Source organism: Macaca thibetana, chromosome 4, assembly GCF_024542745.1.
Source record: "Macaca thibetana thibetana isolate TM-01 chromosome 4, ASM2454274v1, whole genome shotgun sequence".
Classification (NCBI taxonomy): Eukaryota; Metazoa; Chordata; class Mammalia; order Primates; family Cercopithecidae; genus Macaca; species Macaca thibetana.
This window is the reverse complement of record NC_065581.1, coordinates 60,732,883-60,863,980: the sequence shown is the minus strand read 5'-3', so window position 1 is coordinate 60,863,980 and position 131,098 is coordinate 60,732,883. Positions and strand designations below refer to the sequence as shown.

Genomic DNA, 131,098 nt, shown 5'->3' with positions numbered 1-131,098 from the left:
CAAGCATTTCCTAATTTAGCCCCCAGTCTCCAATCTCTGCCTAATACTCCCACAATTTACATTACAGAGTGGCTTCTTAATGAATCATTCCAAAGCACAGTTCTGATGAAGTTTGTTATCTTACTTAAGTCAATAACAACAAAACAACCAAAAGTTTGAGGGCATCCTATGGCATGTAAACAGGTCTTTGAAAATCAAGGTCTAAAGGACCCCTGTTTCTGTTCCTTTCTTCACGCATCATTAAATTGAGTATTCACCTTGTTTTTCGGTGCATAGCAAGCTCAGTGCTTTGACTTCTGCCCTCTTTTCCTTATCTTCAACTTTACAGGAACAAGTCTCAATTGTTTCAAGCTGCATTCCAATGCTAACTCTTCCAAAGAACTTTGCATTACCCTGTTCCCCTTTGAAAGCCTTTACTACCTTGTTTTAAAAATCTGTCCTTCTGACCAGATGTGGTGGCTCATGCCTGTAATCTCAGTGCTTTGGGAAGGCTAGGCAGGAGGATTGCTTCAGGCCAAGATTTCAAGACCAGCCTGGGCAACACAGAGAGACCCCACCTCTATTTTAAGAAAGCAAAAAAATAAAAATAAAAATAAAAAAAAGTAAAAATCTGCATTTCTAGTGCAGTTAGTATCCTACTTTGGGTTAAGATACTAAATAAATGCTCCATTACTCCTACCAAATGCAGATTCCTATAGGCCAGATCTGCAATAAGATGTCTCTCTTCAACATCTAGTAGTGCCTTGTAGAGATGGTATGTTCCAAAATATTTGTTGAGCCATTAACTAAAACATCAAAATAGAAACCAGAATGCCATGCACACTAAGAGCTCATAGACCTGCATTGTGAATACTTAATTACATTTCCACATATATATATATATAGAGAGAGAGAGAGAGAGAGAGAGAGTCTGACTCTGTCGCCCAGGCTGGAGTGCGGTAGTGTGATCTCGGCTCACTGCAAGCTCCGCCTCCTGAGTTCAAGCCATTCTCCTGCCTCAGCCTCCCTAGTAGCTGGGATTACAGGCATGCACTACAGCTTCCAGCTAATTTTTGTATTTTTAGTAGAGACGGGGTTTTGGCCATGTTGACCAGTCTGGTCTCGAACTCCTGTCCTCAGGTGATCTGCCCATCTCTGCCTCCCAATCCATACTTTTATATTAGTCTGATAGTCTGTTCTTTGTTTTGTGGCTGCTAGTTTTCAAGGTCATTGTTTCCTGAGCTGCTGTATTTACGTTAGACTATATTCTTCAGCTCTTGGCTAGTATTGAATGACTAGCTTATTTATGCTTTCTTTAGTTATAAATCAGTAGTTTTATTTGTTTTTTGTTACCTGGAGAAAGAAGTTTCTGCTCCAATTTTAAGAAAATTTTCAAGAGCTAGAAGCAGACTTGATCTTATATCTTATTTTCTTATTCACACAATTAACTTTTTTCTAATATTAGGAATATTTCCCTACAAGTCATTCCTGACTAAGGGACTCTGCTCTATGAGTCATATATGACTCAGCAAGCATTTCGGATTTTTAAATAAGTTACCGCTTATTTAAGCAGGCTACAGAAACATTAGTCATTGTGAGATTCAGCTTACACGTTTTCACTTAGTGACTAATTGAGAATAAGAATGGAACAGATATTTGCGTGGTAGTTTTCCAAATTTTCAAAAGACTTTGGCATCAATTATCTTATTTCATTAAATGTGTCACTGTAAGATAAAGCAGTACCTTATCTTAGAGACCTCTTTAGCCTTTTAAACATACTCAAAAAAGCCATCTTGGAAAAAAATGAATGAATGAAAGAATGAATGAGTGAATGAACTGATGGAATAATGATGGATTAGAAAAGACACTGAAGCAGGAAAGACATAGACCTTGGAATTATATGTCTGAACAGTAAATTAGACCTTATAACTTATCTGAAGAGCACAAAGAAGACCTAAATAAATAGTAAACCATATCATTATGATAACCCTCCAAATTGTAAAAGTTTCAATTTCCCCCAAATATTTAGTTAATGCAAATTCAAAGTACTTTGGAGTTTTTTTCAAAAACGACTGGTTTTGAAATTAATCAGTACGGAAAAGTACCTAAAACTAAGAAAGTTCTGAAAAGAAATAATGAAGTAAGACTTGCCCCATGAACTGTTTTTCCCTTTCCTACTCACTACTCATTTTCATTTCCTCACTTCTGACACCAGAGTGTAGCATTTATTTTTGCCCACATATTGATGCTCCAGCAAACATCAACTGGGTGTCTCTGGTGGCACAGAGCTTCCAATCCCTTGAAATTTCCTAGATGATAGGAGTGCCTCTTGTTCTAATGAGGCAACTTTTGGTGGGCATCTGAATGGAGACTGGTAACCAGAAAGACTAAGCTATGATTTGAAGACTGGAACTTTCAGACTTCGCCAGAACATGCTACCCCTCTCAGCTTTTCCATGTGTTCAACAGTCCATAGCTCTGCAAATTCATTGTTCAGGGATTTTTATGAAGGCTTTTTTGAGAAAGCATGACAGATCCTTAACTCAATCTCTACCTTCTCTCCTCTTCCAAAAGGATGGTGGGGTGAGCTCGAAAGTTCCAGGCCTATAATTCAATTCAGTTCTGGTAATACCTACCTAGAGTTAGAGTCACATCGCATGGGTTAAGGGCTCATTCTCACAGGTTTGCCCCACTTCAGAGGCCAACTGCAATCTGGGAACTTCTGACCGGCTGGCTATGAATTGGGATTCACATGACTCCCTCCTTAGGTTAAATCATTTAATCGTTTACTAGAGTGGCTCAAAGAACTCAGGAAAGCACTTTACTTTTGTTTTCCAGTTTATTATAAAGGATATTATAAAAGATATAGATGAACAGTCAGATGCATAAGGCGAGATATGGGGAAGGGGTACAGAACTTCCACGTCCTCTCTGGGGCTCAGCATCTCCATGTGTTCTGCAGTCCAGTTGCTCTCCAAACCCATTGTTCGGGGATTTTTGTGGAAGCTTTTTCAAGAAGATATGATCAATTATTAACTCAATCTCCAGCTCTTCTCCTCTTCCAGGAGGATGGTGGGGTGGGCTCAAAAGTTCGGGGCTTCAAATCATGGCTTAGTCTTTCTGGTTACCAACCTTCATGCAGATGCCCACGAAGAGTTGCCTCATTAAAACAAGAGACACTCCTATCACCCAGGAAATTTCAAGGGATTGGGAGCTCTGTGCCAAAGACTTTATTAGAACAAAATATTCACCTAGCACCCCTATTGCTCAGGAAATTAGAAGAGTTTTGGGAGTTATTTGCCAGGAACTGGGGACAGAGACCAAATAGATATTTCCTATGTCACAATATCACAAAAGTATACTTAAAATTTGTGGTAAATAAAACAGTGCAGAATTAGTGTAAGATTCAACAAATGCATCAACAGAATGGAATATGGAATCCAGAAACAGACCATTTAGTTTTGGAAATTTAGTTTATAAAAAGGATGGTCTTTCAATAAGCGGGGTTAAATTTTTAAGTAAAAGATATTGGACCAAAGAGTGTTCGTTGGCTCATTCTTTGCTGCTTCTGTAGTTATGGAGCCCATGATTTCTAGATGGACAAATGGCTGCCCACAGTAGACAATACTTCCCAATCTTTCTTGGAGTAGGGTGGCCATGTGATTAATTCTAGACCAGTGGGATGTAAGCAGAAGGTTGTAATCTTAAAGTGAGGGGCATGACCACCTAGACAGGGATTTCCTGCTGCCTGAAGTGAGAACATGATATCAGCTACCTACAACTATCTTGGCTCATGTGGAAAATGCAATGGTTGTGATTGGTGGAATAACAAGATATATAAAAAAGGTATCTCTGGCACTTTTAATAACCTCCTAAGACAGGCCTCATAATGAAGATACCATATCTTTGGAATACACTACAAAACTTGAATTGCCTGTCTTTAAATTTTATTTTTGGAGGAAAATAAAATTCTAGTTAGTTTAAGCTACTATTATTTTAGATTTTCTGTTATTCTCAAATGAACTCAATCTTAGCTGACACAGATGTGAGGTTATTGAATATGCATTTAAAATGTAAAATTTACAGAAAAGTAAAAGAGAAGAAATAGAAAAGAAACCACCTTATTAAAATCTGTTAAACAGGAAACAAAGAATTCCCCAACCCAAAACATATATTTCTGAGTCTGGGTTTCATCCTTCTATTGCTCATGTTATAATTTTTGAAAGGAATATCTATTTTTGTGGGCTAATGGTGTCAATTCCAAAAGTGTATTTGTAAATCTTTTATTTAGGTCATAGAATGTATTTTCCTTTAGAAATTAAGTGATTAAGGATGATTGGGTTTCCTGTGAACCAATGCTACAGAGGACAACGGTAGATTTTAATGAACACATAATACTAAAAACCAAAATACTGATAGTGGTATGCATTTCTAACACAATCACATTATCACATTGTAAGTTTATAGCATTTTGTGTGCTTATAGTATCTTGACTATAAAGGCTATTTATTCCTTAGCCAAATATTATTCTATGATTTTTTTTTTTCTGTACTACAACTTTTCATTTTCCTTTGGGCTAATAACGGTTTTTTTTTTTTTTTTTTTTTTTTCTATTTGCTTGTCTTTCTATATACTAATAATCAATTTGGCTGTAAACTCTCAGCCAGTTGTCTAAATCTCCTCTTCATACATTCAGACCCACCAGGCATTCTTACAATGTCCATCATTCTGAAGAATCTCTCCCAGGCCTGCAGAACTGCTTTCATCTGGAATGGTTTCCCTGTGGGCCCTGTGTACAGCCATCATCATGGGAACTCTTTTCACTTCTTCTGTAAGTAGGATCTGTTGTTTCTTGAACTGCATGATTTCTTCTTTTTTATTTGACTTTCTTTGTAGCGGAGCACATCTTCTAGTAACCTTCTAAAAGACTTCATAATCATAATACTGTGTCTTCAGTATATCTTGGTATATCCTCACATCTGCTTGATAGTTTGACTGGATAGATAGTTTTGAATTTGAAATTACTTTTCCTCAGAATTTCAAAAGTAACTTACATTTTCTTCTAAATTACAGCTTTGCTCCTGAGAAGTCCAAGCCACGCTTATTTCTAGCCCTTTATCACTGTATTCATTTTCTACTACTGTGTAATGAGTTACTACTAATTTGGGGACAACATCTATTTATTATCTCATAGTTCTATAACTTGGAAGTCAGAGTGAGTTTTCTTGTTTTAGGGTCTCACAAGACCAAAACCAACGTTTTGATTTTGGGCTGGGCTCTCATATGGAGGTTAAGGGGAAGAATGTACTTCCAAGCTCTTTCAGATTTTTGATCAAATATGGCTTCCATCTGTAGGACTCAGGTCCCCGTTTCCTTGCTGGTGGTTCTCTGGGGGCAGCCCTCAGCTTCTAGAGGCCATTCTCATTGTTTGTCATGTGGCCTCCTCCGTCTTCAAGCCTGCAATGGTGCACTGAATCCTAATGGTTTCCTGCCTCTCTGAATTTCCCTTCTGTCAGTCAGAGAAAACTGCTTTTAAAAGCCTTATAGGATATGATTAGGCCCACCCAGATAATCTTTGTATTTTAAAATCAGTGATTTGCGATTTTAGTTGCATTAGCAAAATCCCTCCACAGCAGTACCTGGAGTAGTTTGATTGAATAACCAAAGGAAGGAAATCTTGGGGGATCTCTCTTTAGAATTCTGCCTACCATCATATTTTGCAAAAAGCATTCCCTTTCCTGGGAAGTTCTGATACTCTTCCTTGCTGCTTGAGTAGGAATGTTCCCCATACCCTACTCATTGTCATCAGCCAGAGCCTAGGTTTCCACTATAGATCACATGGAGAGTAACAGGGAAGCAACTAAGGGCAGAGCAGGACTGCTTATTTATTTATTTATTTATTTATTTATTTTTTATTTTTATTTTTTTTTTGAGACGGAGTCTCACTCTGTCCCCCTTGCTGGAGTGCAGTGGCCGGATCTCAGCTCACTGCAAGCTCCGCCTCCCGGGTTCAGGCCATTCTCCTGCCTCAGCCTCCCGAGTAGCTGGGACTACAGGCGCCCGCCACCTCGCCCGGCTAGTTTTTTTTTGTATTTTTTAGTAGAGACGGGGTTTCACTGTGTTAGCCAGGATGGTCTCATCTCCTGACCTCGTGATCCACCCGTCTCGGCCTCCCAAAGTGCTGGGATTACAGGCTTGAGCCACCGCGCCCGGCCTGGACTGCTTATTTATAAGCTGAAAAAATTGTGAGCTGGGTAATTCCTTTTTAAACACACACATTTATTTAAGTAACATTTTTTGACTGTTCTGTTTTATAAACATATAATTCAAAGTGATAGGAACTCTTAAATGGCGGATCATATCTCAGACTGATGAAAGTAACTAGGAAATAATAAATATGTAATTGAATGCCTAATCTTTTATGGAGATTAAGGTTGAAATGTGAATAGGACTTAATTAAAAAATTATGCAAGCCTACATAATGAGTTAGTTTACAGACTGTTTTCTTTCAACTGTTTTGTTGGTATAAAATAATAATTAACATTCAAACTATTATATTTATAACTCTGATGTGAGTAGGCAAGTCATGATTGCAATGAAAGCCTAAGGAACTTGAAGACTTTTATATTAAATACATTTTATAATGTCATTAAAACCAAGAAGTAAATCTGAAAAGGTCTCATATGTTTGAGAAGAAGCAATATTTTGATCCAACTAGGAAAAACTTTCAACTCAGAAGCAGGCTGAATAAGTAAATGTAGGGGAGAGAGGAGATTGGTGGTTCTCCTCAGTGGTTAATGGTCAGTGTGACATCACTGCAGGAAATGGTCAGTGTGACATCACTGCAGGAAACATGATTGGTGAATAAAGGATTAAGGCTAACTGACACAATCAAGCTAACATAGGCTAGGGCCAGAATTTGAAAGCCTGGTGTTATATCTGAGTCTCAATGCATGGTTCTGATCGATGTAAAAAGGGACAGTATTAATTCCTATTATTTTGCAAGTAAAACTTAAAAAGCTGATCCCCAAACCTTCCTATATAGAATACACTTCAGTGCTTTTAGTGAGATCTTATGAATCACACTATAATGAAATTATTGAGCAGTTTTCTATTTGGTAGTTCTTGGACACTGACATTCGAGTTCATTTTGTTGACTGAATTTAAAAAATATGGTTCTAATATTTTCTTTATAGACATAAAGTATAACTATTTTTTGTGTACTACTTGCTATGTTCATTATGTTTATTGAATCATAGCATGTGTCATGACTATTTCCAACCCTCTTTTAACTATTTTAAATAATTTTAACAGCTTTAAATCATCTATTATATGCCAATACATAGATAATAACATTTCAAGTTAAAAAATACTATTTCTTAAATCGTTTAAACTGAACTAATTCTATAATTGCATAAATAATATGTGTCAATTGGGGTTCTCAGTGACAGAAATCAAATTTGTTGATTTAAACAGAAAAATTGTAAAGACATTGAACAGCTTGCAGAGTTATCAAGGAACTTGGAAATGAAGAGTAACAGACTGAACTACAACTAAAAGCATGACACAGAACTGGGCTTACAAAGATACCTCTGCCATTGTACACTGGGTGATGTAGCTTGACCCACTGATATCACCCATGGGACACCATGTCTTGCGACTTGTACCATCACTACTTTTACCCCTGGAAACTAGAACTTTCAATCACTGCTACCAGCTCTAAAATGAAATCTTCACCATCCCTGCTGCTTTGTATCCTTGCTCCTTTGACTCAGAATCCTGGTAGCTCTAAGTGGTTAAAGAGAGGACACATGTCTGTGCTTAGATAAGGTACACAGGTTGGCTGCATTGTTAGACATTTGAGAATCTGATATTTTCTGTTTCTGTTGTGATAATCAGTGTATAGCTTGCACAAAGACTCTCAAGATAGGGTTTTCCCCCAATATAGGAAGGTTTATAGAGGCTAGGCAGAAACCAAAAGGCAAAGCAAATATCCCTTTAGCCCCACTGACATTCTCAAATGTCAGTTTAGGGTTTGCAGTACCACAATGCTAGCTGGACCCTTCCTTTCTAGTGTTGTAGGGGGTTCCATCACACTAGCCAATGCAGTGTCCTATATCCCAGGGAACAGGTGGACTAGCACACCAGGAAGTCTTCCCCCAGGACGAAGGGAGCCATAATGCATAATCTCCAGAGCCTTGGGAGCTACTTTCCTGGGGCTGCTGCTACTGACAGTAACCCCATCCACTCCAGAGTCAGGGCGGACAAGCACCTGAGCATGCTTTCAGGGATCCTGAAGACCGATCCACTCAAACACATTGCTTGGGAGTCTAAGGACAGGCCTGCCTAGCCCACCACTGCCGGTGTCTATACATGTTGTTTGGAGGCTTGAGGATCAGTTGATACCACCTACAACCAGTGATGCCCATGCATGCTGTGTGGGAGCCTGAGGATCGGCCGGCCCTGTCCACTGCCACTGCTGGAATCCATGTGTGCCATCTAGGGGCCTGAGGATTAGCTTGCTTCTGCTGGTACCTATAGGCACTACCCAGGAGCCTGAGGACTGGCCTGCCTGGTGTTCCAGTTTCCAGCAGAGCCTCACCAAAGCCAACACTAACAAGTGCAGCCTAAGTCACTGAGGAACTCAGAGACACTGCTGATGTGTTGATTATAGCTGAAGAAATCATATGGAGACTATGCTACTGCGTCCACCCATAATTAAAGCCAAAGCACCTACCCAACGAACACTATAGATACTTTGACAGGAAAAAAGTCTTTCACCATAAAAACCAATCCATAAATTTGGAATAAGTGACTGTTACCCCAGGTATGCAGATAACAATGTAAATACACACACACGCGCGCACACACATACACACACACACACAACACCATAAAAAAGCAAGGGAATGTGACTTTCCAAAGGAAAATAATAATTCTGTAATAACAGATCCTAAATAAAGGAAAACTATGAAATGTCTAAGAAATTCAAAATAATGATCTTAAGGAAACTCAGTGAGACATAAAAGATAAACCATACAAGGAAATCAGAAAAACAATTCATAATATGAATGAGAAATTCAACAAAGAGGTAGATATCATTAAAAAAACAAACAAACAGAAATCCTGGAAATGAAGAATTCAATAAAAGGGAAAAAAACACAAGGGAGAGCTTCAACAATAGACTAGATCAAGCAGAAAAAAGAACTTCTGAACTTGAAGACCGGTCTGAAGTAACCCAGTCAGACAAAACAACAACAGCAGAATAAAAAAGCATGAAGAAAGCCTATGTTACATGTAGGGCACCAAAAGGTGAACAAATATTTAATTTTGGGAGTTTCAGAAGGAGAGGAGATGGGGAAACATGTAGAAAATCTATTTAATAATATAATAGCTAAAAACTTCCCAAATCTTCAGAGAGATATAGACATCTAGGTACAGGAAGCTCAAAGATTCCCAAATAGATTTAATCCCAAAAGGTCTTCTCCAAGGCATGTTATAGTCAAACTATCAATACTCAAAGAAAAATTCTAAGGACTGCAAGACAAAAGCGCCAAGTCACATATAAGGAAATTCTCATCAGACTAATAGCATATTTCTCAGTAGATATCTTATGGGCCAGGAGGAAATGAGATGATATATTCAAAGTGTTGAAAGAAAAAAATACCACCCCAGTAGTTAAGAAGAAAAATATAATCAGTACAGCTTTTTTTTTTCCCCCCCCCAGAATATAAGGAGAAGTAAAGTCTTTCTAAGAAAAGCAAAAACTGAGGGAATTCATCACTGTTAGAGGGAATCTACAAAAAAGCTTAAGGGAGTCATACATCTGGAAGCAAATGAACCCTATCTAACATCATGAAAACACGTGAGAGTATAAAAGTCACTGGTAGAGCAGATACACAAATGAGAGAGAGAAACAAATCAAGTTATTACAGAAAATCACCAAATCATAAAGGTAAACAATAAAAGAGGAAGAAAGGAACAAAAGATATACAAAATAATCATAAAACAATTAACATGATGACAGGAGCAAGTCCTCACCTATTGATAACAATCTTGAATATACATGGTTTAGATTCCCCAGTAAAAAGATACAGACTGGCTGAATAGATGGAAAAAAACCAAGGCTGAACTATATGCTACCTACAAGTAACTCACTTCGCCTGTGAAGACACACATACACTGAAAGTGAAGGAAGGATAAGAATATTCCATGCAGGGCGGGTGCGATGGCTCACGCCTCTAATCCCAGCACGTTGGGAGGCTGAGGCAGGTGGATCACTAGGTCAAGAGATCGAGACTATCCTGGCTAACATAGTGAAACCCTGTCTCTAGTAAAAATACAAAAACTTAGCCAGGCGTGGCGGCGGACACCTGCAGTCCCAGCTACTTGGGAGGCTGAGGCAGGAGAATGGCATGGACCCAGGAGGCAGAGCTTGCAGTGAGCCGAGATCATGCTACTGCACTCCAGCCTGGGCGACAGAGCAAAACTCCATCTCAAAAAAAAAAAAAAAAGAATATTCCATGCAAATGGAAGACAAAGCATGCAGGAGTAGCTATACTTACGCCAGACAAATTAGATTCCACATAAAAACAATAACAATGAAAAGACAAAGACCATTATATAATGATAAAAGGATCAATTCAGCAAAAGCCTATATCAATTATAAACATATATGCACTCAACATAGGAGCACACAGATATGTAAAGCAAATATTATTAGCACTAAAGAGAGAGTAGACCCCAATACAATTACAGTTAGGAACTTCAATATCCCATTCTCAACTTTGGAGAAATCATCCAGATAGAAAATCAACAAAGAAATATCAGACTTAATCTGCACTATAGACCAAACGTACCTAACAGGCATTTATAGAACATTTCATCTAACAGTTACAGAATACACATTCTTCTCATCAGCACATGGAACATTCTCCAAGATAGACTATATGTTAGGCCACAAAACAAGTCTCAGCAAATTACAACAAAATCATATCAAGTGGCTACTCAGATAAAAATAGAATAAAACTAGAAATGAATAACAAGAGGAGCTTTGAAAATGTACAGTTTTCAAATATATGGAAATTAAACAGCATGCTTCTTAATGATTATTGGGTCTATGAAGAAATTAAGAAGGAAATATAAAAAGATCAAAACAAATTAAAATGGAGACACAACACAAAAAAACCTATGAAATACAGCAAAAGAAGTTTTAACAGGGAAATTTGTAGCAATAAATGCTTACATTACAAGAGAAAGATTTCAAATAAACAACCTAAGGAAATAGAAAAGAACAAACCGAACCCCAAATTGGTAGAAAGAAAGAAAAATAATAAATATCAGAGCAGAATGAAACAAAATAGAGACTAAAAAAAGGATCAATAGAATGAAAAGTTTGTTTTCTGAAATGATAAAATCAATAAACTGTTAGCTAGACTAACCAAGAAAACAAGAGAGAAGACCCAAATAAGTAAAATTAGAAATGAAAAAGGAGCCATTACAACTGATACTATAGAAATACAAAAGATCATCAGAGACTGTTATGAACAACCATATGCCAAAAAATTGGAAAACCTATTAAGAAATGGGTGCATTCCTGGACACATATAACCTACTAAGATTGAACTAGGAAGAAATAAAATCCCTGAGGTTCAGAGCTTCAGTGAGGACCTGAAGAGTAGACAGATGCTACAGAGGGATCTGAAGTGTAGCTCTACCCCTACCCCAAACCCTACTCCTATGATCTCAATCATGGTGATGTTAGAGTGCCTATAATGACATCTTATTTATTTATTTATTTATTTTTGAGATAATTTTGAACTTGAGGAAGAGTTGTCAAAATATTACAGAGTTCTGGCTGGGCACGGTGGCTCACACTTGTAATCCCAGAAATTTGGGAGGTCAAGGCCAGTGGATACCTGAGTTTGGGAGTTTGAGAGCAGCCTGGCCAAGATGGTGAAACCTTGTCTCTACTAAAAATACAAAAATTAGCCAGGCATGTTGGTGCCTACCTGTAATCCCAGCTACTTGGGAGGCTGAGGCAGGAGAATTGCTTGAACCTGGGAGGTGGAGTTTGCAGTGAGCCAAGATTGCACCACTGTATTCCAGCCTGGGCAACAGAGCAAGACGCTGTCTCAAAAGAAAAATAAATACATAAATAAAACAGTACAGAGTTCTTATATAATCATCGCCAAGGCTTCTCTTATGTATTTTTATTGTTTGTTTTTGAGACAGTATCTCACTGTTATCCAGGCTGGAGTGCAGTGGTGCAATCATGGCTCACTGCAGGCTAAACTTCCTGGGCTCAAGTGATCCTCCCATCTGAGCCTCCTGAGTAGCTAGGACCACAGGCATGTGTTACCATGCCTGGCTAAATTTTTTCTATTTTGTGTAGAGTTGCAGTTTGGCCATGTTACCCCGGCTGATCTTGAACTCCTGAGCTCAAGCAATCTGCCTGCCTCGGCCTCCTAAAGTGCTGGATTACAGGTGAGAACCACCTCACCTGGCCCAAAGTCTTTTTTGTATTTATTTATTTATTTATTTATTTTAAAAATTGAGACAGAGTCTCGCTTTTGTCCCCAGCTGGAGTGCAGTGGCCCTATCTTGGTTCACTGTAACCTCTACCTTGCAACCTCTGCCTCTCAGGTTCAAGTGAGTCTCATGCCTCAGTCACATGAGTAGCTGGGATTACAGGCGTATGCCACCATGCCTGGCTAATTTTTGTATTTTCCATAGAGACAGGGTTTTGCCATGTTGCCCAGGCTGGCTTTTTGTATTTTAGGAAACTACATTATATTTAGAAATGTCAGGCCAGGTGCAGTGGCTCACGCCTGTAATCCCAGCACTTTGGGAAGCCGAGGCAGGTGGATCAAGAGGTCAGGGGTTTGAGACCAGCCTGGCCAACATGGTGAAACCCCGTCTTTACTAAAGATACAAAAAAATTAGCCAGGCATGGTAGTGCGCGCCAGTAATCCCAGCTACTTGGGAGGCTGAGGCAGGAGAATTGCTTGAACTCAGGAGGCGGAGGTTGCTGTGAGCCGAGATCCTGCCATTGCACTCCAGCGTGGGTGACAGGGCGAGACTCTGTCTCAAAAAAAAAAAAAAAAGAAGAAAAAAAAAGAAAAAAGACATGTCATCATTTTTGGAGCCGTGTGTGGTGGCTCACGCCTGTAATCCCAGCACTTTGGGAGGCTGAGGCGGCACTATGGCCTGAGGTTGGCAATTTGAGACCAGTCTGGCTAACATGGTAAAAACCTGTCCCTACTAAAAATACAAAAATTAGCTGAGCGTGGTAATGCACGCCTGTAATCCCAGCTACTACGTGGGACACTGAGGTGGGGGAATTGCTTAAATTTGGGAGGCAGAGGTTGCAGTGAGCTGAGATCATGCCACTGCACTCCAGCCTGGGTGACAGAATGAGAGTCCGTCTCAAAAAAAAAAAAAAAAAAAAATCATTATTTTTTATTATTCCATGTAATCTATACATAGAAACTTTATAATTTTATACATGTATACATATATACACATTCTATAAGGAAAATGACCTTATAAATTGTATTACAATTACAGCATGGGAGTGAAGTCATATTTAAAACTAGTAATACCATCGGAAGCATAAGTAAGTGCAGGGGACTGCAGATGGGTCTCTATCTTTCTTTTACTTTTATGCTCTACATGTGTACATATTTATAGGCTACACATGAATCTGTTACATGTATAGGATGTGTAATGATCAAATCAAGGTATCAATTATCCAAGTATTTATAATTTCTATGTGTTAGTACATTTCAAGTCCTCCCTTCTAGCTCTTTAAAAAAATACAAAACGTTGTTAACTTTAAAAAAATACAATACATTGTATAGTCACCTTACTCTACAGTCAACATTAGAAATTATTCCTTCTATTTAACTGTATGTTTGTATCCATTAACCCACCTCTCCTAATCCTCCCCCACTCATACAATCTTATCGGTTTGCGGTATGTATCTTTACCTCCATATGATCAACGTTTTTAGCTCCCACATATGAGTAAGAATATGTAATATTTGTCTTTCTGTGCCTGGCTTATTTCACTTACCAGAATGACCTCCAGTTCCGTCCATGTTGCTGCAAATGACATGATTTCATCATTTTTTATGGCTAGATAGTATTCCATTGTGTATGTATAGCACATTTTCTTTATCCAGTCATCTGTTGACGGACACTTAGGTTGACTTCATATCTTCTATTGTGAATAGTACTGCAATAAACATAGGAGTGCATTTATCCTTTTGATATGTCGAATTATCTTTCCTTTGAATAAATATCCAATACACTGCTGAATTGTATGGTAGTTCTATTTTTCAATTTTTTTTTGAGAAACTTCCATTCTCTTCTCCACAGTGGCTATATTAATTTATATTTCCACTAACAGTGTGTAACAGTTATTTTTTCTCCACATTATCTTCAACATGTTATTTGTTGTTTTTTTGACAATAGCCATTCTAATTGGGGTAATAGGACATCTCATGTGATTTTGATGTGGTTTTGATTGGCATTTCCCTGATGATTAGAGATGTTGAGCATTTTTTCATACACCTGTTGGCTATTTGTATGTCTCCTTTAAGAAACGTCTATGCATGTCATTTGCCCACTTTTTAATGGCATTATTGTATTTTTTACTGTTGAGCTGTTTTTGTTGCCTGTGCTTTGGATGTTTTACTGCTGAGTTGTTTTTGTTACTTTGCTTTTGAGGTTTTAGTCATAAAATCTTTGCCTAGACAAATATCTTGAAGAGTTTTCTCTATGTTTTCTTCAAGTAGTTTTATAGTTTCAGGTCTCACTTGTAAGTCTTTAACCCATTCTGAGTTTATTTTTGTGTGGTGAGAGATAGGGCTCTACTTTCATTCTTCTACATACAGTCATCCAGTTTCCCCAGAGTCAATTATTAAAGAGACTGTCCTTTCTTTAATGTATTATTATTATTATTATTTTTTGAGATGGAGTCTCATTCTGTCTCCATGCTGGAATGCAGTGGTGCAATCTTGGTTCACTGCAACCTCCACCTCCAGGGGTTCAAGCGATTTTCCTGCCTCAGCTTCTTGAATAACTGGGATTACGGGCACCCACCACCACACTTGGCTAGTTTTTTTGTATTTTTAGTAAAGACAGGGTTTCACCATGTTGGTCAGGCTGGTCTTCAACGCCTGACCTTGTGATCCACCTGCCTCGGCCTCCCAAAGTGCTGGAATTACAGATGTGAGCCACTGTACCAAGCCCAAAGTATTTTCCTGATGGCTTTGTTGAAGCTCAGCTCGCCGTTAAGTATGCAGATTTGTTTCTGGATTTTCTATTCTGTTTCATTGGACTATGTGTCTATGTTTATACCAGAACCATGCTGTTTTGGTTACTACAAACTTGTAATATATTTTGAAGTCAGGTAGTGTGATGCCTCCAGCTTCGTCCTTTTTGCTAAGGATTACTTTGGCTATTTGGGCTCATTTTCAGTTCCATAGAAATTTTAGAATTGTTTTTTCTGTTTCTGTAAAAGTGACATTAACATTTTGATAGGGACTACATTGCATATGTAGCTTGCTTTGGGCAGTATGGTCATTTTCACCATGTTATTTTTTCTAATTCTTGAGCATGGAATTAGTCTTTCCACTTGTTTGTGTCCTCTTCAATTACTTTCATTAGTGTTTTGTAGTTTTCCTTGTAGAGATCTTTCATTTAATAGGTTAAATTTCTTTCTTTCTTTCTTTCTTTTTTTTTGTAGCTATTGTAAATGAGTTTGTCTTCTTGGTTTCTTTTTCAGATATTTCGTGATTGGTGTATAGAAATGCTGCTGGTTTTTATTATGTTAATTTTGTATCTTGCAACTTTGCTGAATTCATCATTTTTGATTTTTTTGTAGTCTTTAGCTTTTCTAAATGTAAGATCATGTCATCTGCAAAGAGGAACAATTTGCCTTGATCTTTTCCAGTTTAGATGCCTTTAATTTCTTTCTTTTGCCTGATGCTCTGGCTAGGACTTCTAGTAGTACTATGTTGAATATGAGTGGTTAAAATGGGCATTCTTATTTTCTTCCAGTTCTTAGAGAAAAGGCATTCAACTTTTTCCTATTTGGTAAAATGTCAACTGGGCATTTGTTATATATGGCCTTTGTGATTGTGATGTATATTCTTTCTACATCCAGTTTTTTGAGAGCTTTAATAATGAAGCTGTATTGAATTTTATCAAATGCTGCTTCTGCATCTATTTAGATGATCATATGGTTTTTGTTCATTCTGTTGATGTGATGTTTCATATTCACTGAGATGCCTATGTTGAACCATCCTTGCACCCACAGTATAAATCCCACTTGATTATAGTGTCTTATCTTTTTGATGTGCTGTTGGATTGAGTTTGCCAGTATTTTGTTGAGGATTTTTGAGTTTATGTTCATCAGGCATATAGGCCTGTAGTTTCCCCCTTCCCCTTTCCCTTCCTCTTCCCTTCCCCTTCCTCTTCCCTTCCCCTTCCCTGCCTTTTTCTTTTCTTTTTTCCTTCCTTCCTCCCTCCCTCCCTGCCTTCCTGCCTTCCCTCCTCTTTCTTCTTTCTTTTCTCTTTTCTTTCTCTCTCTCTCTCCTCTCCTTCCTTCCTGTTTTTTTTTTTTTTTTTTTTTTTTTTTTTTTTTTTTGAGACGGAGTCTCCCTCTGTTGCCCAGGCTGGAGTGCAGTGGCCGGATCTCAGCTCACTGCGAGCTCCACTTCCTTGGGTTCACGCCATTCTCCTGCCTCAGCCTCCCGAGTAGCTGGGACTACAGGCGCCCGCCACGTAGCCCGGCTAGTTTTTTGTATTTTTTAGTAGAGACGGGGTTTCACCGTGTTAGCCAGGATGGTCTTGATTTCCTGACCTAGTGATCCACCCGTCTCGGCCTCCCGAACTGCTGGGATTACAGGCTTGAGCCACCGCGCCCGGCCCCTTCCTTCCTTCTTTCTTCTTTCTTCCCCCTCCCCTCCCCTCTTTCCTTTTCTTTCCTTTTCTTTTCTTCTCTTTTCTCCTTTCTCCTTTCTCCTTTCCTTTTCTTGTCCTGCCTGGTTTTGGTGCCAGTGTAATACTTGCGTTGTAGAATGACTTAGGGAGAATTTCCTTCCTTTCAACTTTTTTTTTTTTTTTTTTTTTTTAATTTATTTATTATTATTATACTTTAAGTTGTAGGGTACATGTGCATAACGTGCAGGTTTGTTACATATGTATACTTGTGCCATGTTGCTGTGCTGCACCCATCAACTCGTCATTTACATCAGGTATAACTCCCAATGCAATCCCTCCCCCCTCCCCCCTCCCCATGATAGGCCCCGGTGTGTGATGTTCCCCTTCCTGAGTCCGAGTGATCTCATTGTTCAGTTCCCACCTATGAGTGAGAACATGCGGTGTTTGGTTTTCTGTTCTTGTGATAGTTTGCTAAGAATGATGGATTCCAGCTGGAATCCATCATCCTTTCAACTTTTTGTAAGGCTTGTTATTAGTTCTTCTGTGTACATTTGGCAGAATTCAGCAGTTAATGCATCCAGTCCTCAGCTTTTTCTGTGTTGGGAGACTTTTTATTACTGATTCGACCTTGGTACTCATTATTGGTTTGTTCAGGTTTTCTATTTATTCCTGATTCAATCTGGATAGGTTGTATATTTCGAGGGATTTCTCCTTTTCCTCTAGATTTTCCAGTTTGTTAGTGTATAATTGTTTATAACATTCTCTGGTGATCTTTTGTATTTCTGTGATGTCAGTTATAATGTCTCCTTTTCCATGTCTAATTTTGCTTATTTGGATCTTCTCTCTTCCTGGTTAGTCTAGCTAGAGATTTATTAATGTTGTTTATCTTTTCAAAGAACCAATGTGTTTGGTTGAATTTTTGTATTATTTTGTTAGTTTCTATCTCATTGAGTTCTGCTCTGATATTTATTATTTCTTTCTTTGCGCTAGTTTTGGGTTTGGTTTGTTCTTTTTTGTTGTTGTTGATGTTTTGGGTATTTTTGTTTTGTTTTTGTAATCAAGTTCCTTAAGGGGCATCATTAGATTATATATGTGAAAATTTTCTTTTTTTTTTTTTTTTTTTGAGACAGAGTTTCGCTCAGTCACCCAGGCTGGAGTGCTATAGCGCGATCTCGGCTCACTGAAATCTCTACCTCCTGGGTTCAAGTGATTCTCCTGCTTGAGCCCTCCAAGTACCTGGAACTACAGGCACACGCAACCACGCCCAGCTAATTTTTGTATTTTTAGTAGAAATAGGGTTTCACCATGTTGGCCTGACCTCATGATCTGCCTGCCTCGGCCTCCCAAAGTGCTGGGATTACAGGCATGAGCCACTGTGCCTGGCCTCCTTTTTTTTTTTTTTTTTTTTTTTTTTTTTTTTATGTAGGTGTTTATTGCTATCAACTCCCCTCTTAGGAGAGCTTTTGCTGTACCCCACACGTTTTGGTACATTGTTTTTCTATTTTCATTTGTTTCAAATTTTTGTTTATTTTCTTCTTAATTTCTTCATTGACGCAGTGGCCATTCAGGAGCATGTTGTTTAATTTGCACATATTTGTAGAGTTTCCAAAGTTACTCTTGATGTTGATTTTTAGTTTTATTTAATTGGAGTCTGATAAAACATTTGATATAATTTTAATTTTTAAAAATTTGTTTAGACTTGTTTTGTGTCATAACATATAGTCTATCCTGGAGAACATTCCATGTACTCATGAAGACAATGTGTATTCTGCTGTTGTTTTATAAAATTCCTTTAATATTTTATACAATCACAGAACAGAGTTAAGGGAAACCTGAGAGATCATCTTGCCCTAACCCACATTTTGCACAAAAGGAAACTGTTATCAAGAAAACTATGTGATATGCCTTTAAAAAGCAGTGTTTCCTGTAGAACTCAGGTCTTTAATCTGCTCCTTGTTTCACTACAGTAGCAGTTCTCAAAGTATGGTTCAGGGACCCCTCGGGATTCCAAGAACCTTTGAGGAGACTGTGAGGTCAAAATTATTTTCACAATAATTGTAAGACCCTGTTTACCTTTTCACTCTCATTCTAGCTTTGGTGTATAGTGACGTTTTCCAGAGGTTGCATGACATGGGCTGTATCAAAAGAATGAATGCAGGTCGGGATCGGCGGCTCATGCCTGTCATCCCAGCACTTTGGGAGGCCGAGGCAGGTATATTACCTGAGGTCAGGAGTTCCAGACCAGCCTGGCCGACATAGCAAAATCCCGTCTCTACTAAAAATACTAAAAATTGTTCAGGCGTGGTGGCGGGTGCCTGTAATCCCAGCTATCTGGGAGGCTGAGGCAGAATTGCTTGAACCCAGGAGGCTGATGTTGCAGTGAGCCCAGATCGCATCACTGCACTCCAGTCTGGGTGACAGAGCAGACTCTGTTTCAAAAAAAAAAAAAGAATGCAAAAGCAGATATGAGATTCTAGTGGTTTTCCTCTTAAGCTAGACATTAGAGAAATTTGCAAAAATAAGAAATAGCATCAATTTTCTATAAAAAAATGCAATTTATGTTCATATGTACAATGCCCATTATTATTATCATTATTATTTTTGAGACGGAGTCTTGCTCTGTCGCCTAGGCTGGAGTGCAGTGGCGCTATCTCAGTTCATTGCAAGCTCCCATTCCTGGGTTCATGCCATTCTCCTGCCTCAGCCTTCTGAGTAGCTGGGACTACAGGTGCCCGCCACCACGCCCGGCTAATTTTTTTTATATTTTTGGTAGAGATGGGGTTTCACCGTGTTAGCCAGGATGGTCTCCATCTCCCGACCTTGTGATCCGCCTGCCTTGACCTCCCAAAGTGCTGGGATTACAGGTGTGAGCCACCGTGCCTGGCCTATTGTTATATTTTTAAATATGGTAATATTGAGTAACATAACCTGTGTATGTGTGTGTGTATGTAAGTGTGTGTGTATATATGTACATATGTGTGTGTGTGTGTGAGTATATATATATATGAGGTTTTGGTGCTCTCAAGAATTCGTAGGTATTATCCCAATAAATAGAATGATGTCATTAAAAGAAGGAAACAAGGACAACAACAGCTACAAATTTTTAAAAATTAATAGTGTTATAAAAATGTCTTCTGTGAATAGACAGTGGAGACTCAAAAGGGGGGAGTGGGGTCAGTGATGAGAAATTACTTAATATGTACAATGTATACTATTCCAGTGATGGCTACACTAAAAGCCCAGACTTCACCACTATGCACTATATTCATGTAACAAAACTGCACTTGGACTCCATAAATCTTACAAATAAAAAGAAATGTATTCTGTGGCACTCTCCTTCTAAAAATAGCTTGGGCTGTTTTGGAATAATTTTTAACTTATTATATGTGATTGCAAGCTCCTTATGCGCCTTGGAATTCAGAATTTCATGCTTTCACTTTCACAACTAACTTCATTTAACTTTATGAAGCTTGTGCTAAATATATAAATGCTTAAGGATATGTGGAAATCATTGAAAATGCTAAATTAAAATGATTTTAAACTAGTTTTAAATTGTGTCATCTTTACAAAAAAATTTTTTTCAGAGAGTTATGCTGTTTTCTACTCGTTGTTTACTTAGGTTTATCGACGGGGCAGATGAGAGGAGAAATTCCCCTTCTAAAACAAATGAAAAGGACACACAAAAATATTCTTCAGTTTCCCTGCCAATGTGGGTTTCTGCTCAGCCCTGATTTCACTGATTTTTTACCTGTCCTCACTCCAATTTTTTTTTTAGTGATCGGTTTTAAATCTTAATTCTGTAAATAGATCTACCATTTTCTTAGAAAATAAGCTATTTCTGGGCAGAACTGAAAAGAGGTGGGGACTGGATTCATGAAAGGAACTTTTGGGGGCCTTTGTGAACAGGAGTTCTAGAACCACTAGGGAAGCTGAAATATTACTCCTCATAATTTTTGTATGACGTTCTTTTCAATAAAGGGTGTCAATGTAGCCTTCCAGTTATGTATGTCATAATTAGATGCATATAAAGGAGGAACAAACCCATGCAGTTTCTAGAACAACAAATTAGGGGAAAGATAGAGTGGAAGTATCCTTCTGTCATGGTTCTTACATTCTTATGCTGACCTGAAACCACATTTTTGTGATTGATGAAGGTCATAAGAAAGACTATTTCCTTCACTGAACTTATCTATTATTCTCACAAGTCAGTTATTCTCTTGGTCTCATTGGGCATGTTTTCACCCAATTTCCTTATCAGTTAGTGCTGGGAAGACAAGAACTTTGTATTTTATACACTGTACTGTAACATATAATATACATAAATATGAAACAAAAACAAATTCATTGTGATTTCATTTTCTCCCACAATGAAAGAATAGATTTAATCCTTTACCTAATTTGCATCCTTTGCTCTTCCAATCCTGTTCAATAATTCATCAGAAGGCAGTAACTTAGTGGTAAACAACATATTGTTTCCCCTTGTTGGTACTTAGTAAGCTTTAGCTTCTGCAATCTGTTCTCGTGAAATGAATCCCATAATTCCTTTAATCATTTTAGTTACTCTTCTCTGGATCCATTCAATTAGATTACAACTTTTTGGCAAGATAAGTACTTGAGTTGAACAGTCTTTCCATATGTTGTCTCAGAAGAGTGGTAAGGGAAAGGCTTGTATCATTTACATTCATGGCTCAATGGCTACATTCTTTTTGACAAAGATGGCTTTCTGGATATAGTATGTATTGAACAAGTGCTTGTGAATGAAAATGTTTAATATAGACTTATTGACCATTTATTGTTTTTCTAATCTATTTGTTAAGCCCTTTACTGACATTTGGTTTCTTCTTTGGAAAAACAGATTTTAAATAATGGTAATACTTTTAAAATATGTATCATGCTAATATCATAAATTAGGTTATATACCATATGTCCAACCAAGCTTTAGAACACTTTTTACAAAAATGGGCAAATCAAGGGTTCTGGAAAGGATATTATAAAAAACTCATGGATACACATTGAGAAGAAGAGATTGTCCAAATAAGGTAAGGAAAAGAAGATAAAATGAATCAAATTGCATATTCAATAACAATAAAATTCCTAGGAGAAAATTTGGGTAAGTAATACTATGAAGAAATGATTTTTTTTAACATGTCCCAATACGTAACTGAATATGTAAACCAGCTTAGAGTTCTTTTCTTTGATATAGGAAAGGGAACATTTCATAAACAAAAAAGAAATTTTTCACAAAACATTTTTTTCCATACCTCAATGGCACCTGTTTTGCACGGAGACAAGCACATGCAGGAAAAAGTTGTAAAAGTGGAAGTAAACATGGTTTCAGAAGAGGATTCAGAAAATCTTAGGTAAGACTCTGGTATAAGACATTGTGGGAATTAAACATCCTACTAGAGATCTGGGGGAAAGCACCAAAAGCAAGTCAAATACTAGAATAGGAGATAGAATCCCTTTTCTTGGAGAGGTTCAAGAATCCAAAACAGCCATATTCAGGATGCAGTTTCAGGTATCAGCATCAGAACTAGGTCCAAATCCAAGATCTGGTTGTAGATCAGGCTACACAGAGCAGAAGCTTTAGAGTCAGTCTTGGAACCAGTACCAACGGAATGGAAATAGGAATAGTTAATTACTGTCTTTAGGAAATGGGGCTTTTGAAATGGGCCAAGAGAGTCAGGCAGGATTGACTGGTTATAGTATTGGCTTGGCCTTCCTCAGGCCCAGAAGACCTGGACAGAAGTGATTAGTCATGGAGACTATACACTTCCACATGGAAAATACTTAGAGAGAATTTGGTTTGGTTCAGAAGAACTCCATATTCTCCTTTATCAACTATACTTGAAGTTGAGTTGATGGCAGCAGAAGTGTGATTTCAAACTCCCTTTACTAGTGAAGAGAAAGCATTCCCTATTTCCTCTACTGAGTTAGGATTGTTTATGGGACCCTATGGGGCAGCCTGTGTATTATTCCATATTCATTATGGACAGTGGGGATGGTCTGGGATTTGTCTTAGACTGACATTGGAGAATTGGAAAGGCTAAGGAAAGATATTTCAGTTTTATAATGAAGGTCCAAAATTAATCTGGAGGCCAGAGGGACCCAGAAAATAAAATAAAAATGAGAATTACTAATGAGTGGATCTTTGCCATTGGTAAAAATCTGGGTCACTTATAGCTGTATTTTTCCATCTGTGCTTTTGTCTGTGGGCTTTGATAGCATAGTTGTCTAATAAGTGTTTCAGCATCTGAATCTGACAATAGATATCATTCCAGAATACAATTGTTATGTAACAAAGATTCTGTATTCTGGAGAAAAAAGTCAATCAACACAATTTTAAGCTTTCTATGTCTTTTGTTTGCAGGGATTCAGGCATAAACAAGCATTTGTCATTCGATTCTTCTAGTGCATTTCTAGCATAGTGTGCCTTAGGCATGACACATCAGGGTCTGATGTTTATCTTTTATTACCTGCCAGACCTCTCTGGAAAAGCCTCCATGGAATTCATCATCTGCAGTCTTTGTTGTAGGTACATATATAAATACATGTTGAACGCATTCGTTGAGGATATTGTGGTTTCTAAAGCTGAACTTAAATAAAAAGTATTGAGATGAATAATGAAGAGGACTTTCTGCAGAAGGTATGAAGCTAATCATTAAAATGTTTTTAACTAAAATATTGACAGCAAATCTTTTAAAAAATGTGAAGTATTTGAGTGCCAGTAAGAATAAGTGTAGCATAATTGTACTTATTATATGTCCACTTTGGAGAAGTTAATGAAGAATTGCCCTTCTCTACTACACAGTAAGTTTATAAAGATAATGAAAACTAAACAGTTCAAAATATTAATCTAGGAAAGCTCATTTGGTTTGAATAGTCATTTAGATTCAATAGGCACCAAGTTTCAGAAGAATACGTATGCTATAAAAAATTTTATTTCTATTTTGGTTGTTATTGAGAGAATAATGTTTTGTTTTTCTCAAAGCTTTGGCCTCATTCTAACAAATATGCTTTGAGATTAAATGACTAAAGGTGGAAACCTGTTTTCAAATTATATTTGAAATGCACAGCATGAATAGTGATAGCCACTCATTGGGTCTAGCATATATTAAAATAATCAGTTGTCAGCATATAGCATTTCTCCTCACTTCTTAATGTGTGTGTACCCAACCTTTACTCTTGTATTTCTGACCGACCATTTTGAAAGACTGAAGTACAGACTTGGAGGCAAGTTGTGGTAAAATTTGGGAGGATGTGGGTTATCTTTATTAAATTAAGAAAATATATTGCAAGAAGCATACCTACTATGTGAAGAGTGCAGTGAAAACCAGTGCATTATGTATGAAATAGTGGCATATAGAGAACAAACCTGGTCCCCACTTATGCATGGAGTGTAGAAGATTGCTAACATCTAAGAATGGGTTCACTGATCTGTATAGTGAATACAAGCAGTTGTTTTGAAAGAGACAAGAACAAATGCACTTTCCATAAGGAAAGTGGGCAAGGCTGTGTGAAGAAGGGACTGCCTGAGGCAGAGGTGTGGCTTATCCTGTACTGTCATGTCACTGTTGTAGGCAACAAATGGTGGTTTGTGTGATTATAAAGAATTTAGCTAAAAGTAAATTCATAGCTGCCAATGAAGGCTTATAGAAAGAAAGTAAGGGTGATTAGCATGTACATTATTAGCTTTTGGGGTTTTCGATTTCTAACTATGTAACTTCTTGGACTAGGTTTTACTTACTACTTCTGAACCCACAGCAAGAACTCTGCTTTCTTCCTCAGCTCCCACAATTTTAGCCCAGGATTCCAGGTGATGCAGCTCCTACGAAAGCCCTTAAAAGCCATGCCCTCCTCAAGACCAGTCTAGACCAAATGTTGATTGTTTACTCTTAGGAGGGCAGAAAAATGAACAACATGATTTTTAAACTGCACAATTCTCACAGCAAGAGACATTTTCTGTCTTTTGAGGAAAGTTCCTTTGGAGTTGGAATAGAGCATTGTATTTACTAGACGTTATAACGGTGAATGTTGACTGTCCACTTGACCCAACTCCATTGAGTAAGCTCTTTTATACTCTCCTGTATAGGGTCACAATCTCAGGAAGTGAAAGAATATGGAAGGAGGCAGGGAGATGACATGTGACATTCCTTTTCCAGCTAACTGATGTCTGGTAAAGGAGAAGATTGTGTTTCATACTAGATGCTCTGGGAACGTGAGCAAGAGCAGCATGAAGTAAACTACAAAACACAGCACCTGAACAAAAGCTCAATGGATTCCGAAAGGCAGATAGTGTGTATGGAGAAAATCTCTCAGAATAATTACTTCCCCAACCTGAACAAATTCTTTGTTAGAATCTTCAGTAAAATGAACAGTTATTAATCTTAGATTTGGTATTTCCCTAAAGAATATTTTACTGAGATTCTCTATTTAAAACAATGATGTAAAGTCATGCATTCAGCCACATTCTTAGCAGTGGCAAACAAAAAATTGATTGAAAACACATTCTTATTTCTTATAGTAGACCCTATGGGGTGTATGAAGTTGAGAAATTGAGTGAAAGAGTAGCATATCATAACAATTAAAATCTGTTTATCAAGAACCTTGTGTGTGGTTCTGAGCTGGGTAATATGTCAAGTGAGTAAGATCTGTTCTCCGCCCTTCAGATATTTATAACTCAATACAGAGAACACTGACACAGGTAGACACAGTTCTGACGTTTCCATATCACAGAAGGAATGAATGTCATCTGGGGTGAAGTCAGAGATCCATCCAGCTCTGCAGCCTGTATCTGTTGGGGGCATGAAGTGCAGCCCCATGGGAGGCTCTGCCTGACCTTCTAGAGGCTTGCTTCAAGAGGCTAGAGGTTTACCTACCCCAACTCTCCCTGCTTTATGCTGTTGTCTGTGTGACTCTAGAGAACACCTGATTCTTGTTTTATATTTTCCATTTGTTTTGTCTTTTAGAATTCAGAAGATTTGTCTTCTGAAGATTTCAAGGTTTATAGTTCATTTTATAATTATTTACCTCAAACCTACCTACTTCCAGTGTATCAACTAGCTCTCCATTTAAGAAATCTCAATGGAGAGACAAGACAAAAATTAGATGAGAGTTTCAAGAGCAGTGGGTTAAGCTCGCACTTCCTGAAATCAGAATGCCTGCATTTTAATCTCGGCTTTGCTACTTACTAGCTGTGGGGCAAATTATTGGACTTCTCTGTACCTCACTGGGACATTAATAGTGTCCACAGGAAGAGATTTTGTGGAGATTAAATAAGTTAACACATGCAAAATGCTTAGAACTGTGCTTACAATATAGTGAGAACTCATTAAAAAGGAGTCATTCATTACATATACTTTATTTTGTTATGTTGACCTCTAATAGCTCTCCTGTTTTCATTTTTACAGACTTAAAGAGTTTTGCGCTTTCCTTTACATGATGGAATGTATTTGCTTATGATAGTAATGATAACAATTATATATAATGTACCTTTTTACATAAACATATATCCATCCACTTCTAGCCTATAAGGGCTTTCCTAAGGCACAATGACTAGAACTATTTTTAACAATCTAGTTACAGGCATATTATAATTTTTTAAAAGGATAGAACACCTTCCCCTCTCATATTTAAAGTATTTTTATATTCATATTTACAGTATTTTTATATGCTGCAGCAGCCCATTAGCTGATATCTTCACTAACAGTTCCATAACGTTCTTGGATCTTTTTCATACTGTATTACAGAGCCCATTATCTTAAATATATATTATATATACATGAATATCTAAATTTTTTCCACGTCTTTTTACCTTTGAAACATTTTTGTTGCTTTTCTGCTCACCCACAAAGTCTTCAAAAATTATTTTTGTCCATCTGCATGGATAAATATATTTTTAGCCATACAATCTTAATTTCTCTAAAAAATATGGAGAATTTTTTGATATACTTATGAACATACTAAATAAAACAAAACTTTTTGCTTCCTTTATTATTTTAGTTTTCTTTATTATTTAGCTTCATATTATCAAAATCACATGGTGTTAGACCTTTGTAAAAATTATGTTTTTCCTTCTCTGAAAATGTTTGGTTAGGTATATTTTTCTTGTGTAGAACTTCTATTGTAGATTTTGCATAACTTGCCCATAGAGGTGAGATTTGTTTATGGGTTGATGCCACTGTTGACTATTTGCCAATTTGTTGGGAATAAAAACGAGACTCATAGCGTTTCATATGGAAGCAGCTATATCATTTACATTCTGATACTTCTTTCACACAGAGCTCTCAATAATGATTGTTGCTCTATCATTCTTGGTCACATGTCAATGTTCCACCTAATCCACCAGCTTAGATCTAGGTTATTATCTTGTAATAATAATGAGAATTAAAAAGTCAGAAAGTGAAAATTTGATGGTAGAAGTGGAAATTAACCAGGTTGACCCTGACATTTGGCTATCTAATCTCCCCACAAATGTGCTTGGAGATGAGAAACTCAACACTTTGACAAATAACCCATTCCATTTTGGGCCCATTATATTAAGTAAAATTCTGATTCCTTGCAAATTCCAAGAAATTTATCTGGATTTTCCTTCTGTGCTTTGTTTTACTTCAAAAGATAGAGATACTATTGAACTCTCACTCGAAGTGTGGAGTTTTTTTTTTTTTTTTTTTTTTAGACTTGGATTTCCTTAGTTTTCAGTATTTTGTCACATATAAAGTTTTTAAGCAGCATGAAGAAATGAAATAAGAGTTGCAAACCACACATATTTTAATTCTGCTATGTTTTAGGTATGAAGCCAGGCAAGTTGCTGTATTTATCAGATCCTCAACTGCCTCACTGAAATATATATACATATATATATTTATATAAATATATGTATATATGTGTCTATATAGATATATAGAGAGTGAAGGCATGCATACACACACACACACACACACACACACACACACACACACCAGAGACAGAGAAAGAGAGAGAGAGAACGTTTTAGCTATTTCAGAAAAGCATGAGAAATAATGTTTTCTCAGTATCTTAAGTGGGATAATCATAACCCTAGGGAAAACGGCTGATATTGAGGATAACTACAGTGAAAAAACCCTAAAGAAAAGGTAAAATTTATAGAGTAAAGCTACAGAGGCATTGTAGAGCAGACTTTCACCAGCACAAGCCCATCTAAGTGAAGAAGCACAGGTCTAAGCCTTTCTAGAGAAAACTTTGAAGAATGCCATGCCATATTTTATCTAGGAAAGCTGTTTTGACTGAATCATCCTACTGGGTTACCATCAGGTCTTGTTGACATCCAAAGAAGGCTCATTCAGAATCTTTTATAAAGGAGATGTCTGAGTCAAATGTCCTTTCTGGCCTTATACTTCAACATGGTAGGTCTTGTTTGTAATTAATTAATTAGAAATTATTTACTCAATTACTACTTTATGCTAGGCAATATATTAGGCACAAGGATACATCTAAATGCCACCTTCTAAGAATCTTCAGTCTTTGACATGTTCTTCTTGTCAGCCTTTCCTGACTTTACTTCCTATCCCATCTGTCTTGGATTCCATATCCTATTATTTATTTATTTTTTTTCCTTTTTGTGGAGAACAGGGTCTCGCCGTATTACCCAGGCAGGTCTCGAACTCCTGGGCTCAAGCTATCCTCCCGCCTCTGCCTCCCTGAGAGCTGGGATTACAGGCATGAGCCACCGCGCCCCGGCTCCATATCCTATTATTTTAGCATCTTCCTTGCCCAAATCCTCACTTATTTTTGCCATTGTCCTTCTGAGTTTGTGACCTCATAAAATCTTAAACCATGGTGTCTTCACATTTCCAGCTGAGCATTGCTAGAGAAAATAATTACCTGTGCAGATTGGTGTCGCTACAACTTTAAAGCCTCCAATTCTTTCTGGGCCCTTGATATTTTTCTTTCCTGAGTCGGCTCTTTCTCAGTCTCCACTATAACTATGTCAAACAATTTCCATTCTCCTTAAGCCTTTAGTCTTCCATATTCCTACTCTATCTGAGCACTTCTTACCCTAAAGGGACAACTGGAAGCACCACAACTCTCCACCTTTTCTTATCCAGAATGGGTAAGATAGATTAAGGTTTAAGATCAGTTTTAGATTGAAATTCTACCATTTATTGGGTGAAAACCTTCCTGAGACTCAGTTATCTCATCTGAAAGGCACTCATGAAATGTTAACAATTCTTTTCTTTCTCTCCTTCTCCTCCTAATAGTCCTCTTCCTCCTCCTCATTTTTTCTCTTCCTTGTTTCAGCCAGTTTGGGCTGCTATAACAAATTGCCATAGGTTGGCTGGCTTAAACTACAAACATTTATTTCTCACAGTTCTGGAGGCTGTAAGTCCAAGTTCAAGCATCTGGCAGATCTAGTATCTAGTAAGGCCTCACTTTCTGGCTTATAGATGCACATATTCTTGTATCCTATATGGTGGAGAACAGAGAGAGAGAAGTAAGCACTCTTCTATTTTTTTCCCCCCCAGTAAGGGTACTAATTGTATCATGAAGGCTGTAGCCTCATGACCTAATCACCTCTCAAAGGCTCCACCTCCTAATATCACCACATTAGGTGTTAGGGTTTACTGTATGGATTGTGGGGTACACAAACATGCCATTCTTAACTCTGCTCTTTCTTCTAACGATCTACGTTTTTTCTTCCTCTGATAGAGGAAAATGTATTAAAGTTAATTCTGTTGTTTCAACCTCAGATTCCATCTTTTCTGTCCTCCCAGGACCTCCATTTATTTTTTTTCTACTCAATCCTACATCCCCATTTTTGGTTCCTTTCATTAAGCATGTATTTATATATGTATGTATGTATTTATTTATTTGTTTTTGAGACAGGGTCTCACTCTGTTGCCCAGGCTGGAGTGCAGTGGTGCAATCTTGGCTCACTGCAACCTCCACCTCCCGGATTCAAGCGATTCTTGTGCCTCAGCCTCCCAAGTAGCTGGGATTACAGGTGTGCACCACCATGTCTGGCTAATGTTTATATTTTTAGTAGAGACGGGGGTCTTGTTATATTGGCCAGGCTCATCTCCAACTCCTGGCCTCAAGTGATTTGCCTGCTTTGGCCTCCCAAAGTGCTGGGATTACAGTGTGAGCCACTGTGCCTGGCTGTCTTAGCATTTAAATATATGCAAGTCTTCTCTACCTAAAAGCAACGTAAACTTTTCTTGAGCCTCTATATTCTCCGCTAGTACACATCTTTTCTGTCTTCTTCATACTTTTGAGTTATATTTCATATCTTCATTTGATAATATTTCTTGTGTGCTTACTGGGTATAGATCCTGGGCTAAACAACTCACATTCCTCTTCAACTCACTGGATCTTGCTGCTGCTCACATGCTTCCACTGTGACTGTCCTTACCGAGGCCTCCAGTAACTTGGGTTGCAAAATACAATGGGCAAGTATTAATACCAACCTTATTTATCATTTCAGTAGCTTGGTCCATTGGTACTTCCTTTTTATGTTTGCTCATTAAATATGGTGGGTTTTCAGTTCTATTTATTTATTTATTATTTTTACTATACACCATTTAAATGAACATCTCAGTTCTGTTTTAGAATTCTTATTTTCTCAGTCCCTGTTCTTTCCCTTAATAATTCTAACCACTGTCAGGGCTATTTTTTCCTTACATTTCGCTTTTGCATTTTGACCCTTATGGTCAATGCTTGCTGGACACTTCCAGGTGACACAATCACCTTAGATTCCATATGCTCAAAATAGAACTCATAATTTCCCTTCTCAAGTCTTTGCTTTTTGGGTTTCCTAGTAGAAATGTGGCTGTCATTTTTCAGTCCTCTGTCTCTGACACTTCCTATATCCAGCCCGATACCAAACTGCGAAATCTACTTCCCAAGTATGTCTGCACTATGCTCATTTCGCCCCCTACTCCAGAGCTATTCTCCTAGTTCAGATCAATGTAATCTCTACTCTAGATTACCCAAGTGGGTATTACAGATATAAAAAGTTCCTTGGTTTATAGTATCCTGACCTAGATGTAGTGTTTCTCAGTTCTACAAGGGACACTTAACTGTATATTTGGCACTTAAGAGATCATAATGTCTGGACTAAAGTAATTAATGCCTTTTAGTTTGGAGAAAAAAAACTTATAGATGGACGAAAGCTCTACTTTAATGATACTGAAAGTTATTTAATGAAGCATTAGGTGAGATCTCCAAAGGGAGACTATATAATTTACTAATTATAATGAAGACAACATAACTATGAGTTATTTGAAGAGGACATAAAGTTTAATAAGGATTCTACTTTCATTGGAGACTTAAGAACATCAATCATCCATTAAAAATAGAGCTACTATATATGATTCAGCAATCCCACTACTGGGTATATATCCAAAGGGTGTGAAATCAGTATGTTGAAGAGATATCTGCACTCCCATGTGTATTACAGCATTATTCACAATAGCCAAGATATAGAATTGACCTAAGCATCTGGCGATAGATGAATGGATAAAGAAAAAGTGATATATATACACAATGGGATAGTATTCAGCCTTTAAAAGGAAGGAAGCCTTAAACAGGCAATAATTAGCTTAGCCCAGGCATTATGATCTCTTAAGTGCCAAATAAAATTTTCTGTTGTTTGTTAAAACATGAATGAACCTAGAGGACATTATGTTAAGTGAAATAAGCCAGACACAGAAAGACAAATACTTCATGATCTCACTTACATGTGATGTGTAAAAAGGTTGAACTCAGAGAAGCAGAGAGCAGAATGTGGTTAACAGAGGGTAGGTGGTGGAGGGATTGCGGAGATGTTGGTCAAAGAATAAAAAATTTTATTTAGAAAGAGGAGTAGTTTTGAGAGATCTACTGTACCACATAGTGACTACAGTTAATATATAAGGGGACCTCAAAAAGTTCATGGAAAATGCGTATTATAAAAAAAAACTGTACATGGATTTTAAAATCTTTTTGAACCAAAGTAAGTTCAGGCTAATTTGTTATAACGTGTCTGAACAGGATATAGTTTGAGGCACTAAGCATAAGACATCAGTTTGAATAGAGCGTCTATCAGAGCAGCATGAATTCCGCTAAAATCAAAGTAAGAATGAACATCAAATTTATGGTGAAGGTGGGGTGGAAGAATGGTGAAATATTTGATGCTTTATAAAAAGTTCATGGGGACAATGCTCCAAATAAATCAGCAGTTTGAAATGGATGACTCTTTTTGAGAAGAGATTAAACAATGTTGAAGATGAAGCTTGAAGTGACAGACCTTCCACATCAATTTGCCCTAGTTGTTCATGTCTTGATTGAAGACGGCTGGCTTTTAACAGCAGAAACAATAGCCAAGACCATAGACATCTCAATTAGTTAAGTTTACACAATTCTGACTGAAAACTTAAAGTACGGCAAACTTTCTACTTGATGTGTGGCAAAACCATTGTACCCAGATCAACTGGAGATAAGAGCAGAGCTTTCAGTGGAAATTTTAAACTGGTGTGATCAAGATTCTGAAGCATTTCTTCAAAGAATTGTAACAGGAGAAAAACATGGCTTTACCAGTATGATCCTGAAGATACTGCCTAATCAAAGCAATGGCTAGCAAGAGGTGGAAGTGGTCTAGTCAAAGCAAAAGTGGACCAGTCAAGAGCAAAAGTCATGGCAATTGTTTTTGAGATGCTCAAGGCATTTTGCTTGTTGACTTTCTAGAGGGCCAAAGAATGATACCTACTTATTAGGAAAGTGTTTTGAGAAAGTTAGCCAAAACTGTAGCAAAAAAATGCCCAGGAAAGCTTAACCAGAGAGTTCTACTTCACCACGATGATGCTCCTGCTCATGCCTTTAATCGAACAAGGGTAACTTTGTGAGCATTTTGATGGGAGATCATAAGCATCCGGTTTACAACACTGATTTGGCTCCTTCCGTCTTCCTTTTGTTTCCTAATCTTACAAAAATCTGTAAAGGGGATTCATTTTTCTTTAGTTAATAATGTAAAAAAGACTACATTAATATGTTTAAATTCCAGGACGCTCATTTTTAAAAGGATGCACTAAATGGCTGCTATGATTGCTTACAAAAGTGTATTAACCTTGATATAGCTTATGTTGAGAAATAACGTTTATATTTTATGTTTTTATCTTTTAATTCCATTTCCATGAACTTTTTGACATACTCTCATATTGTATATGTAAAAATTACTGAGAGAATAGATTTTAAGTATTTTCACCACAAGAAATGGGAGATAATATATATCCTAATAGCTTGATTTAGCCATTCCACAATGTATACATATATCAAAAGATTATATTGTATACCATAAATATATACGATTTTTACTTGTCAATTAAAATTAATAAACATTTTAAAAGGAAAGGAGATCCAGATCACCTTTTGCAGCCCTTCTCTCCCCAGATAAGAAAATTAATCATTTTGTAATGGATGGCTACATCAAACCACCCTGCAGGTTAATTTTTGGTTGTGGCCAGAAAAGTAGGTAACTGTCTTACCAGGACAGGCTAGAGAATCAACAGGAGCCTAGGAAAGAAGGAAACAGTGTGGCCACAAGAAATGATAAAACTAGTTTTGTACAGATGGAGATAGGGTTTGTACGTGAAAATTCCCAGCTGTGAAGGCTGGAGAGATTGTTGAGAGGCTGGATTATGCAGAGCCTTAGAGAATACCAGTTTCCCTGAAGGTGAAGGGAGAATTGTGGAGGTATTTTCAGCAAAGAAATAACAAAACCAAAACTGTGCTATAGAGAAACAACATGGCAGTAGTATGAAGGATGGATAGAAGAAGGGTAACATTGGATGCACAGAGAATGGTTAGAGATTGTGGAGTTGGTCAAAGGATACAAAATTATAGTTAAATAGGAAGAATAAGTTCAAGACATGTATTACACATCATTGTGGCTATAGCTAATAATATACATTCTTGAAAATGCTAAGAAAGCAGATGTTAAGTGTTCTCATCACCAAAATGATAACTATGTGAGATAATGCATATTTAATTAGCTAGATGTAACCATTCTGTAATGTATATATACTTTAAAACATTATGTGGTATATACCATACATAGAATTTTATCTGTCACTTTAAAAAATTAAAGGAAAACGCTAAAAAAAAAAAACCCATTAGACAATCCTATTAAAATGGGCAGTTTTAAAAAGACACATCAAAAAACAAGATATTAAAAAAGTTGTGTCAATTCAGGTGACAAACGATGGAAAATGGAAACGCTTTTTTTTTTTTTTTTTTTTTTTTTTTAGACAAAGTCTTGCTCTGTCGCCCAGGCTGGAGTGCAATGGCATGATCTTGGCTCATTGAAACTCTGCCTCCCGAGTTCAAGTGATTCTCCTGCTTCAGCCTCTGGAGTAGCTGGGATTATAGGCACTTGCCACCACACCAGGCTAATTTTTGTATTTTTACTAGAGGCGGGGTTTCGTCATGTTGACCAGGCTGGTCACAAACTCCTGACCTCAGGTGATCCACCTGCCTCGGCCTCCAAAGTGATGGGATTACACACATGAGCCACCATGCCTGGCCAGAAACATTTATTTTTAAATGTTAAATCAATTGAAAATAATTGCCATGTGTATTTACTCTTTTTAGTTTGTTGTATGTTACTTTCACATTTTTACTATTATAATGAAGGTGGCACTGAACATACATGACGTATCTTGGATTATTTTCTTAAACCAAGTTGCTAGGAGTAGGAATACAAGGTTAATAGGTATGGGTATTTTAAAAGTAGTTAATACAAGTGTGTGATGTAGTCTTTTAAATAACACTTCTCTAAATATTTTAAGCACGTTTTCTTTTTTCTTTGAAGAAGATACTTCAAGGTAACTGAAGGCACATTCTTTCATCTTTGACATATTCTTTTAAGTTTGATAATTATTGATCCCCTTTTCCACTATTTCTAACAGAGGTTAAAACTTGATGAAATTTCGTTTTGCTTGTTTGCGTTTCCATACACCTCTCTCATTAACAAAATCAGAGTGTTTGGCAAATGCATTAATGGCTACACCTCAGACTATAACTATTATACAGGGGTCAAAAAAAGTTTGTTTTGTTTTTGTTTTTGTTTTTTGTTTTTAATATTGACATTAAAAAGGTAACTGTTAGAGAAAATTAAAAGTAAATCAATAAAATCAGTGATATTTAGAACCTAAATAACACATTATTATATTGGAAATAAATTTATTAGGTCAAATTAGGGTCTACATTTAATGCTTGGCAGTATTCCTTTAGGTTAAGCATTTTTTGGTTAATTTGATCAAGTCACTGAGTTGAAATGCAAAATGACAAACTTATATTAAACCATATAAACACCATTTCAAAAGAATCACCATGGTAAGAAAAACACGAATTATAAAAATGTCTTGTAATGAACTTGAATGTAAGAAGGAAACATTCTTTATGGCCATTCCCATGTATGAGACAAAAAGGAGCCATCTGACGAAACAATAGTGAAAACATTTTGAAATTGTGAAAAGCTGCTCTGGTGAAAATATCAAAAGAATGAAAATCAACCTGTTGTAGGAGAAATTTGGGATTGTCTAAATTAAGCATAAATTAAATTTGTATATGTATGCCATGCAATCAAAATGAAATTGCATATCTGTACTTAGGCTCATGATTCTTCCAGGCTGGTTTACCTCTCTCTCTATCTTCAGCTCAAATGCTCCCTCTTCTGTTTAAGCTTGGCCTATCTGAAGACTGAAATATTCTGCCTGTGCAGTAATAGCATTACTGTAGAATCCAAGCAAGGCTATTTGGGTCACACTGCTCCACTCTGAGAATCCTTGGACTGCTTAATATGCCTTCAGGATCCTGAGCGGTTACCCTATTTTATTGTGTTTAGAATATAGAACTTCTTAGATAAGGGAATAGAGCCCGACCCAAAGAAAATCACCTCTAGGCTGCTCAGGGCCTGTGAGGTAATCTAGAATGAGTTATCTTTCCATGGGAAGTCCTCAGTAATGCATGGTGCCTAGGTAATAATTCTGGCTGACCTCTATTTAGTACTCACTATGCATCAGGCATTGCTTTTCCAACATAATGTTGCAACCAGGGAGAACTGTATCACTGAGTACTTGATAAATGGTCAAATATTTCTAAACTAATTGGTAAACAGTGGCTAACAAGAGCCTCTTAATGGTCTACTCTACCCAAACTTTTCTACCTGTCCTAGCATTTTCCTGGGGCTCTTGGACTTGTCCACAACCCATCAGTTAAATAGTTAAAGAACTAGTACCTGGCCCTACACGGGTCCTCCAGGACCTTGCTACAGCTTCCCAGCACCCCAGCAATGGTTGGGAGGATATCCTGATGACAGTGTTCATCAAGAATGTGCCAAGTACTTGGTGCTCTGGAGCCAACTGGCTGGGTTCAAATCTTAGCTTTGTCACTTATGAGACTTGTGAGCTTAGGTTAGTTGAGTAGTCTTTCTTTGACTCAATTTTTCTCATCTCTGAAACAGGATGGTAATATATTTATCACATGGGATCTTTTTCAGACTAAATAAATTAAGACATGTAAAGCATTTAGAAGAGATCTAGCACATAATAGGCGCAATGTAAGTGTTGGTTATTTTTATTAGATGTACTGATGGCTAAATGTTGTCACTATCACCCTTCAGTGCCACACTAGATACCACTGTTGGGGAAAAGACAGGTGGTCACTGCTGATACAGTTGTGCCTCATATCTCTAGAGCTGCTCCATATTCTAAACAGCATTCCAGTAGTTTTGAGACCTAGTTGTGTGGTAGTTGAGAAAGTTTATTTCTTTACTTCTTACCTTATATTTTAAATCAATTGACAGTATTTAACAATCACAAAATTTCAAATAAAAATCCATATTTCTGGCATTTTTTGAAAATTTGTAAAACTGGCGACATGAGGGCCACGTTTTAATATGGCAACAATTGGCTGGACTCCTGTTTTGGCTCCTTCTTGGGAAGGGGTATCAACTACTGTGTCTGCCCTCCAGCCCACTGTGTTTTTTTGTAATCTGTCTGGTATTTGAGTTTGCTCTCCGTGAACTAGGCTAACCTAAGCATATCTCTTTCTTTAGAACATGGAGGCCCTTAACTGCCACAACAACACTTTATTGCCTCTACTAGATTGTAATATTCTTTGTGAATCATGTTTTATATTTTATTTATTTTTATGTCTTTGATTTTGCCTTATCCATACTAGGTTACATCCTCACTCTTGGGACAAATGAAGTTTAAACTGGTGGTGATCTGAATTAAAATGGGTTTTACTTTTATATAGAAAAGAGTTATAAAAATACAATTGAGGCCGGGCGCGGTGGCTCAAGCCTGTAATCCCAGCACTTTGGGAGGCCGAGACGGGCGGATCACGAGGTCAGGAAATCGAGACCATCCTGGCTAATATGGTGAAACCCCGTCTCTACTAAAAATACAAAAAACTAGCCGGGCGAGGTGGCGGGCGCCTGTAGTCCCAGCTACTCGGGAGGCTGAGGCAGGAGAATGGCGTAAACCCGGGAGGCGGAGCTTGCAGTGAGCTGAGATCCGGCCACTGCACTCCAGCCTGGGCGACAAAGCGAGACTCCGTCTCAAAAAAAAAAAAAAAAAAAAAAAAAAAAAAAAAAATAAAAATACAATTGAAAAAGAATATATAATTGAAGAAGTTAAACAAGTTTTATGAGTTACACAGATAAAATTATATCATAAAAACAGAATTCCATTTAAGTCAATTGTCAAGCTGTGGTGATGTAGGAAGAACCTCAAACAAAATACGTGGATTTGAATTCCCATTCTTCCTCAGATATGACCTTGGACAAATTACCTAACCCCTGTGGGCCTATTTCTGCTTTGGAAAAAATATAGGTAATAATAAATACTCCCTGTATGTTGTGGGTATTAGATGAAATATAAAATATTGTCTTGATATGACAATGCTTTTAAAATGTTAATATTTTTATAGGTATTGTTTTAAAGACTTTTTTTGTTGTTGTTGTTGAGACAGAGTCTCACTCTGTCACCCAGGCTGGAGTACAGTGGTGCAATTTCGGCTCACTGTAACGTCCACCTCCTGGGTTTAAGTAATTCTTATGCTTCAGCCTCCCAAGTAGCTGGGACTACAGACATGTGCCACCAAATCTGGCTAAATTTTTGTATTTTTTGTAGAGATGGAGTTTTGCCATGTTGCCCAGGCTGGTCTTGAACTCCTGGCCTCAAGTGATCCGCCTACCTCAGCCTCCCAAAGTTCTGGGATTACAGGCATGAGCCACCACACTTGGCTGGATATTATTTAAAAGACTTTAGACAAATTAAATTTAACAGAGTTTAATTGAGCAAAGAATGATTTGAGAATTGGGCCTCCCTGAGAACCAAAATAGGTTCAGAGAGACTCTGAAGCTGCCACATTGTTGGATAACATTTATGGACAGAACAAGAAAAGTGATGTACAGAAGACAGAAATGAGTCACAGAAACAGCTGAATTAGTTACAGCTGGGAGTTTCCCTTATTTGAACATGGTTTGAACAGTTGGCTGCCTGTGATTGGCAGGCATCTGAAATTCTAATTGGTACAGGAGTAAGTTATAGTCTGTTTATAAAGTTCTAGGCCAAACTTAAGATATGTAAAGAGGCAGCTTTATGTAAATAATTCCTCCCTTTGGGTCAACCTCTTAAGATTAAGAGGTTGACCGAAACCTTAGGCATTGACGTCACTCTCACACCATTGTAAATGGACTTATTTGGTCTCAAATTCCACTGGGAAATAGCAGTACAGTGGATTTTGTAAGGTGGGAATATGGAAACAGAATGAGGGAAAAATAACCTGATTGTTTACTTTAGGTTAATTTTTTGTAAAGGTTAGAGCAGAGGGGACTTCTTTATTATGCTGGTATCTCCTGTTTTCAGAAGAAAAAAAAACCTATTCTGCTTTGGAATCTATCTTCTTCCTTAAAGTTTCACTGTGATTATGTTGTATTAGCATGAGTGATTTTGTTTTGATTTGGTCTGTTCTGTTGGGGCCTAATGCAAGAGTTCAGTCCAAAACAATGGTCTTCCATAATTTTAACAATTCTCTTTTTTTGGTCAGGTTCTCACCTAGATGAGAGTGTGACCAAAACTTAGGGCTTTGGTGCTACTTCATATTACCATTATTTTGGGTTTTCTGTCTTAGCACGTTATTGATAGGTTATAGTGTCCTCATGATCAGGCATTTCTTTGAGATTTTGTCATTCCCGTCAAAGAGACCATCTGACATTCTACACATGGCTGTCTGCAAACATTTAAAACTTTGGAGAGATATAGCATACCAGGGAGAATACTGTTGTGACTGTCAGAATGAAAATGATAATGACCACTATAGTGACTGGCAGGAGCATACCAAGAATTTGGAGTATGCTCCTTAGCCAGGGTTCCTATTGGTTCCTATTAATCAACTACAATTAAATAGCTCAAAGAATAAGCCAGGTGAAAAGTCTACATGTTTTAATTAAGGATCCTGTTCATTAATCTCTTGTAACTGAATCTCTACAAAATCCAATGTGTTTATTCATATACAATAAGAAGTGTAAGCCACTGTGCAGATTTCTCCCTGTTCAGCCTGTAGGTAATCTAGAGCTATCTAGCACAACTTTAGAAAGAGAATTTAAAGAAGTCTGCTGCACAGCCACAGGGTTTGCAGTAAAATCTGCTATAGAGACTACTGTAAGGGATACATTTCTAATCATTACCTCATTTACTCTAAGCCATAGAAAAAGGGACCTAACAAATGATGCCCATCAAGAAAGTGGAAGGCTCCTGGCAATGTTTTATTTAACCTAGGATGTAGGTTAAGAGAAGTGGACTGATGTTCTATTTCTGACTGATTATGGAGTAACAAAAGTGTCATTAAAATTCTTAGCCTACACTGGCCCTTCATCCTGCATCCGTCAAGAGATAAGGTTGCTCATGTATAAGGTTGTCTGTGAAATCTAACACAAATAAAAATATACTCCATGGGTACACACAAGGCCCCTTTTCCCACTCTGTTGTTCAAAGAGGCATAAGCAAGGAAAAAGTTAAGAAAGGTTAGGAATCTTATGATGGGAGAGAAGTCTTGTTCCATGATCTTGGGAAAGCTTTCTATGTCTAGGATGCCATCTGCTTCTAGGGAGAAATTTCTCTGGTTAGCTTTACCTTAAGGTCTCTAAGAAGTATTTGGTTTCAAGAGGCTGGATGGGCCTTCTGAGTTGTAATATTACAGACTCAAGGTTCAAAGTCCCAGCACTTTATTGCAGTGTGGGTGGCAAGGGAAGTCTTTCTCTGATGGTGTTTCCAGAAGGCCCAATCTCTAAGTTTTATACCATGAAGGGTTTGACTGTACTCGGTCAGTGGATCATAAAAAGCTCTTTTTACCTAATGAAAATACACTTTGGCACAATGCATTAAAGCCTGCATTGTAGCATTTAGTCATATGAGAATTTAGGTGCAGAAGATACATAAGGTTCTATTATTAGAGGCCTTGCAGTGACCGTTTCATAAATAGTCAACTCATGTTTTGATTGGAAGAGGAACTGATTGTCATCAGTCTGCAGTACCTTTGACCAAGACAATTCAGTCCATTCAGTTAGATTTGCCTAATCCTATTATATCTGTAACATCTTATGTTTTACAACTTGTCCAGTGAAACAAGTACCTTTATTGTTGGAGATTTCTCTAGGAATGTCCCATGACAGAAACACATTTCTTGGTAACCGTTAAACTATTTTAGCTATGGTTATTGCATTAGCCTTCTTGCGTGAAGAAAGCTTGTGTATAACTAGAAAACATGCATTACAAATAACAATTGAATAGAAGCCATGTGTAAATGTTCAAATGGCCCATCAAGTAGCAAAAATGTCCTGAAGTTTTTATTGTCTTCCTGGGATTATGGATTTGACAAAACAAAATAAACCACTTTATTGGTTTATTTATAAACCACTTTATATGGCAACTTAGAATAGTCATGACACCAATAAAATTTTAAAAATATAATTTGGACGCAGTCTCGGCTCACTTCAACCTCTGCCTCCTGGGTTCAAGTAATTCCCAAGTAGCTGGGATTACAGGTGTGTGCCACCATGCCTGAATAAGTTTTGCATTTTTAGTAGAGATGGGAGTATCACCATATTGGCCAGGCTGGTCTTGAACTCCTGACCTCGAGTGATCCACCTACCTTGGCATCCCAAAATGCTGAGATTACAGGCGAGAGCCACCATGCCTGGCCAAGTGTAGAGCTTTCAATGATGGAAGTTTTAATCACACAAGAAGGACCAGGCAGCTCTCCAGACTCTCCATGAGTCCACACTCGACACTGAATTTATATTATCTTAAATACAAATTTTGTTTCTTCAATTCAGGTGCACAGCACTGTTTGTTAAATGGGTTATTATAGGCAACTTGACTTGAACCACGAACCTCATTCAAATGGTGTATTTTAACAATTTCAGTACTGGCTGATCTAGCATGGTAATCTGCCAAAGTATTTCCTTGGTATTCAATTAGTTCTTGTGCTACTTAAGTTAGCAATTTTATAAACTGGTCAACTTCTTCATTAGAGTTTTTAGTATTCCTATCCCGTCCAAATGATATAATTCTAGAGTTATCAGAGACCTGTATTCAAGAGTGTTTATGAGCATTCTTTCAAACCTTTCCATGAACCTCCTTGAGGACACAACATTTTAGGATTTTACTTGATTGTAATGGGCTTTCAGAAAGTTCATCAGAATTCATAAACTGTCAATAAGACTTAAAATGGTTATGGTTAAAAGGAAATTTGGCTGTTTCTGTATCCTATAATAATTTGACATAAATAAACATAATTATTACTGATAACTATATTAAGATATATCAGAATATTAGGAGTCACATACAATTTTGAAACACGTATTCACAATATATTCATAAAAATATAACTCAGAGAATGTTAAGTATCATTTATTTTACAATGTTTTCCATTTTATTTACCATATCAAATAAGCCTATTTATTATCTCTTCTTTGGATGCTTCAGGGACCTTTTGGAACATCCTAAAGTTAGTCTGAAGTAAAAAAGACTTAATTTTAGAATTTGAAATTTGATTTTAGGAAGCCTATCAAATATGCCAAAGGTTTTAAGCACTGTTAAAATAGAATCGCAGATTATGGCAAAATAATAGTAATTCATTTAGCCTAACTGATAATTAAAAGATTTTCAAAAGCAAAAATCCTTATTCTTTGATGAAGAGGAGACTCAGTTTTCCTAATCAAAAGACATAATAAAGACAGCATAAAACAAAATCTGTCTCTCCTCTATTTTTCTTTGCATTTTACTCAAAAGGTGGATGAAAATCTTTCACTCTTATTAATACTACAATAAATTCTTATTCAAAGGAAAAAACAGAATTTTACTTTTTTCCCCTGTGAAGTCTGCAGAGAAATATGAATTTGACTTTGTATTAGTGTATAATCAATACTACAGCTAATTTTAATAAAACCTTATAAACAAATACATTCACCTTCAATCAGCTTTTGAACACACAGGATTTCCATAAACCTTTTTATAGCCTCTTACATTTTTTTCTATTTTCCCTCAAACTTGAATATCCATTAAATTTTATATATGTCATTTTTTCATTTTGAAAGAACCTTTAAAAAACCTCTAAACTAGACAAAATTATTTTTTCTCAACAAACACACATTTTCATTTTCTCGTCAAAGACAATCTTGCTTTTCTTGTACACTTTGCATATGCAATTATTTATTTTATTTTGTTTATTTGTTTTTTTAAGACAAGAGTCTCACTCTGTCACCCAGGCTGAAGCACAGTGGTGCAGTCTTGGCTCATTACAATCTCCACCTCCCGGGTTCAAGCCATTCTCCTGCCTCAGCTTCCTTAGTAGCTGGGGTTGCAGGTGTGCATCACTATGCCTGGCTAATTTTTGCATTTTTAGTAGAGACAGGGTTTCACTGTGTTGGCCAGGCTGGTCTCTAACTCCTGACCTCAAGTGATCCTCCCAGCTTAGCCTCCCAAAGTGCTAGGATTACAGGCATAAGACACCATGGCCAGCCAAATTATTTACTTTAGTAGTTATAGTTACATATATTAACTTAAATTTAACTCTTAATAATTCTAACTTCCAGTGTAAAACCTAGAAAGTAAATGATTTTGAAGTGTTTTATATCAGTATCTGCAGATGAAAACCATTTCATAATTTTTTAGAAAGACGTTTCCTCAATTATTTTTAATAGATCTAAATATATTTACCTTTTCAATATCATATAAAATAAGATGCTAAAGCATAAATTTATGTTAATAATTAATATTTCAGTATTTTAACTTACTTAGAAATGACTCAGATATTTAATGAGTATTTATTTCTGAATTTATTCTTATTTTTTATTTTTTGAGGTAGATCTTGCTTTGTCACCCACATTGGAGTGCAGTGGCATGATCTTGCTCACTGCAATTTTTGCCTCCCAGGCTCATGTCTTTCTCCCACCTCAGCCTCCTGAGTAGCTGGGACTACAGATGCACACCACCATGCCTAGCTAATTTTTATATATTTTGTAGAGATGCATCTCACCATGTTGCCTAGACTGGTCTCAAATTCCTGGGCTCTAGTGATCCTCCCACCTCAGTCTCCCAAAGTGCTCGGATTATAGGAGTGAACCACTGCTCCTTTCCCTATTTCTGAATTTAACACGGCTTTAAGATTTTAAGTTTCTGAAAATAATTTTGAAAAAATAACATAGGTATTCTCCCTAATGTCTTTCCCAGTCATCATGGGTCCTGAGTGGCACCTAGGATGGCTAGGAAGGCCAGGGCCCATCTGGGTCCCTAATTTATACACCAAGTGTAGAGTCAAGGACAGAGGACGGAGCTATGAAAAAGATGTCTGGAGGATCCAACCCCTCTCAACATGGCCAGGAGGCAAAGCTGGAGGAGGGAGGGCAGGACAATATTGGGCTTGGCTGTGCCCTGCAGCTGGTGGCCCAGGTACAGTGGACATACATGTCTCCAGGCCTCACCATGACCACCTCTCCATGCCTCAGAACTCAAAGGCTCAAAATCAAAGACATAAGCTCACAGTAAGATGTGTGAAAGGCCTCAGGGGAGCCCAGTAGTCAGCCTTTTCAGTGTCAGCTTACAGACAAGTCAAGCACATATCAAAATTTTACGGAAGCAGCAATTTTATGACCTTAAAACATATAGCTGGGAGGCCGAGATGGGCGGATCACGAGGTCAGGAGATCGAGACCATCCTGGCTAACACGGTGAAACCCCGTCTCTACTAAAAATACAAAAAAACTAGCCAGGCGAGGTGGCGGGCGTCTGTAGTCCCAGCTACTTGGGAGGCTGAGGCAGGAGAATGGCGTGAACCCGGGAGGTGGAGCTTGCAGTGAGCTGAGATCCGGCCACTGCACTCCAGCCTGGGCGACAGAGCGAGACTCCGTCTCAAAAAAAAAAAAAAAAAAAAAAAAAAAATATAGCAAAAACAGCATAAACCTTTCTGACCAGTAGACCCAGAAAAAAAATTCTGAATTATATTTAGTATTGGCAATTCTGAAGATATTCGTATTTTATTTTGCCAACAATATAAAAGCGTGCTTCATTTGCCAAATATTATATAAGATCAGAAAGAAACATCTGATACACATAACAGATATATACATATAGACAGACACACAGACAAGAGCAGAAGTTAAAGTTTTCAGAAAAATTTTTCATTTGCTAGTTTCCTAATAGTTTTTCTTTCCCCCAGTTCAGACTATCAATATTCCAATTACCTGTTTCATTGTTCTAAGCAATTCTTAGCTAGAAAATCCTAAAATTTCATTTCCAAAGGGATGACTTTTAGGTAAAATAATGTAGAAATTTTCTCTCTCAAATGCATACAGCTGAGACTTTAGGCCTACGTGTTGTACCATCTTTTGCACTAATCAAGGAAGGAGGATGTGGATAAATGCCCAGTAAAGACAGGATGGATAGGAAAAGGTACTTTAGAGGTGAGACTTCTTACATAAATCTAAGTCAATGATAAGAGTCTCTAGTAACTTAGTCTTTCCTCTCTTCCTACTGCACAGAGGAAGACACCCTTAAAAATGGAGGTCTCCTTTACAGATGTAAATTTCCTTTAAAAATGTGTTTCAAAATAGCCAGCTAAATGCCAGAAAGGTGAATTTGGAGACCAATTTAGTTCAATAGGCAGTCTTTTTAAGTTAGCCACTATTTTTTAGCTAAAATTACTGAGTTCAGGTTGGAGTCTATTAATTAATAAGGCCAGGAAACAATTCTCTATGTGTGGTCTCAGCATGGATAGCTCAGAAAAGAAAAAAGTCTGCTTTACTTGAGGGCCTACCTTCCATGAACACTTTATATAACTCGCTTTTTATCTTTGGGGCAGGATAGTAACTAAGCCAAAAGATTAGCAGATTCAATTTTTCTTGTCAATTAGCTGCTTAAGCTTTCTATTTGCCCTTTGAAAGACTTTTAAAAGAAGCAATAGAAATACTAACTTTTTTAGAAGGTTCTGCACATCAATAGGCGTCCCTGGATATGCCTAATTTGGGAGCCTTCATTTTTAAATGCACTTCTTAAAGTGTGGTGTTGGTGTTATTTGGACCATTCCACTATAATTTTAAATTATAAGATTTTGCCATTTTTGTACGTATTTGTGGCTCATAGGACCTAATAATTATACATGTAGAGGTATGGGGTAGACAAAAGTAGAGTGCTCCATTCTTCAGAAATTAAGGATCCCATTTTTATGTTGAATATTGGTTTTGGCTCTCACATCTCGATCAACTAAGCCAAAGGTTTTTCCCTACCTAATGCATTGTAGAACACAAAATCCTGGTGAATTTCTGAAAGCCAGAGTTCACACCTTCTGCAGTATTGCCATTTATTGCCAGTTTGTCTGACCAGTCAGCTATCTAAGACTTCTAACTGGATATAAACCAGTTAATTATTAAGTCTAACCCAGTCCAGTGTCTGTCATGACTTCTGAACCTAGTTAAGATAAAAAATGTGCACATCCAAATTTAAATAATCAAAACACAAACACAAGTATCTCCATAATTGGAGAGACAACTTACCCATGATCCCCTGTTGATTCGAGAGAGCAATGGACACGATGGAACTGGTGGATACCTTGCTTAATCACTCCGTGCTCCTGGGGGTTGCTGGAAGCTCTACTTCAAATCTCACTTCTGAGGCCATCTGTTAAAAGAAAACCTTTAGAAAAATTAAATTTTAAATTCAATTAAAGAACAATTCAAGAGTCAGGCAGCCCTCAGAACCAGAATACATTCAGAGCGACTCTTAGACTGTCACATGGTCAGATGATATTTATGGACAGGAAAAGAAAAGTGATGTACAGAAGATTTCCATCTTGGTGCAGAAGATGGAAATGAGACACAGAAACAGTGTTTGAATATGTTTTGAACAATTGGCCACCTGTGATTGGCTGAAACTCTGTGATTGGTAGAAGAGTAGTTTCTAGTCTGCTTAGAATGCTTAAGTCAAGCTTAAAATATGTAAGGAGGCAGCTCTAGGCTCAGTTAAATTTAACAATATGATTGTATTTATATTAGTGTTTACAGATGAGAATGCCAAGGCTCTAGAAGGACTTGCTACTTTGTGGAAAGGTCAGAATTACAACACAAACCTCAATCATCTGGGCTAGTAGGTTTTTCACTGAAGCATCATTCACATTGCACCTAAGTGCAATTAAAAGATTAAGGATTAAGGAGAATAAAAATACTCTACTGGAGGTGGGATAAATGAGGGATCCAATAAATTTGTTTCATTATAGATATGTTTATATGCTGATCACCCTCGTATGTAAAAGAAAACCAAAGGATTGAATGAAATGTATTCTTCATTTGAAACTCCCACTCCCTTTTTTGAGCATTTTTATGAAGTAAAAGGTATGTACTACAACTTAGTTTTTGGGCTTTTTTATTTTTTTGATACCGAGTCTCACTCTTCTTGCCCAGGCTAGAATGCAATGGCGCCATCTCGGCTCACTGCAACCTCCGCCTCCCGGGTTCAAGCGATTCTCCTGCCTCAGCCTCCCGAGTAGCTGGGATTACAGGCACGTGCAACCACGCCTGGCTAATTTTTGTATTTTTAGTAGAGATGGGGTTTCACCATGTTGACCAGGCTGGTCTCGATCTCCTGACCTCGTGATCCACCCGCCTTGGCCTCCCAAAGTGCTGGGATTACAGGTGTAAACTACCACACCCGGCCGTTTTGGGGCTCTTATTGGTAAAATTCTCAGTTAGTAACTAGGAACATTTTTTTTTTTTCCTTAAGAAACTTTCCCTTTTGATCTGGTTTATATGAGGGCAAATGAATGTTTCTAAAAATACCTTTCTTTTGTCTTAGATCTCTGGCTTTTAGGAAGCAGAATGGCATGTTGAAAAACAAAGTATTTTTAGAAACTGCATCTTTCATTCACTCTTGTGGCCTGGGGCAAGTTACTCTGAGTCTCATTTTTCTTATTTGTAAAATGGTGAGATTTTATTAACTTAAGGGGTACCATGAGAAAACATGCTTGACAATGTGCTCAATTTTAACACATTGTTATTTAATTGTTTATTCAGTTGGAGGTTAGAGTTTGAAACTCAAAGAGATGTTAAAGTTTATCTCACCCGATTCCTTCAATTTATATATGAAAAGATTATATATGAGAAAGGGTCAAGCTAAGACAAATTTAGTTTGCTCATATTGCATTGATAATTATATACCTGGCTAAGTATTTCATTTTCTAAACAATACTTCTTTAAAAGACTATATAAATAAATAAATAAAAATAAATATATACATACGAATTTAACAAAAGTAAAATTATAGACTACGCATTTCTAGCAAAACAATTTTAGACATGGTGAACATGTACAATAAATCTTTATATTTCTGCCAGATTCTATCAGAGGTGTGTTGGGAAAATTTATGCAAATATTGAAATTAAATCCTAAACTACTTACAAAATTATTTATTATATCATATATTAAGTATCATATTATCCAAATATAAGGTTATGTGGAGTGAAAAAGACCACAATTTTCTAATAAGTGAAACTTTAAAATTACAGAAAAGCCTTTGTTCTAGGAAATATAACTTTGTTAATAACAATAATAGCAATGCATCATAATTACATACAAACAGCAAAAAATGAAAATCTTTCTTTTTCTGTTTTAGCCTTGGGAGGATGAACTGGTTTTATAGGTAAACTGATACAGTTGCTCCCCAGCAACTACTCAACATATATTTATATAACTTGCCTACAGAGGTGAACCCCCTCGGAGGCTGCCTTTCATGAAGATACTAAGCTCAAAGCATTTACGACATGCTTTTTGACCCTGACCCTGTCACTTTCCTCTCTCTTCAAACCACTATGAGGGGTTTGTAAAAAACCTTAAAAATATCAGTGTCAGCTTTTTCAAAATTTTTGGTATATTTTTTTCAGTGACAGCTTTTGTGTCTTGGGACTGCAGGGGTGACTCTGTGCACTGTTAGTGCTGAGATTCCTGAGTTCCCAGCACCAGCCCTTGCCTCACTGCCCAGCTCCCCACTGGGCACATCCTCTCATGTCGAAGATTATAACTAGATTGTGAAAGCTAGGTTATTTTGTTTTAAATGCATTTCCTTAGATTTTCTTAAGCTATAAAATGGTTTGGTCATGATGTTTGTTTTACACATATAAAACACAGTCACAAAATAGCACTTCATGAACTCAAGTACTTTTTTGCAGTGAAGTAAATATTGATGCAATTATTAATTGCATTATTAATTTTTCCTTTTACATAAGGAAAAAGAGAGCAGAAAACACAATTCTTCAGATGCCTATGCCTTCAGACAAAAAGGTTAGAAATCCTAAAAAATAGAAATCATAAAAAGTAAACTTTTTAGTTAAAATAGGTTTTGCAAAAATATTTAGGAATAAATAATATAAAATTCCCCAAGTAAAAAATAAACATAGAAATCTTGAGTAATTAGACAAGGTTTTAATTAACTTAACAATATTTTCTGTACCACATATAAAAGGAGATAGAGAATATCTGGCCTATCAGCACAACGTTGGGCTTTTAAATTTTGAGTTATTCAGGTGAGTGTGGAAGTGACAAAATTTTCATCATTATAAAAGTCTTCTATGCTCATTAAAAAATTGAGCTATTCAAATATACTCTTTTGACATCCAGATATAATTGTTTGAATAATCTGTTATTTGGCTTTTTGTTTATTAATTATCAACAGGACTCAACAAGAGATGAAGGCAGTGAGACTGAAGACAACAGCATGAATAAATTAAGAAGGAAGAAAGTCACTAAACCACGTGTTTGTTCCACTGAAGTCGGAGAAATGGATATGTCCAATTCAAATGGTATCTAACTACTCTGAGCCCTCAGAAATGGTGTGGTCAATGGCAATCTCCATTTGGTCTTTCTTTTCATAAAACATCTTCATTTCTTTTTTGGGAGAAGCAAAAGGACAAATAAAATTTATTCCTATATAGGTGTCATAAAAGATGGCAAATATAAGCTTACAATGTGAATATATAAAAATAACCAATCAAAATATTTACAATGTAAAGAGGGTTAGGATTAGGATGATAGTAGTAGAAAAAAAAAAAGAACAAAACAGAGGAATGTATGAGTAGGAAGAGAGACAGTTTTCTGCTCTGAAAATGAATACAAGAATCATTACAGAGGATTTGAGGGGCCATAAGAATGGTATGGAAGGTGTTTTCATAACACATTTTGGAACTCCAATTAGATCTCAACAGATCTGAGACACTGCTAAAACTAGAAGTTAATTTGGGCGACAGGCTCAATCCTAGGAATCGCTGTGTCCCCAGGAATTCCCAGCATACGATTATAATAAAAAGAAATCAGATTTTAGTAGAATCTATCTATCTATCTATCTATCTATCTATCTATCTATCTATCTATCTATCTATCTATCTGTTTAGAGACAGTCTCACTCTGTCACCCAGGCTGGAGTGCAGTGGCATGATCTTGGCTCACTGCAATCTCTGTCTCCCGGGCTCAAGCGATCCTCCTGCCTCAGTCTCCTGGGTAGATGGGATTACAGGGCATGCCACCACGCCAGACTAATTTTTTTGTATTTTTAGTAGAGATGGAGTTTCACCATGTTGGCTGGTCTGGTCTCGAACTCCTGACCTCAAATGATCCACCTGCCTCAGCCTCCCAAAATGCTGGGATTACAGGCTACAGACATGAGCCACTGCACCTGGCCTGTTTTTAAATTCTCTACAAGCAATGCACTTTCTTGGCCAGTGACTAGGGTAGACCACTCCCATTGCCCCTCATTTAATATGTCACTGCTAGGAATATACTATTTTCTCAAGTATTCCTCTCCATATTATATTAAGAGACAGCTGAAAACAATGGGAACATATTTTAACATTTTTCCTTATTACTACAGAGAGGATCAGAAACCAAATTGTGTGCCACAAATTAGGGAATACAAGCAAACCCATCATGGGACCTGGTTCTGATGAGTCTCATCTGTCACATCATGACAAGGAGTCTCAGGATGAGACAACAGTGATAACACCATTGCCCCCCAGAACAACCACCAATGTTCCTGGAGGTGAATTTAACCCAAACTCTGGTAAGGATTTACTGGTAAGGGTTCTGGAACAAACTGGTATGTGGTTCTAGCCCCTAACCCTAAGTCTGTATTTGAATTAGAGAGAATGTAATGTTGGTTGAGGAATACTAGCCTGGAAGTCAGAACACTTACAAAGATTTTTATACCTATCTTTTATAAAATGCTTTGTAGTTTTCTTTACCCTTTAGGCTGTTCATCTGGAAAATAGCGGGGTTGCAATGGAAGATGTCTTGCCTTTTCTAAAAGTAAAATCCTATTATTCTAAGTTTCTGGCTGATTGATAGTGATGTAACTATTTTGGTACATGAGTGTATTGATTAAAACTCACTTGAATGAAAATGCTGGAAATTGGTTATAAAAGGAAATCTAAAAGCCAGGCACAGTGGCTTACACCTGTAATCCCAGCACTTTGGGAGGCTGAGGTGGGGAGATCACTTGAGAAGTGGAATTCGAGACCAGCCTGGGCAACATAGGCAGACCCCGTTTCTACACAATAAAAAAATTAGCTGTGTGTGTGGGCACATGCCTGTGGTCCTAGCTACTTAGGGGAATGAGGTAGGATGATCATTTGAGCCCAGGAGGTTGAAGCTACAGTGAGTTGTGATTGTGCTACTGCATTCCAGCCAGGGTAACAGAGAGAGACCCTACCCCACTACCCGCCTCAGAAAAAAGGAAATCTATAATGACAGGGTTAAACATACAAGATTTGGAAAGATGAGAATATACCAGAGTGGGAAGTTAGAGGGATAGTGTCTACCATGTTACCCTCACTTCTGACACAAATTACAAGTTTTGGAATTCCCCAAGTTAACCTTAGTTTAGATAATTTGCTGGAAGGACTCACTGAACTCACTGAAAGCTGTTATATTCAAGGTTATGGTTTATTACACTACAAGGATACAGATTAAAATCTGCCATGGGCAGTCCAGGCAACTTCTAAACACAGAATGTTCACTTGTTCTTTGTTCACTTGTCCTTTCTTAGTGGAGACACGGACAGACAGCATTATTCTCTTGGCAATGACATGAGGAATATTGCCAACCAGGGAAGCTCACTTGAGTCTTGGTGTCCAGAGTCTTTACTGGGGCTTCATGGTTAACTGGGCATTTGGCTGACCTCACTCTCCAGCCCCTTTGGGGATCAAGCAGTTACTGCATGACTTGAAGTCACCACTATAAATAACATTGTTAGAGTTTCTGGCGTGGCCTAGAACCTCTTGGTAAACAAAGACACTCTTGTCAGGCAAGACATTCTAACTGTTTGGAAGGGACCAAGGGCAGAGACCACAGCTCTCTTTGGGCAAGGTTAAATCCTTTAGTACACACAGGGCCTGAGGAGAAGCTACAGCCTGGAAAATAAACACTATCAGAATTTTATATGTATTAGTCTTCTATTGCCACCATAACAAATTACCACAAACTTACTATCTTTTTGAAAATACAAGTGTACTATCTCACAGTTTTGTATGTTAGAAGTCTAGGTTGGTTCATCTGGTTTCCTTGTTTCAGGCTTTCCAAGGCTGAAGTCAAGGTATTGCCATCTGGGTTCTTATCTAGAGACTCCAGGGAACAGTACATTTACAAGTTCATTCAGATTGTTGAGAGAATCCAGTTCTTTGTGACTGTAGAATTGAGGTTCTTGTGTCCTGGCTGTCTGTCAGCTGGGGTGACCCTTATCTCCCAGAAGCCTCTCTCGGTTTTTTTTTTTTTTTTTAATCTCAGAGATAACAATGCCTCAAATCCTTCTCATATTTAGAAATTCTCTGAATTCCCCTTCTTCCACATCCCTTTTCTGCCTTCAGCTGGAGAAAGCCATCTAATTTCAAGGGCTTACATGGATAATCCAAGATAATATCCCTATTTTAAAGTCCATAACCTTAATTACATTTGCAAAGTCCCTTTTGCCATGCAATTTAACATATTCACATGTTCCAGAGATTAGGTATGGTAGGAATTTTCGTAGGGCTATTCTGTCTACTGATACCAAGAGGAGGCAGGGAAATACTGTGTAGAAGAGGGCAGTTCCCCGGCAAAGGCCCCACCCTCAAGCCTGGAAACCCATGGCCCTGAATAGGAACAGGCATTTCTGTTTTTGTTCCAAAATGTTGCCTTTTCCAAGACCACTCTGGCCCACCATGTCCCTATCCTATGCCCATATAAACCCCAAGCTCCACTGACAGAGCAGCAGAACAGCATGGCAGAGAAGGAGCATCTGAAGGTGGAGAGGAGTTTAGCTGGGGACGGTCAGAGAGGAGATCCATCGCGGGACAGCCAAACTCCAGGGGAAAATGGTATTCCCACTCCATCCCATTTCCTGCTCCCCAACCATCCCACTGAGAGCCACCTCCATCACTCAATAAAATCCCTACATTTGCCGTCCTTCTAGTCCATGTGACCTGATTCTTCCTGGACTCCGGACGAGGAGCCGGGTACCTAGAGAATAGGGTGTAAAAGGCTGTTACCCGGACTTTCCACTGAGCTGGTTAACACTTAGCCGTCCGTGGATGGTAGAGCTAAAAGAGCATGGTAACACCCCTAAACACTGCCATAGGGCTGCAACCCGAAAGTGCTCACCTTGGCTCACCTGCACGTTCCCCCCTCCCATAAGTGGTTTGAGTGCAATGGCCGAGTAAATGAGTCATGTCCCTGTGGCAAGCCCCGCGAGGAGGTCAGGGAACTCTCCCATCTCACTACCACACCATCTTTCATAACTGAATTTCTCTCTACTTTGGCTTTATGAATTTATCCAAAGTGAAGAGCATGAGCACTACCAACCTCTGAACATCAGGCAGCTGTTGATACAAATGTCCACAGGGGCCAGACAGTTAATACAAAAGATGGGCTGGTATAAGAACATAGGGAGTGGTTCTGGTCATGAGTAAACTGGAGCAGAGAGCAACAAACTATGGCCCAAAGGCCAAATTCAGCTTGCTGGTCAGTTTTTCTAAGTAATGTTTACAAATTGTTTATAGCTGCTTTTGTGCTGAAATGACATTGTGCTAAATGAGTAGCTGCAACGAATACCATATGGCCTACATGGTTTCAAATATTTACTATCTGTTCCTTTACAGAAAATGTTTGCTACCCCGTTAAGTAGAGGTTGCCTGCCCATCTAGACTACCTCAGAGTTCCAACCAGTTGTTGCTGTGGAGAAATACCTCCCCAGGGTTGCCAGATCTAGTTTCAAAATAAATTTGAACTCAAGATTTTTACATAAAATTTTCTAATAGTGAAGTGCTGTCCACTATTTCAAAAAAGTTTCTGAACACTGGGAAGACTAATCAGATAACATCTGCTGGCCACACTGGCTCCTCCAGAGCTTATGGTCATTGTTTTATATATTCTAGTTTTAGCTGCAAAAGAGAGATGGATTTTCCATTTCTTTGTCTTAAGCCAGAAATCTGGAGAAAGATCTTGTGTCGTGAGCTCTCTTTGCACTGTCAGTTGTGACTTAGGGCATGGGTACCGTTACTAACTCAACTTCTTTAGCTCAGAAGTTCCCTTTTTGGCCCAGAGTGTATTAAGTTCTCTATAGGCCCTCAGTACCAAAAATTTAAAACACAAACCAATACATATACATAATTTAAAAAAAATTTTAAAATAAACCCCAAAAATAAGTGTAAGGAATTTTGATATGGTATTGCTTCTTTGGAATAACTTCTCTGAGTTTCTCCAAAAATAATACTTTGTTTTTTTCAAAGAAAAGCCCCCTTTCCCTCCCACTTTTTATTGTATTGCTTTTTTTCCCCGCTTTGTACCTGGTTATTCTGCCACCTGGGCTTTCCAACAATGTCTGCGCTAATATGATGTGGGCAGAAGGTAGCACAAACAGGGTGACTCTCACCATAGCCACAATGATGAAAGATGGCTGGACCTTGAAACAGCATGGTACATTATACTAGGTGTGCAGTAAGCTGAATGTATTCCAGGGTTTTCTCTCAAATGCACTTTTCCCTTTCTTTGAATTGGTGTTTCTGAAGCCCAAACGTCTCTTCAATCTCCGTTTTATAAGTGACCATGGCTTGTTCTGTATAACTGATATATGTCCTCATTGTCACTGAACATGGACAAAATTTCTCCAAGGCCTACTAGTTGCTATAGAGCTTTGACTTTTTTTAAAAAAATGTTTTCTTATTTTTTTCCCTAAACATGCACAGCACTAAAACATCTTCTATAAAAACACATTGATTTAATTTATTAATCCCTTGATGGAATAGAAAAGAAGAAAATCTCCCAGGAACCACACTGTAGGAAAAACAAATGAGCTCCTGAACTGGCAATTATCTGCCAGCTATTCATCTTGTGCAACTGGGAAAGGCTGACCAAAAGGTTTAATTGTAAATAACAAGTATGATTTATTGAAGAAAAATTCAGACAATGATGCAGCAAGATCAGTCGATGCCTTGAAAATGAAATGGGATTGGATAGGTTTCTCATATTTGGTGAAAGAAACTTTTAAATGAAAAATAGATACTTAGGATATATACTAAAATATATGATGACAACTTTTACTTATCAATTAGACAAGGTCAAATCACACAGGATGTATTCATTCATTCACTCACTCACTTATTTAAAAAATATTTGTCCAATGGCTATGAGATGCCTATACTGCTACAAGTACCAAGAAAACAGCAGCGGGTAAAACTAAGCCTTGGCTCTCAAGGAGCTGATAGGCAAAGGGGGATGACAGAAACATGTGAGTATACAGTGTGGCAGGTGCCAATAAGGACACTGAAGATAATAGAAACAGAATGATACACTGTTATGTGTTGAATGGTGTTTCTCCAAAATTGTTAAAATGATATCCTAACCTTCGGTACCTGATAATGTGGCTGAATTTGGAGGTACACTCTTTAAAGGGGTAATTAAGGTTAAATGAGGTCAGCAGGGTGACCCCTAATTCAGTATAATTCATGTCCTCCTAAGAAGAAGAGATTAGGTCACAGACATGCACAGAGAAAAGAACATGTGAAGGTGCTGGAAGAAGATGGCTGTCTATTAGCCAAGGGGAGAGAGACCTTAGAAGAAGCAATCCTGCTGACACCTTTGGTTTCCGACCTCTAGCCTTCAGAAGTATGAGAAAATAAATTTCTGTTTAAGCCGCCTGTCTGGGGCATTTGTCATAGTAGCTTTAGCAAACTAATACATGTACTCTACTCACTGTCCAGTCACAGAGCAACTTAGAGACTTCAAAATGAATCAAGGGTTAGAGCTGTCTATGTTGTGATCAAGTCTCATACAATTAATACTTCAGGTGATTATGGTTTTGTTTTGTTCTTTTTTCAGCCCTTTTACTGTGTGAACTTATCCCACCCTTGCATTTGATGGCATGTTTATTATCTATACCTGCCCCACTTTATAATATAAAGTTCTGTGAGGGTAGGGCTCTTCCTGGCTGATTCCCAGATACACGTTCAGTATGAATAGTATGTGATGATGAAAAATATCTATGTTGAGTGAATGAATATTATTATTATTTTTATTGATTATTTTTGTTTTTTGAGATGGAGTCTCACTCTGTCGCCCAGGCTGGAGTACAATGGCACCATCTCAGCTCACTGCAATTTCCGCCTCCTGGACTCAAGAGATTCTCCTGCCTCAGCCTCCTGAGTAACTGAGATTACAGGCGAATGCCACCGCCTGGCTATTTAAAAAAATTTTTTTTTATTTTTATAGAGATGGGGTTTCACCATGTTGGTCAGGCTGGCCTTGAACTCCTGACTTCGTGATCCACCCGCCTCAGCCTCCCAAAGTGCTGGGATTACAGGTTTGAGCCACTGTGCCCAGCCGAATATTATTCTTATTTTAAAATAATATGTATTCATTGTAGAAAGTTTAGGAGACACAGATAAAGCAAAAAGCTAGTAAGACTACCTGTTACCCTATTACTGGTGAACCAATAAAATTACCTTTCTCCTTTTATAAGGGATGTCTTCTTTATAGCTTATGTATAATTTCTTATTATGTTTAGAATATTCATTAGCTAAAAATTTCCATATTATTATTATTATTTTTTAAGACAGTCTCTCTTTGTCGTCCAGGCTGGAGTACAGTGGTGCGATCTTGGCTCACTGCAACCTCCACCTCCCAGGCGCAAGCAATTCTTGTGTTTCAGCCTCCTGAGTAGCTGGCACTACGGGAGCACAACACCACACCCAGCACATTTTTGTATTTTTAGTAAAGATAGGGTTTTGCCATGTTGCCTAGGCTGGTCTTGAACTCCTGACCCCAAGTGATCTGCCCACCTCAACCTGCCAAAGTGCAGGTATTACAGGAGTGAGCCACCGCGCATGACCCAAATTTCCATATTTTAAAATGCCTATCAATTTTGCTTTAAGGAGCATTATTCATCTTGGGCTGAATACCTAATATTTCAGAGTAGGTTGGGAATACAGCAAGTGTTAATTTAGCATGAAACACTTTAATTGCTACAGTTTGTTTGTTTTAAATGGAAGGTAGTTATAAAGCCTCCAGAGTTTCAGAGTAGCCAAATGTATCAGTGATAGCACATTATCACTAATGTATTTGCATATATGGAACCAGTAATTTGTTTTTCCCATGCTTCGTGTACTTAAAATCTACTTAATCTATGTTTCTAAACTGTCAATCTTTATGCTTAGTTTTAAAGCCTAATTATATCTTGCAAAAGAATACTCAGGTATCTCTTTAGAATTATAGCTGCTCAACATCAATGATGTGACGGATTGATGAGTGTTTGGTTGCAGACTTGATCATGATACCATTTACTAGGGCTAGAGTACTTGTACTCACTTTATGCATTTAAGTAGCACTTATATGGTGCTTACTGTCTGCCAATAACTGTTAATAACCTGTTTAATCCTCCTAACAAGCCTGTGAAGTAGGTCATATGTTACTAATGAGAAATTCAAGGCATAAAGAGGATAAGATTGTTGCTAGGGCAAAGGTAGGATTGGAATGGAGGTGGATGGGCTTCAGTGTTTTGTGCTAACCCAAACTACACTCTGCTGCCTCTCCTAAAAGTTCTGACAGCAACTAACATTTATAATGTATACTATTTGCCTGACAATTCTGTGTGCTATAGACATACTAATTTAATTTGTGGTAATAAACCACCCAGCGTGAATCAAAAATCTGCATTCTAGTTTCAGTTCTGCAGTGAACTGATAGTGTGGTTTGGAGTAACTCATTGTGCCACTTTGGGACTCAAGCTAACAAGTTGGTTAGATTAAATGATTTATCTCCAAGATTCTCTTCTAGCTCTGAAGTTGGAATTTGCAAACTATCTTAAATTCTTGAAAAGAACATTTTTTATGTTTCTAATTTTAAATTGAGTACGCAGTCCAGATTTTTAATCTCCTACATGCTCATTCTTAAAAAAAAAAAAAAAGACGCATTTGTTTGCTTATTTAAGCAAGTTTTAAATTTGACAGAAATGTGTAGACTTCTTAGAGTTAGATGCCGTTAAAAATATATAAAGCCCTTTGGGTAAAAAACTCCCAGAATGAGACAAAACCCCAGAAAATAAAACCAAATTCACTTTTAATCACATAGAAATTTAAATTTAGAAATTAACAGTTAGTTCAAGAAGCCCAAATATGTTCAATAATAGTCACCTACAGACAGGCTTTTATGGTCCCTTTTTTGCTGTGAACTTATGCAAATATGTTCTAATTTCCATAAGCAAAAGGATTTTCAGTAAGTATCTACATATGATTTCGCTATATCCTTATGCAAATAATGTCAATTTTGACCTCGTCCTAACTGATAAATGATCTCAGGTTGTTTAGACACAATATTCTTGGGAAGATGGTAAGGGTAGAATGAGAAAAGTAAGAGATCCAACTGTAAGCCAGTGACATGATGAATATTAATGTTTTTATTAATAATATTGACTAATTCACTACTCTGTAATCTCCTTTTGCTTCTCAGTCCATCATGATCTCCTGAGTTAGAACCTATTTTTTTTTATTTTGCAGATTGCATGAGGGACAGCAGTCAAATTCTGGCCCCACCTCAACTCTCTTCTAGAATGAAACACATTAGACAAGCCATGGCCAAAAATCGCCTCCAGTTTGTACGATTTGAAGCAACAGACCTCCATGGCGTGTCCAGGTCTAAGACTATCCCTGCACACTTTTTTCAAGTGAGTTTAACACACAGTTGTGACTGAATGTAATTTCATGACCATTAGCAGGCAAATGGTTCTTATTACTGTTTCTTATTTTCTTGTAATCTATACAGCAATTCAAGCTGAAAATCAATAACTTATTTTGTTTCTTCCCTTGTTCCTCCCAAACATGTTATTGCTCCCCAAGGAGCTAAACGTGTACTCTTGGCTCTCAAACAGCAATTTCTTTACCCAATAGAAATACAAAACTAATTAAGACTGGTAAATTTAGTCCTTCTGCCTTGAATAATTTTGCTCTACAGAATTATTTTTTCTCCCTTACTGCAATTATGAAGATTGTATTTTATTTGACACAAGAAAATTGCAACAGAAGACCCAAGAGCAAACATAAAGAGGAAAAAATGATTAAATAGAAATAATTTGCTAGATAAAAAACATATTCCTTTCGGCTCCAAATTCTGATAAGAAAATAGTCCATTGTTGTTGGATGACTTAATGAATATTATTAAATTCCCGAAAATGATGATATCAACAAATACTGTGTTTTTGTTGTTTTGAGACTTCCTTAAATTTTTGTATCAGTTTTTGTCATGTGTTTATTTTGATGACTGAGTTGTTGTGTTAATTAAATATCAAATTTCTTAGCAAGGGACATCAGGTTGGTACTATTTAAGAAAGTGTGAAAGTTAAGCATCCTCTAGGTTTAACTATTTTAAAATATTATACTTTTATCACATTAATATCAGATTCTAATTGTTAAATTTGCTTCATGTTGGGAAAAACTGGACATCTTCAAAAACACTTTTTAAAGAATTCTAACAGATTCAAACTTGTTTCTTAAGGAATTATTTGGAGCTGCTTGCAGATATTGTTTCCTCTTCATCCAGGCAAGAATATACGTTGTTTAATTTTTATAAAAAATGTGGATTTTCTTGTGGACAGGCCCAGAATATAATTCAAATGAATCTCTTCCAATCATAAGGAAAAGTAACTGGCACTTTAAGTACTTGCCAGAGACCTCAATATAAAACTGTTTGCTATTCAGTTTTTATCAAATTTTAATCATTTATTTTACTAATGGCACCTACAAGTCCATATATAGGACATTACTCTAGTTTCTCAGTGGAATCCTTTTACAAAAATAAAACAGTATGCTGCTTATACTTGCTAAGGATTGATATAATTGACACAAAGAGAAAAATTCTGCATACTATTTTTATCCAACTGTTACTGAAAATATTTTTCACTATTTTGTTCAATATCCCACATATAAAAAACACTTTTTTTTCTAGAGTTTAGCTAGAGAAAAAGTTTGTCTATCATGAGAATTTTATTGTAACTCATTATACACCTTCTCAATGGCTATATTTATTCTTAGTCCCAGTTTCCTAATAACTAACTTCACTATTTCATTACCTCGTTATTATTATTTTGTTCTCATTTAATGATCATAGAGTATCGATATTTTTTTAAGAAGCCACTTTAAATTCATTTTTGAAACTTGTGAAGGTATAAATAGTGATATTAGCACAATGAATATTTGTAATTTAAGACAAAATAATTTATTTTGGAAAATTTGCTGTGACTAGACATTAAAAATAGGTTTAAGAGGCCAGGCGCAGTGGCTTATGCCTGTAATCCTAGCACTTTGGGATGTTGAGGTGGGCGGATCACCTGAGGTCAGGAGTTTGAGACCAGCCTGACCAACATGGTGAAACCCCGTCTCTACTAAAAATACAAAAATTAGCTGGGCCTGATGACAGGGGCCTGTAATCCAGTTACTTGGGAGGCTGAGGCAGGAGAATCACTTGAACCTGGAAGGCAAAGGTTGCAGTGAGCCGAGATCACGCCATTGCACTCCAGCCTGGGCAAAAAGAGTGAAACAGCGTCTCCAAAAAAAAAGAAAAAAACAGATTCATCTGTGCAAAGTAACCTAAATATCGTGTGTGTGTGTACTTTATTCCATCTCAAAAAAAAAAATTCATTTGTGCAAAGTAACCTAAACATTGCATGTGTGTGTGGTGTTTAAGGTTTAAACCTTACAACCAACTTATATTATCTCTGTTCTATCAAAAGTGTTGATTTTTATTTAAATTATATGCAAATAATGTAGGCTCTTTCTATATTTGATCTAGCCAAAACATGATACATTGCTATAGACTCGTAACTAATTCTTGGCTTATTTCAAAAGATAACCTTTACTATGGTCCAAGTTTCATTTTTGATAAGGATTTAAGTTATTCTGCAAACATTTTATTGAGCCCATAGTGATCTATATTGAAGATGAAGTTGTTCCAGTGCTTTATATCTATAAACGCTGCTTCAGACAATATATTATCATGAGTATATTCATGTATATTCATATATTTCCCATAACTAATAGAGAGTAGTTTGCATTCTCTATGTCCAAAAAAAGAATAAAGCAAATTACAGTGCCAGAAAAGAGTGTTCAAAAAAATATGGATTAAATAATCTAAAGAATAAAGTGTGACTTTTTACTATTTTTTGAGTTCACGAAGGACTATTGGAGTGAAATGGCAACCCAGCTGTTCTCTACTACTCACAGCCAAGTGAATACAAACACAGATTTAAATTGCAGGAACTCATAGAAGTCTCATGAATAAAATATATTATTTCTCATTTTAGTTATGTAAAGAACTAATATACGGAATTTCAAACTAAAAAACTGACAAGCAGGGAAATGACATTATTGCTTATAGTGAAAATATGAATTAAAGGATTCCATGCTATAGTATTCAAATATCCCACAGTATGCGTGCGTGTGTGTGTGTGTGTGTGTGTGCATAAAGTTTACATGTACAGGTCTATGAGTGAGTTGGAAAATTAGGTAGGCACCAAATAGTGTTTGGTTCACTCAACTTTATTATTAGTGAAAGTAGACTTGGATCAGTTCAGTCAAATAGCATTCAAAAATGTGTGTAGAGATGGTGGAAAGTGAAGGAGGCAGTGGTTCATGGGCAAATGCAGAAGAGTGAACCAGTAAATTACTTTGGCTAATACCAGCCCCTCTTTGATAGCCATGCTTCTTGGATTCTGGAGGTAACATAAGAAATAGTCTGGCTTCCTTCCACCATGTGAGGATACACAAGAAGAAGCCATATACGAACCAGAAAGCAGCCCTCACCAGACACCATATCAGCTGTTGCCTTCATCTTGTACTTCTCAGTCTCCAGAACTAAAGAGGAATAAATTTCTGTTGTTTATAAGCGGAAAAAAAGAGAAAGAAAGAGAAAGAAAGAAAAGGAAAGCATCTGGCTTACAGATTGCTAGGTTGTTTTATTAACCTCATGATCTTCACTGACTTCATGGGAACCAACCTTTTATACTCAGTGATTTTTCTCCATCTATTAAAGTAACCTTCAACCTTGTTGATATATCTAATACATAATTTCCAGAAATTGTTTTACGCGTCTGTTCAACTTAATAACCTTATCGCTTCCCTGTTGCCTGGCACAGAGCAAAAGTTAAATAAATGACCAAATTCACTGAAACCTAGAAATAAACGACTAGAAAGTACCTTAGCAATCGTCTAGTCTAACACGTGTTTTACCGATGTGGAAGCTGAGGCACATAACCCAGTGACTTGCCAAAATTCACAGAAGCAATTAATGAAAGAGCTAGGATGAGAAGGCAGATCTGTTGACACCCAGTTCACGCTGACTTGAAGGTTACAACATTTTGGAAGCTCTAACTTTGGAGTTACAGGTCCACATTCACAGACAAGGGTTCTGGGACTCTCAGACAGTGAGTTTTTTAATTCTTAAATGGGTTGTAAGAGTGAATAAAGAGAGGAATGCAGCTGTCAGCGTCCTGGCTCCCCTGGTGTTAGGACAAATGTGCTGTGTGCCACAGTATTGACCATAGTCTGCAATTTGAGAAGGATTGAGAATTGTTTACTGTAGACTTTTGAGGGTCAGTTAACTCAGGGTTACAGTAAAATAAGCAAAAATAAAGCCTTATCTGAAGAATTAACAACTGTACTATAAAATAAAAAGTGCTTCAGGAAGTACTTTTGATGATGATAATTTCAAATAATTCCATAAGGCTTTACCTTTATTTTTTGCTATAACGGATTTTCTTTATCATTATATCTTTTATTTATAACTGCTATTTTGAGATCTAAGAGCATTTAAGGCCTTCAAGGCTTAAAACATTGCATTGTTTGGGGGTTTTATTTTAAAATATTTGACATTTATCTGATACCAAGTTAGTGTTAACCAACAAATGTTAAACATATATATATATATATGTGTGTGTGTGTATATATATATATTTTTTTTTCATTAGCAAGGCTTTTTCTCCCCCAACCCTTTTGTTTGTTTTCAAAACCTAATTTCTTCATTTTTTTTCCTTCTTTAGGAGAAAGTGAGCCATGGAGTTTGCATGCCCCGAGGTTATCTTGAAGTGATACCGAATCCTAAGGACAGTGAAATGAATCGCATAAGAGCCACATGTTTTAATAGTGACATAGTCCTAATGCCAGAGATATCAACCTTTAGAGTTTTGCCATGGGCTGATAGAACTGCAAGAGTGATATGTGATACTTTCACTGTGACTGGTGAGCCTCTTTTGACTTCCCCAAGGTACATTGCAAAGAGGCAGCTGAGCCAGCTGCAGGCCTCTGGCTTTTCCCTGCTTTCTGCTTTCATCTGTGATTTCTGCATTTTTGGTGTGCCCGAATTTTTAAATTCAAAGACTATATCATTTCCTGCTTCAACATTTTTAAATAACCATGATCAGCCCTTCATGCAGGAACTTGTTGATGGCTTGTATCACACTGGAGCAAATGTCGAGAGTTTTTCCTCCTCTACCAGGCCTGGTCAGATGGAAATCTGTTTCCTGCCTGAATTTGGCATTAGCTCAGCTGATAATGCATTTACCCTCAGAACAGGTGTCAAAGAAGTGGCAAGGAAATACAATTACATTTCCAGCTTCTTCATTGAGACTGGATTTTGTAATTCAGGGATTTTGTCTCATAGTCTCTGGGATGTCGATAGGAAGAAGAACATGTTTTGCAGCACTTCTGGAACTGAGCAGCTGACGATCACTGGGAAAAAATGGTTGGCAGGACTCTTGAAGCACTCTGCCGCACTCAGCTGCCTGATGGCGCCTACTGTTAGCTGCCGAAAGCGTTATTCCAAGGACCGTAAAGACCTGAAGGACAGTGTGCCTACAACGTGGGGATACAATGACAACAGCTGTATATTTAATATCAAGTGTCATGGAGAGAAAGGCGCCCGGATAGAAAATAAGCTAGGCTCAGCAACAGCAAACCCTTACTTGGTGCTGGCTGCAACTGTTGCTGCAGGCTTAGATGGACTTCATAGCAGTAATGAGGTCTTGGCTGGTCCAGATGAGAGCACAGACTTTTACCAAGCGGAAACTTCTGAGATCCCTTTAAAACTGGAAGATGCCCTTGTGGCACTGGAAGAAGATCAATGTCTGAGGCAGGCTCTAGGAGAAACCTTTATTCGATATTTTGTTGCCATGAAGAAATATGAGTTGGAGAATGAAGAAATAGCTGCAGAGAGAAATAAATTCTTAGAGTATTTTATTTAGAATAGAACTCATAACTACTCCTTTAGAGATGTAATTGTTACTTAAAGCTAATCTACCAAAACAAAGACTGAACTTTTGTAATTAACAACAGTAACAATAACAAGACTAGGAATGCTTTTGACTTTTTTTTTTTTTTTCCCCTCCATGGAATATTTGACAGATGAAGTAGGACTGCTGAGAAGATTCTGATAACAGAAACAAACAACAAAGTCGTGGTGAAGCTACAATATGCAAACTTACCAGATCTTGTCAGTTAGTCATTTCCTATGTGTATGTTGACCTGGATAGGAATATCCAATTTTGGGGGGCAATAAATATATTTGCACATTAAAAAAAAAGACTTAAGCATTAGAAAGCAAATTTAAATGACTAAAAAAGAAAAAAAATAAAAGGAGGAAAAATTTTAATGGTACACATAGGTTATGACTTCCAGGGAGACAAATATACTAATATAGTCTTGCTAATCAAATAATATTGTGAATCTAGGTTGTGTGCATCATTATGGTCTTTCTAAACAAGTTAAATAAACTTTTGCCAAAATAATGACAGGTAGGCAGTTTTCCCCTAAGTCACTTCTCTTTTCACGCTTTTCCACTAGCTCTTGAAAAGCTTATGAATTTCAAGGTTATAATGTCCTCAAGAAACAAATCCCTAAGGAACAGAATTGGAGCTGGGAACAACGAGGTCAGATTTTAAAAGTAGTTAAAGCCTTTCTTTAAACAATGCCTCGTATAGAAGTTTGATACATAAAGTATAGATAGAAAGAAGTTTGTGTGTGAGGGTAGGCGGGCTCTGTCTACTCTGCTTCACTCTTTGAAACTAGATGTCCCTCTGAAACCTCTCGTGCTCTGTGGAGTGTCAGAACAACTTCCCAGCTAGCTGGGGCTGTTTGGAGTTTAAGTTTGTTATTCAAATTACTAAATCTGCTGCTCACAGATCTTGGTACCTCCCCAGAGAATATTACATGTTCCAGGCCTTTGTTTGAATGAGATAATATTGTAACTATCACTAAAGTTTAGCTTCTTTTGGGAGGAAGTCCAAAATCCACTTACTAGCAAATGAAAATGTTGTTCTACTGCTTAGGATCAAACAGCAGATTTTATGTTCAATTAAAACTGACTGTGGTTTCAATTTAGATAGCAAACACACAAGGAGAGGATGAGAATTTGGCTCAGATCCTCTTATTAAAATTCTTAGTACTCAGTAGCTTAAATAGTGAAAGTCAGTCTGTCCTTCACTAATTACTCCCTTCTTTTCTCCACACACAAAAGAAGTGTGTTTGGATACATAAGAAGAAAGTTCCCAGCACTTTGGGAGGCCAAGGCAGGAGGATTGCTTGAGGCCGGGAGTTTGAGTCCAGCCTGGACCACATAGAGAACCCATTTCTAAAAAAAAAAAAAAAAAAAAAAAAAAAACAACAAAACAAACCCTGGCATGGTGGCATGTGCCTGTAGTCCCAGCTAATTGGGAGGCTGAGAAGGGAGGATCGCTTGAGCCTCAGCATTTGAGGCTGCAGTGAGCCATGATCACACCACTGCACTACAGCTTGGGGGACAGAGTGAGACACTGTCTTAAAAAAAAGAAAAGAATAAAATTCATGGATGCATATGGGGTAGAGAAAAAGATAGTGTAGGGTAGGTGGGGGAAGGAAGGGAATCTGTCCTGAAACCTCCAAAATGAAATCCCACACATTACATCATGTGAGGGATAAGGAAGACTCTCATGCCAATTTTCTAATTGTCTGCCTATATTCATTTCCCCCTCTGTTCTCAGTAATAAAGCCTCAATATGTTCATTGAAAGCAATGAAAAATGAAATGATATTTCTGAGCCTTCATTAAGGTTGGATGTGGTCATGTTATTAGGTTCAGTGCAAAGAGGTGAAAGTAGAAGTGTTGTATGTAAGTTCTTTAGGACATTTTCTTTTCTTTTCTTGTATTTCTTTTTTTTTCGAGATGGAGTCTCACTTTGTCACCCAGGCTGAAGTGCAATGGCGGGTCTTGGCTCACTACAATCTCTGCCCCCTGGGTTCAAGCAATTCTTCTGCCTCAGCCTCCCAAGTGGCTGGGATCACAGGTGCCTGCTACCATGCCTGGCCTTTTAGTAGAGATGGGGTTTCACCATGTTGGCCAGTCTGGTCTTGCACTCCTGACCTCAGGTGAACAGCCCGCCTTGGCCTCCCAAAGTGCTAGGATTACAAGCGTGAGCCATCATGCCGTACCACACTTTAGGACATTTTTCTAAGTGACGGATGCTGTGTACTCTGCCTTTTCTCTCTAGCTACCTTCACCCTTCCTGCTGACTGGCCTACAGATAATATGGCTAGGATAATGTCCTTGGGAAGGAAGGTTTGCTCCACAGGGTGCAGTAATAAGGTGGAACCTCTGCTTTGTAGAGCAGTTTGACTTGCCTACATCCAGACATTTACCTGAGAGAGAACCAAACTTCTATCTTCTTTAGGCCACAATGGTTTTGATTCTTTGTTAGTTGCAATGAAATTTTTCTCTTTTGCATGTGTGTTTTGAATGTGTGTATGTGTGTGTGTGCGCGTGCGTGCATATGAGTGGGGCATTTGAGGGATTTGGGGATGAAAGAAAAAAGGTATAAGAACCAGTGAAAGACCACTTCCTCAATATTCCCACTTCTAAAGAGGATAATCCCACTTCTAAAGAGGATAATCTGAGTTAATCAAAGGGATCCACACATGCAAAAAATGGGATTGGCTCTAACCTATCCCTATAAACTGGCATATCCCTTTATAGTCCATAGGCCTTAATGAAATGTGTCTAATGCATTGACTTCATTTTACCATAATAAGTAAAAGATGCTGTAAAAAGTCTGTTAATCACAGTGTTTGAAGCCCTTTTTTCCCCTTTCACATTAATAGCATAACTTAAAACACAGTACTCAGGATGCCATGTGAAGACATTATATATATTATCTTCAGAATTAAGTGTACAGTAGTGAGTCAACAGAAAATATTCAGCCATAGATTACAAATCAGTTGATAACGTAAGTTGGTGTGGCAGTCTCCACCAAGATTTCAGTCAGGTGTGTGCTGATGTATATTCTTGTTCTTTAAGGCAACCCGAAAAGAGGCATTGGCCAACAGAGTTCAGGGCCAAAGACAAATTGGGGTAGGTACATGTCAAAATCAGTTACCTATTTTTCTATTTCTTTCATCTGTTCATAGGCTTTCTATTGTTGAAGGGACTTTCTACTGATGCTTCTACCTTCTTAGGCTGGGTTAAGAGGGTCAGACATTCATTCAGCAGCACTTATTGAGCACCATTTGTGTGCTAGGCCTTTTGCTGGGAGCCATTATACTAGGGGAGACCAAAACAAAGATGAGCAGACAATGAAAGAGTTTTGGATCTGGGTGTCTTAAGCAGAACAGAAATAATTTTTTTTTGGAGGCCTAATGCTGAAAAAAACTATTTGGAAAGCTTCTTTATGGCTCGAAAAGGGTTTTTTATGAATAGCTTTACAAAAATTACTTTCTTATTTTCATTTACTATAATTGTTCTAATCAAAGCTTAGGGGAAAAATGTGATTACTGAATTTAAAGTTGGTTATTAAATGAGTATACATAAGAAATGTAAATTAAAAGCGATAATGTTTTAAGACTAGAAACTAAAACATTAGTATTGTAGTAACAAGTTTCTATTTTCAAGGACATTCTATAATCTAAAATTTCATTTTACAGTGTCTGAATAACAGCAAAGCTTGAAATGATTATTTGAAGGCAATGAAAGATAAAAAAACTTTAATCTGAATAAAAATGGAAAGCATACAGTGAAGTCTGAGCTTATCAGTAAAACAGAACAGTCTATTGACATATCTCCAGTCATCTGTTTGACAAAATATACTTACCAATATGTTTATGATATAGATATAAATGGACAATACCTTTAACCCTGGGTTTTCTATTATAGGGGTTAGAATTTGTATCTTTAAACATTACCTATGTGCACAGTGCCTTCCCTATTAAAGCTCTTCTCATGCTGCCTAAAATTAGGGGTTTGCATGATACTTCCTAATTAGGATGTGAATTCTAAGAATAAAAGGAACAGATCTTACTTACATTTGCATTAATACTTCTTGTTCCTTGCATATTTTCTGGAATTCAATTAATGTTTAATCAATCAATCAATCAATCAATCAATGCATATGTTATTAGCATAATACAATACTGTGCTTGTTCAGTATAAAACACACAAATTCACATATCCTGAGAGAGGGAGGAATAGAGACAGTGGAGAAGACCAACAGTTTGTGTTTTTTCATTGATCCTACAATTTCTGCCATTAGAAGAACTTCTTCAGGTTTTCTGCTTCTAGAAACTCCTGAATAAACACCATTTGATTAGCTTGATGGGGATCAAAAGAACAAGAACAACAACAACAACAACAACAACAAAAACAAAACAAAAAAAGAGAGAGCAAGGTGAAGTTGTCATGTTTTTTAGCCATGGGGAACCTTTCAGTAGCTCTCTTACATTTGTGGAATCCCTCTTCTTTGGGCTCTTGTCTCCCAAGTAGAAGTCAGAACCTCACCTTCCCAGTTTCTCTTGCTGCCATGGTACAAGGACCATGCAAGATGCAGTCATAAAACCCTCAGGGACTCCACTCTGCTGAGCCTGAAGGAGGCAGCAGCGACAGGCATCCATGGGTGCCATCCTGGGGTGGCATTGTGGGGGGGCATTGGTTTTGCTATTGTCCAATGCCAGTGGCTGTCAGGTCTCTGGAAGAGTCAAGCATAGCTTCTGAACCTGATTTTCTGGACCTCCCAGATTCTATTAAATATCTAATTTTTTAAAAAAAATTCCCTTTTTCTTAAAGTAGTTTGAATTTTTAAAAAGAAGCCTGACTGAAAAACAGTATATAAAAAGACAAGCAACGAGCAAGAAAACTTTGATAAGGGAGAAGAAGAAAGAAAGGGATAGAATTACCCTTAATCAGAAGACTAGGAACAATTGAATGTGTATACTAGATACAGATTAAACAAAGGTTTATTAAGCTCCTAGTACATAACATACATCATGTGGGCACTTTCTCATTCATTTCCTTATTTCATGCTGTCTACAATTTTATGAGAAAGGTATACTTATTATTTTTAAAAACAAGAGATTTAAGACCCTAAAAAGTTGTTGTGTTGAAAGAACTAGGAATCAAATCCAGGTTTCTACTCTCAGTCTCATGGTCTCTGTGCTACACCAAAATGCCCTTCACTACACGGACTCAGCTGAGTACAACACCGAAAATTATGCTGAATATTACATTTTAATTTTAAGGCTTCTAGGCATTAAAATGAACAGACGTAGGTAGTAGATATGTGCTTGATATCTCTATCCAGACCAGAAGATCTTATCAAAAGTATGATGCCATAACATTATTTCAGAACTTTTGTCAGATAATAGTAATTCAAGCCTTAAGTAGTTTCATAATTTTTTTGAACACCAAAAAACACCTGGCTGAAATTTCTGACCGTCCTTAGAATTTGAAATAGTGCCAATCATTTATTTTGTTTCATTTTAAGAAATATTATTTGACAAGAACTCAGCATTCATTGAGAGCATAAAGGATTTGATACTTCTCTCTGGCTGCTTAAGAAATAAAAGATAAGAAAACACATTGAGTTTTGAAAATAGCCAACCTACATGGAGGGGAAATGTGTAAATTAAGGCAAAAAGAAATTGGCTGAGAACCTGCTACACAATGACATAACAAAGCTTTTTCTTTTCTTTTCTTTTTAAGATGTTCCCTAAGATTAATACAATCAGTTTTACCTGGAAAGAAAAACAACACTTTAAATAATAACTATAAAAATTTAATGTTTATAAAACCGCTAATATATGATTCATTATATACAAATGAATATCAATTTATTGGGCATATCCAAGAGACTACTGGATAAATTGTTACATTATAGAAAAGTTTTCAAACATAAGCTAGAGGGCAGCAACGTACCATTAAACAGTCAGTGTTGGTGGCTCAGAATTCAGTGCAAAGCTGAATATTAAACATAAAAGTAACTGGATTTCAAATCTAGTTACTGTGAATAAATGAAAATTGAAAAAATGTATTAGAAATACTAACAGCAGAAAGGCATTCCCAACCACATGACTTGCATTTGAATATATTTAGGTTAATAGATATTAAATACAGGCTCAATATCAGAGGGGAAGGGGGAAAGGATTGTTGGCAGGATATGATATTACCAATATTTAAGGGTATATTCAAGAGATGTAGAAATATAAAACCGCAGAAACATTAGCTGCATTCTGTGATGCCTAAAATTAATCTAAATGTCTTAAATTTTGGATGACTCTGCAATGGATTTGAAATAAATAGATCTGAAAAGAACTAAAGAAGAAATCTTTAATAAACTATGAAAAAAAGAAAATCCAGTAATTTGTTACTTTGGAGGTTCATTAAAATGAATCACATTATAAGAGCTTCTACAATATCTACAAGTTAAATAAATGCTAAAAAGTGTTTGTCTTCTTTCTGTGATCACTAGAAAACATATATATCAATTCACTTTTTATGAGGTAAACAGAAATTATGATACTTTAGTGTTTGAAGTGAAAAACGATTATTAGATAGATAATGAATTGTTTAAGTTAGACACTAGGTAGCATTTTTATTCAATTTTTGAAATAATTGCTTTTGAGAGCCATTTGTATGTAAGTTACTGAAGGGGAAGATACAAAACTGGACAATACATGTTTTACTCCCACAAAGAGTTTTTAACTTAATTAAGAGAAGTGTTTCTAAATGTCTATGGACAGAGGATAGAATTTATGTTGTGAGGAGAAAACAAAGCAGCATAGGGGAGGATGACACTGATCAAACAGTGCGAAGGCTTGGGCTGGATCACAGATTTCCTTAGCTCCAACCACCTTTCTCACAGGATGGCAAGGGTTATAAGGCCCCATGACCTCAGCACTTGAAGAAGGGAAAGAAATGTGGCTAGGAAGGGGCAGATAAAACTAACTCTAATAGGGCTGTGTCTCGTGGCAACACTTCCTTAATTCCCTGACAAAGAACAGGCGTCTTATATCAGACTTATCACCTTTCTACTTTCTCTCTACTTTCAGTGCAAGTGGTGCCTCTCACTGTTGTCAGAATCCCACCCCTCTGGCCTTCTCATGCACTAATGCTAGTAATACCCTCTCTCTACTGTATCTCCAGTAATGTCCCTCTCCGTTTCTTTCCCATCAGAATTTAACATGTTGACATGGTTGCAAGGTGCATAATGCAACACACACACATGCTCACACACACAAGGACAAAATCTATTAACCCCAAGTACCCTTCTCACTTCTCTCCTTCTCTTTAAAATCAAACTTATTTGTTAGGTTACATGTCCTGGCTCTTTCTACTTCCTCTTACTATTTACTCCCCATAGCTTCCTGTCACTGCCCCTAAATATTTTGGTTTCTACCTCCACCAATCCACTCCAACTGTTCTCATTAAGATTAATAGTAACCTCCCTCTTGTTAAATACAGGGGATATTTCTCATTCATGTTTTATGACTAGTAAACAGAATTTGAAACTGCTGACCTCTACCTCTTTGTCAAAATCCTTTTCTGTTGACTTGCAAGACAATAGAGGTTCTAGATGTTCTGTCTCTGGCCACTTCTCAGCTTTTCAATGTCTTGTGAATTCCTCTTTTCTGCCTGAAATTTGATGTTGATTATTATTCAAGATCCTTCCATTCTTGGTCCTTTCCTCCCTCTAAAAATTGTCCCTACAACATCTATTTGTTATTAATATTATTTTCTATGGATTAAGATATTTATTTATTTATTTATTTATTTATTTATTTATTTATTTTTGAGACAGTCTCATTCTGTCATCCGGGCTGGAATGCAGTAGCGTGATCTTGGCTCACTGAAACCTCTGCCTCCCAGGTTCAAATGGATCTCCTGCCTCAGCCTACCAAGTAGCTGGGATGATGGGAACGCACCATCAAGCCTGGCTAATTTTTGTATTTTTAGTAGAAACGGGGTTTCACCATGTTGGCCAGTCTGGTCTTGAACTCCTGGCCTCAAGTGATCCATCTGCCTCAGCCTCCCAAAGTGCTGGGATTACAGGCAAGAGCCACTGTATCTGGCCAAGACTCTTGGTTAAAAGTAATGGAAATCAAATTGAATTCGATTAAACAAAATAAGGAATTTTTTCAGTTGAGATAGAAGAGTGCCTCAGGGACCCTAAGACCTTCAATGCATCTAGGTGTTATGAGTGAATCTAACCTGAAACAGAAGTACTGTAGATAACCCAGGACATCTTTTCTATCTGTTCTCACCTCTGTTGTGTTTCTCCTCATGCCAACATCATCCTTTCACTTCTGCTTTAGACTGGCTTTCTCTGTTTCTTTCTCTACATGATGGAAAATGCCTACTGAAACAACTTCCCAAATTTACGTCTTTTATGTTGAACAAGCAACCTGTTTGAAGCTAGTCTCTTCTAGTCTGAACTCCAAATTCATTAGTACAGTTTGGGCAATGTACTCACTCCTCATCCAGTGAACTATGACCTGGAAGGGAGATGGCACATTGTGTGAATATGGCTGTTCTCTCTATTATAATACGGATGGGACAGGCAAAAGGGGAGTCCTGGTGGGATGGCATAAAAACCCAATGGTGGTGATGGTAAAGCCTACACCTTCAGTTTTTACTTATAAGCAAATGATTGTCAAATTAGTTTCTCAAAAAGTACATCCACTGGAATGCCCCACCGGTATTTCAAAGTCAACCCATCGGTGTTTAATTTATGACCTCTTCCTCACTCTGTTGGCCTAAAAATCTACATATTGGTTCTTTACAATTTTTAGAGTCTTCACTGGCCTCTCTCTACAGGAAGTCCCTTGTCACACCTGGTAATTAGTCATCTGCTGCCGCCTATTGTTTCAGACTAGGAGGTCTGGTGAGACATGCAGTCTCTTCTCTTCACATGGTGAGGGCATCCTCGAGATCCATCTCTTCTGCCATCTCAGTGCTACTTCAACTCTTTCTGGCACTGTAGGTGCTGTAGCCTCAGTTGTGCCCTTCATCCAATGATGGACCTAGGAGGCCCGCTGGGCAGCTTGCTTCAGCTACAGTTTCACCTCATTCCACATACTGTGGCACACAGCAGGCCTGCTGTCTGTCTGTCAATGTTCTTGACACATGTTCTTGAAAAAGTAATCTGATTTTTAGAACCACAATTCCCCCATCTAGTAAATGAGGATGTCCTTTTTACCTATAACAAGTCTGTTACACTAATTGTTTTCCTTTTTTTTTTTTTCATAAAAATACTACATACAAAGTCAGATCCTGTTGCTAAGAAGCTTCACAAATGTATTATATTAAGCTTCTTTGGACATCCCTCTTAAGAGGTAACACTAAGTGAGTGATTGCATGATTTAATTACTCAACACTTCAACTGACCACTATGCTATGGGTTGGAATAACAGAAGCCTAAAGCCAAGTGGAGAATAAAGAAACATCTTGACTGAAATCTACAAAGCATTTGAATTGGACGCTACATGTACTTCAAATCATCATGGCTTCTCTTCATAGAATGAAACAACAACCAAGAATTCAACTGGCAAGGTCACCTGCCTCAGTTGAAGCTCATGGAGAAGGTGGGATAGAACGGATCCCCCATTTCAGAAATACTCAATTTTCATACTCATGTTCCCAGTTAGAGAAGCCCTATGCTGCACAGTGACCTTATGGTTGCCAGAGATGTTTTTCTGTCTCACTGGTATGAGAAAAAAGAAAAGAATAGTAAAAAAAGTGTGGCAGTTTCAGGAATCACACTGGTTGCAGGATGCCCTGAAATAGCATTGTTCAAAGCAACTTAAACTGGAGGCCTTGTAGCAGCAGAAGCATTAGCTCTGAGCTTTTTAGAAATGCAAACTGACAGGCTCAGAAATATGTATTTTCACAAGTGCTCTAGGCATATTCTCTGAATGCTTAAGTTTGAGGAGCACTGTCCTGCAAGATCAAGACCTGTCCAATAGTTCATGGAGGTTTCCATAAGCCCTGAATCTGAGGGCAAAAAATTCCACAGAGCCTTTTGCTGCTTTCAAGATGCCACTTCCATGCTTATAGTTTCGTGTGCCCTTCGGGCTAACGTTTGCTATTCTAAACTGCTACAGAAGCCAAACAGGTGTTCTAACACCTAGAATATTTCTTAATATCCAAGGAAGGTTTTTACATGCTTAAAAATGTATGTTATCTGCTGCGCTATTAGGTCCAATGTGATGACTATTAATCAAGTTTGCAGTGAAGACAGTTAAAAGCTTCTTGACATGTAAATGATCTCATTTCACTTCATCACTTACTTCTTTTAGGAAGGAGAGAGATTCTATAGAAAATAGTTGCTGATTGAATGGCTTCTGTTTTATTTGTTTTGGGATATTTTTAAGAATATAATTTTGGCAGCACATTTAACCTTTTTGAGCTATCTGATATTCCCAGGAGGGAAAATTCTTGCAATGTCAAGAGATCACATGCTTTTTGTTTGATACTGGTTGGTGTTATACAACACCTCTTTGTTCTCTTTAATAATAAGCACAGTTTTTCATAGGACAGAAACAGCTATGTCAGGATATGTACTTACAACAGGAAAGGACATTTTACACATTGCATTTTGCCCACAGTACTGTAAAGAATTCTGAAATGCATTATTCACATCAGATACACACACACACACACACACACACACACACACACACACAGAGAGAGAGAGAGAGAGAGAGAGAGAGAGAGAGAGAGTATAATGGGATAGAAGGAAATAATGTATTTACCTGTAATTGATCGAAATCTCTACAAAGAAACACACACAACTGAACAACCTGAAAAAGTATAGTCACTATGCTTATTGGGGAAGTTGAGTGTGGAGTCTTACATGGTGTAGTCTCTGGAATTAGACTATCTGAGTTGGAGGCTCAGCTCCACCACTTACTATTTCTTGAGTCTTCGGTAGGTTTTTTTTGTTTTGTTTTGTTTTTTACCTTCTGTGCTCAGCTTCTGCATTGGTAAAATGAGAATAAAACGACGTACAATAAAACGTCGAAAGTCAATGTGAGGAGTCAATCAGTTACTGCATGCAGAACTACTAAAATAGTGCCTGATATTTGTTAAGCACGTATTTAATTTTTTTTTCAAATTTTCTGTTTTCTTTCTTTTTTTTCTTTTTTCTTTTCTTTTCTTTTTTCTTTTTTTTTTTTTTTTTTTTAACTATTCCAGTTGGAGAAGGAAGCAGGAATTAAATATTTGCCAAAGACCTTCAGAATTTTTAATCTTTTGTGACAAGAGAGAAGACATGGATTTCTCCTTACCATGTCCATACGGTTTAGGACCTCTTTAGTTGGGAGCTACAGCTTAAAAGAAGGAGTTCCCTTGGGGGCAGACATGCTGTGTGCATGGTGGGGAGAGGAGGAAGCAAATGTGGGACCAGTTTCAGGATTTTAATCTCGATATGTTCTGACGTCTTGGCTTGTTTCCTTCTTTCCATTCTCAATAATTCTCATTGCTTTGGATAGGATAAAGGAGTACTTTTTGTGTGTGTGTGTGATTTTTTAAAAAAAATTTACTTCATTACTTTTAATAGACTGCAGAGGTATTTAGTTTTTGACTGACAGAAAATATAATGATACATCAGATTCAAGCAGTCCCTCAAACATCATTCATCACAGTTAAATTCTATATACATTTAAGAAAATGAGAACATTCAAAAATGAAACTTTCTGGAACACATCTGACAGATTCATATCTGTCTATAAAGTTCAAAAGAATCTTTCTAGCACACTAAATCACAATGTATTTCTTGAACAATAGGACTGAAATACAGGGCTATTCACTCATTTTCTTACTACTAAGTACATATTTATGAGTTAGAGAAGAAACATGCAGAGTTAAGAAAAAGACAGATTTGAATAATTTATAAAAAGGACAAAACCCCAACATATACAAAAAATGATGTTTGATACTGAGTTTCTTCTAAAAAGAGCTTATTTTATTAAATTTCAAGAAAAGTAAGCCTTTTCTAATAAGTAACAGATTTATAATCTTATAAATAATAACTCTTTCCCAATTAACTATGGTATTTACACCAAGAAATATAATAAAATTTTATACACTTTATGGCTTCTTTTACGTAATTTTCAAGTTTGAAAATCCTCCCACAATACACTTTTTTTCCTGAAAATTTAAAATATCACTCCTTAAATAATAATCTATTTTATGCTATCTTATTTAGTTTTGTAGTTCAAATAATAGACTTTTCTAAATAGAAAATAAAATGTGGGCAAATGAAGATAGTCACTAGCCATCTCAAAGTATTTATAAAATATAGCTAATCTTAAAGTGAATTAACACTAAAGAGGATCACACTGTTATTTCCCCTCTCAGATTTGGGCATATTTATGCTATGAACTTTGTTATTAATAATTTCCTGATGAGGGTAAAATCTTTCATCTTTCTTACCAAAAGGAAGATTAGTAATGCACATGTCTTAAGCCAGAAGATGTTCTGAGGTTGCTTTTTAACGACTTCCATATAGTAAGACTGTGCTTGCCGTTGCCCAAGGCATGGCTAAAGCCATGTCTCAGGCTACAGAAGGGCTTCTACTGAGAAATTCACGATGAATTAACACAATTTCAAGTTTTATTACCATACAGCGACATAATACAATCCTTTGGGATCCATATTAAATCAGAGTTTCACCATGAAGTGACTCAGTTGGTTTCATAATACTGCACAGTGAATAGGAGTCTCACAATAAAGCTACAGTATGAGCTTCTATATCATACAGTAAATCAATAGCATTTTACAACAGAATTACATGGTAAGCTTCTCTGTACTTTACTTTAAATCAATGGAGATTCACAATAGGATTCACCTTTTAGCTTCTATGAATTGCATGGTAAATCTGAAGTCTTTATTCATTTTAAAGCTGGATGGTTGCCATCACATTAGACAATAAAGCTAAAGGAAGACCATTTTTGATAAGAAAGAAGTCCCATTAGCAAGACTTGCCTCAAAATATCTAATGAGTTTCTCGAGAATAAAGGTAGTTACCTCTATTATGTCAAATGTTGGAATCACTTGGAGGGAAGAAGTAAAATCTTCTGGAAATAACAAGAAAATCTTCTGAACCAAACTCATGAAGAAACTGAAAACTAAGAGAAGTCTTTCTGTTTTGGGAAGCTAAGATGATGGTGGAAAAAAGGATTCAGCAAGAAAAAGGAACTTGCAAGAGGGAAGAGGATGGTATGCTGGTCAAACACTGAAAAATCCTATCCATGAATAGTAAAATCTATTTTCTTTCCAGAGATTGTTACTTGACTTCATGGTCTTTTTTTTTTTTTTTTTTTTTTTTTTGAGATGGAGTCTCACTCTGTTGCCTAGGCTGGAGTGCAGTGGCATGATCTTGGCTCACTGCAACCTCTGCCTCCTGGATTCAAGCAATTCTTCTGCCTCCTGAGTAGATGAGATTACAGGTGCCCGCCACCATGCCCAGGTAATTTTTGTATCTTTAGTAGAGATGGGGGTTTCACCATGATGGCCATGCTGGTTTTGAACTCCTGACCTCAAGTGATTTGCCCACTTTGGCCTCCCAAAGTGCTGGGAGTACAAGTTTGAGCCACCACACCTGGCCCCACGGTCTTCTTTAATTAAAACAGTTGTGGGATGTAGAATTAACGGGAAACAATTTTTTTATTTTTGAGACGGAGTCTCAGTCCATTGTCAGGCTGAAATGCAGAGGCGCGATCTCAAGGGGAAACAATTTCTATAAAGATGTTTTACCTTGAAACATTTTCTCCATTATGGAAAATGCCTGCTCTTTAGTAGAGCATTATTAATTTTCTATAGACTAAATTGAAGTAGGGTGAATTCAGGTGGTTTTAGTTTTCTAAAGGGGGAGGGAATGTAAGTACCAAATTCAATTTTAAAGCAATTTTCTTTATAAAGCAAACATGTAGATCTTTTAGACAGTTCGAAGTTTGAAGTTTCCAAGTACATCAAGAACTAAATGTTTTGGAGATGTGGAAGATACTAATTATGCCTAACCTTTCTTTCAAGTATGAAGAACCTAAGGTTCTGAAAATTGTATATGACTTCCTCAGGGCTGGTAGTTATTGACAGAGTTAAAACAATATGAGGATCAGCCTGGTACTTTTTTTGTTGTTGCTCTTGTTGTACAATGTCAGCTTCCCACTATCCCATATTTAAATAGGATTTTTGTGTGTGTGTGTGTGTGTGTGTGTGTGTGGTCACTGGAACTTGTAAAATATTTTTAGCCTTGAATTTGCCCTTTTATTTGCATTTTGCTGTGCTTTAAAGTCTTTTCTTTTCTAGAGAAATTTTGAATCAAATTGTATTTTAGGTTCTAAACTTGTTTTCAAACTTATTTTCTGTTGACTTATAAAATTCTGAGCTTGTCCTGCTGGAGTCTGGACCCATCCCATCCCCTGATTTAAATTGACTTAGATATAAACTGGAGGTAATTTTAAAATTTTCTCTACTTTCCAATCACCAGTCAGACTATTGCTATTTTATTTCACGTTCTTATGACAGACACTGAGGAAAGCATCCCAACCCTTGGGGTGATTTGAGAGCACACTGGACCAGAATGAAACACATTAGGGAAAAAAAAGGACTGGAAGTAGATTTTAGATAAAAAAGTATATTCAAACGTGTTCCAGAAAAAAATGCCAGCAGGTGTTGATGACTCATAGCCTGCCAGTCCTTTATCACCTCATTAGCTTTGATTGCCTGACCCTGGATGCTCACACCGGCTTCCTGTTTTCTCTGAGGAATCTGAATTATCCCCCACTCAACTTAAAGCTTTTACCAACAATGCCCTTTGGGAATTGGAGTAGTAGAGAAATGCTGTGTAAAAAGTGTTGTATCTGTTTTTGGCACCTTTACTGCTAACCATCAATAATCTTTGAGATTTTAATTTTATCTTCTGTGTGTCCATTCTTACACAGACAAAACAGGCAGTTATAAGGATCCTAGAGTGCCTAACAATTCTGCCTGCCTTTCTTCCCATCACGGTTCTGAAATACACAAAGAGACAAAGTTTTAAGCAAAAATTTTCAATAGAGATTATATAACTCTGTGTGTGTGTGTTTGTGTCAGCGTTTGTACGTGGATATGTGTAAGCAAGTTAGAGTATAACCTACGTTTCTTTGAGTGAGTGAAAGGTAATATTTACATTCAGCTTAAATAACTGTTGGATAAATAAATGAAATTAGGATACATTGTTCTTTCACATTTCAGTTTTGAACACTTAAATGTTTTGATCCAGTGGAGAACAAGCCACCCAGAAGCTGCAAACCCAGTTCCCTGCTCCCTGTTGGAGCTATAGTCAAGATGAAGAGGGATGTTCACATGTCATCACATTCAGGGTGACAACTCTGCAACTCTAGCCCAGAGAGTGGAATACGGAAAAGAGAGGGGAGAACTGCAGAACAAACAACCAAAATAGGCTGTAATGGTAGGTAGCTAGTCACACAGGAGCAGGGCAGGAGAGAGCCCCCCAACCCCCAGGAATGTCAGGCAACCATCAGGTGATGGTCAGGCAGTTGTTACACAGTCTCTCTAAAATAATAATTGGTTGCAGCAGCACCATGGAAAGGCAGTCTTCCAATAGACAGAAACACCTGAAACTGGTGATCAGCAGCTTCCTGAGAAGATCTGAGGAGTTGGGTGAGTGGGCACAAGCATGTGCACTAAGAGGCAAAATGGCGGATGACCTTCCTTTAGGAACACTGGACTGGTAAGGAAAAAACACCTCAAGTGAGCATGCGTACAATTCCAGTAAACACACTGCACATACTCCCCTCCCAAGTGCTAGCAGGCTGCTGTGCATGTGGACAGCCCCCCCCAAAGGAAGAATGGGGGATAAGGAACACAAGACCCTGGAATCATGCTAATGTATAAAACCCTAAGTCAACCGTTAAACTGTACACTTACTCTCTCAAATTGCCCAGTTGACCCTCTTCCAAGTGAAACTTACTTCCTTTTATTCCTGGTTTAAAGTTGTTTAATAAAATTTCACTCTCGCTTTAAAATTTGTCTCAGTCTCTCCTTCTGCCTTATGCCCCTCAGTCAAATTCTTTCTTCTGAGGAGGCAAGAACTTAGGTTGCTGCAGACCTGTACAGCTTTGCTTCTGATAACAAAACTCGGACTGATTATTTCCACCCTTAGAGATTCTCAATATTGGCTGCATATTGTAGTTACCTGGGGAGCTTTAAAAAAACTTTAAAAATACCCCACCTCCAGACATCCTGATGTGATTGATCTGGGCCAGAGCCTGAACATCAGGATTTTAAAGATGTCAAAAGGTGATTCTAATGTGCAACTGAGTCATTCTTAAGCTTGGCCTTAATGAAGTATTGACTATCAGTTCTGCTTTTGATTTAGCCAGTGGTTCTCACACCTGCCTGTGAATGAGAATCACCTTAGAAGGTTTCACAGAGAATTGCTAGGCTTCTTCCCAGCTCACCTAAACAGAATTACTTGAAGGAGGTGCTCCTAAAATTTGCATTTAAAAAATGCATTTTCAATGATATTTTAGCAGCCAACCATTGAGAAACAGATTTGTCTCATCTGACAATTACTAAATTAATTTCTACTGGTTTATGTCTGTTGCACTCATAGGAACTTCAGTTGTTAGTACTACTCGTTGATGACAGGGAGGAGAGTGTGCAGGGAAGTGGAAGTTATGCTGGAAAACACCTTCCAAGTGTGAAAAAGAATAGGGGGAATATAAAAAAGGAAGAGAAAATTTTTGTGTAAATTCAATACTATTTAGTTATAAACCTATCTTTTTGTGTCTGGAATTGGTTCCTTCCGGTGGCTTCTTGGTCTCACTGACTTCAAGTATGAAGCCACAGACCCTTGTGGTGAGGGTTACAGTTCTCAAAGATCGTGTGTCCGGAGTTTGTTCTTTCAGATGTTCATATGTGTGGGGAGTTTCCTCCTTCTGGTAGGTTTGTGGTCTCGCTGACTTCAGGAGTGAAGCTGCAGACCTTTGCAGTGAGTGCCATAGTTCATAAAGGTAGTAAGGACCCAAAGAGTGAGCAGCAGCAAGATTTATTGTGAAGAACCAAAGAACACAGCTCCCACAGCCTGGGGGACCAAACCTGGTTGCCACTGCTGGCTTGGGTGGCCTGCTTTTATTCCCTTATTTGGCCCCACCCACGTCCTGCTGATTGGTTCATTTTACAGAGTGCTGATTGGTCCGTTTTTGCAGAGTGCTGATTGGTGTGTTTACAAACCTTTAGCTAGACAGAAAAGTTCTCCAGGTCCCCACCCGACCAGGAAGCCCAACTGGCTTCACCTCTCATTTTGACTTATGTAGAAATCAATCATGTAACTCTCTAGTGTTGCAGAAAGAGCTGGATTTGTATCCCAGAGATGCCAGTTACCAAGATGTAAACTTGAGATATCTGTGTTTCTAGCTATGAAGTGGATATAGCACCGTCTCTTCTCTGGGGTTGTTGTGAGATAACAAATGGAAGGTTCCTAGTACAGTCTTCATGTGGCTGATCGTAAGAGGCAGCCATTATTTTTATAATATACATATTATAAAAATACATATGTATAAATATGTATATATGTATACATACATTTGAGTGATAATACATATAGAGAGGATTATAAGGAGAGAAGGAAAATTAGGCAGATGTATACCAACCCTGGAACAATCGAAAACCTTAATTGTTATCCAATAAAGAAAAACTAAAACTTCAAGATTGTTTTTAATTTTAGTCTTTTTATTACATTATTTTAAAAATGTAGTTGGTCTCAAAAATTCAATTTTATTTTGAAATATTTTCTTTAAAAATAATTAGCATCTTCTATGTAATTGTTTAAAAACCTTTGCAATTATCACCAGTATTATAATTATCATCCACACAATTATTATTTTTTGATCTTAGATATGCAAAATAGCCCAGAAGATCGAATTTGGCTTAATTATACTGTATTTTACTTTCTGTTTTCCAAAACCCTATAAATCTCTCAAATTATAGTAAAATAAGTGAAATTTGACTCTGATATTTATTAACTGTGCTATCTATTTGACATGATACATCAATTTTAATATATTTAGGTCTCTGAACAGTCCTTGTGAACAGGAGACTGGCTGTATTTCTATGATTATAAACAGCAAAAAGACTTAAAATATCTCCTGATCTGGCAATAGGAAATAATCTCATCTACTATCTTCATTGCCTAGTTTCAGATAGAAGAAAGAGAGGGAGAGAGAAAGAATAAGGAAGGTATGCTACTGCAATAATGTATCACTTAATGATGGGAATACAGTCAGAGAAATTATCTGTTAGGTGATTTTATCATTTAAGTCTTTACATAAACCTAGGTCATATAGCCTACTGCACACCTAGGGACTATATACCAATCTAGTTGGTATTCAACCAGGATCTTGTGAATATATGGTTGGGTGTATATACCAATATAGCTATGTGGCAAACCCATACAGTTTGTTACAGTACTGAATACTGTTGCCAGTTTTAACATGCTAGCACGTATTTGTGTATCTAAACAAACAAAAAGAAAGTACAGTAAAAATAAGATATTATAATCTTATGGGACCATTGCCAGAATTGCCTTTATATGGCACTGACTGTATAACAGAATTTCCTCCTTTCTTAGTATGACCCCCAACACACAATACCTCTAAGACTTTCAAGTCATGCTACAACTATCCCTTTTTACACAGTGTATATTAGTGATCTATTTTTTAAAGCATCGTTAGTTACTACCGCAGGCCTAGAAATGCACAGAAGAGGCCGGGCATGGTGGCTCACGCCTGTAATCCCAGAACTTTGGGAAGCTGAGGTGGGCGGATCACCTGAGGTCGGCAGTTCAAGACCATCCTGACCAACAGGGAGAAACCTTGTGTCTACTAAAAATACAAAAAAGTAGTCAGGCGTGGTGGTGCATGCCTGTAATCCCAGCTACTCTGGAGGCTGAGGCAGGAGAATTGCTTGAACCCGGGAGGCAGAGGTTGCAGTGAGTCAAGATTGCGCCACTGCACTCCAGCCTGAGCAACAAGAGTGAAACTCCGTCTCGGAAAAAAATTAAAAAATAAAATAAAATAAATAAATAAATAAAGAAATGCACAGAAGAAGAATTCATAAGGGAAAGAAGACCACCAAGGCCTCAGTAGTAATAGGGATGTGAGAACCACAGGCCTATGTTCTCTAGGTGAGTAACTCCAGTGGGATAAAGAACAGAAGCAGTGCGTTTCATAAAATAGCTTAAGGTTATGGTGTGAGGGCTTCAAGCTTTAAGCCACAGTGCAAAACAAACATAAGAAATTAACTGGTTTCAAAGATAAGGGGAGAAAAGAAGACTCCAAGTTGACCTCTGTAATGAAGGACATTTATAGTGTTGTGTTACATTATAATGTTTGATATATTTTCAATGTTAGTTCCACATCTCATGTTGAATTACAAGCCCCAGTGTTGGAGGTGGGGCCTGGCAGGAGGTGTTTGAATCATAGGGCAGATCTCTCATGAATGGTTTGGGTGATAAATCACTTGGCAATAAGTGAGCTCTCTGAGTTCACATGAGGTCTGGTGGCTTAAAGTGTGTGGCACCTTCTCCCCCACTCTCTCTCATCTGCTCCTGCTTTTGCCATGTGATGTGCCTACTCCACCTTCCCTTTCTGCTGTGATTGAAGGCTCCCTGAGGCTTCACCAGAAACCAAGCAGATGTTAGCACCATGCTTCCTGTAAAGCCTGAAGAACCACGAGACAATTAAAACTCCTATGTTTATAAATTACCCAGTCTTAGGTATTTCTTTACAGCACTGCAAGAACGGCCTAATACAATGTTGATGGGGAATAGTTTATTAAAAGTAGTTTGTGTTTTATTAGCATTGTAGGCTAATTAGCTTCAATGTGTGGTTCAATCTCTAATGACTCTCACAGTATTTCTGAATGACAACCAGGGTGGAATGGACCAGAGCAATTATGCATTAGGATATGCTAAGAATGCTAGGCATTTTTCACAATAGCCAAGTAGCATTTGTTGGGTGGAAGATTAAAATGCCTTCCATTATTTGTGCAAGAGAATATAGCTCTGAGATTAGATTCATATCATTAACAAAAGGACAGATTATTCCAGGCTGGAGGATTTAGGTCTTTCCAATGCATGCGTTCTTCAAATTTTTCAGTCAGGATAATGAGTAATCTAAGAGTCTACTTACAGTTGAGGCCTCCCAGGGCAGCGTACACCTGGTCATTTTTGAAAGGGCAGTAACTTAGGTAACCAATGCCCAATTCTTGTCCTTTGTTTCCTATTTTGGATCTTGGATGCCAAAATAAGTGCATGCCTTCTTGTAAGTTTTCTCGTGTTTGTGCAGTGACATATTATACACATATTTTTTTCTCACTGTTGATATATCCACAAATAATATGGATATTAATCCTTCTTACACACAGATTAATCTTTTTGAAGTATAGTTCAGATACTGTCACATCCTGAACAAAAACAACCATGGCTCACAACTGCCTACAGCACAATATTTATATTCCTTCACATTTAATTCAGTGTGCATTTTCCTTGAAGAAACCATAGCCCAGAAAAATGGAACTATTTACAAATCCTGTTTTCAATTGGCATTTCTCATATCTGTACCTGCTTTTGTTCTTGGTATTCCTTTCACCTGAACTGCCCTTTATCCACATCTCTATCTGTCCAGATCTTGTGTCCTTCTAAAGCTAGCTACAATGTTTTCATCACCATTCTATCCTTTATTCCCTTCATGCCACACATTCCATTTAAAGTGTGTGTGAGTGTGTGTGTGTGTGTGTGTGTGGGTTGCTTTGAATTTCTGGTCTAGCTTGCATATTAGGAGGAGATGTTGTGAATATCACAAACTCAACCAGGATCTTGTGAATAATTGATGTAACATCCTAAGTCAGACTCAAATCAGTGAACATTTTCTCACATCTAATATAGACAATTTCCATGTCAACATTACAATGTCTTCTTCAAAGTCTTATTAGTTCAGCCCCCTTGTCATATGCTGAAATAGAAAATTACTAATCTTGGTTTTAATGAAGTCCATTATTAAGAGACCCAGAGGGGGATGCAGGCAGAGGAAACTTTTGATATTTCTCTTCAGCTATTTCATCTAGTGCACTTATTGTTTAATGTCTTGTCTTAGTATATTTGCACTTGCTAAGCTTCTAGTACAAGATCCTGCTGAGATCTAGTATAAGGCTTTGGTGAATGCCTGAAATCTATGCCTGAAGTATTCTGCTTATTTTTTATTTTCCTCATGTTCAGTCTATAAATCTAAGGAAAACAAGAAATCTGCAGAAAAAAATAGGATAAGGGCAATGAAAGCATTTCTAACTACTCAACTATACCCTAATTACAATTTGTAAAATATTTTAAAACAAAACAGGATACAGATAGTCTTTCATTATCCCAGAAAATAAAATGTAAGATACTAGAGAAGGCATTATTTATGCTGACAACTTTGAACTAGAAACCACAGAAGAAGCTGAGATAGATTGGTCAGGGCAAAGGACCAGCCTGACCAACATGGAGTGTTAGGAGCAAGCCCCACAAAATCTGGTCATAAACTGGCCCCAAGACTGGCCATAAACAAAATCTCTGCAGCACTGTAACATGTTCATAATGGCCCTAATGCCCACGCGGGAAGGTCGTGGGTTTACGAGAATGAGGGCAAGGAACATCTGGCCTGCCCAGGGCAGAAAACCACTTAAAGGTATTCTTAAGCCACAAACAATAGCATGAGCTGTCTGTGCCTTAAGGGTGTGTTCCTGCTGCAGTTAACTAGCTCAACCTATTCCTTTAATTCGGCCCATCCCTTTGTTTCCCATAAGGGATAATTTTAGTTAATTTAATATCTGTAGAAACAATGCTAATGACTGGTTTGCGGTTAATAAATATGTGGATAAATCTCTGTTTGGGGTTCTTAGCCCTGAAGGCTGTGAGACCCCTGATTTCCCACTTCACACCTGCATATTTCTGTGTGTGTGTCCTTAATTCCTCTAGTGTCACTGGGTTAAGCTCTCCCCAACCGAGCTGGTCTCAGCAAGTGGCGTCCATTCGTAGGGGCTCGAATCCAGGTCAAAGGGTTGCTGGAGTGACGGTTGGAATGGAAAACTAGCTGGAGGACACCTGAGTACTCTTAAAGCAATCCCCATGGTGAGTAAGAAGGGGAGCTCAGAAGTGTCAGGGTAACATTGGGACAGGTATGGGGTCTGGTTTGTTTCACCTTGGAACTTTTCCACACTGATAATGAGGAGGAACAAGAGTATAGCAAAGTCACAGAAGAGGTTACAGAACATGTTTGTTTACCAGCTAAAGCTAAAGTGGCAAAGGAAGGAGAGGTTCATCCATACCCTTCTGTACCCCCTCATTATTTTGAAGAAAATGACCCCCCATATGTTTCTTTTCTGGAGGACACTGGGTGAAAGGTAGTTGCCCCAGTGACTGTTTGAGCAGCACCTCAAGCAACCGCTCTTAGTTCTATTCAGGCAGGAATTTGGCAAGCTAGACAAGAGGGTGATTTAGAGGCTTGGCAGTTTCCTGTTAGAATACACCCCCCATATCAACAGGGAAATATTACAGCTACATTTGAGCCTTTTCCTTTTAAATAACTCAAAGAATTAAAAAAAGAAATAAGTCAGTATGGACCAGGTTCTCCTTTTGTAATGGGACTATTAAAGAATGTTACTATTTCCAGTCAGATGATTCCTACTGACTGGGACACTCTTAATCGAGCTTGTCTAATTCTTGCTCAGTTCTTACGGTTTAAAAGTTGGTGGACAGATGAAACTTCCATTCAGGTTGCTCACAATGCCCACCCAACTTCAAATTAATATAGCTGCAGACCAACTTTTGGGGGTTGGCAGCTGGGCTGGTTTAGATGTACAACTGCTCATGCAGGATGATGCCATAGAACAGCTTAGAGGAGTGTGCATTAGAACTTGGGGAAAAAATCACTTCAGGTGGAGAACAATACCCTTCCTTTAGTGCTATAAAGCATGGACCCAGAGAACCATACATTGATTTTATAGCTCGGTTACAGGAGTCTCTTAAAAAGATGATTGCAGGTTCAGCTGCTCAGGATATAGTGCTGCAGTTATTAGCTTTCAACAATGCTAATCCTGATTACCAGGCTGCTCTGCGACCTATTAGAGGGAAAGCACATTTAGTTGATTATATCAAGACCTGTGATGGTATTGGAGGTAATCTGCATAAAGCTACCTTGTTGGCACAGGCAATGGCAGGACTGAGAGTAGATAAAGGAAATACTCCATTTCCTGGAGCTTGTTTTAACTGTGGAAAGCATGGTCATACTAAAAATGAATGTAGAAAAAATCAGTGAGTCTGGCCACCAGATAGGGAAAAAAAGAAAACTGCTCAGCCTGAAATATGTCCAAAATGTAAAAAAGGGAAACACTGGGCTAGTCAGTGTCACTGTAAGTTTGATAAAGATGGGAACCCAATTTCAGGAAATGCCATGAGGGGTCCATCTCAGGTCCCATTCTAAACCGGAACATTTCCAGCTCAGGCCATTCCCTCACCCCTGTACAATGTCTGTCTCCTACCACAACAGGTAGTGCTGCAGTAGATTTATGCTGCACAAAAGCTGTGAGCCTTCTGCCTGGGGAACCCCCGCAAAAGGTCCCAACAGTAGTCTGTGGACCCTTGCCAGCAGAGACAATAGGATTACTTTTAGGATGGTCTAGTTTGAGTTTAAAAGGGGTACAAATACATACAGGAGTCAATGATTCAGGTTACAGTGGGGGAAATTCAAATTGTTGTATCTGCTTCTGTTCCCTGGAAAGCAGAGCCAGGAGAGCGCATAGCACAGCTCCTGATGGTGCCATATGTGGGAATGGAAAAAAGTGAAATTAAATGAGCAGGAGGATTTGGAAGCACAAATAAACAAGGCAAAGCAGCTTATTGGGTAAATCAAATTACTGATAAACGACCTACCTGTGAAATAACTATTTAAGGAAAGAAATTTAATGTTTGGTAGATACAGGAGCAGACATTTTCATCATTTCTCTGCAGCACTGGCTGTCCATGTGGCCAATTCAACCTGCTCAACTTAACATAGTTGGAGTTGGTAAAGCCACTGAAGTATATTAAAGTAGTTATATTTTGCATTGTGAGGGGCCCAATGGACAACCTGGGACTATTCCACCAATTATAACTTCTGTACCTATAAATGTATTGGGAAGAGATTTATTGCAACAATGGGGAGCACAAGTTCTAATTCCAGAACAATTATATAGCCCTGGGTATGTCCCTGGTATGGGACTAGAAAAAAATTTGCAAGGTTTGAAAGAACCACTTCAAGGGAAAAACAAAGTTCCTGCCAAAGATTAGGAAATAATTTTTGAAGGTGGCCATTGTTAAGCCTCCAGAACCTATACCTTTTAAATGGTTAACAGATAAGCCAATTTGGATAGAACAATGGCCGCTAATCAAAGAAAAACTGGAGGCTTTATATAAATTAGTTACTGAACAATTAGGAAATGGGCACATAGTTCCAACGTTTTCTCCTACGAATTCTCCAGTTTTTGTAATTAAGAAAAAAATCAGGAAAATGGAGAGTGTTAACTGACTTAAGAGCCATCAATTCAGTTATACAACCTATGGGAACATTACAGCCAGGATTGCCTTCTCCTGCTATAATTCCAAAAAATTGGCCTTTAACAGTCATAGATTTAAAAGACTGTTTCTTTACTATCCCTTTAGCTGAGCAAGACTGAACGGTTTGCATTTACAATTCCTGCAGTAAACAAGCTGTAGCCTGCTAAACGTTATCATTGGAAAGTGTTGCCACAGGGCATATCAAACAGCTCAACAATTTGCCAGACATATGTGGGGCAAGCAATTGAACCTACTCGTAAAAAATTTTCACAGTGTTACATTATTTACTATATGGATGATATACTTTGTGCTGCCCCCACTCGAGAAATATTACTCCAACGTTATGATCACTTGCAAAATTCAATTTCTCATGCTGGGTTAATTATAGCTCCTGACAAAATTCAGACTACTACTCCCTACTCCTACTTGGGGACCCTAGTAAATGACACTACCATTGTGCCACAGAAAGTAACTACATGTAGGGATCAACTAAAAACATTAAATGACTTTAAAAAATTACTAGGGGATATTAATTGATACGGCCTGCTCTAGGCATTCCTACCTATGCCATGAGTAATCTGTTTTCTATCCTTAGAGGAAATCCTAGTCTCACTAACCCTCAGCAATTAACAAAGGAGGCTGAGGTCGAGTTACAGCTGATTGAAAAGCAAGTCCATAAAGCTCAGATAAATAGAATAGATCCATAGAAGACTCTAAATTTGCTAATTTTTTCAACTCAGCATTCACCTACTGGTGTTATTGTCCAAGAACAGGACTTAGTAGAGTGGCTTTTTCTTCCACATGCTAATTCACGGACTCTAATTCCTTATTTAGATCAAATCACTATTATGATAGGGATTGGGAGAACTTGGATTGTTAAATTACATGGATATGATCCTGGAAAAATTATTGTCCCTCTCATGAAGGCACAAATACAGCAAGCTTTTATAAATGGTCTTACTTGGCAAACCCTTTTAGCTGACTTTGTGGGTATTCTCGATAATCATTTTTCTAAAATGAAGCTGTTTCAGTTTTTGAAATTAACTAATTGGATTCTCCCTAAAATAACTAAATTTAAATCAATTGAAGTTGCTAAGAATGTTTTTACAGATGGGTCTAGTAATGGTAAAACTTCTTATTTTGGCTCAAAAGGTAAATTTTTCCAGATGTCCTATACTTCAGCTCAAAAAGCGGAGCTTGTAGCTGTAATTGAGGTATTGACTGCTTTTGATATGCCTATTAATGTGGTTTCTGATTTTTCACACGTGGTTCATTCCACACAGTTAATTGAAAATGCTCAGGTATGATTTCATACAGATGAACAACTGATGACTTTATTTACTCAATTGCAAATAGCAGTTAGGAGTGGAATGTATCCTTTTTACATCACTCACATTAGAGCTCATATACCTCTTCCAGAACCTTTGACTGAAGGGAATCAAACAGCTGATTGCCTAGTTGCTACTGCAATGTCTAATGCTAGACACTTTCATAATTTAACCCATGTTAATTCCTCTGGTCTCAAACGCAGACACAACATTACCTGGAAAGAACCTAAAGTTATTATCCAGCGATGCCCAACTTGCCAAATGGTACATTCCTCATCTTTTACAGGAGGGATTAATCCTCGAGGACTGGAACCTAACTCTCTTTGGCAAATGGATGTCACATATGTTCCCTCCTTTTGGAGACTAGCTTATGTACATGTATGTGTATGTGTGGACCCCTTTTCTCACTTTGTCTGGGCCACATGCCAAACAGGAGAGTCTTCTGCCTGTGTTAAATGTCACCTTTTACAGTGTTTTGCAGTGATGGGCATTTCAGCTTCTATTAAAACAGATAATGCCCCAGGCTATACTAGCCAAGCTGTAGCTACATTTTCCTCTATGTGGAATATTAAATACATTACTGGTATCCCATACAATTCTCAAGGACAAGCCATAGTGGAAAGAATGAATCTCTCCCTAAAACAGCAGTTGCAAAAGCAAAAGGGAGACAGAGAATATGGAACCCCACAGATGCAACTGAACCTAGCATTATTAACTTTAAATTTTTTGAGCCTGCCCAAAGGCCAGATGTAATCAGCAGGTGAACAGCATCTACAAAACCAGCTGCAAAGACAGAAACAGAACAACTGATTTGGTGGAGAGATCCAATAACAAAAAGTTGGGAAATAGGTAAAATAGTAACTTGGGGTAGAAGTTATGCTTGTATTTCTCCAGGCCAAAATCAACAGCCAATTTGGATACCATCAAGACACCTGAAACCTTATCATGGGCTAGATGCTGAGGAAGAGACTCCGGGAGGATCCTGAGGACCCCCTGATTGCAGCCATGTTGAGACTGATGCTGAGGAGGACCCCAACTGTCATGAGTGACACGCATCGAATACAGTCACCCACCTGGGGACAGATCAAGCAGCTGTCACAGATGGCAGAAGAAAACTTGAGGAAAGTGGGACAACCAGTCACAATGAATAATTTAATGGTAGCTATGATAGCGGTTATCACCACTGCCATGAGTATTCCTTCAATAAGGGCTGGTAATAATGCCTGGATGCAATCACTCTATGACAGAGTTACACATGCTTTCTGATCTCAGTATTTACCATAATAAATCTGCTCCTATAATTGGGCAAACCACCCTCAAAAACCTATTTGTAAACAGGATTGGACCCTGTTAGAAAAAAATGAATATACTTGTTTAGGAAGATTGCTTTGCAGAACAGGTGGAGGTGCTGCACAATGATTCCTATGGAATCATTACTAATTGGTCCCCCAAGGGGATGTTTAGCTTGAATTGCATCTCTCAGTCTGCATGCCACAGTCACACTATGTTCAGCTGATCTAAAGAAAACAGTCATATGGTAGATATAATAAGAAGTATGGCAAAAGTTCCTATTATCTGGAACCATGGAGGTATAGTGACACCTCAGCCTCAAATGATATGGCCCACCCTAGGAGCTTAACATAAGGATTTGTGTAAAACTATTAAATGCTCTTAATAAGATCAAAAATTGGGAAAGAATAAAAAAGCATCTAGAAGGATACTCTACAAACTTGTTTTTGAATATAGCAAAATTAAAAAAACAAATATTTAAAGCATCCCAGGCACACCTGGACCTTAATGCCAGGAACTGAAGTGCTTAAAGGAGCTGCAGGCAAATTAGCAGCTAGTAACCCATTAAAATGGATAAAAACACTTGCAAGCTCTTTTATTTCAATGACGACTGGTGCTTTTAATCTATGTTTTTGTCTTTGTATAGTCTGCAGATGTGGATCTCGACTCCTGCAAGAAGTCGTGACAAAGCTGCCCTTGCTTTGATCTCTTTGCACATCAGAGACAGGGGACATGTTGGGAGCAAGTCCCCCAAAATCTGGCCATAAACTGGCCCCAAGATTCCATAAACAAAATCTGCAGTACTGTAACATGTTCGTGATGGCCCTATCGCCTGCACTGGAAGGTTGTGGGTTTACGGGATTGAGGGCAAGGAAAACCTGGCCTGCCCAGGGCAGAAAACAATTTAAAGGCATTCTTAAGCCACAAACAATAGCATGAGTGATCTGTGCCTTAAGGGCGTGTTCCTGCTGCAATTAACTAGCCCAACCTATTACTTTAATTTGGCCCATCCCTTCCTTTCCCATAAGGGATAGTTTTAGTTAATTTAGTATCTGTAGAAACAATGCTAATGACTGGTTTGCTCTTAATTAATACGTGGGTAAATCTCTGTCTGGGGCTCTCAGCTCTGAAGGCTGTGATACCCCTGATTTCCCACTTCACACCTGTATATTTCTGTGTGTGTGCCTTTAATTCCTCTAATGCCACAAGGTTAGGGTCTCCCCGACTGAGCTGGTCTCGGCAATGGAGAAACCCCATCTCTGCTAAAAATATAAAGTTAGCCAGGTGTGGTGGCACATGCCTGTAATCCCAGCTACTTGGGAGGCTGAGGCAGGAGAATCACTTGAATCTGGGAGGTGGAGGTTGCGGTGATCTGAGATTGCAGCATTGCACTCCAGTCTGGGCAACAAGAGAGAAACTCTATCTCAAAAACAAACAAACAAACAAACAAAAACAAACAGAAATGAACTCTGCATGTTTAGCTGCATGACGAGACCAATCCCAGCTCACTCATTGAATGTTCTCATTTTAAAACCTATCAAACAGACGGTAAGTGAGCTCCTTGAGATCAAGCTCCATATTTTATTCCCCTTTACAATTCCTTCAGTACGATGCTTTATATAGCATAAGCACTTAAGAAATAATTATTTAATTAAAGAAAATGGATATCACTGTGTGTTGTGTGAAAATGTTTACAGTTTTGAGCTTGAGTGTCAGCTCAGTCACGTGCTAACTTTATGATATGAGTAAATCATTTAACTTCTCAAGTTCTTAGTTTAACCATCTGTAAAAATAAGTTAGTAATGGCATCTAATTTACAGTTTTATTGCAAGGATTAATGGGTGTGCTTAAAAATTTCTATCCTCAGTTTGTATTCATTTATTCAACATGCAGTTAATGAATGCCTGCTTTGTCCTAGGCAGAGTTCTATGATCTTTTGGGATACGTCAGTAAACAGAATAGATAAAAACTCTCGCTATCATAAAACTTGTGTTATAGTTAGGAAGAAGCAATTTAAAAATCAAACAATCAATCAGCCAACCAATCAATGAATTGCATAGAATGTTAGAAGGCCACAAGTGCCCTGGAAAGAAGAAAAAGAGCAGGAAGAGAGGATAGGAATCACAGGGTGTGACCCAGGGGCCATACTAGAATATTGACTTGAGTATTCAGAGCAGGTTGTACAGGTGATTTAGGCAATGTTTGAATGAGGTGAGGGAGTTAGTTAAGTAGGTATCAAAGAGAAAAGCCTTCTGGGTTAGGCCAACATCCTTGGGTAGAAGGATTTCAGGGGAGGCTACAGGTGGATGAGTGGGCAGAGAAAGGATTGGGAGATTATAGTCAGAGAAGTAAGGATGGGAGTAAGCAGTGGTAGACATTTAGGGCCTTGTAGGGTCTTGTCAATATTTTTGGTTTTCCTTTGGGTCAAACTGAGTACCGTTGCAGGGGTTGAGCAAAAATTACGTGACCTGCCTTTTATTTTACTCATGTTTAGTGTGTGGAACACAGTGGACACCCAGTATACCTCTGGCAATGCTTATGAATTAAAATTAATATTTTTGATGATTACTCATGATTTTCTTCCATCACAATAAAAGTTTGGTAGCATCTATAGCATGCCAAAATGGTCAACAAAATAAAACAAACAAGGAAATTTCCATCAGTCTATTGCCTGTTGTCTAGGTTAACTGAAGATTATTAATAATGTATTTGAATTTTTATTTTCCAAAGAGTTAGATCTTAGAAAGTGAACAAATTCTGACATATAGAAAAGTCAGTACAAAATATCCTATCTTTTCTTCTTAAGTGCTCTGGAAACTTATGACAAATTTTGGGAGAATTTAAAGTAATTTAGTTTTCTTAAACATTATACCATTTTCTACTAAGGAATTTTTCTGACCTATGCCTGGTAGAAGTGTTGAGTGAGACCTTCACCCTCTAGTGACTGGACTGATTTCACTGATTTCAGTCTGGTTATTGTGCTATTTGGGGTTTAGTTAGTTGCACTGCTTTTTTCTTTTCTTCAGACACTTATCCAGGTCTCTCTATTACTCATGCTGCTTGGCAGTACCAGAACTTAAGAACTTGCACAGAGTGCCTAATTTTCTTCTTTTCTGACTTGCCACTACATTCTTCTAAGAATTCCCTTACTTCTAATCAGAAGAAACAATTTAAGACATGCTTTTCTTACCTTCAAAGGGTCTTGAGGGCACAGTCACAACAACTATACTAGTTACAATTTAATTAAATGACATTCTTTGCTCAGTAAATTACTACATCTACAGACATTTAGTCTTCAAATTATCTCAGAAGGAAAAAAATTCTCACAAATTTGACAAACGCTCATAAAACAAATGTTTGAACTCCTTTACCTTTAAAATCATTTCATGCAATTTATTGACAGATCTTTGGTCCATAAAATGACAATACGTTCTGAAATTTATTATATGTCATTCAAACATATTGATGATGTATTCAATACAGTAAAAAAATTTGATTTTCTTAGTTTTCTATATAGCTATCATCTTATTTATATCTCTATAACTTGTTTCAAAGATTTAAAACACCAGTAAGTGATTTTTTTAATCTGCTGCTGTACATTGAGGTAGACAGCATAATGGTCTCCCAAGGATGCCCATGTCCTAATCCCTGGAACCTGTGACTATGTTCCTTACATGACAAAAGGGACTTTGAAGATGTAATTTGGTTAGGGATCTTGAGATAATGAGAGCATGCTGAATTACCTGGGTGGATGTAATGTATTATAATTATAAATGTCCTTTTAATTAGGAGACTAGATAAGTACATAACAGAAAGAAGATCCCAGGGTAGGCCAAAGAGGGTCAAAGTTAGAGAAGCTGATGTGGCAAGAGCAGAGGCTGGAGTGATATGGCCACGAGTCAAGGAATGGTAGCAACCTCCAGAATCTGTAAGAGGCAAAACAGGTTCTCCCTAAGAGCCTCCAGGAGGATTTTGTTGGAACCTGAGGACACCTTGATTTTGGCCCAAGGAGACTAATTTTGGACTTCCCATCTCCAGACCTGTAAAGTAATAAATTTTGTTTTAAGCCACCACATTTGTGGTAATTAACAGCAACAATAGAAAACAAATAAAGCATATCTATGTGATGAAAACAAATTCACATTTTAAAAAGTTGATAACAAACAGGTTTATGTAGTCAATATATTTGTTGGTACAAAAATGCAGAGTAAGAAATAGGATTCAGTTTTAGTTTTATGTAATTCATATAGATGCAAAACTAAAGCCAAAGAGTGTCTCATAAGATCTTTTTGAATACACGATTACAGGCATAACCAACAGTTCAGCAATTTATGAGATTATCCTGAGGCTAATATGTTTGAATGAGAAGTCAGAGACAGCTGTAGTTAAAATTGGAAAGAAACAAACCTCATTGTTGATTGTTGCCCATCACTACCCCTTTCTGGGGTCTTTCATCATTAGTGTCACCTCCTCCATCTGATTCTTACTTCTGCTCTATGGTAAAGTAAAATATCTGATAAACTGTTACTTATGCTTATTTTGTTATGCTTAGTTTAATTTGTTGAATATAACCAGAGGTATTTATATTTTTGAACAGGTATTTATATACTTTGAAGAAATCCAAAGGAGGAAAACACCTATGGAAGATTTTTTTTTTTTTTTTTTGACGGATTTTCACTGTGTCGCCCAGGTTGGAGTGCAGTGGCGCCATCTCAGCTCACTGCAAGCTTCGCCTCCTGTGTTCAAGGCGATTCTCCTGTCTCAGCCTCCACAGTAGCTGGAACTACAGTTGTCCACCACCACACCTGGCTAATTTTTTTGTATTTTTAGTAGAGATGGGGTTTCACCGTATTAGCTAGGATGGTCTTGATCTCCTGATCTCGTGATCCACCCGCCCCGGCCTTCCAAAGTGCTGGGATTACAGGCATGAGCCACCATGCCCGGCTGCCATCAGGAAGATTTTAAGTATCATGAAATGTTAAGAGAAACTGGGTAGGGCTAGAAGGCGTGATGGGGGTTCTCAAATTTCAACATATGGTGGTATGTTACCATATGGGCATAGTGTAGAAATTTCAACCTGATTTATTTTGAAGTTTTAAAATTTTCAATAATAATTTTTGCTCAGTGTAAAAAATTTTGAAAGTATAAATAAAACAAAGTAAGTATAATATTACTGTAATATGAAGCCATATTAACAATCACTAATAATATTGTTGGGTACTTCTTTCTGACATTATTTCAGGTATTTTTTTTTAAATAATTACTTTATATTTTTCATCTTTTTTCACTTAACATTATGTCATGAGAATTTTTGTTGAAATTTTGTTGATTGATAACATTGTGTTTCTTTGATTTCTTTTGAAAATTAATAATTTTAATAGTTTATTTGAACTTTTGTGATTTATCTGTTCATTATTAGTGTTAGGAGAGAGCAGGATTTTTTTTTTTTGGTCATTTAAAATCGTCTTACATAGTAAGAACACTAATCATGTATCTATTGTAATTATTGTTTAAATAAAATTAAATGTTTTCCCAGTCTCTTATATGTCTTTTATTTCTATTTTAATGGGTTTTGCTATGTTGATAATAAAATTTTATGCAATTCAATCCATCAATCTTTTCTGTTGAAATTTCCTTTATTATTTTTAATCTTAGAAAGTTCCTCCTTCAAGATATTTATATTTTAGATATAGATTATTATATTTAATCTGATATTATTTTAAATTTTAAAATAATATCCAAATATGATATTTTAGATTTTAGATTCATTTATATTTTCTTATGAATTTTAAATCTGGAGTTTACTGGTTTTACTGATTTATTTAATATTAATCTGAGTTCACTTAGGCCCTGAGGATTTATGTGGAAGTGTGTTGGGAGATAATGCTCTATGGGTCTTTCAAGATTTGGCACAATTTGTGTTGAAAGGCACTAATTGTTCTTTGTTTCACACTCTCTTTTCAAGGATATCTGTCTAGCAAGCAGGCTTGGAAGATAGGTATAGTGTCTCCCTTCAGAGCAAAGGGCAGGCATGCTTACTGAGCATTATGAAATATTCAGATTTCCTGAACTTAGGGTTCCTCTTTTGTACTGCAACTCACATATATGCAGTATCAGTCTGGGCCCATTGCATCCCCACTCTTGGACCTGGTGGCAGTAAACACTGATGCAAGTATGCTCTGGCTCAGAAGAGCGGAGAGCAATAAAGTTCTTTATCTCTAACATAGCATCTATGAAACTGGCATACTAACTTACTGATTTTCAAATAGCAAATAATCTTAGACATTTTCCTATTCTTGACAAGTAAACTATTTAAGTTTAAATAACATCTGATAAAATACTTGCTCATTAAGCAGGTCTATATCATCATTTTGTTATATTTTCTACATCTAGTTTAAAATACAAGGCATGTGTCTTGGTCAGATTTGTGCAGCTATAACAGAATACCTGAGAGTGGTTTATTTATTGTCTTATTGTTCTGGAGGCTGGGAAGTGCAGCATTGAGGGACTGGCATCTGGTGATGACCTTTCTGCTGTATCATCTCATGGCGGAAGGGCAAAAGAGGATGAGAGAGTAAGAAAGGGCAGAACTCATTATTTTATAAGGAACCTAATCCCTTGATAATAAACTCACTTTTGAGATTAATTCATTGCGTTAATTCATTCGTGAGGGCATTGCCTCCATGACACACATCTCTCATTAGGCCCCACCTCCCGACAGCACTGCATTGAGGACAAGTTTCCAACACATGAACTTTTGGGGACACATTCAAACTATAGTAGCATGGTTTGTATCTTTAATGCTACGATAGTGTGAATGTTGTATTAAAAGAAATAAGGGACTCTTCTCCAATAGTTGGGTCTTTAAAATGAGTTAGTATTTTGAGATTCGTTTGATTGCATTTATAAAAAATTTATTAATAAAAATCAGTGTTTCACAGTTTTGAGACGTATTCTCACTTTAAATTGCTTGGCTAAGCAATAGGTCATACTTAATCAGGATAGCTAAACTAACATTTTTTGGATAATGAACCAAAAGCATAAAAAATTCATTTAGGAGATCATGCACCAGATATTTGCAGATGAAGAAAAAATTAATAAATATTTAGAATCCCACAAATTAATATAACACACCACAGTCTTCCATGCTAGTGCATACATATAGTTATATATATATAATGTATATATAGTATATATGCACATTCAACAGCGAGACAGAACTTATGCTATGATATAAAAGCAATAGAAAGAAACTGCAAATTTCAACTGATCTTTTTAATGTTAAGTGTAAACAAATGCTACTTGACTTTTTTTTCAGTATTAAAAAAGGTGAAAATAACTATTTTCTTGTTATAATGTTTAGAAACATCTGGTCATTCTCTTTTTTTTCAATAAGAAAACACAAAAAACAATACAAAATGTAATTTTAACTGTCAGTTTCTGCTGCAGTAACATAATTTCAATATTCCTGTAGCTTAAAACAATACTTTTTTTTGTTATTATTCACATTACATGTGGGCTTGGGGTAACTATGGGTTGCACTGAGCTGGAATAGGGTCTAGGTTGTAGGTCAGGTTTGTGCATCTTCCCAAATATTTGCATTTTATGACTCAGAGGGAAGGAATAGTTTCTATTGGAGACAGTTCTTTTTCTTGTCAGAAGGCATACATGAAAGACCAAGCCAAATACTGCAATGGCATGGGAAACTTCTATGCAGGTATGTTAAATATTAAGTCCTTTCACATCTTACTGGCCAAAGGATGTTGCATGACAAGGCCCGAATCTGTAGGCTGGACAACTAAACTAGGCATGGCTAAATTGGCAAGAGAGCAAATAATTGTGAGCAAATAAAATCTACTGCAGGAAAGTGTTAATGGTGCATGGAATAAAGATAGTCAACCTCTTAGCTAAAAATTGTGTAACAATTGATTGGACTAACAGTACACTGATTACCTTTGAGCATCAAAGGTCACTGTCCTCTTTTCTCACCTATATTACTATATTTCTGTCATATTAATCTTACCCTTACTCTCTTCATGAAATGTCTCCTAAAAAATTTCTGTTAGAAAAACGATCAGATTTGGCATTGCTTTATACTATGGATAGTTTAATGCAAATAAGAACTATATTTATATTGTGCCACTATTTGAGTTATTTTGAGATTTTTAATCCTCTTTCCAAAACACGTGTAAGGCATTTGTAGAAATCAATCGGTCTATTTGGAGAGTAGGGTTTTTGCGGATCATTGAAAAGTTAGATTGAAAAAATGGGTCTGAGCCTGATTGTGTAGGATTTTTAGTATTAGTTTAGCTATTAATTTGCAAATAGCAAAACTAAAATAATCCCATTTCATCCTCATTCTAATAGTTTACTGGGTTTTAATTCAGAAAGTGAAATAAAAGTTAACCTAACCACAAGCCTTTTCTGTTATTCAAATCGTACCCTATTCCTTTCTCAAGGCTTTGTTAAAATTCTACCTAGATCATGAAAGCTGCCTCCAGGCCTCAGTAATCTCTTTTTAAATTTAATTTAGTTTAATTTAATTTAATTTAATTTAATTATTATTATTTTTTGAGACGGAGTCTTGCTCTGTCACCCAGACTGGAGTGCAGTGGCGTGATCTCAGCTCACTGCAAGCTCCGCCTCCCGGGTTCACGCCATTCTCCTGCCTCAGCCTGCCAAGTAACTGGGACTAGAGGCGCCCACCACCACGCCCAGCTAATTTTTTGTATTTTTAGTAGAAACGGGGTTTCACCTTGTTAGCCAGAATGGTCACGATCTCTTGACCTGGTGATCCACCCACCTCAGCCTCCCAAAGTGCTGGAATTACAGGCGTGAGCCACCATGCCAGGCCCCAATCTCTTTATTTTTCTATAGTCCAAGACATTAAGATTTTTAGTCCAAAAACTATGCTTTAATCATTAAATGGATAAAAGAAAAAAAGTTTGAAAGGCTAAGAAAAATTATGAAGTTATGTGTCTGAAGCCATGCTTGACCTTCTGTTCACCTACTCTGAGTACATTTAGGAAAAAAAAAAAAAAAGGCATTTTAACTTGCTCATTGTTTTGGATGCCAATATTTTAATAGTTTCACCAAAATATTAGGTGACATAATTATATGTATTTGTATATATGTGTATATATATTTAGTATGTGTATGATGTATGCATATATACACACACCCCAAGTATATGCAATATATACACACACATATATGCCATATGTGTAATGTATACAAATATTTGCCATATATACAAACATATTATATATTAATTTCATTTGGAATGGTAAAGGGGAGTTATGAAATATTTACAAAAGTATGTCATTGAGTCTGATAAGGCTGGATATTACTGTACTAAAAATGGCACATTTGTACATAAGGGGATAAATTTAGAAACATCATTGTGGCATCAAGATCAAGGATGGGCTGCAAGATACTGAGACCTGAGACAAAAAGTAAAAATCATGAGCCTGAGGTAGGTAACTTTTATACATTTCAGAAATTGAAAATCATGTAAAGTTTTATTTGAAAGGAATGCCACTGCTAAGAAGAAGGTTGAAAATCAGTATTTAAAAATAAGTTTCAAAAAATATTTAAAGTTTCTAAGAAAATTTTTAAAAAGTAGAAAAATAAAAAAGTCATTTATGATGCCTCACACCCATTAACCTTTTACTATAAACATTTTTGTTAAATTTCATTTCTGTAAAATGTGTAGGCATTTAACACTATCTTCAGAAACGACTTTTGAAATAAGATAAATACCTCCACATGGTGCCCCTCCAACAAAATCAAACGAAGCAGAAGGTTCTAATATAAAGCATAAAGTCTTCCTATCCCCTGTCCCAGTTCCTAGAGACAATTACTTTATACTGTTCCTATTCTTGTTGTGGATAGGATAGCATCAAATATTTGTAATTCCAATTGATATGGGATCTCTTGGTCTGTTCACCACATAATGGAAGTATGTATGTGTGTGTAGGTAAAACTGACATACAATAAATTACACATTTTTGAAAGTGCAATTTGATGTTTTAATATATGAGTAGAACCATGAAACTACCACCACAACCACGATGAACAATTTCATCACCCAGGAACTCTTCTTTTTCATCTCTTTTCCCTCCTTTCCTGCTCTTCCTCATCCTGTACCTCTCCTTAAGCAATCATTGATCTGCTTTCTGTTGCTATAGGTTAGTTTATATTTTCTAGAATTTTATATTAATGGAATCACACAGTGTGTACTCTTTTTATTTGCCTTCTTTCATTCAGCATAATTATTTTGATATTTAACAGATAGTTGTGTATACCAATAGTGGATTCCTTGTTATTGCTGGGGAGTGTTTTGTAGTCTGGATAGCCTACAATTTATTTATCCACTTATTTACTAATGGACATTTAGGTTATATAAAGTTTTTGGCTATTACTTATCAAACAGCTATGAAAATTTGTAGTTAATTCTTTGTATAGATGTGTGCTGATTTAATTTCTCTTTTATAAATAGAAGTGGAAGGGTTGGATTGTAAGAAAAATGTATATGTGCATGTACATGCACAGACAATATCTAGAAGCATACACATCAGATGGTTTATAAAGCTATAGCTAGCAACAAGAAGCATAGGGAAAGGAAAAAAGGGGGCTGGAACTATGCTTATTTTTTGTTTTTATCTATATTGTTTGAAATGTTAAGATAATATGTTCATGTATTTCTTTTGGAAAATATTTTCCCAATATTATTTAATTCTTGTAGAAAAAAATAACTCTTTAATGCAAGACTGAAATTTCTAGTCTTCAGTTCCTTTCCCCTGTATTGATGTAGCTCTTTTAATTACAGGATTATTATATAGGATTTTTTATTAAGTTGAGATTTCATAAGAAAACATTTTTAGTGTTAGAGCAGAATAAGCTTCCAGGTTTTGCATATGTAATTTTGTGTATGTGTATATGTACATGCATATGCATGTGTGATTGGAATTCAATTAAAAACATTTTTTTCAAACATAATTTAGGGAAATCAGTCTGTGAAGATAGAAGCTTAAGGAGTACATTTGCTCTTTAGAGGAATGAGGAAAACCCATGTATATTGTCTTCAAATTGTGCTCATCTATTTAAATTAAACTGCTTTATACATGCCAATAAAATGTCAGATATGGCTAAAATAAGATAGGACAGATAGAAGAAATAGTCCCATTTTCAAATTGTACACCTGTTTTAATTGGAGAAGGAAAGGACTTTTCAATTATTTAAAGAAAACCTCTGAAAATAGGGATTCATAGCATGGTAGTCATTGAGTATAAATTCTCAAAAAGCCACAGTTCATTTTGACAACCAAGCCTTCTAAAAGCAAAGTGTGAGTAAATGTAATTATAACATATTTCTAGAGCAATTTCCTAGAGGCAGTGGGATATGAGTCTGGGGGTTCCACTGTTAGTTCTTTTACTTAGTTTGTGACCACTTAATATTAGTTTTATTTTTTTAAAGAAGGGATAAATGATAAATTCTGATGGGTCATGAGAATTACATGAATACAGTAACAAAACAAGGATACCTTCTCTCACCACTCCTGGTCAACATAGTATTGGAAGTTTTAGCCAGGACAATCAGGCAAGAGAAAGAAATGAAGGGTATTCAAATAGGAAGAGAGAAAATCAAACTGCCTCTGTTTGCAGATGACACGATCCTTTATCTAGAAAACCCTATTGTTCTCTTCCCAGAAGCTCCCTAAACTGATAAGTAACTTCAGCAAAGTCTCAGGATACAAAATCAATGTGCAAAAATCACAAGCATTCCTATGCACCAACAATAGACAAGCAGAGAGCCAAATCATGAATGAACTCCCATTCACAACTGCTACAAAAAGGATAAAGAGCTGACAAAGAAAGTCAAGGACCTCTTCAAGAGGAACTACAAACCACTGCTAAAGGAAATTAGAGAGGACAGAAACAAATGACAAAACATTCTGTGCTCATGGATAGGAAGAAGCAATATTGTGAAAATGACCCTACTATCCAAAGTAATTTATAGATTCAGTGCTATTCCCATTAAACTACCAACAACGTTCTTCACAGAATTAGAAAAAACTACTTTAAAATTCATATGGAACCAAAAAAGGGCCCATATAACCAAGACAATCCTAAGCAAAAAGAACAAAGCTAGAAGCATCATGCTACGTGACTTCAAACTGCACTACAAGGCTACAGTAAACAAAACCCCATGGTACTGGTACCAAAACAGACACATAGAGCAATGGAACAGAATAGAGAGATCAGAAATAATACCACACATCTACAACCATCTGATCTTGACTAACCTGACAAAAACAAGAGATGGGGAAACGAGTCCCTATTTAAAAAATGGTGCTGGGAAAACTGGCTAGCCATATACAGAAAATTAAAACTGGACCCCTTCCTTACACCTTATACAAAAATTAGCTCAAGGTGGATTAAATACTTAAATATAAAACCCAAAATGATAAAAACCCTAGAAGAAAATTGAGACAATGCCATTCAGGACATAGGCACGAGCAAAGATTTCATGATGAAATCAGCAAAAGCAATTGCAATGAAAGCAAAAATTGACAGATGGGGTCTAATTAAACTAAAGAGCTTCTGTACAGCAAAAGAAACTATCATCAGAGTGAGCAGACAACCTATAAAATGGGAGAAAATTTTGCAATTTATCAACCTGACAAATGGTTAATATCCAGAGTCTAGAAGGAACTTAAACAAATTTACAAGAGGAAAACAAGCAACCCCATAAAAAAATTTGGCAAAAGACATGAAGAGACACTTCTTGAAAGAAGACATTTATGCCACCAACAAACATATGAAAAAAAAAGTTCATCATAACTGGTCATTAGAGAAATGCAAATTAAAACCACAATGAGATACCATCTCACACCAATCAGAATGGCAATTATTAAAAAATCAAGAAACAACAGATGCTGGTGAGGCTGTGGAGAAATAGTATGGGTTTACACTGTTGTTGGGAACGTAAATTAGTTCAACCATTGTGGAGGACAGTGTGGTGATTCCTCAAAGACGTAGAACCAGAAATACCATTTGACCCAGTAACCCCATTACTGGGTATATACTCAAAGGAACATAAATCATTCTATTATAAAGATACATGCATGCATATGTTCACTGCAGCACTATTCACAATAGTAAAGACATGGAATCAGGCCAAATGCCCATCAATGATAGACTGGATAAGGAAAATGTGGTACTTATATACCATGGAATACTATGCAGCCATAAAAAGTAATGAGACCATGTCCTTTGCAGGGACATGGATGGAGCTGGAAGCCATCATCCTCAGCAAACTAAAGCAGGAACAGAAAACCAAACACTGCATGTTCTCACTTATAAGTAGGAGCTGAACAGTGAGAACATATGGACACAGTGAGGGAACAATACACACTGGGGCCTGTAGAGGGGTGTCGGTGGAGGGAGAGCATCAGAATAAATAGCTAATGCATGCCGGGTTTAATACCTAGGTGATGGGTTGATAGGTGCAGCAAACCACCATGGTACATGTTTACCTATGTAACAAACCTGCACGTGTCCTGCATGTGCATCCCAGAACTTAAAATAAAATAAAATAAAATATATATAATAAGGTAAATGAGAAAAAATACATAGAGTATATCTAATGCTTAACATCACAAGTAGCAGCAAATATTTAGGATTGCCAGATTTCCTGAACTTAAAGTAATCACAATAATTTCTGGATTCCTAGAATATTCCAGGGAAAAGCTAAATACTACAAGTCACCACCTACTGCACCTCTGGCCCCAAATGTTTCTGTCCATATTGGATGACTTCCAAAATGAATTTCAGTATGAGAGGTAGCATGATGCAATACTTAGGAACCTGATAGTATAGGTCCTAAACCTGAACTTGCCACTAAATGGTGTGTGAGTTGGATCAATATTTACCCTCATGACTAGTTTCCTCATCTACTTCCCCTATTTGAGGATTGTGAAGATTCACTAAGTTAATATGTGCTGCTGATGTTTAGGACAGTGCCAAGCTTATTGTAAGAGCAATACAATGTTTGCTATTGCAGTTTTTACTAAAATTGAACCAAAGCTATTATTTTTGCAGTGCCTCACAATGGAAGGAGAAAAGACCATTTTTTTTCTGCCTCTACCTTATATACTGTGGGCATTACTCTAACATCCTGATCCAAAATACAGTACATTGTCCTTTTAAGGATACAGAGAGGATTTCTGCATGACAATCCATCTTCAAGTAACTTCATGCATCCCCTTTCTCCTGAGGAATTAGACAGAAATCAGCAGGGTCAGTCTTTCCCTTTAAGTAGCATGTAAGGGACAAACCCAGCTGCCTATTTGTCTCTATCCCAAGAGGCATGGGAACTGGGGATGCTGGGTTTTTTGGTTTGTTTGTTTGTTTTGTTTTGTTTTGTTTTTTGAGACTATGTCTGGTTTTGTTGCCCAAGATGGAGTGCAGTGGCACAATATCTGCTCACTGCAACCTCCACCCCTTGTTCTCAAGTGATCCTCATACCTCAGCCTCCTGAATAACTGGGAATACAGGTGCGCATCATTATGCTGGGCCATTTTTTAAAAAATTGTTTTTGTTGAGATGGAGTTTTGCCGTGTTGTCCAGGCTGGTCCCAATTCCTGGGCTCAAGCGATCCACCCATCTCAGGCTCCCAAAGTGTTGGGATTACAGGTGTGAGCCACCATGCCCAGCCATATCTTTCATGATAACTACAAAATGTGTACAAGCATGACATATCAAGCATTGGGAAAAAATATAATTTATGACAACCTTCCAGACTCCCTGCCAGAATATTGCCCATACTTAGTGAGCAGGGTTTCCAGATAATGGGAACATAATTATACAAAAAATTATTCCTTGTTTATAGGAAATGCAAATATAGCTGAGCATCTTTCTATTTGCTAAATCTGTCAATCCTTTTGGGAGAGTGAGAGATGCAGTTTTATAAGATCACTCAGCCATAGAAGTTTAACTGAATATAAATGATCCTTGTGAAATGGGCTCTTCAAGAACTTTAGTGTCCCCAGGTAACCTGTGCTGGATTCCTATTGTATTAGCTTTTGCCAAAATGATATAAAGTGAGCTTGAAATGTTCTTAAACCTGGAAAATTCAACTTTTGGAGGCCTTTTAGGTGTCTACAAAAGAATAGAAGAAAAAATTCTTTTAACAGAATCTTTAGGTTTCACCAAAATGTGTCTTACAAATGCCTCCATTAGCAGCAAAAGCTCTGCTACCCTTCAGGTGATTACTATCACATTCCCTCTTACTCCTTCATGTGCTTATTCAACACAGGACTTGAATTTCATTTATAACCTTTTGTATTTTTAATAGTGATGCAGAATATCTAGTTAAGAAAAAAGAATCACCTGAGAAAACCAAATAACTTTAAATTAATTTTCCAAGCACACAAAAAAGTTCCAAATATCACATGACAAAATAGATACCTGGTATCTATTTCATCATTTCCAGGATTCAATGAGATCCTTGCTTTTGATGTCTTCAGGGCTTGGCACCATTTCCCTCTTCTTGGAACATTCTGTTTCCTCCCTCTTAACTCCCTCTTAACTCCAAATAGTTCACTGATAACTTGTCGGTCTATTCTCAGTTTGTATAAAGTTTGTTCTAAGAAGTCCTTCTGGGATCCCCAAATCCAGGTTAAGCATCCTGACTACCTGTTCTCTTAGCTTCTGTTCTTCTAGTCATAGCTTTTGCCACACCTTGCTGTAGTTATCCCTTTACATGCCGTCATCTACTGCCACACTCCAAGTTCTAGGTGGATAGTGATGGTGTTTGTAGTCTAGCGCCTACCTAGCACACAGCAGTCCCTGAATAAACATAAAGGAGTAAGTATATGAATTTATAACAGTCTCCTATGGCCCTAGCTCTTATTTTAAAATAAACAGGTTATTCGTTCTTAACAAAAAAATTTGCTAAACTCAGAATAGAAAATACGGTTTCTCACATTCCTATTTCATAGAGAATATAACTAAATCTTTCTTCTTCTGAGTGGGGTGAGGAATTTTGGGAGTGAACTAATGTCTTATTGTCAACTGCTAAAATATGTTTTTAAAGATGTGGTTCCTTTAAACCAAAATGTGCTGATTCTAGTTCCATCAACTGAACGCTGAGCCCTCAAAAACAATTGAGAAAACAGTTTGCTCAAGGCAAAGGAGAATATTTTCAGAGGTCAGTGATGTTCCATCTTTATCCCCTGAGGAAGAAATATATTTAAGCTCACAATTTTTAAAAACAATATTATCTTTTTTATCTATTGGATGACATAGACTAAAGAGCTATAATAAATGCATTACAAAATATATTCACTCATGGCACCTTGTAAGTTAATTTCTTGCTCCTGTAACAGTTCAGATCGGGTGTTCACCTGAGTGAGATGACTTTCTCCACGTAGTCCTTCAACGATCTAAGCTCTTCTTATCTTGAAGCTTCACCATCCCCTAGAGCCTGTCATTTGTGTCCAGATGGACTGGTGAAGACAGAAAGCTGGGAGGGAGAAAAAAATGTGGTGGTTGCATTCCTGCTTTCCTGAAAGGCCTGGCCCAGAAGGCACACATATCTTTTCTGATCCCATCCCATGGGTCAAAATTTAAGTCACAGGTTTAATTCCAAAAGGAATTGGATAATGTATGTGTCCACTATGATCCTGTAACTATAGAAGAAGGAGAAAATAGGCCGAGCACGATGGCTCACAGCTGTAATCCCAGCACTTTGGGAGGTCGAGGCAGGTGGATCACGAGGTCAAGAGATTGAGACAATCTTGGCCAACATGGTGAAACTCTGCCTCTACTAAAAACAAAAAATTAGCTGGGTGTGGTGGCACATGCCTGTAGTCCCAGCTACTTGGGAGGCTGAGGCAGGAAAATTGCTTGAACCCGGGAGGCAGAGGTTGCAGGGAGCTGTGCTAGTGCCACTGCACTCCAGCCTGGTGACAGAGCTAGACTCTGTCAAAAAAGAAAAGAAAAAAGAAAAAAAAGAAGAAGAAGGAGAAAATAGATCTGGGTGGAGAGCTAGTAATCTCTGACCCATAATCTTAGGTCTCTGACAGTGCTAGCTGCCATAGCCTGTACCTTCATGGAGCCACCCAATGGATTAGTTTTACCATTTCCTCTCAGTTCTCAAACATCACACAAAATATAAGGAATATATCGATATATTTCCTTAATTCATAGTGTCACTCTTATTCTCAGAATACTGGTTCTTTTGCTACCATCAGCCATTTACTTACTTCTGTTTTCTTTTCCAACAATTCCCACCAAGCCAGGCACAGTAATTATCAATGCATATTTTTTGTTGTTGTTGAAATAAATAGAGAGAATCTACCTTATGTGATTCCAGTTCCAATATAAACATATATTCTTTTATCTGTCATTTATTTGCTTTAATTGGAAAGCGGCGTTTTCTTGAAGACACTAATTCTTTGTGACTCCTTTGAATGGAAGCGACTTACTCTCCATGTTGCAGGTTGGACAGGACAAGGAAGTGTTCTGCTTATTTAACTGTTTCCACTTTGCCTTAGTGAAAATATGGCAGGAGATTTGTGATGACTCCTTCAAGTCTCATGCCATCTGTGTGTGTCCCTAGGAATCATCACTGTCATCTTTTGAACTCAGCATGCCCATATTAACTCAGGAATTTAGCACCTTGTTGGTATTCCTTTTCTATTGCTTACCCACGCTTCTTTGCTTTTCATGTTGTGACTGCAAAACAATGGTGTATTTCTTTTCATTCACTAAATTATAGTGGCAAGGGGCTCCACCAGCCTGATGGCAAAAAATTATCCTGTCATGTTGTCTCACTGTCTATTACTGTGAGTTTTCTAGGCTTTCTCACTTCCATACTGGAAATAATCTCCCACAACCCATCATTCTAGCTTCCCTGACAGCCTACTAGGATCCCACTTCTGCTGTTAGCTCTAGAGAGGTTGCCTCTCCTTTGGACACAGATGTCCTCTGATAAAGATAACCGTTGACACACATCTGAGGGGGTACCTGATACTCTGATAATGGTGAATTAAGCACTTTCCTACTAATTTTTCCTACAGTACGACATATAACTAACCTGCAACTTTTAAATAAGACTTTATTAAAGGTTTAAGAATGTTGAAAGGGTGGTATACACAGAGAATAGGTACAACTTGCATAACCATTCTGAGGGTATTGTAAAAGACGGATGACATTCCTATGGTGAACTCCACTGAATTGTTTGTGATCTGTTGAAAACGAATTGACCATATATGTTCTACTCTATCTCTGGACTCTGTCAAAAATAGACTCTGTCAAAAAATGACTCTCTATCATTGATCTATTTGTCTATTTTTACACTAATACCAAACTTTCTTGATTACTATAGCTTTAAAATAAAACTGAAAATCAGGTAGTAAAAGTCCTCTCTGTTGGTGATCGATTCTTTCTGCTTTGGTATGTTGGGAAAAAGTCTTTAACTCATCTTTATTCTTGAAAGATATTTTTTACTGTGAACACAATTCTAAGTTTTCAGATTTTTTCCCTCATTCATTATGTTAAAGATCTTGCTCCATTATCTTTTTGGCTTGTATGGTTTGACATGCTAAGTCTGCTTATCTGTGGTCTCTACTTAATATATGTTTATTTCCCTGACTACTTTTTTTTTTTTTGAGACAGAATCTCGCTCTATCACCCAGGCTAGAGTGCAGTGGGGGCAATCTTAGCTCACTGCAACCTCTGCCTCCTGGGTTTAAGCAATTCTCCTTCCTTAGCCTTCTGAGTAGTTGGGATTACAGGTGCGTGCCACCGCACCCGGCTAATTTTTGTATTTTTGGTAATGATGGGGTTTCACCATGTTGGTCAGGCTGGCCTTGAACTCCTGACCTCATGATCCACCTACCTTGGCCTCCCAAAGTGCTAGGATTACAGGCGTGAGCCAGTGCTCCTGACCTTCTCTGGCTGCTTTTAAGAAATTCTATTTTCAGTGATTTCAAGCAATGTTATTATTATGTCCATTAAAATAGTTTTATTTATGTTTCTTGCTCTTGGGACTCAGTGAGATTCCTGGATTTGTGGAATTTCCATAAATTAAAAAAAATTGGCCATTATTTTTTCAATGATGTTCCTTCCCCTATCCTTTTCAGCAACTCCAATTACATGTATTTTAGCCACTTGAAGTTGTCTCACTGATGATCTGTTCTTTTTTTCTTTTTCAGTCTTCTTTCTTTCTGTGTTTCACTTTGGACAGGTCTATTGTTAGGTCTTTAAGTTCACTGGTTCTTTTCTTTGGTTATGTCTAATTTGCTTTTATATATGCTAGATATATATAATATATATTATTAGTATATTTTTCATATCAGACATGGTAGTTTCCATATCTAGAAGTTTGAGTCTTTTATATCTCGACATGGCCAATCTCTCCAACAGCTTTTTGAACATATGAAATACAGTTACAATAACTGTTTAATGTTGTTTACTATTTCTATCATCTATGTCAATTCTGAGTCAATTTCAATTATGTATTTGTCTCCTGATTTTAGGGTTTATTTTCCAGCTTCTTTGAATGCTTGGTAATTTTGTTATTGGGTGCCTAGTAATGTGAATTTTACCTTGCAGGTTATTGCATATTTATATATTTCTAAAAATATTCTTGAGATGTGTTATTCCATTCCATCAAGTTGCTTGGTAAGAGATTATATCTTTTGGGTATTCTTTTAATATTTGTTAGGTCAGATCAGAGCACTGTTTAGAGCTAAAGTTTCCCCATGGAGAACAAATTGCTTTAGAAAATCCTAGCTAATGTCCCATGATTTATGAAGTTTTCCACTATGATTCTTGAGAAGGACTATTCTGTGCCCTGTATGAGTTCTGGGTATTGGTTTCTCTACATTTTTAACATGGTTCTCTTCCTGGCCTTGAGTTCTTTGCTCATATGCATATTCTGATTAATAATCAGCTGAAGACTGGAGGAAGGCCTTTTAAAGAGGTATTTACAACTCCTCTGTGCAGCTATGTCCTCTCTGGTAATCTCTCTTAAAAACACTAGCTGCCTTAATCTCTCAATACTCCCAGACCAACTAAATTTAGAGAGACTACCAGCCTCCACTTGAATTCTTTCTGCGATGGAGCTTAGAAAGTCCCTAAGCAGTAACCTGGGGGCAATCATAGATCTCATATAATTTCCCTTCTCTCTCTTTGGCATCTCTGTCCTTTGTTGCCTGATATCCATTGTCTTGAAAATAATTGTTTCATATATTTTGTCTGTTTTTTTTCAGCTAAGAATGAAGAATAAATCCAGTTTCATTATTTCATCTTGACTAAAAGTAGAAATCAAGCCTTCTTTCTAAACTCAATCAAGTCTTCTTCTAAATTATTCTTACTAAAATGACTTACAAAGTCCACTTATTCATGCCGGAAAAAATTCACCCTTAGCCATAATGGAGTGGTCTTGCTTTTAAATTCCCAGAAGAAAAATTTTAAAAAATTAAATTTTACTAGGAAATAATGATCAAAATAGTAAAAATTCCAGATTTTTTAGGCTCAGCCTTAATGAACACCTTTAACCAGTCTTGTCTTCATTGGCTGCCAAAAGTTCAATTCAGTTATCTTTCCAAGTCTTTCCTCTAGTTTGACTCCTAGTAAAGATTAGGCCTACCGATAAGGGGGTTTTGAAGTTGTGTGTTCCTAGTTTCGAATGAGAACCTGCACAAACAACACTGAATTCAGAATATTTAAGAATATGTAGTAGTACCAAAAAAGGCAGTCTAAATTCGTAGCAAAACACACATATTTTTCTAAAGGAAGCAATCTGCAGAGCTGAAACTTTTCTCTAAATCACATTTTATAGTGTTCTGTGAAAGAGCTTTGTTCCTTGAAGCCCATTGATATAGTTTCCCCAGATTCAAGAATTCTGCATCAAAATAAATTCAAACCTTAATTCTTAAGGAGTAAATCTATTTGTAACTTTCAGTTTTCAGTGTTCCCTCATGGAGGATTTCATTCAGATCCAATTTGTTATACCCTCATAATCCTGCCTTTATCCTAGGTTATTTAATATCTACATAGACCACCCACATCTCAGCTTGTCTCTCAGCCTTCCTTGACCATCTTTCTATTTCACACAAATCATCTCTTTTTCTAACAATTGTTTTCCAAGCCTTTCTATCCTAAATTCCTTTACCTAATTCTCACTCTTTACCCCAACAGATGACCCTGCTTTCTTCTTAATGTGATAGCAATTGAATCCACTCAACTTCCAACTACAAAGTATACTGTCTTCTTATCACTCATCTTTCCTTCTTTCTTTCTTTCTTTTCTGTCTGAGAGAAGTAGATGTTCTACACATCTAAGGCAAATTCCTTCATAAAACTGTGGATTCTATCTTCTGCCACCACTACATGAACTTTGCTCCATCAATTATCAACAACCTTCTTGATTCACATCTTTCTTCAAAAGGTTATTGGAATTAAATATTGCCTGTTGAGAGGAATGGTTGCCAAAGCTATATATTTGTGCTATTTGTACTATTTTGAGTCATGTCAGAATGACCCAGGGCAAAGTAACTTAGCAATAAACACCAAATGGGCACTTTTGTTTCTGACTTTGTGTCTGTTATTACATATAATAGACTCTAAGTAATTTAGAGGAAAGGTAATTTAAAGGACTCTATGGGAGAAATGAGACAGTAATAATAATGATTGCCATTTGTTGAATGGCTGCTTGGACCAGATCTTATAGTACGTGCTTCACATATATTTCTTCTGTTAATCCTCAAATATTTTTGCTTATAAGTAATGCAATAAGTATGCCACCAGTAAATATGATGAAAATGAGGCTCATAGAAGTTAAACAATTTATCTAGGTTACTGAGGATTTAGTAAAGTTATAGGCAAAAGTATTCCAACAGGTAGCTTGCTTGGAAAGTGTTGTCAATAACAACAAAGAAGGAGGAATAAGAAAGTTAGGAGGTAAAACAGGAAAGAGAGAAAGGCAATACAAGACATATTATGAAGCTGGTCACCACTGTGGGTAACTGGACTGGAACTCACTGGGACCTTTTGAAAAAGCCTAATGAAGGATGTCACAAAACTGTTCTTCCAAGGGATGAAAGAGGAAAGCATTTAATTATCAGTTCTTGTCTCTTAATGGTCAAAGGTGGTCCCACAGGTCTAAACTCTCCTGCACCCTGGGTTTACATCAGGAAGAGAAACCTTAGGACAGGAAGTCAAAGGCAAGTACTGTAGAGCTGTATCTGCAAGAAACTATTTGAAGCCTGCATGGAACTGTATGCAGAGCTGGAGTAAGAGGTAGAGCTGGAGGATTTGAAGTGACATCAGAGTTGTTCAAGACAATCCAGTTTTGTGTCATGTATTTCTGTCATGCCTTCTATTTAAGTCCATATTATAGAGTCCCTTCCAAGGTGGTGGCCAGCTGCAATCACTGCAAGGGCTAAATACAAGTCTGCTTCAGCTGGCCCCACGGCTATAACTGCTATTCATTATTTCCTTTCTCTCTCCCCATGACAAATTTTCCTCATTTTTGGCCAGCACTTAAGCTGCCAAACAGATGTTCTGGTATTCAAAGTTTTCTTTTAGCCAGTGGATTATTATTCCTGAGAGTTCTGAGTCCTTAATTCCTTCAGCCTTGTTGGGTAGTGATTATAACCATCATTTGTCCATCATTATTGTTCTGCATGGATGCACCAAGGAATGATTCAGTGACTTTACAGTGTTTGAAATTTACTTCTTTCTGACCCTATCATTTTGTAGCCTACATAGTATCTCATAGTAATTAGAGCTAATCACTCCTACCAGTGGAGCGCTCTTTTTGTTGCCTGCTGTTCTACTGGCAAGAGGAATCAGGTTACTGAAAGGTAGTTGCATGTAGCTTTAAGTGGTAATCTTTTTGAGTAACCTGGTAGAAGTGTTTCTCTCCCTCCATCTCCAATCCACAGTCTTACCCTCTTTCCACTATATTTGAATGTGTACCCCAAAGTTCATATGTTGGAAACTTAATCCCCAGTGCAACAGTGTTGGGAGGTGGGACTTTTAAGAAGTGATTAGGTAATGAATTATTCCCCTTATCCTGGGAGTGGGTTCCTGGTAAAAAGATAAATTTGTCCCCCTTCCTACTGTCTCTCTTGTATGCTGTTTTGCCTTTTGCCATGGGATGACACAGTAAGAAGGCCAAAGCTAGATGATAGGAATTCTCTCAGTCTTGGACTTCCAGCTTCCAGAAAAATGAATCAATAAATTTATGTTCATTATATATTACCTAGTCTCGCGTATTCTGTTATACCAGCACAAAATGGTTGAAGACATTCTCCCTTACCTTCCCACTTTCCACTCCAAACCCCATCAGGCATCAAGGCCTCTAATCTGGCAAAGCCTAAGATCAAAAGGTTAAGAAATACAACTTCTTCAACGGTGTCATTAGGAATTATATTTAGAGGAGTCAATTCTTTTTCTGCCCATTGTTTCATAGACTGATGAACTTTAGCATTTGGGAACACTGCCCTTATACATTAACTATAGGCTGAACACATTGCAGAGGATGCCAACGGGGTGCCCAATCCTGCAGGGTGCTGTCCCTAATTTAGAGCCTTTTATAGGCTCTACCACTGTTTTATTTCACTGGCTGCTTCTGGATGATAGAGTATATGGTAAGACAAGTGGATATCATAATCTTGTGCCATTTTTCACACTTTCTTTGCTTGAAATAGGTCTCTAGATCTGAGGCAATTTTGTGCAGTTTCCCATGTCAATGGATTTAGCAATCTCTAAGTCTGATTAGCAGTGCTGATAAAGATAAACCCACATCTGTAATATGTACAATTTCCATAAAGGACATAAAAGGCTGCCTCCTCCAGGAAGGAAGGAGTCTAATGTAATTAGTGACCAAATGATCTTAACACTCCCCTCTGCCTGAGTAAATTTTAGACAAGCTTCTCCCCGATTCTAGGTCTTGAACTCTATTCTTAGAGCCTTTGCTTTAGAGAACTGGTAATTGTAATTTCTCTGCCCTTTGAGATGTAAATCTTTTAAAAAGATTTCTGTTAGTTTTGCAACCAGGAATGTCCTTCTCAAAGACCTGAGTGCCATCCCTTTGAAAGCTAATTATAAATGATAGACCTATTTCCCAGTCTCCATGGAAAAATAAGAATGTAACTTTGATGGGCACCAGTCAGCAAATACAGATGGCCTAATCACAGAGAAAACATTTATAAACTCAGAAGGAAGTGACTCAATATGATTCACACACCTCACTAAGCAACTTCCTTCCTGACATCCTCCACTACTTTTCCACTAGTTCACCCCAGCACTTAAAAACCCTCCTGCCCATTGTTTTAGGGAAGTTGAGTTCAGACTGCTTTCTGTTCTCTCTCGCCTGCTGTGATTGCCTCGAATAAACTCCTCCTTACCTGTTTAACATCATCAGGTACAATTTTTGCTTTGGCATCAGCCTGCCATCAAGTGGCTGGCTGGCCTTCTTGATGATAATGGCATAGTAAGGCTAAGCAATGGTGTCTAATGCTGGCCTGCCAGAACGTCAGCAGTGGCATTATTACAGCAATCTTAGTGACAGGGAGTACATGCTGTTGGACCCATAAGTAGCCTCTGTTCCTGTGTGTGTATAAGTATATATACCCACCCCATAAATACATATGCATACATTTGATTTTTTTCTGGATCTTTTCAGAATAAATTCTGTATATCATGACCTTTTTCTCTTAGATACTCTAATTTTTATTCCCTAAAGTAAAGATATTCTTTTCCATAACCAAATTATAGTTATTATCTTCAATAAATTTAACATTGACATAATATGTTTTCTAATCTATTGTTCATACTCTAATTTAGTCGACTCAATAGTGCCATTTATAGTGCTTTTCCCCTGCAAGATTTTAACTTAGATCAGATATTGAAGTTAGTTGCCATGCCTCTTTAGTCTCGTTTAAGAAGTATTTTTCTCAAGTGAAGGATAAATAAAATCCTCTACAGACAAGCAAATGCTGAGAGATTTTGTCACCACCAGACCTGCCTTACGAGAGCTCCTGAAGGAAGCACTAAGCATGGAAAGGAAAAACCAGTACTAGCCACTGCAAAAACATATCAAATTGTAAAGACCACCAACACTATGAAGAAACTGCATCAACTAACAAGCAAAATATCCAGCTAGCATCATAATGACAGGATCAAATTCACACATAACAACATTAACCTTAAATGTAAATGGGCTAAATGCCCCAATTAAAAGACACAGACAGGCAAATTGGATAAAGAGTCAAGACCCATCGGTGTACTCTAACTAGGAGACCCATCTCACACGCAAAGACATCCATAGGCTCAAAATAAAGGGATAGAGGAATACTTACCAAACAAATGGAAAGAAAAAAAAAAGCAGGGGTTGCAATCCTAGTCTCTGATAAAAAGACTTTAAACCAACAAAGATCAAAAAAGACCAAAAGGGCATTACATAATGGTAAAGGGATCAATGCAACAAGAAGAGCTAACTATCCTAAATATATATGCACCCAATACAGGAGCTCCCAGATTTATAAAGCAAGTTCTTAGAGACCTACAAAGAGACTTAGACTCCCACACAATAATAGTGGGAGACTTTAACATCCCACTGTCTGTATTAGACAGATCAATGCGTAAGAAAGAAAATTAACAAGGCTATCCAGGAATTGAAATCAGCTCTGGACCAAGTGGATGGAATAGTCATCTACAGAACTCCCCACCCCAAATCAACAGAATATACATTCTTTTCAGCACCACATCACACTTATTCTAAAATTGACCACATAATTGGAAGTAAAACACTCCCCAGCAAATGCAAAAAAAAAACAGAAATAATAAGAAACAGTCTCTCAGACCACAGTGCAATCAAATTAGAACTCAGGATTAAGAAACTCACTCAAAATCGCACAACTACATAGAAACTGATCAACCTCCTCCTGAATGACTACTGGGTAAATATCAAAAATAAGGCAGAAATAAAGAAGTAAGTTCTTTGGAACCAATAAATAAGTTCTTTGAAACCAATAAGAACAAAGACACAACATAACAGAATCTCTGGGAAACAGCTAAAGCAGGGTTTAGAAGGAAATTTATAGCACTAAATGTCCACAGGAAAAAGTGGGAAAGATCGAATCCACACCCTAACACCACAATTAAAAGAACTAGAGAAGCAAGAGCAAACACATTCAAAAGCTAGCAGAAGATAAGAAATAACTAAGATCAGAGCAGACCTGAAGGAGATAGAGACACGAAAAACTGTTAAAAAAAAAAGATCAATGAATCCAGAAACTGTTTTTTTGAAAAGGTTAACAAAATAAATAAACCACTAGCCAGACTAATAAAGAAGAAAAGAGAGAAGACTCAAATAGACACAATAAAAAATGAGAAAGGGGATATCACCACCGATCCCACAGAAATACAAACTACCATCAGAGAATACTATAAATACCTTTACACAAATGAACTAGAAAATCTAGAAGAAACTGATAAATTCCTGGACACATACACACTCCCAAGACTAAACCAGGAAAAAGTCAAATCCCTTACTAGACCAATAACAAGTTCCGAAATTGAGGCAGTAATTAATAGCCTACCAATCAAAAAAGCCCAGGACCAGACAGATTCACAGTCAAATTCTACCAGAGGTACAAAGAGGAGCTGGTACTATTTCTTCTGAAACTATTCCAAACAATAGGAAACGAGGGACTCGTCCCTAACCCATTTTAGAGGCCAACATCATCCTGATACCAATCCAGGGCAGAGACACAACAAAAAAAGAAAATTTCAGGCCAGGATCCCTAGTGAATATAGATGCAAAAATCCTCAATAAAATGCTAGGAAACCGAATCCAGTAGCACATAAAAATGCTTATTCACCATGATCAGGTTGGCTTTATCCCTGGGATGCAAGGTTTGTTCAACATACACAAATCAATAAATGTAATCTGTTACATAAACAGAACCAATGATAAAAACCACATGATTATCTCAATAGATGCAGAAATGACCTTCGGTAAAATTCAACACCCCTTCATGCTAAAAACTCTCAATAAACTAGGTATTGATGGAATGTATCTCAAAATAATAAGAGCTATTTATGCCAACAGCCAACATCATATTGAATGGGCAAAAGCTGGAAGCATTCCCTTTGAAAACCAGCACAAGACAAGGATGGCCTCTCTCACTACTCCTATTCAACATAGTATTGGAAGTTCTAGCCAGGGTAATCAGGCAAGAGAAAGAAATAAAGATATTCAAGTAGGAAGAGAGGAAGTCAAATTGCCTCTCCAGATGACATGATTGTATATTTTGAAAACTCCATCATCTCAGCCCCAAATCTCCTTAAGCTGATAAGCAACTTCAGCAAAGTCTCAGGATACAAAATCAATGTGCAAAAATCACAAGCCTTCCTATACACCAATAATAGACAGAGAGCCAAATTACGACTGAACTCCCATTCACAATTGCTGCAAAGAGAATAAAATACCTAGGAATACAACTTACAAGGGATGTGAAGGACCTCTTCAGGGTGAACTAGAAACCACTGCTCAAGGAAATCAGAGAGGATACAAACAAATGGGAAAACATTCCATGCTCATGAATAGGAAAAATCAATATCGTGAAAATGGCCATACTGCCTAAAGTAATATATAGATTCAATGCTAGCCCCATCAATACCATTTACTTTCTTCACAGAATTAGGAAAAAACTACTTAAAATTTTATATGGAACCAAAAAAGAGCCTATATAGCCAAGACAATCCTAAACAAAAAGAATACGCTACCTGACTTCAAACTGTACTATAAGGCTACAGTAACTAAAACAACATGATACTGGTACCAAAACATATATATATATATATATACACACACACACACAAACACACACACATATATATGTGTGTATATATATAGATAGATCTAGATCTAGATCTATACCAGTGGAACAGAACAGACGCCTCAGAAATAACGCCACACATCTACAGCCATCTGATCTTTGACAAACCTGACAAAAACAAGAAATGGGGAAAGGATTCCCTATTTAATAAACGGTGCTGGGAAAACTGGCTAGCCATATGCAGAATACTGAAACTGGACCCCTTTCTTACACCTTATACAAAAATTAACTCAAGATGGATTAAAAACTTAAACATAAGACCTAAAACCATAAAAACCCTAGAAGAAAACTTAGGCAATACCATTCAGGACATAGGCATGGGCAAAGGCTTCATGACTAAAACACCTAAAGCAATGGCAACAAAAACCAAAATTGACAAATGGGATTTAATTAAACTAAACAGTTTCTGTGCACCAAAAGAGACTATCATCAGAGTGAAAGGCAACCTACAGAATGGGAGAAAATTTTTGCAATCTATCAATCGGACAGAGGGCTAATATCCAGAATCTCCAAGGAACTTAAATTTACAAGAAAAAGACAAACAACTCCATCAAAAAGTGTGCAAAGTATATGAACAGACACTTCTCAAAAGAAGACATTTATGTGGCCAACAAACATGTGAAAAAAAGCTCATCATCCCTGGTCATTGGAGAAATGCAAATCAAAACCACAAAAAAATACCGTCTCACACCAGTTAGAATGGTGATCATTAAAAAGTCAGGAAACAACGGGTGCTAGAGAGGATGTGGAGAAATAGGAACACTTTTACACTGTTGGTGGGACTCTAAACTATGGATTCAACCATTGTGGAAAACAGTGTGGCGATTCCTCAAGGATCTAGAACTACCATTTGACCCAGCCATTCCATTACTGGGTATATACTCAAAGCATTATAAATCATTCTACTATAAAGACACATGCACACGTATGTTTATTGCAGCACTATTCACAATAGCAAAGACTTGGAATCAACCCAAATGTCCATCAATGATAGACTGGATAAAGAAAATGTGGCACATATATACTATGGAATACCATGCAGCCATACAATGATGAGTTCATGTCCTTTGTAGGGACATGGATGAAGCTGGAAACCATCGTTCTCAGCAAACTAAAACAGGAACAGAAAACCAAACACTGCATGTTCTCATAAGTGGGAGTTGAACAATGGGAACACCTGGACACAGCGAGGGGAACATTACACACTGAGGCCTGTTGGGGCTGGGGGACTGGGGGAGGGATAGCGTTAGGAGAAATGTTTAATGTAGATGATGGGTTGATGAGTGCAGAAAACCACAATGACACATTTATACCTATGTAACAAACCTGCACGTTCTGCACATGCATCCCAGAAATTAAAGTATAATAATAAAAAAGAAGTATTTTTCTCAGCTTTTTGACTTTTATAACAATGACATTTTTACAGAGTACAGGTCTCTTCATCCCACCCTTTATTTTAAAATAGAATATTTCACAATTTAGGTATGACTAATGTTTCCTCATGAATAGACTCAGATTATGCATTCCTTTTTGAAACACAGCAAAAGTGAGGTTGTATGCTTCCCAAGGCACCACAGTTGTGTCCATTTGTGATGTTCATTTCTGATGTTCATTCCGATTATCTACTCAATGCCTCATGTGATTTCTCAACTATGTAGTTCTTTCTTTTTTAACTAATGAGCAATGTGCAGGCAGACATTTTAAGATCATGTAAGTATCTTGCTCTCCCCTTAGTGATAATTACATTAGAGTCCCTCCCCCCAACCCCACCTTTCTCTGAGATTTTGTTATTCATTTGAAATACACTTGGATTCATTTGTTTGTTTTAGTTTCATTTTATTTGCTTTCAGTTTTAGTTCCCTCACCCATTTCTTATTCTTGCTGATTCTTTTAAACATACAGATGATTAATATATTTCTAAAAGTTAAGGCTCTGAAAGGCATTTACAAAAATGTGTCAGTCTCAACTATAACCCTTCTGCCCGCTTCCCACCTGCCCCTGGTAGGAAGCAGCATTATAGTTTTCTGATTTATCCTTTCAGTGTTTTCTTTTTGTAGAGATGTCACATATATTTGTGCTTTTTATATTGTCTTTTCTTTCTTAAAAGGTAGATAGCATATGCTGTTTTGTGCTTTTTTCCCTTCACAGTATCTTCTGGAAAAATTCTATATAATATCTTATTTTTTTGTCAGTGTGCTAAGTGAAATTTAATTGCCAATGAAAATTTTAAGAATAATATTGTGAGACAGCAAGAAATGACCTTCATTCCAGGTAAAACAGAGGCATCATTTAATTTATTCATCAAGTTCATAGAGCTTAAGATAGACTCTCAGATTCCTAGTTAGACAGAGCTTGGTACAGCACTAGGTCTTTTCCTTTTTAACCATCTTCTGTTCGGAGGTTACAATGCTTAAAATGAAAACCAAAAACCAAAAAAAAACAAAAAACAAAAAAACACAGTCCATGTGTTTACCGAGATGATGTTTCAATTATTCAAAAAAAATCTTCAATTTCAACATGTCAACATACATATGTTCATAAATTTTCTTTAAAATTATCATACAATTCATGCCATTTGGATTTATCTTCCTTCACTTTTCATTTAAATGCACTGGGTTCCTTCATACTTTGTCATTTCAGATTGCTTGAGTGTAGCTCTGTGAGTCATTACAAATGCATAGTATTTCACCCGTGAAGGGTGAGTATAATGTTTTTGCTCTCATGAAACATGTGGCTAAGATTTTGAAAGCTTTTTTTAAAAATGAAAGTAAAAATTTCCTTACAAGTAACCTACTCTATTTATTTTATTAGGATTCAATGCAAATGAATAATTTATACATATTATCTTTGGGTTCTTCAAATGAAATTGCATAATCACCTAAATTATTAGTTAGTTTTTCCAGTTCAGAGAAGAAAAAGCTGTGTTCAATATAAATATTAGACTTAAAAATTTTAATGCCAATTAATACAATATCAAAATTTATCTTGAAGCATTATTTCTCAGAGCTAGAACTGACAGGTTTTCCATTACTGACTTTTCAGTTGTAGGTGATGTATTGTAGATTCCTTGAATTACTCTAGCATGTAATGATAGAGAGAACACTGGACCAACAGCCTAATAGTTAGGATCATAGTCTTGGCTGTGAATGATTTGACCATTTAATCTTGTTGGAAGATCTGAACATTATCTAGTCTAGTTCTTTAATTAATGGATTTCACTATGGGAATTAAACAAAAATGAGAGTGCTGACTTTCATTTAAAACTAAAAAATGGAGGCTGGTGACTTTCTCTTTTGCCAAAAAAGCATTAAAATATGTTGCTAGTAACTACATCCAGTGTTCCATAAAAGAAAGAGTATTTTCACACATACCCACGAATTCGCTAATATAGAACAAATAACAATACAGTACTTCAGACTGAATAAATATAGTTTTCATGAATCACTAGAGAGTGTGGTGGAAGAAAATAAAATTCTTTTCTTTTTATCACCATCTTTCCTTCTTTATTTTATTCCCAACAGAAAAGAAGGGGATTTTTAAAGACAGATAATTTATTAACATAATAGTACCTTGAACTACTCTAGGAGAGGCAATTGATATAGCCAAAACATTTTGTTTGTCTCATAGAAACCTCAATTTGAAGACCCTAACTTCCCTCAGAGACATACACTAGGGACCTCACAAAATGCCTTCAGTGAGGAATTGGAAAACTGAGAGAAGTGCAGAGAAGAAGAAAAGGTCAAGAAGGTCCTGAGGGACAGGATAATTGAGGAAGCAAGAAGTGCAGAGGAAAGTGAATACAGAAAAAGGGACATTTATGGATGCTGAGGCAGACACTGAGTTGACTGACTCTTGGGTTAGGATGTGGGTAAATAAACCATTTGGAATAAGTACATAGTGTTCGTTTCATACTGAGATATACTTCTGAGCAATGGATTGCACATGATTCATGTCTAGGATGTTATGGGCATAAATTAAGGAGTACAGTATTCATTTTTTAACATTTTTCTTCTAGTTGAAAACTTGTGAAGAACCAGCATTTGTAAAGTCAGAATTTTATGTCTCCACATATTTTCTCCTCTGCTTCAAATGTCCATCTTTCCTTCTTCATCTAGGTAATTTCTATTTATTTGATTCATCACAAACAGTAAGTCCTCCAATAAACATCTTAGCCTCTCTTTCGAAATTTAATGCCCTTTCTCTGTCACAGCACCTTTGTCATGTTTTAGCTTATTATACTGAATCACACCTGTCTCTTTGTAATTTTTTGTCATCTACTCATCTACAAAGTTCCTGACAATCAGAACTGTATTTTAATTATCTTTCACCTCATTTCTTAGTGTTGAGCAAAAAAGTGCTATTCTACATTTATGAGTCTTTATCTCGGATTTTCCCTGCCTAGAATTCTATTCTTTTGTCTGCTAGGAAATTTTCAATTATTTTCTTTAACTTTCTTTGTGCTTTCTCCATGAAGTCTTTGACCTCTTCTCTCACTGCAGCAGATTTAGTCATTTCATCATCTCTCTTAATTTTGTATCTATATTAAAAGATAATTTTCAAAATGATAAAATTTTGTGTCTCATAAAAATATAAAATATTTTATTTAACTCATCAATTAGTAAGTAAATTAGTAAGATGTTATAACCACTTCAAATGAGAATTTGACTTATGGAGATGTACATATCTACTCAACAAATTCATTTGCATTACCTTAAACAGGAGTCAATTGCATTATTGTGACAAAGAATATCTGTGTCACCATTACTTTTCTGTAGGTTAACTTCCATCTCTACAGAGCTATAGAATATTCTAGTCAAAGACAATGAAAGATGCAGATCCTTATAAAATTAAGGCAACCTTCAGCATTCTACTGAAAGAATGTCCAGTAATTTTTTTGCCTTATGGAAGTCATTTACTTTTTTTCTTGACACTTGTAATAGTCCAATATTACATTTTCATCATTTTGAAATTATTTTCATATCTCCCCTATACCTTCCTTCCACATAGTACCCTTAGGAAAGGGACTTGACCCTAAACTCCTCTCTGGGCTGCGTAAAGAATCTCTCATTTTCCCCTTCTGTTTAGTTGACACCACCTACGACAAAGAAGGCCAGTTAATTAGCAAGTTAAAGACAAAGTGTGAGTAACTTTTAGAATCTGTAAGAAAGCACTGGAGAAATGAAACCGGAAAAATTAGTTGATGATTCTTGCCTTCTGTTTTTCCAGTGTTTTATTTAATCCTCATGTCCTTTCAGGTAGTTTAAGCTCATTTCTTTAGATTGAGAGAGAATGGAGGATCCTGAAAGGACTTGGGAGCATGAATGAAGATAATTAGAGGTGATGGTGACAAAAGGAATAATAAATACAGCAACTCACTTTTAGAGACTCCATCACGGGACAGGTTCTTCCCAAGGTAGTTTTGTTTTACTTTAGTTTGAGAGTGGACCATTATCAACATCCTATAAGAAGAGAGGTTAAGTAACATGTGAAAGACCATAAAGAAATTGACAGACTAAGGATTAAATCCGGCACAATCAGATTCTCAGCTTGTAAAATTTAAAAAATTCAAAATTCAAAATTCAGCCTGGGAGCAGCTGTAGCACAGGAAAGTTTGCACCAGGATAGGCTGTGATGTTTTGGTGTTTGAGTCTGTACTCAGCCAGAAGTTCTTAGTAGATACGCAGAGGCTGAATCTGTGAACTATTGTACTAGTCAACTCAGTAAAACTAAGCATTCAATCCCAAAAATACTCACCCACATGGTAGATGTTGGGTTATAAACAGTTGTCCTCATATTTGGTGAGCTCTATTATTTTCTGTACCAACGGGTATGAGAAAGGGGGTGGGCAGCAACACCCACAATTGAGAATACCAGACCATTTAAACACCCTAATGTGTGTTCTTAAAAGTTCTTTTGAAATTATATGAATATATATGTGGCAGGTATTTCATAACTCATTTTTCAATAATAGTGTTACATAGTGCTGATTCAGTCCCAGGTACGGTTCTAGGTATTTACATATTATGAAGTCATCTTATCCTCTAAACAACCTCATGTTTGGTATTATACTATTTTATGTATGAGGAAGTTGAGGCACAAATGTTGAAGTTGGGATTCACGTTCCAAGAACACACGCCCATCACAGTAAAGCTACCTCATGGTGACACCATACTCAGTAATACCAATTCACAGGTGATGAGAATGCCCTGTTTTCTCCATGAAATTACACTTTTATTCTCATCTTGTAACTCACACTTGGCCTGGAATAGATTACTTGTTCTATGCCATATGTAGGTTTTGTTCTGTTTGTACTTTACCTGGGTAGATAAGAAAACTGGGTTTTAGAATATTCACAGTCAATAGGATTTGAGAGGTTAAGATAATGACAGTAAATGGAAGATAAATTATAATAGTAAGATCAAATTAGTTTTTTTAGTAAGTGTCAATTCAACTAACTGGAAGCAAATCTAAGGAAAATGTAGTTAATAGGATAGCATAGCTGTACAACTGAATTTTGGTGATTTTAAAGATGAGCTACACATTATAAATAAGAGAAATAGGGAGTGAGCTTTAAGAATTTAACAAAATTCTGTATAGCATCACATGGACTATAACTTATTACTTGTGTAACCTTGAGCATACTAATTAGCCATTGTAAGCTTCATTTTCCTCACCTGTAAAATGGAGATACTACCTACTTACCTTATAGGGACAATTGAAATAATGTTTGTTAAAATGCTTAGTATAGGTCTAGTATATGACAAATTAAGTGCTCAATCTGTGCTAGTGATTATAAATTACTCCAAAATGTTCTTTTCAGAATGTTTTTAGTGGCAGTGTTTCTCAGCTACTAAAAATATCTTTGAGGATACAGAAGATTTTTTACTTTATAGTCATATACAAATGTATATGCAGATATCTTGAAATTGAAGCAACCCTTGAAATGAGATCCAACTTGATTGTGGTGGAAAAGTAATTCAATAAAGCCAGAATGAGTATGATATAGTTCATGTAGAGTATAGCTGTCTATAGCTAATCATATGACAGGACACGGTACAGGGCCAGTGGCAAAGGCAGACAATTCATATTTAACATTCCTTTCACATCTCATAAAATTTCCCTTCTATTAATGAAATATAACATTTATAAGTGCTTCTATTTAAAAAAAAATACTTCAAATTCTACCGAATAATTCAGAAAAATATCTGCTTTTATTTTATAAGTGCTTTATATTGTCCATGACACCACAGAAATAAATTCTGCAAGTAAGTTTACTTTTTGTTTTCTGTCATTTTTAGGCCCAATGTAATTCATGATTTGGGATAAATTATCCATTCAATGCTCGATTTAATCCAAAAGCTGAATTTTCAGTTGAATAGTTGGCATGCAAAATAATTGGGGCTACAGCATTTCTAAGCTGATTTCTTTAGTAATTTTAGTGATTCATGTGAATCTTTAGTATTTTGAGACACGGATTTAGTTTAGGATCTATTTTTAAGATTTTATTTACGTTTCCCGTTTTTGGAGTGTGTTTTCTTTATAGCAAAATTATGTTCTTATTTTAGTTCCCACTGGACAAATTTAAAGCAATGGTTAGTCTTTCCAAGGAAGTATAAATATACATGTAATTGCATTCTGAGGAAACATTTTCTAAGTAGAAGAATTTGGTACTTATTGCTTTCAGGTTTGTGAGGGTCCTGGGCCAATATTGTGGCTATTGTTACTTTTTGTTGTTGTTTTCAAACTACATTGACTGTGATGTTCAAAGAAGTAAAAGTAAAGCTTTGATGGAAATTGCATAGTATAATTCTATACCGTTTTATACAGCATTTAAATTATTGCAGTTCATATAAAAAGATGAAAAATTTCGGAATTTGCTCTGTGAAATAATCTTAAAAGCCAAATATGATAAAAATGGGAAAACAAAAAGTTTCATAAATATAGCTAGGCCAAATTTTCATAAATATAAATCCGATAGGCCAAAATTTTCATCAATATAAATCCAAAAAAGGAAGAGAATGCCACAATGTCAGAACTAAAAGCCACTTGAGAGAAAATTACATTCAACTTCAACTTCCAAGTAGAAAATGAGACAAGTGTAGCTCAGCAAAATTAAGTGGCTGGTGGAAAATGATGCAGTCAGTTAACCAACATGATGCAACATGATGAAGAATTAAAAAATTAGCCAGGTGCAGTGGCTCAAGTCTGTGATCCTAGTACTTTGGAAGACCGAGGTGAGTGGATCACTGGAGCTCAGGAGTTCAAGAGCAGCCTGGCTACCATGTCTCTAAAAATTAGCTGAGTGTGGTGGCGGGTGCCTGTAGTTCTAGCTACTAGGGAGGCGGAGGCAGGAGAATCGCTTGAACCCAGGAGGCGGAGGGGACGAGATTGTACCACTGTACCCCGGCCTGGGTGGTAGAGCAAGACTCTGTCTCAAAAAATAAAATAATTTAAAAATTAAATATAATGTTATAGAAAATTAATTGCATAAGAAAATAATTTTATTACAATGTCAGTTAAAAAAACCCAGCAACCCAGTTAAGAAAGTGAGTGATTCTTAAAATGTGGAAAATCACTGTACTATATTACTGCAAATCATCCATGACTTTAGACCTTGTCCTTTAATTCTCAATTAGTTTCACCCCTGTGATGTGCAGCCAGATTTTAGTTATTCAGTCAAACTAGGTGTTCTTTAACTGACCGGTTATTTAACCAAATTGCTACTTATTTTGTTAACCATTGTTGACCTGATGAATTACATAGGCAGTCTCAATATATTTTTTTAATGAGAGCTCTTGAAATAAGTGATTTATCTGTATAGATTAAAAAACAAAAGATGTCATTATTTTATAAATTTTACAAATTATTGGAGGTTGATATATGTCATAGTCCTCAAACAGTTTGCATAAGATGACAAATACAATCTCAAAAATTATATAAAATAGCTGGCTAAGTTTTTAATGAAATTGAATTTTGATGTCATTGTAGACATTACCAAAACCAGAGAATTGTCAAAATGTGAACATAAATACTTGGAGCTTTTAATCTAGAAAGGCTGATATATTCCAAATTAAGAAACATTACATTATTTCTTACAGTTTAAAAAAGCTGGACAATGACACATCCCTCTTCTTCAACAATTCAAGTATCAGAAAAACGTGAATCAATTGGGAAAAAAACACTAATTGAAACAATAAAGATAGAATAATAGGAAAATGAATCACACATGATACACGATATATTTAACATTATTCCACCCAATATTTTGGCTAGCTTTCCACAAATGCAGCTATTTAGAGTGTAATTTGAAGATCTGGCCAATTTGGCATATCTAAATCAATTCACAAGGAAATAGAAATATCAGTTTTTGTAATTTAGGGGCAAGTCTTTCAGCTTTGTCCTCTGTAAGCCCTTCCCCTGATTAGTCCAAATAGAAAATCTTTCCACCACACACGTGTGTGAATATTTTGAAATTCTCTTATAGACCAATGGAACAGAACAGAGTCCTCAGAAATAATACCACACATCTACAGCCATCTGATCTTTGACAAACCTGAGAGAAACAAGAAATGGGGAAAGGATTCCCTATTTAATAAATGGTGCTGGGAAAATTGGCTAGCCATAAGTAGAAAGCTGAAACTGGATCCTTTCCTTACTCCTTATACGAAAATTAATTCAAGATGGATTAGAGACTTAAATGTTAGACCTAATACCATAAAAATCCTAGAGGAAAACCTAGGTAATACCATTCAGGACATAGGCATGGGCAAAGACTTCATGTCTAAAACACCAAAAGCAACAGCAGCAAAAGCCAAAATTGACAAATGGGATCTAATTAAACTAAAGAGCTTCTGCACAGCAAAAGAAACTACCATCAGAGTGAACAGGCAACCTACAGAATGGGAGAAAATTTTTGCAATCTACTCATCTGACAAAGGGCTAATATCCAGAACCTACAAAGAACTCCAACAAATTTACAAGAAAAAAACAAACAACCCCATCAAAAAGTGGGCAAAGGATATGAACAGACATTTCTCAAAAGAAGACATTCATACAGCCAACAGACACATGAAAAAATGCTCATCATCACTGGCCATCAGAGAAATGCAAATCAAAACCACAATGAGATACCATCTCACACCAGTTAGAATGGCAATCATTAAAAAGTCAGGAAACAACAGGTGCTGGAGAGGATGTGGAGAAATAGGAACACTTTTACACTGTTGGTGGGATTGTAAACTAGTTCAACCATTTTGGAAAACAGTATGGCGATTCCTCAAGGATCTAGAACTAGATGTACCATATGACCCAGCCATCCCATTACTGGGTATATACCCAAAGGATTATAAATTATGCTGCTATAAAGACACATGCACACGTATGTTTATTGCGGCACTATTCACAATAGCAAAGACTTGGAATCAACCGAAATGTCCATCAGTGACAGATTGGATTAAGAAAATGTGGCACATATACACCATGGAATACTATGCAGCCATCAAAAAGGATGAGTTTGTGTCCTTTGTAGGGACATGGATGCAGCTGGAAACCATCATTCTTAGCAAACTATCACAAGAACAGAAAACCAAACACCGCATGTTCTCACTCATAGGTGGGAACTGAACAATGAGATCACTTGGACTCAGGAAGGGGAACATCACACACCGGGGCCTATCATGGGGAGGGGGGAGAGTGGGGAGGGGGGAGGGATTGCATTGGGAGTTATACCTGATGTAAATGACGAGTTGATGGGTGCAGCACACCAACAAGGCACAAGTATACATATGTAACAAACCTGCACGTTATGCACATGTACCCTACAACTTAAAGTATAATAATAATAAATAAATTTAAAAAAAAAACAACAACAACAACAACAAAAAGAAATTCTCTTATTGTCCTTTCTGTACTCATATTTCAGCAGCATTCAAAGTGTAACAGCTGGCTGATCATGAGGTTTTTTTTTTTTTCCTATAGCCATTGGCTGCTATATTTTTCTTTATGTTCTTAATGGCTGTGAATAGCTGCTAGGCTAGCATCTGCTTGAGACACAACTACAGTGAGAAATTCACAACCACAACTCAAGCCTCTGGGTCTTTGTAACTTACAAAGTAGCTGAGGCTCAAATTGTTATATGAATCTGAAAAATGAATATCTGTTCACCAGGGAAAGTAGAAGAGAAAGCAGGGAAATGATATGGAAGACAAATGAGAGTTTAGCAGTCTGTTCATTTTACGTTACTGGACAGAAAATCTTTTTGAAACAGCATAAATATAACATGAATATGGTTGTTTCCGGAGTTTCCAAACTCAGGTAAATTCTCTAGAGAATATGTTGAGCAATTTATATTAAATTTCAAGGTGGGCTGAAAGTTCTCATTACTGATAGGTTTCTCTGAACAGCAGACCCTCATACTGATTAAAAATTAGTTACATTTACCATAGTTATATAAATTTACTTTCATGTACAAATCTGCATATATGATTTGTTTTTACATTTCTGTACTACATAGTACAAAGAATATAAAAACTTGGCTTATGATTTTTGCTGTAAATTAATGACATTTGATATTTTATTGGTATCGTAGTAATGCATATAATATGAATTTATATGAATAAACTATATAT

General features: G+C 37.0%; 1 protein-coding gene across 2 annotated transcripts; it reads left to right on the top strand.

Moving 5' to 3' along the window:
* Nucleotides 1-23,297: 23,297 nt before the first annotated feature.
* LGSN (lengsin, lens protein with glutamine synthetase domain) lies at nt 23,298-68,322 on the top strand. Of its 2 annotated transcripts, XM_050788645.1 has the most exons (5): nt 23,298-23,575; nt 49,169-49,295; nt 50,360-50,548; nt 58,509-58,675; nt 63,041-64,619. In XM_050788645.1, the coding sequence occupies exons 1-5, from the start codon at nt 23,546-23,548 to the stop codon at nt 64,238-64,240; spliced, it is 1,713 nt and encodes a 570-aa protein (XP_050644602.1). In that variant the 5' UTR covers nt 23,298-23,545; the 3' UTR covers nt 64,241-64,619. The 2 variants fall into 2 exon arrangements, with proteins under 2 accessions (XP_050644602.1, XP_050644603.1); XM_050788646.1 differs by lacking the exon at nt 50,360-50,548 and having other exon boundaries at nt 63,041-68,322.
* Nucleotides 68,323-131,098: the final 62,776 nt, after the last annotated feature.

Excerpts from the sequence above, each read along its gene's own strand:
- LGSN (XM_050788645.1), top strand. The coding sequence starts at position 23,546 with ATGAATAATGAAGAGGACTTTCTGCAGAAG. Across the intron at positions 23,576-49,168 it reads AAGAGGACTTTCTGCAGAAG|GACTCAACAAGAGATGAAGG; the intron begins GTATGAAGCTAA and ends AATTATCAACAG. Across the intron at positions 58,676-63,040 it reads TCCCTGCACACTTTTTTCAA|GAGAAAGTGAGCCATGGAGT; the intron begins GTGAGTTTAACA and ends TTCCTTCTTTAG.